The sequence below is a fragment of the Chaetodon auriga genome, chromosome 10 (genome assembly GCF_051107435.1).
Source record: "Chaetodon auriga isolate fChaAug3 chromosome 10, fChaAug3.hap1, whole genome shotgun sequence".
Classification (NCBI taxonomy): Eukaryota; Metazoa; Chordata; class Actinopteri; order Chaetodontiformes; family Chaetodontidae; genus Chaetodon; species Chaetodon auriga.
In genome coordinates this window covers 24588295-24710192 of record NC_135083.1, presented here as the reverse complement: position 1 = coordinate 24710192, position 121898 = coordinate 24588295, and the positions used below count along the sequence as shown (strand labels likewise).

General features: G+C 41.3%; 11 protein-coding genes across 23 annotated transcripts; 2 read left to right on the top strand and 9 right to left on the bottom strand.

The window, feature by feature from the left end:
* Positions 1–10347: 10347 nt before the first annotated feature.
* Positions 10348–21844, bottom strand: ccnq (cyclin Q). Its single transcript, XM_076742171.1, has 5 exons — positions 21469–21844; positions 18255–18438; positions 16623–16755; positions 16095–16313; positions 10348–14026 (listed from the first exon to the last, which is right to left on the bottom strand). Exons 1-5 carry the CDS (start codon positions 21614–21616, stop codon positions 13937–13939), a joined length of 774 nt encoding a protein of 257 aa, XP_076598286.1. The 5' UTR covers positions 21617–21844; the 3' UTR covers positions 10348–13936.
* Positions 21845–22589: 745 nt separating this feature from the next.
* cfap126 (cilia and flagella associated protein 126) lies at positions 22590–26201 on the top strand. The gene is made up of 5 exons (XM_076739927.1): positions 22590–22659; positions 22771–22833; positions 22996–23070; positions 23189–23389; positions 25851–26201. The coding sequence occupies exons 1-5, from the start codon at positions 22633–22635 to the stop codon at positions 26199–26201; spliced, it is 717 nt and encodes a 238-aa protein (XP_076596042.1). The 5' UTR covers positions 22590–22632.
* A 212-nt stretch (positions 26202–26413) lies between these two features.
* Positions 26414–35486, bottom strand: LOC143326423 (alpha-1,3-mannosyl-glycoprotein 4-beta-N-acetylglucosaminyltransferase C-like). 2 transcript variants are annotated; one of them, XM_076739925.1, is made up of 5 exons: positions 35301–35486; positions 31656–31754; positions 31406–31556; positions 27838–28092; positions 26414–27318 (listed from the first exon to the last, which is right to left on the bottom strand). In XM_076739925.1, the coding sequence occupies exons 2-5, from the start codon at positions 31749–31751 to the stop codon at positions 26414–26416; spliced, it is 1407 nt and encodes a 468-aa protein (XP_076596040.1). In that variant the 5' UTR covers positions 31752–31754; positions 35301–35486. The 2 variants fall into 2 exon arrangements, with proteins under 2 accessions (XP_076596040.1, XP_076596041.1); XM_076739926.1 differs by lacking the exon at positions 35301–35486 and having other exon boundaries at positions 31656–31776.
* Positions 35487–35606: 120 nt separating this feature from the next.
* ap4b1 (adaptor related protein complex 4 subunit beta 1) lies at positions 35607–50607 on the bottom strand. 3 transcript variants are annotated; one of them, XM_076741940.1, is made up of 14 exons: positions 50403–50593; positions 50117–50243; positions 49757–49981; positions 49537–49667; positions 48038–48185; positions 47206–47491; positions 45798–45896; positions 44613–44724; positions 44166–44249; positions 43874–43977; positions 43011–43218; positions 42586–42900; positions 37342–37488; positions 35607–36777 (listed from the first exon to the last, which is right to left on the bottom strand). In XM_076741940.1, the coding sequence occupies exons 2-14, from the start codon at positions 50227–50229 to the stop codon at positions 36278–36280; spliced, it is 2472 nt and encodes an 823-aa protein (XP_076598055.1). In that variant the 5' UTR covers positions 50230–50243; positions 50403–50593; the 3' UTR covers positions 35607–36277. The 3 variants fall into 3 exon arrangements, with proteins under 3 accessions (XP_076598055.1, XP_076598054.1, XP_076598058.1); XM_076741939.1 differs by having other exon boundaries at positions 35615–36777; positions 50516–50607; XM_076741943.1 differs by lacking the exon at positions 37342–37488 and having other exon boundaries at positions 35621–36777; positions 50516–50607.
* Positions 50608–52804: 2197 nt separating this feature from the next.
* On the bottom strand, positions 52805–59091 carry sephs3 (selenophosphate synthetase 3). The gene is made up of 8 exons (XM_076741787.1): positions 58475–59091; positions 57644–57747; positions 56076–56183; positions 55764–55918; positions 54822–54912; positions 54619–54718; positions 54070–54282; positions 52805–53967 (listed from the first exon to the last, which is right to left on the bottom strand). The coding sequence occupies exons 1-8, from the start codon at positions 58749–58751 to the stop codon at positions 53723–53725; spliced, it is 1293 nt and encodes a 430-aa protein (XP_076597902.1). The 5' UTR covers positions 58752–59091; the 3' UTR covers positions 52805–53722.
* Positions 59092–59201: 110 nt separating this feature from the next.
* Positions 59202–74225, bottom strand: ikbkg (inhibitor of nuclear factor kappa B kinase regulatory subunit gamma). 4 transcript variants are annotated; one of them, XM_076741172.1, is made up of 16 exons: positions 73890–74221; positions 72937–73077; positions 71690–71955; positions 69150–69224; positions 68958–69053; positions 68228–68413; positions 67647–67708; positions 67325–67372; positions 66057–66159; positions 65808–65923; positions 65550–65702; positions 63303–63375; positions 63069–63203; positions 62182–62318; positions 61765–61841; positions 59379–60594 (listed from the first exon to the last, which is right to left on the bottom strand). In XM_076741172.1, exons 2-16 carry the CDS (start codon positions 73073–73075, stop codon positions 60404–60406), a joined length of 1857 nt encoding a protein of 618 aa, XP_076597287.1. In that variant the 5' UTR covers positions 73076–73077; positions 73890–74221; the 3' UTR covers positions 59379–60403. The 4 variants fall into 4 exon arrangements, with proteins under 4 accessions (XP_076597290.1, XP_076597287.1, XP_076597288.1 ...); XM_076741175.1 differs by lacking the exon at positions 68958–69053 and having other exon boundaries at positions 59202–60594; positions 73890–74225; XM_076741173.1 differs by lacking the exon at positions 67325–67372.
* A 468-nt stretch (positions 74226–74693) lies between these two features.
* On the top strand, positions 74694–80605 carry tmed4 (transmembrane p24 trafficking protein 4). The gene is made up of 5 exons (XM_076740759.1): positions 74694–74889; positions 76318–76418; positions 76503–76628; positions 78581–78727; positions 78829–80605. Exons 1-5 carry the CDS (start codon positions 74751–74753, stop codon positions 78976–78978), a joined length of 663 nt encoding a protein of 220 aa, XP_076596874.1. The 5' UTR covers positions 74694–74750; the 3' UTR covers positions 78979–80605.
* A 496-nt stretch (positions 80606–81101) lies between these two features.
* plpbp (pyridoxal phosphate binding protein) lies at positions 81102–85384 on the bottom strand. The gene is made up of 8 exons (XM_076740758.1): positions 85181–85384; positions 84380–84487; positions 84234–84269; positions 84066–84141; positions 83842–83982; positions 83594–83736; positions 82429–82527; positions 81102–81856 (listed from the first exon to the last, which is right to left on the bottom strand). The coding sequence occupies exons 1-8, from the start codon at positions 85268–85270 to the stop codon at positions 81677–81679; spliced, it is 873 nt and encodes a 290-aa protein (XP_076596873.1). The 5' UTR covers positions 85271–85384; the 3' UTR covers positions 81102–81676.
* Positions 85385–86052: 668 nt separating this feature from the next.
* Positions 86053–88761, bottom strand: snrpg (small nuclear ribonucleoprotein polypeptide G). The gene is made up of 4 exons (XM_076741299.1): positions 88616–88761; positions 88408–88430; positions 87272–87396; positions 86053–86309 (listed from the first exon to the last, which is right to left on the bottom strand). Exons 1-4 carry the CDS (start codon positions 88645–88647, stop codon positions 86259–86261), a joined length of 231 nt encoding a protein of 76 aa, XP_076597414.1. The 5' UTR covers positions 88648–88761; the 3' UTR covers positions 86053–86258.
* A 332-nt stretch (positions 88762–89093) lies between these two features.
* Positions 89094–92932, bottom strand: LOC143326478 (uncharacterized). 4 transcript variants are annotated; one of them, XM_076740035.1, is made up of 2 exons: positions 92678–92932; positions 89094–92364 (listed from the first exon to the last, which is right to left on the bottom strand). In XM_076740035.1, the coding sequence occupies exon 2, from the start codon at positions 92339–92341 to the stop codon at positions 90734–90736; it is 1608 nt and encodes a 535-aa protein (XP_076596150.1). In that variant the 5' UTR covers positions 92342–92364; positions 92678–92932; the 3' UTR covers positions 89094–90733. The 4 variants fall into 4 exon arrangements, with proteins under 4 accessions (XP_076596150.1, XP_076596152.1, XP_076596148.1 ...); XM_076740037.1 differs by having other exon boundaries at positions 89094–92361; XM_076740033.1 differs by having other exon boundaries at positions 92778–92932.
* Positions 92933–95446: 2514 nt separating this feature from the next.
* tbc1d22b (TBC1 domain family, member 22B) lies at positions 95447–110621 on the bottom strand. 4 transcript variants are annotated; one of them, XM_076740062.1, is made up of 14 exons: positions 110345–110621; positions 106304–106360; positions 105735–105921; positions 105471–105642; positions 104002–104169; positions 103505–103575; positions 103165–103293; positions 102933–102998; positions 100443–100557; positions 99387–99493; positions 99236–99311; positions 98899–99026; positions 98549–98644; positions 95447–98091 (listed from the first exon to the last, which is right to left on the bottom strand). In XM_076740062.1, the coding sequence occupies exons 1-14, from the start codon at positions 110398–110400 to the stop codon at positions 97963–97965; spliced, it is 1557 nt and encodes a 518-aa protein (XP_076596177.1). In that variant the 5' UTR covers positions 110401–110621; the 3' UTR covers positions 95447–97962. The 4 variants fall into 4 exon arrangements, with proteins under 4 accessions (XP_076596177.1, XP_076596179.1, XP_076596178.1 ...); XM_076740064.1 differs by having other exon boundaries at positions 99387–99490; positions 110345–110531; XM_076740063.1 differs by having other exon boundaries at positions 105471–105639; positions 110345–110531.
* Positions 110622–121898: the final 11277 nt, after the last annotated feature.

Here is a 121898-nt window from a genome sequence, read left to right as displayed (position 1 = left end):
AATAGTGAGCTGGTGCATAGCCTCCAATGTTAATTCAAAAGGCCTAAACCACAATAGTGCCCATTTCTTTCAATCTCCAAACACTTTCCAGCAGCAATAAAATGCATCTTTATGCAGTATGCAACATATAACCTAACGAACTTGTTAGACATTTGTGGCACTGACGGTTTGTGCAAGATGTAAACTTTAATTTGCATGAAAAAGTTATTTACATGGTTATATTTTCAAATGAATTACACTTTTACTTCAGAGGAGACAAATGTAAAATTCAAGTGAAGCACTGCCACATCTACCACAAGAGAGCAGTTCTGTTTTATTTAGCTTGGAAGAAGATGGAACAGTTAAGAGGAGATGAAAAGAAAATAGGATTAATATTCAGATAGAAACAGTTTTATACAGTAGACAAAAAATGGAAAGCAAATAAATAAATAGGATCAAAAGATTTGTGACTGCAGCAAGGGAAAATTATGAAGGGAAGAAAACTTGTAATCTCACTTTTTGACTATGCTTTGTTACATAAAAACAGGACACATGCTACCCAAATATAGATATAGAATGAAAGATAAAATCCATGGGAAAAGTCTTAAAGCAAGTGCATACTGTAGAGCAGGTGGGTAATTAAACACTGTATAAGGAGGACCTCTAATTAAAATAATTAATCTTTCTATGGTATGGGCAAAAGTAGAGTAAAAACATTATCAGCAAAATGTGCTTTAAGTATCAAAAGAAAATAATACTCATTATTATTGTCTCATTATTATTTGTATACAGTTTATTTCATATTTTTTGCACTACATTATTGTGCAGTCTTTTGTTTGTTTTGCTTTCTTATCTTTTGTCCTTGTTGAGCTGTATGTCCTTTCTTTCCCATGCAAATACATTGAGTGCAATGTTTAAACCAGAGTCAATCAGAGTCATTTGTGTGTGCGTGGTGTGAGGGAAACAACAAAAATAGTAACAATAATGATAAACCTTATTTCATACAAGAAATGCAGCTCAAAGTGCTTTACAACAAATCACATGCACCAAATGATTCACATGAAAGAGACAGAATGAAAATAAAAACAGGGGTAGACAATGAATGGAAAATAAGATGGAGAATAAAACCCAATCGATAATAAAACCAAAACATCCAAAATAAGAAAAATAATTTGATTTAAAAAAAAAAAAAAATGTAAATGAAACAACCAACCAAACCAACAACCAGAGGAGTTGAGAAGGGAAAGTCTCTTTGGTTCACTGACAGCCAAAATGTGAGCAATAATCTGTTTTGTTTTTTTTTTTTTTTTCTTTTAATAAGGGGACCAATCGAAAATGTTGGGAGGCACTGGTTTAAGGTTATTATTGTGTTATTTATGCAAAAAGTAACTAATCACTATATCTGTCAAGTAAATGTGTGGATTGAAAAGTACAATATTTCCTTCTAGAATGTAGCATAGAAGTGTAAAGTAGCATAAAATAGAAATAGTACCTCAAAATTGTACTATGTACAACATACTGACAACCCTGATTCCAAAAAAAAAAAAAACACCAAAACCCCCCCCAAAAAACTGGAATTCTGTGTGAAATAGAAATAAAACAGAATGTAATCACTTGCAGGCAAACTGTCTCCTGACAACAGTTTTACAAAGTGTTCCTGAGCTCATGTATTAATATCCGTTATCCAATCATGTGTTCACAAAGTGGTGAACCTCTCTCCATTCTTGCTTGTGAACGACTGAGTCTTTCCAGGATGATCCTTTCACACCCAATCATGATACTATCACCTGTTACAATCAACCTGTTTACCTGTGGAATGTTCAAACAGGTGTTTTTGGAGCATTCCACATCTTTCCCAGTCTTTAGTTGCTCCTGTCCCAACTTGTTTGAAACATCAAATTCAGAATAAGCAGATATTTACAAAAATCACTGAAGTTGATGACGTCAAACATTAAATATACTGTCTTTGTACAGTTTTCAATGGAGTATATGTCAGAACAGATTAGCAAATTATCACATTTTCATGTCTTCATGTTAACAGTATTCAGACCTGCAACATTTCTAGCAATGTTTGTTTTGGTCCTTTCCTTGATGGGTGAATACATGTGACATTCAACATGTATCCGGTTAGTTCCAGTTTTTCTTGTTGCTGTTGTAAACATTCAGTGTCTGTTTCTGGGAGAGGTCCTCTGCAGCACAGGAGGAGATGAGTTTTACATTTCTAGAAGCAGCAACAGCAGTTCTTCTGTCATGAAGAGAAATAGATACTGTGTGTGTGTGTGTGTGTGTGTGTGTGTGTGTGCAGTGATAGCTGCTGAAGAGACAGAGAGTGACTCCAGCTGAATCTCAAACTTTCTAGACTCCATGGTTGACAAGTGAACTGAGAAGTGCAGCGCAAAGACTACATTTCCTACACCTGGAGAGGACACTGTGGAGCCCAGTCAAAGAGCAGTGTTGACCGACGTGTTTAGAAGCAGCAGACCCTTCCCTTTCTGCCCCGTAAGACCAAACTAAGAGGCCTGAGACCCTTTCCGCTGTGCTAGCACACCCTAGTGATGAACAACTTAGAATCATACCAGTCAACACACACACAAATGAAGACACACCAGCTCCTCACACCCACATCCCCCATCCACATGCATGGCCATACCCAACTGGCTACTGTCAAAGCTTGTTATGCAGCGAGCCACTGTGAGGAGAAAGAGGAGAAATGTATTTATAGATGAATCAGATGAACTTATTAATAGATATCCTCTACACTGCAGGGAGATGGACCGCAGACTTGCCTGTCCATGTAGGCGTGCGCACACACACACACACACACACACACACACATCTTGATGAAAATCTTTGTTACTGATTTTATCTTTCACTCTTCTTATCTTTAACTGTTCCACACCATCTCCCAGAGGCACATACAAGAAAAAATCAGACAAACTTTCTTTTGTGGATGAGCTCTAATCTGTTTTAAGATTACTACAAATATAAAGAAAAAATGTCCCCTTCTCCTTTCATCTGGAAAAAGAGTGAAATTTTCTAAGAATAGGATTTCTGCTTGATTAGTGGCCAAGTCATATAAATATAGTGCTAACTGTCATTAACTGTCAGATTAACATGTTTTGGTTTGTGGGCTTCATCTGGGACTTTTTGCTCTCTCCACGTACCTTGGAAGTTGGTGAAGGTGTGCCCTGTGAAATCCTTACTCTGCTTCTACAGTTAACAGGAATTAGCAAAATAATTAAATAAATATATATATATACACACACACACACATATACATTACATTACCAGCAAAACACAATAAGAACCTGTTCACTAATGTCATAATATATAAATATAATATAAACAATATAAACAGACTTTTTGACACGACAAACTCTGACTATAAAACAAGCAACACACAGTGAACCTAAAGTGATGGTGAGTAAAACGGTCAGACACTAGCTCCCCTTACAAGAGCAAGAGGGGAGAGGCTAAATTTAATGTCAACATGCCAATGTGCTCACAGTCGTGCAGTGGTAGAGCAGGTGTACAGTAATGTTCACTACCTCAATTTAGAATGTCAGCTTGCTAACATTTTCTAATTAGAACTAATCACTAAGTGCAGCTGATGCTGATGTCATGAGTGTTGCAGGTGTTTGGTTATTTGGGTAAATAAAAATTTTGACCTGATGATGGCGCTGGATGAAAAGTCAGTAGATGATAAAAGTTATTGCAATTCATCCTGAGAGGGACAAGAACGTATCTACAAAATGTAGCACCAATCTGTCTAATAATTGTTGAGACATTTCCCTAAAAGCCAAAAAGCCTTTTAGTGTCTCTGCACCAAATTCTCTGTTTCACAGGGTAAGTAAAAACTTTTACCTTCTGGTAGTGTCAGGTGATCATCAAAGTCATTGAGATTCATCCTCTGGGCTGCCTCTGGTCCCTAGACTTAACAAGCAGACTTTGAATACAACAAGAGCACCTTGTACCCAGTTAATAGTCCATATTGATCACCAGAAACTAGAGATTAGTCCTTCTGGGTTACTGGTTGAATCCGAGATAGTATTTAAATGCAGGTGGTGATCAATGTGACTAGATTAAGTCCAAAAGCAGTAGACAGGCTTTAGATCAGATACATAGTAAATAGAGAATGATGACCATCCCACTGTAATTGCCATAAACAGATAATATATCCATAAATCTCAGATCTGACATTGTGAGATACACGCCTCACCCCATTAAACATATTTGATCTTGCAGACAGTCTATATGTGACCTGTTCATAATGTATGAAGCCTTTTTACATGTCAGTGCCATCCCTTCTTTAAAACTAGACAAGGTGGAGGAATTCAAATGATGTGATTTTTTTTTAATCAAAAAGAATAAAAAGTAAGAATAAGTGAAAGAAACCCCAAAGATCTGAGCTAGGAGGTTATGTTTATTACAGTTTTTTTGATAATCAAAGGATCAAAAGACCTGACGTCTTCATGCCCCCATAGGTCATCAAGAGTCTGCATGCCAAGAAAATTCTATGGTACAACAATTTCTTGTTTCTTGATGTTCCATCCTCCCTCTGTAGTTTAATATATAATCACTATGACCAAAACATTGAAAAACAAAAAACTTATACATTAGTCCCGCAGGATGTTTGTCAGATCCATGTCCTTTATTATGAGGTGTCACATGCTGTAGGTAGGAGATATCTTTTGGAATATAAACTCTAAAAACACGTAATCTTTTCCTTCTGATTTAAGACAGCATGATAATATTGCAAATTGTAAACATTTTGAGGTAGCCAACACAATTGTTTCCCAGTAAACTATTTTCCCCATAATTAGCATGCTGCAAACTGCAACACTCAGAACTGTTCCCTCCAAATGTCACATTACAACAAGTTTACAGGAAAAGCTTTTAACAGCCAAGCTTTCCTGTAGAGTTTCATTATGGACCAATCTTCGTTGAAAGGTGGAGAAAAATCACTGGAGACAACTCACTGTAAAAATAACTTTACTGATCTTAGAATAGCTACATCCATGGCCTGTATGCATCTTGTTATGTGCAGCATTATGTTCTCCCCCTTCCTCTGACACTCCATGTTAAGTTCCGCTCAGTTACATTAAAATAGCTGAAGTATTCGGAGCTATGTTCAAAACATTTTGGGCTGAAGCAGCGGCGGCCTGTAGGACCTACTTACACATCCAGTGTATTTGGGAGATGGTTTAACTCTTAACATTGAATACTGGATATCAGCTTTCTTTCAGTTTTTGGGAGGAATCTTGGAGTTTGGACTCATTTGAAATAAGGCAATGTCCAGCAAAGTTTAGCGACATTTGAGGTAAAATGTGTTGACAGTTGTAGGGTTGTTAACTCATGTTGGCAACTGTCAATCAAATCAGATTAGGCCACACCCACACAGTCCTGATAAAGCAGATTAGCTGAGTTTTTAACCACGTTCGCTGCATGGGATGGCAATGTCACTCCACCGCTTTGATACAGACTGAGACATCTCATCAGCTATTGGAGGGACTGCCATGAAATTCATTCAAGATCTCCAGATGGTGCATCCTACTAGCTTTAGTGAATCCCTGACTTTCCACCTTGAGGTTGAATTGTTACAGTTTTGAGTGAAATATCTCAACAGTTATTGGATTGTCATGATTAATGTTCTCAAGGATGAATTGTAATCACTTTGGTTATGTCTTAACTTTTTAAGGCCCAGCCACATCATCAGGCCATTTTTTTAATTTGTAGAATACTTCGGTTTATGACTAAATACTTGCAAAACTGATGAAATGCCCATCATCCGCCACTGTACTTTAAATTTACTGGTGATTAGCAACAGTTAGTTGCCTCCTAGGGGTCAGCCCTATGTTCCCACATTTCTAGGACATTTTCAAAATTAGGTCTTGTGTTCCTATATTTCCCTTCAATTTAAGCCCTATCCTCCCAAAAGATCTTTTGGAAGCACTTTATAGTAAATGAATGAATGAATGAGTAATTTTATTTCGATCATCAGCAGCAGAAATCGTCACAATCACAATCATTACTAGAAAAAATAAAATAGGCTAATTGAAAAGGGTTTCGTCTCAAGTAGAGCTTATAGATGCTGAACCCTTATTTTCATTTCCTTAAGTCAGACAAACAAAACCAGATAAGTACAAATACGCATTCGGTATATACATGTAATGCAATCACATGCTACATACTGTATATGCACATACATATATACATACATACATATACACACATGCACCCACGAACATAAATATGTACATACATAATGTACCTACATAATTTGTGTGTCTATGCACAAACAAATATCAAACAAAACAGAAAAAAAAGAAATCTTATAATATTCTATATTTTTCAAATATGTTATTTTTAAATTTCATTTTTAAATGGACAACACTTTTACTCCCTTTAACATCCACAGGTAAACTATTCCACAGTTTCACTCCACAGACTGATATGCAAATACTTTTCAATGTGGTACAAAAACTTGGTTGTTTTAAGTTCCATCTCCCTCATAGCTTACTCACATTAAATGTTTGCATTAAACAAAGAGATGGGCACACCAGATTTAGCTAAACGCTACATTCCATGTGTAGTCCATTGCTACTAGATAATAGGTTGGGTGTAATTGGCTACCAAATTAGAAATGTAGGAACTGTGGGAACATAGGGCCTAATTTTGAAAAAGATCTTAGAAATGTGGGAACATAGGGCTGTGGGAACCTACGCACGCTCCCGCCTCATAAACATCAGTATATTAGCATGCTGACGGTAGCATTTAGCTCAACACACTGCTGTTCTATGTACAGCCTCACAGGCCAACTACCAGCAGCTAGTCCTAGTGTTTTTAAGTCTTAATAAATGATGACTAAAGATGTTTTTTTACTGAATTTTTCCGAGCTTTACTTTTATAATATCTGTTGTTATACAGACATACTTTAGGTGTGAAAACAAATTTTCAGGAGCGTTAACAGATAAAGTTTGACAAATGTTGCAAGTAACAAACAGTGCAACTTGAAAGGTCTTGATAGACTGTTGACTGACAGTGTGAAAGTTTTGTCTGTGTGCTGATCCATCCATCTTTTCATCTCACTGTTTACATGGGAAATGAGACTGCCCTCTCTCTCAGACACACACACACACACACACACACACACACACAAGGGGGTTTTCAACACTTGTGGGGACATTACAGAGACTTACATTCATTTCCTGGAGACTTACCCTAACCCTAACCACAATTTGCCTGTTCCTAACCCTATACCTAACCTAACCTTACCTAACCCGTAACCCTATCCTCAGTCTTCACCCTAAAATGTAATGATTTAAATTGTGGGGACCTGCATTCTGTCCCCACTAGTAAGGTGAGTCCCCACATGTGACTGTGTAAACAGATTTTTGTCTCCACAATGTGAGTAATACAAGGGCGCACACACACACACACACACACACACACACACACACACACACACACACACACTTGCACACACACACACACACCCGCACACACACAATCTTGCTCTCTTAAATGCATTGTCTATGCATTAGACATTTAGAGAGTTTAGGAGTACTTGGTTGGTCTCTAATAGGTCTGAGACTGAAGCTTGCAGACCTTTTATCAGTTCAAGGACACTCAGCCCGTAGACTGCAGCCCTGATATAACATTAACATCCCAAACTGTCATTTTGATATAAACACACGTGCACCCAGAGATGTGCACACACAGCTGGTCGTGTGTGTGTGACCTTCTGACTTCCCCTCAAGGCGAAAGTAAAGGCTGAAGTGATGTGTAAGCAGATCAGAAGCATACAGTGGAGAGGAGAGGTGATCAGAGCAGGCTGCAAAGTATTGAAGTGTGATACAAAGATAAGCTCCTCTCTCTTACTTGCCATTTTCCTCTTTTCCTCTTCACCTGTCCCTCTATATTCTACATTCCCCTCTCCTCACCCCCTCTACCTCTCATCCATCCATGTCACACTCATTTTCCCTACTCCTCAGACTCCTTCCCACAGTACTCCTTCCCATCTGATGGTTAATTCATGAAGTCTGGCTGAACATGCACCCTCTCCATTATTAATAAAACATTAGGGAGACAGAGGGAAGAGGAGAGAAAGGTAGAAGAGGGGAGAGAAGGGATGAGACACAGAAGAGGAGAGAGGAAAGGTGTGGGGGCTACAAGGAAGAGCACAGAGGTGTGAGAGGGTGAGAAAGGGAGACAAGGAGATGGAGGGCAAAAGAGATGAAGATAAAGAAAAAGGTGGAGAGGGAATGACAGGAATGGAGCAAATGAAGAGCAGCAAAGAGAATGACAGGCAGATTTTTCCCAGCAGCTATATGAAGGAGGGAAAAAAAAAACTAGAGTTGGAGGAGAGTGACAGATGAGAAGGGAGAGAATGTGTCAGGAAGAGGAATATTGCTTGACACGTGATGTTATTGGGATGCATGCAATGTCTCTTATCCCTTGAACAGAGACAGAACGCAAGAAGAGGAGAGCAAGAAGGGAGTATGGAAGCCCATAGGAGACTATATTAAAATGACAATGCAAACTTGAAAGTGAAAATATAATTCCACAATGGCACTATAGTTTTACATTTTTGTATGTGTTACTTGGGTAAAAATTCAAATGAAAATGCAATAATCCAATACGCATTTTCATTTTCACACACTCATTGGTGTTTGATGACCATATTAAAATGAAAATAGAAAAGGTGTTTGACATGTCATTTTCAAAGCCTTAACCCCATTTAAAGTGGGCAATATTCAAATGCAATAAAAGAAACAGCACTGCCAGTTTTTTGCATTTATATTTACATTATCAACATACTCTAAGGTGGAAAAAAGAAAATGGAATCTGTCAGTCCTCTCATCAAGGAAGGTCTTCAGTGAGAACCTCATTTCCTCTGTGGTGTGCTCTCCTTGGTAAAGTCCACTCCCAGCTCTAAATCCCAGTGGATCCCCCAGTACTCAGCAGTGGCACAGACCAAGAACTTTGGCAAATCTGAGAATTATTTATTTATAATTCAGATTCTACAGCTGCACACACATCATGTCAATTAAATAGGGCCTCGAAATGGAACTAAATGTTATTCAGGCGTGTCGGATCAATAGGGCGGCACTCAAGCCCTACAGAGTCCCGTGGGGTCAGCCACTGAAACAACACCCCTTTTACAAACTTATCACGAGTAAAGGTATTTCCAGGGGCTTCATTTCTACTTTTTATACTTTTCTACTGAAGTCCTCTTACAAGGACCTGCTCCTAAACGAACAGTGGAGAAGTGACGTTCTAGAACTTAGACCTGATTTTGATTGGGACATGGTCTGGTCTGAAATTTTGTTGACTTCACATAATCCAAACCACCAACAAATCCACCTGAACTATGTTCATAGAACTTACCTGACTCCATGAAGACTGCACCTGATGGGTCTAGTGGCTGACTCCCAATGTAAACTGTGTTCTCACAGCTAGAAGGTCCTGGGTTCGATTCCCACCGGGGCCATGCCTTCGGTGCCTGCTGCTCGAGGAAAAGGGGCCTCTCTGTGTGGAGTTTGCATGTTCTCCCCGTGTTCACATGGGGTATCCTCCTTAAAAAAAAAAAAAAACAACTAAAAACATGCAAGAAGATCACCACCTGACCAATGGTGACAAAGAAAACTGGGTCCCAGGGCGCCGGTCGGATGGCAGCCCACTGCTCCTGGTCTGCCACAGAGGAAGGACTGACCAAGGATGGGTTAAACACGAAGGACAAATTTCACCAATTGCATGGCGTGTTTGCGTGTACGTGTTGTGTGACAAATAAAGGGGATTGTCCCTCTGATTCTTCTTCTTCTTCTTCTTCTTCTTCTTCTTCTTCTCTTGGTACTCTTGATATTATATTACCTGGAGTTGTCCACTGCTCATGTGATTGGAGTCAAGGAATCCAAGATTGATTCATGGGTCTCACTGGCAGGGAAACTAAAGGAGCGGATCTTTTTCTTTTCAGTTTTTCACTATTGTGGTGTCCCTTAGTTCCCATCTTCTCATTTTTATGTCTTCCATCATGGTTTATTATTTATTAATATGTACTACCTTTTTCAAAGTTTGGAAATAAAATAAAAATCTGATAAAAAAAAAAAAAAAGTGTGGAGTGTCAGATCAAGAGGGAGGGAGAGAGAACTACTTTCCTTGTAGGTTTGTAATCCACCCTGAAATTTCATGGATTGGCTCATCTCCTGGGGGTTGTCTTCGACCCATCAGAGAATCCTCAATTTGGCCTTGTTGAAATTAAATGTGCTAACAGGAGCTATGTTGACTATCCACACCTTAAAATGCACAATGGCTAACTGGACGAAAAGTGACAGCATGTGTACAACTGATTAGGGCAAATGGGGTTTTCATGTTCAGTAATGTTTAATAGTTAAACAAAATTCAGTACAATTAAATTTGCCAAAGCTGACGCTTGCAGGTTATGTTGGCTTTATTTTACCTTGCAGTACACTTGGAGGATGGAGGATTTAGCAGGAGCATTCATATTAGCAAACAGATGACGCAGGTACAGGTGAGTTGGTGAACAGGGCTTGGAATTGCCGACATCACTGCCATTTTCTCTCCCGCACCTGGTTTTACACCCTGTGAAACTAATGAATGTATAGACATGATGAGATGAAGAGTTTATGCAACATGACGTCTGTGTAGCTGTAGCATCTGAATTACAATTATACTATTCTTGGACCAAAGTTCTTGGTCTGTGCCACTGCTGAGTACTGGGGGATCCACTGGGATTTAGAGCTGGGAGTGGACTTTACCAAGGAGAGCACACCACAGAGGAAGTGAGGTTCTCACTGAAGACCTTCCTTGATGAGATGACTGACAGATTCCATTTTCTTTTTTTCCACCCTAGAGCATGTTGATATGTAAATGTAAACACAAAAGACTGGCAGTGCTGTTTCTTTTATTGCATTTGAATATTGTCCACTTTAAATGGGGTTAAGGCTTTGAAAATGACGTCAAACACCTTTTCCATTTTCATTTTAATATGGTCATCAAACACCAATGAGTGTGTGAAAATGAAAATGCGTATTGGATTATTGCATTTTCATTTGAATTTTTTCCCAAGTAACACATACAAAAATGGAAAACTATAGTGCCATTGTGGAATTACATTTTCACTTTCAAGATTGCATTGTCATTTTAATATAGTCTCCTATGGGCTTCCATACTCCCTTCTTGCTCTCCTCTTCATGCATTCTGTCTCTGTTCAAGGGATAAGAGACATTGCGTGCATCCCAATAACATCAGCAATATTCCTCTTCCTGACACATTCTCTCCCTTCTCATCGGTCACTCTGCTCCAACAAGTTTTTTCTAAGGTTTTGAAAATGAAACATCAAATGCTGTTTTCATTTTCAAGTTGTTTGAAACTTGAATTTTCATGTGATTTTGTACACTTTAGAGCCTTATGACACGTACATATAAATGCAATAGACTGGCTGTGCTGTTTTGCATATTGCGCTGTCCTTTTTACAGCAGGCTGGTTTTGAAAATGAAATGTCAATGAATAAATGGAAAATTTCAATGCTATTGTGGAATTTCATTTTCAAGTTTGTATTTTCATTTTAACATAGTCCCCTATGAGCTTCCATAAGGGAGAGAGGAAAAGGCAGAAGGAGAGACTCAGATGTGTCAGAGTTGATCATGTGACTATGACTCCTTCACCGTGGACACACACACAGAAAACAGGCAGATCTGATTTCACAAGATAAATATGAAAAGGAAAGTAAGCCAAATATTCCTCTTTTTTTTAAAAAAAAAAAAAGTTAAGTATACTAAAGATGGAAATTAAAGCATCATAAGCACCATTAACAGTACTCCTATATCTTAGCACATCCACATAACAACAATTTTTCCGATGATAAACAGCAGTGATGGCTGAGTTTGCACCACTCATATGGCTGGCAGCGTTACATATCCTTGTTAACATTGCCTCAAAACAGTCTCACTATTAAAAAATCAGGACAAGGTGTCCTCAAGTCACCTCAACACTCACTTTGTTTTCACACTCCACATAGGCTAATCATAGTTGGGGCTACCTCTCGGCTATCCGGCCTTTTGGCCCTGGGCTGTCACACTGTTTCACACTGGTGTGTTCACAGATGGGCAATTTTGAGTTTATCTACAAGTGAACCTCAGAAAAATGTAAAATTTTCAAGATTAATTTTCAGAAGTTCATGAAAAATGCCCAAATCTTTTCAAAGCCCTTAGACTTTCCTTTAACTGTGAATATTCATTTTCTTATATACTGTATAGCAAACTTGAAAGGCCTTTTAACTACTGCCTAATGCTTTTAGTGGGATGCTCTAATACACAGCAATTGTCCTGAATACTTGATATGCAGATAATTAAAATAAATCAACTTTTTCATCTTACTCCTGAAGTTATGTACAATAGGAAATACACAAAGTGAATTAAAACTCATAGTCAACAATGCAAGAAACACAAAACACACGATTTTTCATGTGTATTTGTTAAGAGGACATTTCCATGAACAATCAAATTGTCTCTGGGATGTTTAGAGTGAATTTATATAACTTAGATGGAGTAATATACTGTAAACATCTTTTTCTTTTTCACTCTGTCTCTGTTATTTCATTTCTATTACCATTACTCCAAGCAAGAATTATACTTTACTTTGCAGTGAATCATTGGAGCGAGAAAGTAACATCAATTGAAGTATAGATGGTGAATTTGGTGATTACCAGAAAAATGGCCTCTTCAGGTGGTTCATGCTCAGCACTTATGCTGTTGTATCTATTAAATTTCTTACTTCTTATAATACTTCCAGACTTTTCCAGCCTGTCTGTGACACTTAGCGAAGCTTCTTGGTTCTTAATGACAATGTAAGTCTTTAAAAGAGCTCATAAATATAGTTAATTATTTAATTTTTTTTACTTGTTTATGAAAAGGAACATAGTGCAGCGTGTTTTGATTTGTTTTAATAGCTTTTGGACAACAACGGAGCTCTATGGCACAGAGGAAGAAGACATATCAGGTTTTGATACACAGAGTAAACTTGTAAGTATTGTAAGTACATGGAAAAAAACTGCAATACGTCTTTTAACTAATTCATGAGAAGATCTCTGGGAATGGCAGCACTGCAAAACAAACAAGAGTTGATACACTGAGGGCCACTTAAGCCGCCACTATAACCACAATCAATCAAAATAATCATAAAGCCAATTAATGCATTCACATAGGAATCCATTATACAGCAATAAACAATAATTACAATGCCAAGATGAGCTCTCCATCTTAAAACCTTAGGATGCATATTGATATCTGGTACAGAAAATAAATGTTTTCTTGTTGCATGCAGATTTATGCAGCAAGGTGGTCTGGATTCTAATGAGACAATCAAGAATTAACCTCAATTACATGTTTATTACCAGTAGTACCCTAATGCACAAACATGTTAGGGTAATGCCATTCAATAGTAGGTATCTCACTGCAGTCATCGCTCATGCATTTTTTCCTATTTGTTGGAATTATTGATTGAATTATTTATAACCAGGTGATGAACTTTCCCATCCCATCAAATACATACACTGGTATTTGTTGTTAAAACACGATACGCATGGAGTGTGAAAAGATTTCGGGTGCTAAGGTGTAGGATGTGTTTCAGAGACCTGGTGCTGATGATGGATTCCAGAGCTCATTGGTACTCTGCAGGACTGACGGATCAACGACTAGAAAGACAAATGTCTCCCCACGGTGGCAGGAAACGGTAGTGCAGGTGTGTTTATGTCACAGCTCACAGACTAACTGGGGCAATACAAGCTGTTCCTCTCTGTCACACACACACCTGAACCCTGACACTTACAAGCAGAAAGCAACATATGCACAGGCACATACGTTCATGTCATGTGCACACGCACATACACACACAACTCTTGTGTGTCTTCCACGTGTGGGTCTTGTAGGTGTGTCCTTCAGATACACTTGGCCTCCATGTCATAGAGTTGAAGAAGGTCCGAGATCACAGCGTCAATGTCTGCTTTGGTCACGTCCTCACACAGCACCTACACACACAAACACGAGCACACAGCACAGACTTCAGCTCCACACCTGGCCTCAATAAACAGTGGACATCAAAGGTCCACACACTATTCCAAACGACCTAGATTTTATTGCCTTGAGGACTGAAGCAGAAAACTGTAACAAATCCTGACTTTTCCCATTTGCATTTGGATATAGTGACTTAAAAAAAACAAAGTGCTAACAAAAAACTGATTTTTGTAAACCATCCCTTGAGGCTTCAACATTGGCCTGCAAGTTCTATATTTGGCCACTCGGTGGCAATAGAAACAAGCTAACATTGACATATTACCATCTTTTAAGTCAATATGATTAACTTGATGGCATTTAGTGTCCTATTTACACATCAAGCAGACATGGAACAACATTAGCATTTTAGCAACATAGTATGAACAATTGCACCTGACGAATGTAAGTCCAATGTTCGCTTCCTTTTAGCTTCATTTTGCTCTCTGCTGACTCCTGAGAGATATATCTGGCTCTTTACCTCCTAAATGCGCTACTATGTAAAGCAGCAAGTTGCCAACTTTGTCCTGACAGTTAATGTAATGTAATCAGAGTTTTTTCATTGAAAACAGCAGCAGTCTGCAGCTACCAAAAACATCTCTAATGAGCGCAGACACAGGTAATGATTCTCTGTGGGTTCGTCTCCATGAGCAACACCCTTCACATTCTGCAGTCTACTGATCCATTGCTATGCAGTACAATGATTGCTTACTGGACTATGTCCCACCCAAAGTTTTGTTTCAATATGGATTCTGCATTTCATGGAGTACATTTAAAAAACACAATGGTGTTTCAAAATTAGACAAAACTTCTACTTGGCAACAATAATATTTTTCAAGCAACTTTCATACAAAACAAGCCCACAGTCACACAGCAGAAGTAGCCATGATTTCTGTGCTGGCAATGTTCACTTGTTAATTAACCCTTTAAATTATGTATATCCATCCAACCACTCAATTTGTGTCACTTATCCAGGGCCACTTCAGAGTGGCACCACGCTAAGGGAGGTAGTCCACATCTCTTCCCAACAACATTTCACAGCTCCTGTTGGAGGATCCCGTGGCGCTCCCAGGCCAATTGCAATATATAATGTCTCCCATGTGTTTTGGGTTTACTGGTCACTGTTTGCTGGTTCAACTTTTTCAACTTGCCACCTCGGCTTCTGTGGCTATTGCAACTACGGAAACTACAACGAGGGAGACAATACATGAGCTGATTTTACTGTATCTGAGTTTCCTGAATGATACAGCTCTTCACCAGCAGAGACAACACATGAAGAGCAAAATCAGCATCACAGTCTGATCATCTGGTGAAGGACAATAAACAACATAAATTACACTCATAGCAAAACCTGCTATGTGTTATCAAACTAACCATTTCCTCTATTTTAAGATAATCAGAATGGTTCGGACGAAGCCAGTAGCTCCATGGTGGAGCTGTGCCCTGCTGCTGCAGATTCTAAATGCCAGAATATCTCTGTCTGAAAGCACCATTACTCTTCAACTGACAGTTTAACTGCTTTCAGCCTCTACACATCAGCTGACATTCCAACTAATGAACAGGGCACACCTCAACTATCTTTGGCACTTCAGTCATTCACAGTTCTGCTGTCATTTCTGTACTGCTTAAATGACTGATCAACTGCCTCCATCTCTTCCTCAACTGATAGTTCGAATGCCATTAGTGCTTACTCATCAAATTACATTTTAACCAAGTCAATTTTGGAATTACAATCATGAGGCCAGAGACATGAATCAAACTGAATAGTAATGTTGCTCCAGGCCTGCTGGATGAGTCATCTGTTTGCGATCGTTTGCCATAACTTTATATTGGCAGTAGTATTTTTCATGCCAACAGTATTCTTATTCTCTTGTATATAATTGTTATATATAATTGTACATATATATAGTTGGTTTGTATTTTTTACTCTGTATCCTATACTCAGATTAATAAATGCACACACATACATAGCCTCCTCTGCTGGCTTGCTTTTTGTTCAGTCACCTCTCTTCAGTGTCTAATTAACACATTGCAGCAAACACACACCTGCCACCACTCTCTCTCCCCAACAGGTAGCTCCACTCCGTAGCTGTTCAGAGCCAGGTAGAGTATTGCTATGGCGATGTGTTGGGGTATGTGGTGGATGCACATGGCCCCATGGTAACAGTCTCTAAGCAACGCCCAAGAAGTCTCAGCAACGGGGGTTCGAGACCAGGCGTGGCGGTTCACGAGCGACCTCACAGACAACAGGTAGTGAAGTAAATACTGGAGGGGAAGAGACAGAAAGAAAAACACAATCTAATCATGCACATCATGTATTCTATACATGAGACAAACATCACTTCAATCTGTTTCGATTTAGGCAACAAATAAATGTGTGCAAAGATGACCAGCCAATCACAGAGCCAGTTCAGAATCACTTCAACCCAGATGGTACAACAGCTGTACACAGAAACACACTGGGACAACCATGACAACATCAGACAGTAACAGCGACAGACAAGGAGACTCAACTCTAATTAGAGGGGACAGGAATACACGCACATGCACAAACACACATATGCACACACCTACCTTGTGAGGGTGTTCAAAGGAGACGTGGAAGTTGAGCTGTCGGAGGATGAGGAGCTCACACTGCACCACACTGTCCCTCAGGTCCCAGAACTCCTTGTCACATTCTAGAGGAGCGCTGCCACTGTTGAAAAACCTACGAGGGAGGAACGAAAGGAGAGGGAAGGTGAAGAAGGCCAAAAAAAAAAAGTTTGACTCTTTTCAAAACATCCTGCTGTAAAACTCTCAATTAACCATTCCCAGGTTTCTGAGCCACTTGATGATGATCTGCACTTAACTGTACTGTCGGGTCTGAAAACTCATGCCGTCGACCATTTATCGGCCACTTTGACCAGTTAAGTTCAACCCTTGCGGACACATTCGATGACAGATACACGCCATGTGTCAAGTACCGAATACATGCAGAATTGTCTCATTTTACCAAAAGGCTTAAAGTAGAGTGGCACACTTTAAGGTATTTTCATTACTCACCTAACAGTCGAAAACCCAAAGACATTCAAGTTACAATTCTATGAAACAGAGACAAGCAGCCAATCCATGAAATGAAAAATCATTTCAATGACTAATCGATTATCAAAATTGTTGCTGATTTACGTTCGGCTCATGGATTAATCATCTAATCATTTCAGCTGTAGTGTAAAGCAAGGTCCTGTTCCAAGTGACTATCTGCAGATGAAGACTGAGATACATTCAAAAGCTGCAGAAGACGCTGGTAAGAGACTGATTAATGGCTGTTTCAAGCATCAAATACAGTCGAGCTCAACTTTTAAGCTAACATGGAGGGGAAAAAATTTGAACAGCTTGAACACAGCCCCATGAAACCTGAGCTATCTCAAACAGTTACAAAAAAAAAAAAAAAAGATTCAATAACTAATAACATTCTGATCATCAATTTTTGGTCAAGTGATTTTGAAGATTCACTGGTCCGAGCTTCCCAAATGTGATCATTTGCTGCTTTTGTCTGAGTGAATACACTGTATGTGGGTTTAAGTATGTCACCTTGGCCACTGGCCAACTGTGGTGGATATTTTTCACTATTGATTGATATTCTTTACACCTAATGATTCATCTAATGACTGAGGAAATAGGCTGATCAATAAAGAAATATTCATTCAGTATCATGTGAAAATCAAAAATTGAATTAATGCTGAAGCACCTTGTCTTAAGTTTATGATTCAGCTAAAGTGCCAAAAAAAAAAAATAAAAATCACTTGCTCCAGCTTCTCAAATGTGAATATTTCCCACTTTCTTTTGTCCTCCATGATAGCAAACAGATTTTATCTGTGTTTTGGACTGATGGTTGGACAAAACAGGTAATGTGAATACATCAATTACAGCTTTGGAAATTAATTTGCAATGAATTTGTTAGCTCTGTGATGAAAATCAATGATTGCTACACTAGAAAACCCTTCAGTTATCCAGTAACATTCAGCATTCTAAGAGCTGTGTGTGCTCACATGTGAGAGCTTTATATCTGCCATCTTTCTCATATGACTTCAATGATGTCAAATTGTTTACTTTAAAACAGTTTGTTGAGACTACGTGAAGTATTTTTGCTTCCAACAGTATGACTTAAACATGGCCATAGAGCAGTGTATACTGTAGGTAACATCCACTCCTGACCTAGCACATTACCTGTGGCTTACGTTGATGATGTCACGGGTCCTGATGTGCTGCTCCTCCACTTTTCCAGCGAGGTACACACAGCTCATGGCCACCAAGTAGGGTTCATAGGCTCTCGTGCTGACACGTTCAAAGAAACGGTGGTACAACACACACGCTGTGGCCACAGGCACTGAACGCATACCGAGCTTCACTCCTGTGCAAGGAAGAGCAAACACACTTCAAATCAAATCCAGTGTTTCATCATCTTTCAGATTCATTCACACATAATGCCATCGACTGTGATCTATTGCAGATCTATACATTTATTGAATAAGTCTGAGTCTGACAATCACACAGAGTTGCCGTATCATTTCACTTTTTATTCATTTTAATCACCATTTGATTCAGTGAAAAAAATCTGGGCAGCACAACACAAAAGTAAACCATCAATCGTGTATAAGGGAGCCTTTGAAAGAGAGTTGTGGCACTCTCTGATCTTGCAGTCACGTGGTTCATGCAGCTCTCAATTGTTTCAAACAATTCCACTCTGTCAACCTACTCAAATGGTTTCAAACAGGACAGACAGAATGAGCAGCAATTTCAGGCCAATATTAATGAACAACATGCACTGATTACTATGTGTCCTTGAATATACTACACTACTCTTCAATACAGCCTTGTTTTCTGGGGAGCAGCAGAGAGACAGCATCGGATTTTCTGTTTCATTTTGGAGCGAAGGGTCTTGCTCCCATAACGCAGGCATGTACAACAAGTGAATATCAATGAATGTCAGCAGCTGCTCAGTTTAAGTCAAGACAGAAGTTTGGTCAATCAGTGCAAAATAACCAAGGCAACCAGCTGCATCCAACAAAACATTTGATTCTATACTATATCCAGCAAGAGGGTATGTAAGTTTTTCTTTTTTGCTTCTCCAGGGAGAGAAAGATGGCAGACAGCAGGCCAGGAAAGACACACAGGTGTTCACAACAGCCATTGCATTGTTCCACCACAACAGCAGGAAGAAGAGGAGATGTGGACAGCTGACTGTGAGAGCTAAATGAACTTCACTGGATGATCACTGCGCCAAACATCTCCAGACACACACAAGAATCACAGAGTCAACTGCTGATCCACACAATGACAGCAAAAACATTCAAGTCCACACCACCAGTAATGCTACAGGTCCTTGAATGATCTGATGAGAGCATTCCAGAAGCAGACCACGTCATAGACCGAGAGGAGACCTGGTCCTGACTAGAGTCCAGCCTGTTGCTGCTGGAGAGAACTGAGACAGGTAAAGAAAGATGACACAGTGTTCAGGTCAGTACACTGAAGGACATAAATACACACTGAAGCCGGTGTTTCCCAAACATTTTCATGAGGTTGGCATTACAGATGTGAGATTACACACCTACACTCAGTGTTTAGACATTGGCTGATCTGTTATTTAGTCTCTGTATTCCAGTACAGAAGCTGAAATGAAATACTGACTGTGGACTTCAAGTGTAAACTCTCCTCTTAAATTTGTGGGTATTTTCAGATGCATCAAGGGAACCATGTAGTAATTACAGCCATTTGACAGACTGAATTTCAAAGGGACACAAGTTATTGGACAAGTTCCTATAAACCTAAATAAAATGGTCACATTTAGTTTACTTGGTTGCAGATTCTTTGAATTTGATGGTCAAACAATAAATACCCTCATGCTAAAGCTGAAAGTCTCCACTTCAAACTCTGAATCAACCTCACACCTGTAGGCTGACCAAACACCTAAAGAGAGAAAAGTGCTATCTTGAGATAATGTAAAATGAAATGATAATTCAAAAAAGTTGTTCCAACAAGCACAATGAAATGTTCTCTTTAAGCTGCACTCAACAACATCTTCACGTACACGTAAAAGTGTTTCATTATTGTTTCCGTCTAGTCAAAGCTGGGTACATTTTCAGCTCATTAAATTGCCCTGTTTACTGAGAGGTATTCCAGTTTCAGGTGTTTACACTTCTTTACACGCGAGGCTGATGGATGAGACAAAGATCTCATACCAGTGATTCCAACTTCATTCTTTGAAGACTCAAAGCATCCCCTAAGGAGCAGTGTACGTGTGCTTCTTTCAGAGAAGCCTGGAATCACCAGTATATCTTTCTTTCATTTCTGTATTATCCACATTTTATGTGTTCAATAACTGAATGAACCAAGAAACAGCCTGACTATATACAAGCTAACCATGTTATCTGGTTCAGTGAGCTACAGCTCATTGTCATCAGGTGTACTGATACAGTCAAAACTAAGTGATGCTCACTTTACAACGAATCTAATAACCCAATATAAACTTTGCATGTGCCAATAACTGCAGTGAATTTAAGGTAAGTGTACGCCAACTGACATCTGGTTTTGGTAGCTTGTGGTGAGTTGCTCACATTATTTAACTGCAAATGGACTCTAACAAGCTGTTATTTTTACAATAAACATGAACTAAAACTGGTTTCATGAGAAGTCAGCTAATTTGTTAAAATGTCAAAATTTCATTTAATCAACTCACCAGTAAGTGTGCTCCGGACAAACTGAAGCTGCATGGGGTTCAGTGCTGAGCGGACTGTTGCTCCATGATATGTTACTTCAGCAACCAACACAAGTCTGAGGGAATACTGCAACTCTCTTTCTAACTGCACTGGCATAGAGGCAAAAGCAAGAAGTGCTGCTTGGTGGATCAGATGGGTGGTGACTTTAACTGTACACCTAAAGGGTGAAGAAAACCGCGCATACAAACGATGTGCACTCTATAAGACAGAGAGGAACATTTGAGGGCACTAGCTGATGAGGATTTCCAAATTTCTAGCAGCACACCGTGTATCTCACTATTATAGAGGCCAATTTTCAGCTAGGCAAGAATTTAAAAAAAAAACCCCAGCACAATCAGACATGACAAAAATAAAAATACAATTTATTAGTCAAATTTATGAGATGGTGTGTCAAAATTATAAGTCCAAATGCTGACCTACTCCTGCTTAAGTCAAAACTGACATAGACCATAATCTTATATAAGTCAAAATTGTAAGATAGTAAGTCATGATTTTAGTTACTATCTCATAATTCTGACAAAGCAACTCCCAATTTCACCATAAATAGGTTTATTATCATGCATAGCTTTACATCTTTGTTTTTCCTGGCAGAAATGGGCTCCCGCAGTACATTCTTTATCCTGAGTAGACGAACCGTTAACACCGCTCCGCGAATTAGCTTTTACCTGTCTCCACAATGAAGCGACAGACGCGAAAATGTGTCTTTATGTCCCGAGCGGGGTCAGACTCTCCATCCCGGCTGGAGTCTCTTCTGTCCGCCACCCATAGCGGTCCGTCTTTAGCCGCAGGTACATGAGAGGACGGAGGCTCCATGGCTCATGGACCATCAGAGGAGTCGTCACGTTGTGTAGTACAAAAAGACTGACAAGAAGGTAACTAGTCACTGATATGGCCTGAGTTTAATTGTGACTTAACCTCAAACACCCGAGGCTGCAAGGTTATGCTACGAAACATGGTCGGTATATGTTCCTAAAAACTAAAAGAATGCACAAAGTTCGTTGAACGTCGTACATTCTTTCCACTTTGTTGTTAGCATAGAGCGAGTTGTTCCGGGACGGCGAAGTCATAGCCTTCCCTACTCTGACTCTGATTGGCTAGTTCTCATTACCTTCGTTCGTTGGATTGGTTATATTTAGGTATGAGGAGTGAGATTGGTTAAGATTGAAGAAAGAATATTATAGAAAGCCAATCAGAGACAGAGAAGGGCAGGCCATGCCTTTCCCATTCTGTGAAAAATGTTGCACGCTTGCAAGGTACGTTAGACTTCCGGTCATTAATAACAAAATAAATGTCATTTGTAAATCTTGTCTTTCGAGAAGAGAGAATGATTGATAGATTTTGTGCAGTTTGCAGAAATAAATAGAAGTCGTGCGAGAAAATGAAAGAATACATAAATACCATATCTAAACACGATATGCTTTCCTGAGCAAAGTCAGTCTCTCACAAGAAAAAAAAAAACGTCCGGTTTAGTCTTTCAAAGGAAAATACGTATAAGAGAACCCAGACAAGGACCAAATACAAGATAAATAAAAGCAATCGATATTAATAATGAATGAAAACACACAAATTCCATTCGGTATTTGAACAGTGGCTATGTATCCAGAAACAGTCCACAAACTCATCCATCGTTGTTTCCGGTCTATCTAACTGATTTTATCGTATAGATGCACCCAGCGTCCAGAGTGTAGTTCTTTTCCCATTAATCGTCACCCCAGAAACGGGGCTTTGTGTTGCGGTTCATATCGAGTAAAAGTCTAGAAAGATTGTGATTCTGTTGCTGTGCAACGGATCAACAAACACAGACGCGGTGGCTGTAGACAGATGCAGAGATGTCGTCCAATTACTCAGCAAACCAGGTAACATTAATATCCGCGCTCTGAAAATTGGGAATGTTAACGTTTGACATTTTGCTGTTGTGTTGTTCTCGTACATTCTGTCATAACGTAGTTTACAATTTTCATCCTCAGTATGACAGTGCTTTCAGGTCGCAGCAGCTGCAGAACTGGTGTGGGACTAAGCACTACAAAGAGGTTTGACAGTTCTGTCCTGTTCTGTCATACTAGTTGTATTTCACATTGCCTTGTAGTTTCAGGAGTAGCTGAAAACGTCATCTGAAAATCTGACAAATGAATTTAGCTGACTGTGTGTGTGTGTGTGTGTGTGTGTGTGTGTGTGTGTGTATGTATGTGTAGAGACCCACCGCACACAGGGGTCACACTACCTTCATAGCCGATGACAGAGGACATCTGCTCTCAGGGGTGTTAAAGGTGAGAACATATCAAAACTCTTGGTCTCTCTTCATTGAAAGTTCTCTTTCTGCTATGGTTAATTCCTGTATGACTCCACTCCCTTGAGTGTGTGTTTGAATGTGTGTTGATGCTACAGAGGGGCAGCGCATGGCCGGACTTTAAGGGGACCTGGGATTTACCTGCTCGTATCCCATGCCACCGCATCAACCCCACAAGTCGCTCTGTGGAGGGTCTCAACAGGCTGAAGTCCTGGGGTTTTGACCCACAGCACACTAGCAAGTCTCAGCCACATAGAGGCAGCAGAAACACTGACAGACTGCAGGATGGTGGCCAGCAGGTACGTCACAAGCTTGTTAAGAGTAAGCAACACACACAAACATACATGCATGATTGGTGTCCAGTGTTCTCCTTGAGAATATAGATAAAGCTTCTCAGTGAGTTCCTCCAATCTGTTTTGGTCCTGCCTTATCTTTTTACAAGATCTATTTCAAAAGCCCACTCTGTTTTCACAGGGTGTGACAAGCAGCAGAGACAATGTAATGTGTGTGTGTGTGTGTGTGTGTCACTCCAGAGAACGCGTCTCCACTGCTCTAGAGTCCAGTGGCGGCGTGCTTTACACCACTGCATCCAAGAATACTTTTGGCAATTTCGTGTATATAGCAGCCAAGCATCCAAACCATCTTTACTGCACATTTTATTAAAATGTAATTTGAATTTTTCATCATATTGAAAGGAAATCAAACAAATGTTAAATTTAAAGCAGGTTAAAAAAACAGAGTGGCTATGGCCAGGAGAGGAGCCAAGACAAGACAAGACAATGCTCTCTTGAACAAAAAGGTTTACAGACTGGTTTTTGAAAAAAAAAATCAGCATGTGTTACATCTCTTGGAGACAAGGTCAGCTTAGATGAAACCTATTTTACCATAATATGGAGCATAGTGCTGTGATGAGATGGACCATTCAGACATTTGATCTGAGGTTGGGGGAGTTTATTGTGCTTCTGCACCAGTGACAGCCTTGGCTCGAGGCACTCTTTTTATGGAGTGTCCCTCCGTCCCATTCTCATGAACTCCGATATCTCAGGAACACCTTGAGGGTGTTCATTCATTTTGACACACAATGATTAACTGATTTTGGTGGTCAAAGGTCACTGTGATGTCACAAAACATGTTTTTGGCCATAACTCAAAAATTATGCTAACATGCTAATTATGATAAAATTTCACACAAATGTCTCAAAGGATAAATTATTAAATTAACTTCCATTTTGCAAAAATAAAAAAATAAAATCAATAAATAAAAATAAAAATACACTTAATACCTTTGACTAATTCCATCAAAGTCCTCACTACATGTATTATATGAGTCTGGCAAGATATGAATATAAACTGAAACCCGACTGGCTGGCTGAGGCATACAACCAGGTGGGAATTCTAGCTTCTTATTTTCCTTTATTGAAATACATTGTCCTACATCTGTCATTACTTTCTTGTTCTTTCATTACACCGTTTTAAGAATTAGATGCTAAAGTCATAACAATATTCCATTTATTTCTACATCGACATGCATTTTAAAAATTCTATACAAAAAAATGTTATCACATTGTCATCAACAAACTCATTCACACATTCTTGTACAGCAGGTCCCCAAGTACCTCTGTGATCATTTTCAAGTTGGGGTCTATGTTAGCTTTGTACCTACTAAAGCAGAAAGACACAGGAAATGCAAAAATAATATGGCCACTTTAATATTTGTTTATGGGACAAATAGTAGACTGTATAATCATGGATATTTTAATATACGAAATTGTATAGCAAATATACTCTCTAGAAATTTGTATTTCCATGTAACTCCAGCTACTGAAGACCGGGCTTATGTTTGTGTGGAGAGTCAGTGGAAATTAACTAAGCTCTCTGTGTTGCAACAGCAAATTACTAACAATAAAAGCTCTTTCTCTCTTCTTATCTCTCTGCATGCAATAGTAGGCTGCAGAATGTCTGTGGTGCATATTTGTACTTCCAAAAGTGCTCCTGCTTTCTATTCAAGTTACTGTATTTTGCTGATTATATAGTCTACTAATTCTACAATAATGAAAACAAAATTGGAGACTATTGAATTTGTCTGAGTCAGTCACACAAATAGATGTCATTTTTAGAAGGTAATTTGATTGGTTGGTTTGGTGTCTTGTCCTGATAATCTGCAGTCATGACCAGCCAATAAGACTTTGTCTTTCACAAATCAAGGTTTGACCACTAAAATATCAATTCCTCTATTTTTATTGCTACTTGAATTAATATGAAAGAACTCTTTAAAGTGAGCCTATGCAACCTTTTAGAGGAAACGTCATCCATTTTCCTCTGTGAAAAGCTTGATTTCTAAGTAAGCACTACATAGTAAATAGGGAGTGATTTCAGGCACATCCTCAGAGGTTTTGGGCTACAACTTGGTCTGGTATGAACAGTAGCTAACGACTACACTATGTTTCAGCATTTCAATGGTTTTATTACAGAAGTTAACAGACTGTGTTTAATGAAATGTTCTTCTGTGATGTGGTAAAAAATAGTGTAGCAGTGGTAAAAGCAAATAAGAGGAAGACACCCAACTACTTTAGTAATATCAGTTACACAGAAACAGCTTGGCCTCCACAAAGTTTAATATATCAGCCACCATTCACTACTGGTTATACCAGACCAAATAAAGCTGAATGTGTTAATTCTTCTTTTAAGAGTTCGACTTCAGTTTGCCCTCATGTCTGTTCAGATCATCTTAGTGGCCATTGTCTGTGCTTATTCCTTTCAGACCACTGGGGATGTACAGCATGATGGTGTTGCCCCATCCTCTGCAGCTGAAGCCCAACCAGCATCTCAGAACCTCCTCATCACTGGAGGTGAGAGAAGTGCCAGCCAAAACCAGGACTCACAGGTAGCTGTGGTTGGATCCATTGGACAGCCTGCTAAAGACAGGCTGCTGAGCCAGTGCTCTGCGGCTGAAGAGAAGCCAGCTATGAAGCCTGCTGCTGGAGAGGGAACCAATAGTACGCCCAAAATTAGTAAGGGGAGACCAATGAGCAATGTGGTGGAGAACATAGCCAGCCAAGGAGCCAAATCATCCTCTAAGCAAAGACACCAAGATGCAGAACAAGACCAATGAACTACCTACAAAAATAAATGCCTTATAACTGTACCAGCTTTGATGTATCTTAGCATGGTTGATTGTACTCAGGTAGTGTCCAGCTCATGATGTTGTTTCATCAATTGAACTTTTTTATCAAGGCACAAGATTCATATGTTCAACCTTCACACATGGTGCAGCAGATCAAACCAAGATAAATTATTTATCTGGCAGGAAGAAAAGTTTCACTCCTATGCTTGATGCGGAGGTATAATCGGTTTTGTTGAGATCCTGATTTTCTTAATGATTACCCAATCACTCTGCCCAGCTGTGACTAGGATCCTCAAACAGGAAGAAGCAGAGCTATACTTTTGGTCTATCTCTTGCATCTCAAACCTCCCATTCTCTAACATCCCCACTGACTGGAACTCTTTGCAACTCTTCTCCTCTTCCTTGATAGAAAACACATTATGGCCTATCTCCACCTGAGCTGAGTCTAGGAGGTCTTTGCCCCCTAACCCTGTTTCTACACATATCCCTGTCACTACTGTAGGGTCTGCGAACACCACGGTCAGATAATTTCCTTTTTCAGGGGAGCGTCCCCAGAAGAATTCCTCCCCAGCATCCCAGGCCAGTTTGGGGAAGTGATTCTTGTAGGTGGGGATATCAGAGTAAACCTCAGATGAAGGATTGGTGTAGGGCCCGTCATTAAAATACTTGTCCTTTAGCTTGTTGTATGTCCCTTGGAATGAAGAGAAACTCCCCTCATGTTGGAACAGTGAGGGTTTGAAGATGATTGACCCTTTCTGAGTCAGCAGCGTTCGGAAATGAGACATCAACCAGTCGCAGGGCATTTCCTGATAGAAGATGAAGAGGAAGCGAGCCAGGAGAGGTAGATCCGCTGTTTTGTAGAGTTTCCCGATGTAGCCAAGAGTTGAGAATTCCAGCATTGCCCAGGTTGTCTTCTTTGCCTCTTGCTCCTCAACGCGCCTCTTGATGGTGGTAAGGAAGTTTTTTGCAGAGGAGACATCATCCTCCAGCTGGAGGTAGTATTGGCTAAGACCAGTACTGTAGTGGATCAGGAAGGAGTAATCCAGGTTCTGCTTGGAGCGAAATGATACCCTTTGTGGAGCATCGTTGTAGTTCCTCTTTAGGCCTTAATGAGAACCAGGGAGACTTCTATCAGTATCAGAATCAGAATCAGTATCAGAATCAGAATTCCTTTATTGATCCCTGAGGGGAAATTGTTTTTGTTGCAGGTGCTCCTTGCAAGAATAGTTAGAATAAAATTATGAAAGAGAAGAGAAAAAAAATATATATATATATAGAAACAAAATATAAAAACAACATATTTATACTAAGAATATATATATATAAAACAAAATATACAACAAATATAAAACAAAATAAATATACTGAACAATAAACAGTATATATACAGTGCTATGTGCTATGTAAATTGAATTTGGTCAAATATTTATCAGATAATACCAGTATAATATGTGTGATCTAACAGGCAGTGAAAAGTCCAAGGAGGAGGGAGGAGTTGTAAAGTTTGATGGCCACAGGCAGGAATGATTTCCTGTGGTGTTCAGTTGATCACAGTATCAACTGAACATTCAAGACATGTATGTGAATGAATCTGGGCACTAGTAGGATCACACATGCACTGCACCTGTAAGGGGAGGGTACCAATCCTGAGCAACGTGGACCACCAGCAGCTGGCCTTGTTCCAGCTCAGAGGCAAATGCATTGTTGATCTCCCTCACTGTTGAGACTCTCCAACTGATATCAAAATCTGCTAGGAGCACTACCACCACCATGGAGGAGCGCTCTTCAGGAGAAGATTGGGTGAAGAGGGACTGCAAAGTGGAGATTAGGTAGGTGCCCTTCGCCCTCTTCACCGATGATAATCCAATTGATAAATATCCTGTAACATGTCAAGGAGGAAAAGTGAAATGCCTGGGGTTTTTATAACATTCAAAACCATCAATCTTAGCATTCTACAACTTACCAAAAAATTCTATCAGGGTTTGGTGTCGTGTTCTCACTTTTTTGTAGACATACCATTTACCTGGAACCTTTCCAGTGATGATCTACTTGGTATGAAAGACAGGGATCATGCCATATACTAACACGTTCCTCTTAGTGGATGGTTTAATGTCACGATTAATGCTCTATTTTAATATTGTTATTGTATTTTTTTAATTATCTCATAATTGCTGCCTGAACACCAGTAACACAAATAGTAGCCTATAATTTCGCCCTACTTTACATGCTTAAATGTACAATTCAAAGTTACAGTTGAGCTTGCTAGGATTATTAACTGCCACTGACTCTTATCAGTTTATCACACCATACTTTAGGCCCCTTACTAGTAATATTAAGTGGAGTCTTTTACAAGGTTAATCACACCCACTGTGAGTTACTGCTACAAAAGTTAAACATTTCATGCCATCTTATGGTCCATTTAACCTTGGATTTTACCTGGAACATTGTGTTAGAAGAGACAGTGCTAACAAAGTAAAAATGTATTGTTAGCTAGTGTTAAGATGGTGTTTGACTCACTTTCAGTTGGGCTCTCATTCGTTGTTTCAACCCTGGCTCCCTGTTCATTATCATCCAACTCTCTCAACAATGCCCAACACACATTTGAAACCACTGCTCCTGACCACAGTTGAATCACAACCCTTAAACCGTTGCAGGCAAAACAAGATGGCAAGAATGTCAACTTTAGCAACTGAACCAAACATGCTAAGCAGTTTATTTATTAGCAATTATTCAGCCATTTAAGACAAGATGTGAAGAAAGCAACTTTAATCTAAAAACCTAATAAAAACTACCACAGTTACCAGCCAGCAGTGTCTAATATTTCCATCTGAAGGATAATGTAACTCACACTGTTCAGAATTTAGGCCACTGAAGTTATTATCCGTCATCCAGTCTGCGTGAGCTATCATGTGACATGACTTGGGGGTGTGTTCACAGTACCACAACATGACTGAGAGCAGCCTATTCAAAATACTCTGGTCCATAAACTACCATTTGAACATTAATATGCTATCCTGAATATAACTTTGCTTTTCAGATAACAATGTTATCCCTCTTGAAGAGCTCTGATAAATATGCTAGTAGTTCACTCTGAGCTACAGGAAAATAGAAAGCTGGAATAATTTTCCAGGACAACACAAGATTTTCAAGGACATTTTACTTCTTCTCTCATTTCAATGTGTATTCAATGACTGGAAAATTGATGAACTGTTTTCCAGGTGTTCAAGGACACATGGGAACAAGTCTAAGCACTACTGTTACACGAGTCTCACTCTTAGTTTTATGTTTGGGAGGGATGCATTTAAAATCTTTGACACCTGTTCCTATAAAGACTGAATGACTTATTTTAAGTCCCTTAGAATAAAAGCATCTGCCAAATGAACATCATGAATTTTGCACGACTTCTGTGCTACCTGTGAGCACTAATGGATTGTGATGCACCATTGTGCTGTGAGGCATTGACAGAGTATGGACTGGTTTATGTTTCAGGTGAAGTGGGTGTGTGTTTGTGCCTGTGGGAACCACAATTGTGGAAAAAAGCAGCACCTCCATGATGGCTGTTCTTGCATGTGCCTGGGCTGCTGCACTGAATGCACTGCATGATGGACAAGAGCCACACAACCAGAGTTTCTGTTGTCTGGTAATTACATTTTTTTTTTTTTTTTACCAGGAATATCTGTTGAAGTCCAACATATTTAAATCTCTCTGGTCATAATGTCTGGAGAAAATAATTCCAGAGTTAGATGCAAAAATATTCTGCTTTACCTCGCTGCCTCTCTGCCCTCTCTCTCGCTTCTCTTACGATTCAGTTAAGTTAATTAGATCATACCAGAGTTGGTGGTGATTGTTGAAACATTGTTGTTGTTTCTGTTGAGTTTGAATGAAATGTCTTTTATAGTATAAAATTACTGTCATGGCGATATAACGGGTCTTTTTTGTGCCTCAAGAAAAAATAAGTTACTAAAAATACAAAAAATTGGACATAAATGTCTAAAGAAAATGCCATAAAAATATTCTATATTTAATATTGTTTTCCACTTTCACTGAGTTAAATATTTGAACCAGCATCAGACCTGATCATAACTACCAAATATTAATTCATTTTCACAATTCTAACCCTTTAAATGTCAGTTTGTTTCCATAATACTTATTTCAATGAGAAAAAAACACAAAAAATGAGTATTTTCCATATACTTAATGTTAGGGGAGGATTTTGTTATTTTGATTATTGCACCCTGGGGTGTGTCAAAGATCCCCTTAGTGCTGAGGATATGGACAATATGACCATATGAGACTGAGAGACAGTCCCACTAACCCTTGGGCTGGCATCACCAAGCCATGTCTCAATACCAGAATGGACCCCAAGCCAATCCACAGGGACCTGTCAACCCTGGCAGGGACCCTCAAGTGGATATTGGGGGTGCACAAAGGATCCAAAAGAAGGTCATCAGCTGATTATCAGCACCTGAGGGGCTGATGAGAAACCAATGCTGCAGGTTCTGCTGGCTGGCAGAATAGCATCACTTACGCAGACTCAGGAGTCACCTATATCTGCGAAAGTCCACAAGATGCCAGCCACCTCCCATGATTTGGATAATATGTGAAAACCATCAGATTCTCAAGAACAAAGCAGCTGATATCAAACTTGGATCATGTACCACTGCAGTACAGTGCACACTAGCAAGTGTCTTTGAGATTTGGCCTTCATGATGGACATGACCAAGAACCTCTCAGAGCTGAACCTCAAGTTCCAGTCAGCTTCTCAGCTATCTGCTTTGAAATGTGAAATAACCTGAAGTGAAATTAAAGCTCCGGCAATACAACTAAAAAAAGGAAACACTGGACGTGTTCCTGCTCTGCAAGAACAAAAGCCTGCTATGACATCTGAATAAGCTGCTGAATGTGAAAACTCCCTCTGGCATTTGGTGAGAGGTTTCAGGACATGAAAAGTAAACAAAAGGAACTGAACATATTTACTGTTTAATGTGAGTTTATTAATTACTTTTGGTTTCCCTGGCCTGACTGACATGGTTTAAGGCTTTGCACCACTAGAAAGTGTAACAGTCACTCAGAAACAAATTATTTCTTCTTTTCAGCTCTTTCAGTCATCTGTTTCTGCAACAAGTAAATAACTTTTGCATAAAATCAGCCTTCACCTTAGTATGACAAAAATGACTAAATGTGTCACTCACTCTGTTGAGTAGATGGTGTTCCAGTAAGCAGCTGATAGGACACACGGAGGGGCAGGTAATTTCCCTGTTCGACCCAGGACTCCTTATTAACCAGCCTCTTTGCTTGCAAAGTTGACTCATTTAGAAATGGTTCATATGCCATTCCTTGGCCCTGCAAAACAAATACATACATTTACTTTGCAACCCTTTGAGTTGCATCTCAAGGGCTGAAATGCAACCTTGATGAGTATTCTTTGTTGTGTGTACTTACAATAGCTGGGAAGTCCAGCTGGTTCTTGATGTACAATGCCCCAGTGAAAAGCAGCACTGCCAATACAATATTCTTCGTCTTTGAATGACGTCGCATTTTCTATCATATACACGCATGGAGAGATAGAGACACACACGCACGCACGCACGCACGCACGCACGCACGCACGCACACACACACACACACACACACACACACACACACACACAATCCATTATGTTGCTGTGTACACTCAGTCAGCACAGCAGTAAATGATTAATCAACTGGTGATGAATGAATGTTTTAAAGGTGCCAGCAACAGGTTAGACAATATAAAAATTGTTGGCAAATGGCAATCACGAGGAAGCAATACAGAGAACCTTCAGAGGGAAGGTTTTTGGATGTGGCCGTTCTCTGAGGCAGGTCCTGAAGAGTCAGCCGAGTGGCAAGAACAGGATCCAGGCAATAAACACCTACGCCCTGCCAGTAATCAGCACAAGAGCAAGCCTTGAACACAAGGTCAATAGAGGCCGGGATCTACCACAGCAGACAAGACCCCAGGTGCAGGCTGTGCAAAGATGCCCCTGAGACAATCCAGCACATAACAGTGGGGTGTAAGATGCTGGCAGGGAAGGCATACATGGAGCACCATAACCAGGTGGCTAGCATAGTACACAGGAACATCCGTGCCAAGTACGGGCTGGAAATCCCAGGATCAAGGTGGAAGACCCCTCCAAAGGTGATCCAGAACGACCAAGTCAAGATCCTGTGGGACTTCTAGTTCCAGACAGAAAAACTGGTGATGGCGAACCAACTAGACATAGTGGTGGTAGACAAAGAACAGAAGACAGTCACAGTGGTGGATGTAGCAATCCCAAGTGACAGTAACATCAGGAAGAAAGAGCACAAAAAGCTGGAGAAATACCAGGGCCTCAAGGAGGAGTTGGAGAAGATGTGGGGCATAAAGGCAAAAGTGGTCCCAGTAGTGATCGGGGCACTTGGAGCAGTAACCCCCAAGCTGGGAGAATGGCTCCAGCAGATACCAGGAAGAACATCTGAGGTCTCTGTCCAGAAGAGCGCACTCCTGGGAACAGCCAAGATCCTGCGCAGAACCCCCAAGCTCCCAGGCCTCTGGTAGAGGACCCGAGCTTGAAGGAGGCACAATACCGCCCCAGGCGGGGCGAGAAGGGGATTTTAAAGTATATATACTGCTTTGAGAAGGATGTCTCAGTTTCACAAAGTAAGATTTTGAATTGCACATGAGATCATGTATCATACACATGATGTATGCAGTGTTTTTGTACTCTTGCATGGTAGAAAAATATATAATTATATATTTTTTAATTATATATTACACAGTAAAAAATATGTAATATTGCAAAGGATATGTTGCACAGATGTAATGATATTAGCATGTGTTGACATAAATAACAGAGTAGTGCAAACAGTAGGTTTGTGATGTTGTGACATGAACAGCATCAACACAGTGCTATGTTATGGCCCCTACTGTCTCATGCAGGGGATGGGATGGGTTGTCCATGATTGATGTCAGCTTGGCCAGCGTCCTCCTCTCACCCATCTCCAAGATGGTGTCCAGAGGGCAGTCTCTTTCTATCCCTCTCAGTGCTTCCACAGCCCCAGCAGACCACTGCATAGAAAACTGCAGATACCACCACATACTCCAAAGGACCTCAGTCTTCCCAGCAGATGGAGAAGACTTTGGCCCTCCTTGTACAGGGCATCTGTGTTGTTTGTCCAGTCCAGTTTGTGGTTAAGGTGAACACCCAGGTATTTGTACTCACCCACAAGCTCGATATCCAAACCCTGGATGTTCACTGGTGTGATCTGTGGCACCTTCCTGCGGAAGTCTATCATCATCTCTTTTGTCTTGCTGGTGTTTATGTACAGGTGGTTCAGCTCACACCATTTGGCAAAGTTGCTTGTGATCTCCCTGTACTCCAGTTCGGTCCACTGTGATACATGTCCAATGCTCCGTGAGGGAAGGAGGGGGTAAGCAGAAGTAAGTCTGGGCTCTGTTGGGTGGGGGAGGGAACGGGGGTAGAATCAAATCTGTTGAAAAACAGATTGAGTTTGTTTGCCCATTCCCATTCTCCAGATTCTGGACCCCTCCTGCAGATGATTTTCAGGCCTTTCCAGATTTTTCTTATGTTGTTCCCCTGTAGGCACTCATTCAGCTTCCTCCTTTAGCAATCCTTGCCTCTCAATTACAGCAACTGCATGCAGCGCCATTGTGCACTGCTCTACTCTTCTTCTTGTCTAAATTTCACTCTGTCAATAACAGTAAACCAAATACAGATGCATTCAGCATGCTCAATTCACAATATACGACCTGACAAATCAATTGTAACATGACAGTTCATTTTCAGTGTGATATTGTCAGTATAAGATGAACCTGATGTAATTAGCTGAGGACAAGTTTAAAAATATTTTTATCTGACCAAGACTTGTAGTCAATCAATTGTGCCATTATTATTTAGTTAAGTGACTGTCACAGCTGACTCAGTGGTAACGCTCATTCCAGACATCAGCTCGTTCAGAAAGTTGCAGAAGGAATTGTATGTTGCGTTTCAAAATAAATAAATAAATAAATAAAAATAAAAAATGGAAGTTTACACAATCACACAAGTTTTTAGGTCATTATCATATACAGTTTTCCTAATTGCTGATTTTTGCATATAATCCAGTTTTATTTCTTGTTAGCTTGTTATATTACCTTTTTTTTAATTTTTGTTCACTGGTTTACACAATTGCTAAACTCTTGTGTGTGACTGAATAACGTTACTCATTTTAACACATAATCGGATAACTGAGAAATGACTGTAGTCAAATAAAGTTTAGAACGTCAAAGTGTGCTGTGTGCTGCCCTCATACAGTGCAGACTGCTCTGCTCATCCTCTGGTTCAGTTACCAAAATATCTTTTAAAAGACGACAGGTGGGGGTTTACGGTGAGTGAGAAACTGGAATACTGTCCCTCAGCTCTGTTCAGAACTCATTCGTCTGGTTAGACCAGTCCTCCTCTGCCGTTCAGTCACATTTCAACATTTTTCAAGAATACTGTCGATCTTTGTCACCTCCCTGGCCTCCAGCGCAAGCACAAATTATAGCTGGGGACCTTTCACACATTTTCAGCGGCATGTCTTCTACTTGAAGTTCCCAAACCAAGAAAAATGTCATATCTAAATTCGCAGGAGAGGGATGTTAGTGCGTGTTCCAGGTAAGTTACGGGTCTATAACGCAACTAGGAAATAACCCCATAATAAAGGCAGCACACGAAAACGGTGCGTCGCCATTTAGAACGTTACAGAAGAACAATCTGGAGATAATGTCAAGCACCGTCTATAAAATGTGACGACGGCTACTGTGGATAAAATAAGAGTTATCAACTTATAGCTGGTCATTACTGAGTGTTTGCGCGAGTCATAAGGAAAATTACAAAAGAACATAAGGGATTTTCATCACTTTAGTAATAATACCAAAGTTAACTTGCGGTGATTTCGTTGAGCTGAAGCTCGGTTTAATAACCTCCTAACTAGTTACCGCTAGTTAACGTTTAGCTTAATAACGCCGATATCGAAGTATGCAGCAGCAGCAGCAGCAGCGCGCAAGGAGCTGCTCCAACACAAAGTTTGCTGCTTTCCGCTCACCTCCAGCCCGCTTCAGCACCGCAGCTGCTCCTTCCAGTCTACGGGTTCCACTCCTTGATGTTGTTAAAAATCAAATAAGGCATCAATGGAAAGGAAAAAACGAGTCCCCTGCTCACAGCACTGTATGGAACAGCCGATGTCTCCTCTTCCTCGTTAAGGTCCTTCTAGACTCTACACATCACTCGACACTCAGCTCTTCACTGGCATGAGTCAGTGACGCCTGGTTGTTGATCAACCAGGTGTGTCGTCACTGCCGAATTACATCCCAGTGCCCGCACAGCAAGTTAACACCAACACACAGACATAAACCCAAGCAGGAGGAATTCAGACGTTTTATTTTTAAATCAGTGCATGTGTTTGTGTCTGCATCTACCTTCATCCGGCTATTATTATGATAACCTCCGATGTACACCAAAATCTGGGGAATATAATCTTACTTTAAGGGTAAGGTTGGGCATCTGGGAGTCCCTGACAATGGCTCCTTGGTGCACAGACAAAAAGCAAAACATTATCTGCAATACCTTTCAGTTTCAGGGCCCCGCTCTAGCTCTGCATCTGGTGAATGAGTACGGTGCTTATTTCCATCAGGCCATGTGTTTTTCTGTAAACATTATTTTCTTTCAGTCCTAAAGGGTGAAAAAAGACTTGATTTTGGTGTATAGTCCAGTATAGTGCCCCCATCAGGCCAAATCCTACCTAATTGGAACAATTCTTAAATCTACTTATTATAGTTGACTGTGGAAAAAAACATCAAATTGTGGTGATTTGTAGCCCTCAGCGGAAGTTTCTTTCTTTACTGATTGCGGTCTTGTAAAATCATATTTTACTCTTGTAAAGACTCCACTCTCAAATCAGTTATTTCATCTGATGCAACTTTGTGTGGTGACCTGTTCTAGGCCTATTTGAGCCAAACAAGTCACAGTGAGAACCTCTGTAAGGATATGCAGTAAGTTCAATGATGTGTGTTTGTAATGCATTTAATTTCTCTCTGCAGACAGTGTGTGCAGTAATGTGGTAAGAATGCAGAGAACTCCCTTCAGAGCTTTGTCATCTTTTGGTTGCTGCTTTAGAGTCACCTTTACACCCTCATCCTCTTCCCCTTCTTTTCTCACAGACTCTCTTTTGCACATGCTGTCAGGCCTGATTTCCTGTCCCTCTTTGACCTGCCCCTTCTCACTGCCCTCCACCATCTGTCTGTCACACATGCCTTTCTTAATTACGGTTCTCTGATTTCCAGTGTACAGCAGTTCACCCAGTATGAGTGTGCTCTGGGAAATATTGCCATGGTGCACATGCTGGGTATGTGTGTACAGGTACACCCTCCAGGGGAGTGTGTGTGGTGGCGTGAAGGCCAGCGTCTGGATATGGACCAGCTGCATCGCAGCCTGAAGACTTTGTGGTGAACAGTGGGGTACTGCAGTGTTCTGGACCCATTCTTCCAAGCACACACAATCCTCCTCTTCCATTTTCTCAGCACCTAGCCACAACAAAACAAGGAGCAAAGTCGGAGAAACTGTTGTCAGACAGATGACATGAAATAGAAGTATTGTTAGAGCCATTTGTGTACTGCAGACAACTTGAGAAATAATCAAGATTTGTGTTATTTGACCTGATTAGAATTCAGAGACATTAAAACAGTCCTATCTGCAGCTCTCCTATTGGATGAGACATGTAACTTGATGCACATATGCTTTTTGGTTAGTCAGTGCAGCTATGGAACCTGGAGAGCACAGTAGTTTTTGACCGTGTTTACACGAGATTTTGTTCGTTATTTTATTGCACAGTATTTTTGTTTTGTAATGTTAAGAAAACTCCCAGTAAACTCTTCAGAAGGAAGATCAAGAACTGTGGCGTTTTATTCTGGAAGCACGCATCAACTACATGCTTGGGTAGGACAACTCAGAGGGTTTTCAGTAGTTAGACGGAGCGGCACTAACAAGTTTTAAGTGGCAATGTACTGTTCAATTCAGTTCAGACTATTTTGTGAACTCATTTGCCCCTGCAATCCACAGTGCTTGACGTTGTATTGTCATTTAATTACCGTGCTCAGCTTGCAAAACCTGATGCTGCACCCACAGCTGCTCAAACTCCTCTGGGCTGAGAGCTGGGGAGAGGGACAAACTGAGGGGGACCATGACGCTGGAAGCTGGGACATCAGCAGAGGAATCTGTACACGGACTGGCAATTTCTGGAGAGGATGTGGAAGGATAAGGAGAAAAAGAGGAGAGAATGAGGATGCAGCAACAGGAAGCCGAATGGTGGACAGAGCAAAGGAGGTGAACAGAGAGGGAGGATAAGGTTGAGGTGGGAGGGAGATAGAATGGGTACGAGACAAAGAGATTTGAGAATAAAAATGGCACTGCATTCCCAGAAATGGTCCTTAACCCTGCATAAAAAAATGTTTTTTTAGTACGTAAGTTTGATCCATGGAGACTCATGGCATGCAGATATTTTTGATCCTCTCAGTATTATCACAGTAGAGATGAGTAAGCTACAGTAGCATCAGAGCGTACTCAGACACTTGCACTTATTGCACACATTACTGTGTGATAGATTATTTTTGAAAGTAATGCATTTATTGACAAATAGTTCAACACAAATGACTAAGATGCCCATTCCCACTGAGGCACAATCTATCAACCTTGACAAGGCATAAAGTCTTTTAAACAGTTGAAAAATGAGACATAGAAGCAAACAAAAGAATATGCATACATACGACATCCACAAATTGATTAAAAGGGAAAGCTTCTGCAGATTTGTCCCCCTCTAAAAATAAAATGTCTCTGTATTTTCTCTTAGGAGTGTTTTCTCTTAATACGGTTTTCAAGCCAGAGGCGTAGCCTTGATCTATTAACTTATTTCCAAACCTGGGCTGTACGGTAATATATTTTGCTGGTAATAAAGAGACGGTCGTCATTGTTTTACCTGTGTTGCTTAAGTTACAACCCCTATTTGAAAAAAGTTGAGACACGGTGTAAAACACTTTTAAAATATTAGACAAAATCATATCAAAATTCATATGGCAAAATAGGAAAGCTAGAATTAAATATAAGACACTTCTTTGCCTGAAAGAGAGGGGGGAGGTTGAATCTACCTAATTTAAAAAATTACTATTGGGCAGCGCAAATTAAGGCCATAATAATGTGGAACACTAGACAGATACCGTGTGGGTGGGAATGGAGCAAAGATCATGTCAACGTACACATTTGGAATCACTTCCATTCTTGACTTAAAAGACATGGAAGAAGCTCAAGACTGGTAATGACTGGATCAGGGTAACAATGTTAAAATAGAGGCATTAGTTTGAAAAGAACTGAAACTGTCAAGCTACATTTGTAGGGCCACTAAAATATCAAGAAATGTAGGCTTTTTACCTTCCATGATGGATGCAGGTTATAAGATTTGGATAAACAGGGGATTAATATTCATTGCACAAGTGTTTGATGGACAAAACATGAAGTCCTTTGAACAAGTCAGTTGGGAATTCAATCTGCCAGCCCAAGACTTTTACAAATTCCTACAACCAACACATTACCTTCAGAAACATACAGAATGGGAAAATATTTGTAACACGCCATCCAAATTAGAGGACGGTCATTTACAGGGGAAGAGACTAAAAAGGGAGTTATATCAAAAAATTCTAAAGCAATACAACATGAATCTAATGGAAACAGTATGGATGTCAAAGAAAGATGGGAATTGGAAACAAAAATTATAATAACGGATGAACAATGGGAGGAAACATTTAAAGCAGGGCATAAATTAACTAATAGTCCATCATGGCAGGAATTTCACTGGAAGGTGAAAATGCGTTTTTTTAACATTCCATCTATCGCCTCAAAATACAGTAATACATCTGATCTATGTTGGAGGAGCTGTGGATCAGTGGGGGACGTCACACATATATTCTGGGACTGCCCAAAACTCCTGGAGTTCTGGAAGAATGTTCAAAGAGAGATTAAACAGATTTTGGGTATTAACTTTGCTTTAGACCTTGAACTTTATTTACTGGGGATACTCCCTGATAATATGACAGACAGGGATTTGATTTCTTTGTTGAGAGCTCTGCTCTTACTAGCAAAGAAAAAGGTAACAGTTTCCTGGTTGAAGCTGCAGCCTCCTACCATATCGCAATGGAGAGACAGGCTAAAACAGGTCTTTATCATGGAGAAAATCACAGCAAGATTACAGCTGAAAGCAGACCGGTTTATTGAAAGATGGTTACCTTTCATACATGCATAGGCATCTCCATGTTTTATGTTCTTGTGTTATATGTGTTCAATAAAAAAGGAGTTCTAAAAAAAATAAATACATGAGATATAATGTTTAAATTAGTGAGCTTTAAAGGTGGCAGCACGGTGGCGCAGCAGGTAGTGCCTCACAGCAAGGAGGTCGCTGGTTCGATCCCCGGGTCGGGCAGGGCCTTTCTGTGTGAAGTTTGCATGTTCTTCACGTGCATGCATGGGTTCCTCCCACAGACCAAAAACATGCTCATTAGGTTAATTGGTGACTCTAAATTGTCCATAGGTGTGAGTGTGAGCGTGAATGGTTGTCTGTCTGTCTATGTTGCCCTGCAATCGGCTGGTGACCGGTTCAGGGTGTACCCCGCCTCTCGCCCATTGCTAGCTGGGATAGGCTCCAGCCCCCCCGCAACCCCGAAAGGGATATGCAGGTATAGAAGATGAATGAATGAGCTTTAAAGGTGCAGGTAGGCAGATTTGCTACCTTCAGACAGAGTTAGCTCAGTTTAAAGGACAGATTGATGAAGGCACAGCTGTGGGTTCAGAGGGGAGAGAAATGCCTGGATCAGACTATACAAATCTAGCCCAAGTTTGAGATAATTTTGTCGAGGTGAGATGAATTACTTGTGTTGTGGCCGATTGTGAACAACAATCGGGCATCTCGGTCGGTAGTGTGACATGCCGGTAGTGTGACATGCTAAATGACCTGTGATGCTTCATCTGGGACGCTCCTTGACACCCTGACGAAAAGACCAGCATGTCAGAATTTTTTTTGTCTTGACAGGCCGAGTGTGACATATGCCACGACATTTTCCTGAGCGGTAGAAATAGCGGAAGCACTTCACCAGCCAGCCAGCTGACTATGCAGTCATGATATTATCCCCAGTCCTAATTGCGGGAAAATGCTTATCATTAATCCAGATCAAACGTTAAAGCAGCCGGTTTGATGTGGCCAACACAGCCAAGCCTGCTCCTTGTCGAATAAATAACTATGGAAACAAAATTACTACATGTGAAACTCGTTGTACCTGTCCTAATTGTTATCGGGATGCTACCCAGCAGATGTATAAATAATGGCCAAAGGGACTAAAGTTTACACCGCCTCTTGCCTTTGCTTTGAATGTTATCGTGCATCCACAGCCATTTTTTGTTTCTTTTCTTTTGTTTCGGCATACAAGACTGCCAGCATCACACATAACACTTCTGTCAGTTTGACTGACAGTTGCTTCACCCACCTCCCTGATGAAATCTGAACTTGTGCGCAATCGTGAAATAAGACGTGATGTAATTAGTCGGGGTCATATGTGCAGTCTTACCAGTCATCCGACCAAGACACAGCAAGAGTTTATGGCACTGTGATCGTTAGATCTGAAACAGTGACCATCATTTAAGACAAAAAAAATCATGTAGTCTGATTCAGGCATTATGCTAATCCTACTTGTCAGCTTTAAAACAAAACGGGAAATGGTGTTTAATAATCTGGGCAAACTCACTCCCTGGATTGAATCTGAGGTTACAAGTCTCGGTGTTTCCCTAGATTCAGATCTAAGCTTCCATATCACATCAACGAGGTGACTAAAACTTCATTTTTCACCTTAGAAACAAAGCTAAAGTACGACCATTTCTAAACCATAACGATGCTGAAAAACTGATTCATGCCTTTATTTCAAGCTGACTTGATTACTGTAACGCACTATTTACTGGCCTCCAGAAAAAAAACACTGAGAGAATTCAGCTTATTCTCTGCAGCTTGACTATTAACCAGAACCAAGAGGAGAGAGCACATTAGCAGCTACAACTGTAGCTGCTCTGCACTGGCTTCCTGTAACATTCAGAATTAATTTTAACGTTCTCCTCCTCGTATACAAGCCCTTAATGGATGAGGACCAAGCTACATCACTAACTCCCTGATCATCTGCTGCTGCTTTATTGGAGGTTTCCAGCAACAGCTGAAAGGACATCAGGGATGCAGCCTTTGTCCATTACGCCCCAAAGCTCTGGAACACACAACCAGATATCAGGGAGGTACCTCACTGAGTATTTTTTAAAAGAAAGATAAAACCTTCTCTCTTCACTTTAGCTTTTAACTAGCTGTGACTTCCTGATACAGGTCTGAAACTTTGGTGCTTTGCCTTGCACTTACAGACTGCTGCACTTCTTTTCAAAGGTATTTTACTTGATGTTATGTATTCTAGTTAGTCTAGTTTAACCTATATTTTATTATTTTATTCTGTTGTTTTATTTTACATCTCATGTTATGCATCATCTTTATTTTCATCCTTATCCAATCTTACTTTTACCATTCTTATGAGGTGGGTCTTATTCTCCATCTTATTTTGCATTCATTTTTTATCACTGTTCTTAAGCACTTCGAGCTGCAATTCCTGTATGAAAGGTGCTATACAAATGAAGTTTGTTATTATCATTAAATATTGAAAGTAAAAATAACACTCAAAGTTGGCTAGATGAGCAACATAATCCGCATCACATTTGTCAAAATATAGCAGAACATGTGAGACAGTTGTGCTGAATTACTGATATCAGTAAATTCATCTTCCATAACAGCAACCAGCTCTTTAACTGGTCACTGTGCTGATTTTGATCATCTCCAATGTTGCATTACCTCATGTCTTAATTGGCCAGATCCTGAGACCTCTACACTCACGCTGTGTGAATCAACAGACCTTGTGGGTGCTGACACTGAACATGAGTATGCAGGCCCCAGTAGCTTTTGTCCATTTGCAATGGAAATCTATGCAAACAATCTGACCATGTCTTCAGCATGTGAGAAAGGCAGCATTGTGCATTCTAATGTGAACAGAGAATTCCAGATGGCTGGAAAATATTCTGGTGAGTGTCTGTTGATAGAGTCCTTGACTGGGTGAGGATTTGTATGGCTGAGAATGTCTCATGGAAAGATGATCAACAATGTTTGATGAGAATGCTACAAAAAATATTCAACAAATGTTACTGTACAATACCTCCACTGAAGGACTCGCCACTGTATAAGTTACATGACTGAAATGTTCAATGTCTTCACTCACCTGAATGAAACTTCTCAACCGGGCTACAGTTCAGTGTGTCTGAGAGGTCAGAGTTTGGCTTGGGGTCAAAGGTCACATGTTCAGGGCTTCCTCTGCTGGCTGACTCTGTCTCTATGGTTCTCTGCCTCAGAGGCTCCAGAGTGTTAAAGCTGTTTGCCCATTGGCTGATGGGCTCAGCGGGGCGGCCAATCAGAACACCCAATGAAGGGTCTGACCTCCGACCATGGAGGACCTTTCGGGTCTCTTCTATCCCACAATGTAACAAGCGGTAGTAGAAAAGTGCCTGGTCACGTATGCACATGTCTGTATCCTCCTCTGGAAAACAAAAGAGTGTTGACATTGTCATCTCTGTGTCTCTTCCTCTCTGTTTAACACACACACACACACACCCACCCACACCCACCCCCACACCCACCCCCACACACCTATGCAGTAGTGCAAAAGTCTTCCAAGCATGTCTTGTGTCTCAGCAGGCCGGCACAAAAACAGCCTCATTGTGGTTGTCAGAAGCTCCATCTTGACTCCCAGAGAGGCCTCGCTCCTCACTCCGTCAATGAACACCTCCAATGTGTAGGGGGCACTGGAGATCCGCTCCCCATACACACCCAGCAACCACAGCAAGGCCTGCCTGCCCTAATGGAAGTTGAGGGGGATGAGCAAAAGATTCAGACTCAATTTAAAGGCCCTCAACACCCTCTGAGGCGTCACTCTGACTGATCAGGACACTTTCGCTGAAGAAACATTTTAATGCAGGACTTGACTAATTATATCCGACTATTCTGATATTCAGATATTGCTACTTTTACTTAAGGATCTGAATGCTTCTTCCACTACCGCAGACTGATAGTGAAAGATTTGAAAATAAGTGACTTTTTTTTTCTTTTTTCTATTCTTTTTATGGGAAAATATTTAAATAGAAGGACAGCAGGAAAGAAGGATACAAAACATGACAATCCTGTCAAATATGGGAGGGTTGACAGGTTGTGGACATATTAAACAAACAGTCAGATACTGTTTACTGAGAACCGTATACACTACTTAAATACTACAATACATCCATTGTATACATTGTATACATCCATCCAATCCATTGAAATGAAGCACAGGCCCAGGGACCAAAGGAGTGGTGGTGAGAAGTAACACCTTTGAACTTTCTGAAATCCTTCTATTGTACTACATTACATTGTGGAATTAGTCACTTAAGTTAAAGTACATGAAGGTTTTGGTAGTGACATATTTACATCCTGGCAGTGTGTGGGTGTTGCAGCAGTGTCAGATAGTGTCTGACCTGGCTATCCTGCAGCGTCTCCTCGCAGCCCTCAAGAGCTAAACACACAGTGTCACTACACTGAGGACATACCCACACCAGGTCACGCATTGTCTGCACCACCGCTGTGGAGTGGGGGTGGGGGAGAGAGAGAAAAACAGCCAAGAGTTAGAACTGTTGTGGAGGTAGACTACAGCGGGTGCAGGTGGCTGTGAGAGAATGAACTGGCTCTTTGTTCTCATAGGGAAAAAGCTTCAAAATGAGAGACGACAGTTAAAAACTCTATGTGGATGCGTGGAGTAACAGGTTTTACCAGAGGTGATGTGCTCCTGTTTGAGTGCAAGCAGTCCGGTCAGGATCTCTAGACAGCGGTCGCTATAGCTCCGTCCAATCCGACCTGCACCCAGACGGCACAGGATAACACGGGATATGAACGAGAGTATGAGCGTAACCATGGAGAACACCAACACCACACCCTGCCTTTAAAGCCCTATTTTAAAGTCCTAAAAAACAATGACTTGTTCTTCATTTAAAATAGCAAGCTTTGTGTCAAAACTGAGGGTGCTGAATGTTTTCATTATCATCCTCTATCAACTGTTCAGTGAGGGTGATGAGTATAATGTTTGCATTGCAATACAGGAAAGAGGAAATGATAAAGTGCCTCGTGTGGTTTGGTTTTTCCTGTAATAAAGACCGTGTGTGTGCATGGTCATGCATTATACTGCCACATAATAGTAGGAGTTTGTGTGTGTCTCTTTACCTATAGCTGAGATTGCTGCCTGGGAAGTGTCAGTGTTGACATCAGTGCAGTATCCTTTCAGCTCATCCAGTAACATTGACACATTCTCATCGTTCACCAGCTCCACCAACACCTGCAAACACAACAGTACAAGCTTGACTTTTATCGATGTTATCTGACTGCTACTGCTGATACTGGGTAGTTAGTAAACCACAGTGGTTGACGCGATATCCTGATTTTTAACCTCTAAAATAGGTCAAGCTCCAAACGCTCTACTGTTATACACTTTCTGAACCCTTTAAGTTCTTGAACCTGCGTCACAGTATGCAATGAATCTGTTATGAAGCTGTTATCGCTATTTTGTTAGCACATTAACTGAGAGCCAAACAAGCCTGCCTTTCTTTCAGATTAAAAGGCAAGGTAAAGGCAAGTTTTGCTTCCAAATGTGTTGAAAATAATGGCTCTAATAAGTTATAGTTCACCATTTTTGAGAATTCACTTTTTTACAGTGGACAGAGTTAGATGAGAAGACTGATACCACTCTCATGTCTATATGGAACTGGGCTGGAGCCACACAGTGATTAGCCTAGCTTAGCATAAAGACTGGAGACAGAGGAAACAGGCGGCAAAAAAGGCGGCATCAGTACAGTCTTCAACCTCATGTTAAACCCAGCAATGTTGCCTTGTTTTTCATTTGTTAAAAATGAAAAGAAATCAGCCGAAATGGATGCAAAAGTATGACGTCATCATTTGAACTGATTGGACTGAAGAAGCAAAGCCCTGAAAAGGTGGCAGGTTTTAAAAGAAGTTTAACATAACAGGCAACCACAAAGTCAAAGACTCAGTGTCCTCTGCTGGCTGGAACCTCCACTGGATTCTGCACAGCAACAATAAGAACAACCAGCTGCCTCGCTGATCAGCATCGTCTAAACTAAGTATGAAGGTGTCAAAAAAAGAATGATTGATACGTTTTTTGTTGCATTTTAAATGGGAGTACACAGTTATGTACAGTCTGGTAAAGAAGGAAGTCTATGGCATCACTGGTTTCAGTTGGACAACACAACTCTATTTACAAAAAACAGCAAACTGCACCATAGCTGCAGTGAGAGAGGAAGCAGCTTGACAAAACAAAGAAGAAGAAAATGAAGTAATAGAAAGCTAAGTCAGACAGGTCTGAAATGCAACACTGAGTCGAACAGGCATCACCTGCATCTTCCTTTGCTTGATGTAAGCTGGCTCAGCATAGCCACAGAAGAACCGTTTGTAGTGGGCTCCCATTAGTCCAGGGACAGAACGCAACAGCAACTGCAAGACAAAGACGCAATGTCATATCTCAAACTGTATCCAAGCAAACATCTGACAAGAGATATCCACTAACAGAGAAACTAATCAACGAACGTGAGCAGTGATGCGGAAAATGAGGCTTTCTCATGCAAACAATGTCATCTGTCAGACAAACAAGATATCTTTCAATCATGTTTTGGGTCTTTGAATATCTCTTCAGTTTCTATATCTCATACACACTTAATCCAAATTCTACATCCACAAGAAATGAAAATAAAAATTTTTATACCCTGATTCTGAAAAACTTGGGACACTTGTACTCATGTAATAATGCCCTTTATCCAATCATGTGTTCACAAAGTGGTGAACCTCTCTCCATCCTTGCTTATGAACGACTGAGTCTTTCCAGGATGCCCCTTTCATACTCAATCATGATACTATCACCTGTTACAATCAACCTGTTTACCAGTGGAATGTTCCAAACAGGCGTTTTTGGAGCATTCCACATCTTTCCCAGTCTTTAGCTGCTCCTGTCCCAACTTGTTTGAAACATCAAATTCAGAATAATTGTATATTTACAAAAATCGGTGAAGCTGATGAGGTCAAACATTAAATATATTGTCTTTGTGCTGTTTTCAGTTGAGTATATGTCAGAACAGATTAGTTAGTTATCACATTCTGTTGTGGTTACAGTTTATATCGCATCCCAGCTTTTTTAGAAGCTGGGTTGTATGTCAGATTTTACTATTGTTCATCAAAAGAGAAATCATAAGACACAGCAACAATGAAACAATGTAATGACAATCAATACGATACTGCAATATACTGTAATTCTTTCCGGCAACAAGGAAACCGCAGATGAATCAATAATAGATATAGATTGCCGACTTAAAAGGGCTCAGAAGTTCTGAGCCCTCCTGACTGATTTCTGAGGAACTGAGGCTAATGTGTTAGTTAGTTAGAGTTAGTTTCTGGAAAAGTCTTCCTATATATATGGCTATACACATTATTTATTCTTTTTTAAATTCTTTAATTCTTTTTGAATGCATTTGGTTTTCCCTTTCTTCTGCTTCTTCTTCTTCAGCACCATAACCTTGCATTATTGTTGTGTAAAGTACAAGTATAAAATACAATAAAACCTGTATTAGTATAGTAGTAATAGTAGTAATTATATATGTTGTGTGAGTTATCGCTTGTAGATGAAATCTGCTACACAAATAGAATCTTGCTTTATACAGGCTAGTCAAGGCTGACAGGATAAAATATCACTTAAACAAAGAATAAAACAACTAAAAGAGTCAAATATTACGATACAATCATTCACACCGACCTGTATGTGGCAGAGGGCAGTGAACCTCATCTCTCTGGACACACTCCCACAGGCAGCCAGCAGGGGACCACGCACTCGCTCCAGGGCCGCCAGACTGACAGCAGGCAGGCCAGAGCAGAGGCTGAGGAAGAGGCTAAGAGTGGCAGCCATGACAAGCGGGTGAGGGCTGACCAAGGAGGCATCCAGCAGGGACAGGATGTCAAAGAGCTCGTCCTCCGACTGAGGCTGGTAGCGCTGGAGGATCTTCAACACCTCACACTGACCCCAAACATCACACTCCTTCAACCTGGGATGACAGACACAGAGACTTGTAGACTTGAACCTCACAACATGGATGGAGTGTATGCTACTGAAGTGAAGGAAACGTCCCAGAAATGTAAAGCCTGCAGTTTGAAATGGAGTGATTTGATGTGCAGCATCTACAAAGCTCTCCCTTCCTGTTATTCTTTCCTGGTAAAATTTGCTTAGAGAGAAATCTATCAAGAAGCTACTGGGAAGCAATTTCGCTTTGCTGATTTGATTAACTGTCTGTACATACTGGAAATGGCTGATGGTCACAAACAGAGACAAGGTCAGTCCTGCAGATTAAGGCTCTTGCTAGATGTGGAATGAATACAAAAACACAAGGAAGAAAAAGGCATTCTGTTCCAATGAAAATATAAAGGGTGACCACTCAGATCCAGTATTTAGAAGTCATTTCATCCTCTAGTCCCTCGTCAATATTATCTTTAAATATTTATCAAAACCCTAACTCTCAGCCAAACGCACATCTTTTTTTTGGACAGTTGTCTTTTAGTGACACGGCTCCCTGATGTTCCAACTCTGAGCTAACCTATTGAGCAGGTGATGGGTGATAGGTTTGTTAATCGCGACTCCTCCCTCCTCCTTCAGGATATCCTCCAGAGCTCGGAGGCAGTTCACCATCACCACGGGGTCTGGGTCCCTCAGCAGGCCATACAGCTCGTTCACCACTGCAGCATCTGGAGGAATCACACACAACAGGTTAGCGGCCGTGATGTGGATGCATGTACAGAGCATGAACACGTGTTTAGACATGTACACATCAACTGCTTGTAGAGGTGGGGTGAAGATAACGTTGTTCTTCTCAGAATCTGGACACAGCGGCTGGCACACCCGTTCTTTACGTGCTCTTTTAAAGCACAACACTCTTTTGCACCTTTCTTTAATAACAGTATTTGATGTCTGGAAAAAAAAAGACATTTCATGCTTCTGTTTGAGATAATATGTTTCCATCTTTTGAGTGGTTACTATGAAACTCTAAAACTTCATGTGTGTTTTGTTAAACAAAACAATGCACAATATCCTTAAGCTCCAGAACAACTGAGTTCATGTTCCCCCTATTAAAGGAGGCACATCTGTTCTATGTGAAAGAGTCTCTCAGCTAACGGCTACAACTACTATGTAACTTCTGAAACATCTTCATGTCATTAGAGGTCATCGTATCTGAGGCGACAGGTCACAGAGTTCAGCATAAGCTCAGATTTCTAGATTTCACCAGTTTATACAACAATATATCATAATAATATCAAACTAAACTAGAAACTAAACTATAAATGAGCCTATTAAAGGGCTATGACCTAATCACTAGATGCTAATACCTATCTCTGTACTCTGACCTAACAGGGATGTTTCCTACTTATATATTCCATTTTATTATTATTATTATAATTATTATTAGATCCTTATACTGAACATTTTCCACCAATTACTTTTGGAATTTGAGCAGTTTAAAGTACAAAACCAATCCCTTGTGTCCATCTCCTCAGAAGGTTTCAGTCATTCTGATAGATAGATAGATAGATAGATAGATAGATAGATAGATAGGTACTTCACTCATCCCCAAGGGATATTCACAAGTTCTAGCATATTCCACAAATTTTAAGTAAAAGGCACGCAATAAATAATCTAAAAGCACAGCAAGCAAAGAATTAAAAGTCAAAATGTCCAAATGTCCAGTGCAAACAGAATTAAAATCAGAAATGTCCAGTGCACCAGAATGCAAGTTTAAATGTCCAGTGTTTACCTGAGTTTAAATAAGATGTCCACAGTTTAAATGTCCAAATGTCTGGTTTGTTTTTAAACCCAGGCATGCATCTCACAAAACAATTCGTTATACAAATGTTGGCATCGGATAAAGGCCACAAGTTTACATGAATCACAACAAAGTAACTCTCAGTGTGACAAATCTGAATGCAAATAACAAGCAGGTGAGTTTCAGACCCTGAAACTGCCACAGAAGCACAGGGAGAGACAGAAAGAATGACAGTGGGAAAGAAAAAGAGGAACAAGAACGACATCCATCCGCCCTACCAATCTCCGAACTGGGTTGAAGATTGTGGAGTTTGGCCCAGCCGAGTACAGCCACCCGCCGCACACAAGCTGCTCTGTCCCTCAGTCCTGCAGTCAGAGGCTGCTCCACATACTCCACCAGACTGGTTAACCTGGGACACACAGTCAAAAACCTAGTTATTCCAGCAGTTGCAGGCTGATGTGACGGCACACACTGACCTCAATGTGTGGAGCACCTCACCTGAGGTTGGTCATGTTCCTCAGGGCCAGGCTGCGGACCATGGGGTTTGGATCCTGACAGTCTTTCCTCAGCGTATTGATGACGAGCAGGGACAGCTCAGGGTTTAAAGTGGCATAGGAACACAGGAAGACATAGACCAGTTTCTTCTGCACTATGTCTACTGTGGCACAGGCTTTTACCATCTCACTGAACAGGCCTGATACATCCACGCCCTGTGACATCGCCCTGAGACACAGAAAGAGGGAGAAGCTCCTGTACTGTGCAGCATGAAGTCAGATTGCAGTGAAGCAACGTCACTAGATGTTGTGGTACAGCAGCTGACAGTCAGGAGGACAGTAGGACAGCCTATGTGTGGCCCACCTGATGACTTTGAGGATGGTGTTCCTGTAGCGCAGCTGGTCGGACTGGACGTTGGGGTTGGACAGCGCTCTCCTCAGCTCCCTCACAGCGTCCTCACTGCCCAGATAAGGCATGATGGCGGCGAACACTGACACAGCAGAAAACAAACGTCATGCTGCTTCTCACGTTAAAGTACACACACACAATGCTAAACGTGAGCTTGCTCAAAAAAGGGGACCATAAGGGACGCTTGACAGAAATAAGGACAACAAATGTTCAACCGGTTTCAAAGAAAATCAATACAGACCAGAAGAGAACAGACTTTTCTTCACTGACACATACTCGATTCAACCCTGTAGATCTAAAATATCACTCATTACACCATTCTTAACATGCTATCTGTTACTTTAACAACATTACCGTTTACACTTCAAATGGGAGACTTTTTATTCGTGACACAGCTCAGGTTACTGGATTGTTTACGCTGTGCACGCTTCCGCACTTCTTCTTCTGCTTTTAGCTTCTCTACTTCTCTACTATATGCTGCTCTCTGCTGGCCGGGGAAGAGATAACGCTCTGCCATTAAACAGCAGGCACTTCGTCAACAACTCCACTCAAGTTGTTTCCTTTGGGACCTGTAAACTTAGCGTTTATTTTACAGATCTATGACAAATATTTCAAGCTTTTCTTCTTCATCTTTTTCTTCCATTGAGTTTTACGGCAGTTGGCGTCTATATAAATTACCGTCACCTACTGGATTGTAACAGCTTCACAGTAAAAACTCACGTTGTCCACCCAAAGTGATCCCATTCCTGACATTGTTCATTCTATAACAAAGACCCAGTTGTCTGAGTTGATGCAAATCCCTCCCTCAGTGTACCATCTAGATCTTCTCCAGCTATGTCCACAACATTCAAGAATCTTCTGACAGCATCTGACACTATCTTAATCCTTTCTGACCTCCCTTGTATTTCAACAGCATAATTAACAATCATGGCAATTAAATGCCAATGCCCTTCTTATCCATGCAGATATTCTGATCAGCTCCATTTCTTTCCTCCTTTGGTTGCTTTTGCACTGCCACCATTTTGTCATTTCTCTCTTTTCTCTTTTTTTTTTTTTTTTTTTTTTTTTTAAAAAATCAACTGCTTCAGTATGTGACAAATCCTTTTCTGCTCTGACTTTAATCACGTTTCTTCATGACATCACTTTGCTGACCCCCATGATGGTTTCCCTCACATTTCAAGCTGTTTCAGAGATGTGAGCACATATGTAAAAAATATATGGATGACCTTAGGATTTTACTGTCCAGCAAGGGCTCAGCAACAACAGAAATATACTCCTTCAGATTTTAGCATACATGTACTTGTGTTGAGTATTTTCATTTTGTGCTGCCTAGTCTATACTTTTTTACTTACTCTACTACTCCGTCAAATTCATCTGACAGCAATAATTTGTTATTTTGAAGATTAAAATAGAACATGATCACAAAACATACGATCAGTTAATAAAATATGATGCAATTATATAAAATACCCAGCAGCAGTGTGGGATTAACCCACTACTGGGCTCTTGAGCAAAAATAAACTGGTGGCCCCCACTGACCCCTGTTCCTTTCATGCTCTGCACACTGTGCCACCTGCCACCTTCAAGTGTGCATCATGTTGCCTAAAGACCCAGAAACCATCCAGCAGTCATTTGCTGGGTACTACCTAACCCCCAGGTTTGCACAATGTCAAATTGGCCTGTGGTCATTTCAATCATTTTGTTTAACAGTGCATTGTGTATGTCAGCCTACGCAATAAAGATCTTAAAAGTCAAGGACCATCAATGTGTTAGTGTACAGTAGTTAGTATCGGCCTGCCTCCTTTTCAGCTCAGGTCATTTGCAGTGGATGAGTTGGGAGACTGGTGTGACAGATTTAAATGACAAATCTGTGAAATCTGTGCCAGAGAAGCTGAGATGTCCTGGAGTTTAATCCCTATGATAGGTCACACTTCAAAAACCCTGGATCCTACAATTCCCATAATGCAATTTAATAATATCTTTAACTAGACCGTCCCTGCCACCTAAACACCCACGTTTTAAACTCCATCCCCACACTCTGTAATGCAGACTTTCTGTTGCAGCCATCAGTGTTACTTATCCCTCAATTCAAAGGTCCTGAAAAGCTCTTTTCTCAGCTTCACAGTTAATGATAAGCTCCTACAAGAACCCACAACCTTGTACTGAAGTTAGGGAGCTGTCCAAGGTGCTCAATCTTATCAAAACACTGACAGGTAGAATCACTGCTGCTAACAATGTTGGGGTGTAGTGTTAACTGAACTGATGGGATTTGCTATTTCCAAACGCTTATTGTATTTTACCCCATTATTTCAACTTCATTTTGGAAGACAGAAGCCATTTTACTATAGAGCCTTTCCATGGCGAACATAAGAACATGTCATAGCAGCAAAAGGCACAGATGTAATCAGTGAAATGAGGGCAAACATTGAACATTTACTGAAATGTTCATTGATGTGTGTTGTGTGAAATAAATAACAAACCATTCAGTTAAGGCGTTCTATGATATCACGCCTGCTTCCTCACTGGCATGTCTGACTAAGCATTAATGTTATTACCCACATGCTTTTCCTGCTAACTACTCACAATGTCTGCTGTGAAATCAGTTTGCCTGGGTCACAATGGAAGTCTTCACATAAAATTTTAGGCACTTTTTTAATCAAACTCTTTAGTGACACTCCAGCATACAATTTAAGTTTGTTCTCACTGCACTAACATAACACCCAAACAGTATTTCAGTGTGAGTTGATGATGGTTTTATTGATTGTGAAAAGCAGGGAATCTACAAATGCAGACAGTTTTAGACCATCAGCAGTCAAAGTCCAACCCCAATCCAAAGGCAAACATCCACTCCACCTGGCCTCATTGGGTTTAAGAGGCAGAGCTTCATAAAAAAGGACGGGGGGACTTGGTGCTGGATAGCCAATCATCTGACACAGAGGGACACCTGAGCTCCACCCAGCCTGTCCAAAGGAAGCTGCTCAAGCCTTCCTCTGGGCTGTGTGGGCAGAGCCAGGTGCCAGGACTGATGAAACATTTCTTTTTCACATAATACATTCACCAATATGAGACATAAACATCACCCACTTCCAAAACAAAAGGTCAACAAAAGCCTCTGCTCCACCTGCCCACAGCAAAGCACCCAATCAAATCACAAAATACTCCAACAAACACATTTACACTCTCTTTTTTTCGCCGGCAAGAATGATTTGGAATGTTTTCTCTTGGAATCGAAACAAATTTAGATAGCTAAACTGCAGATAAATTACATAAAGTCACTGGTCTGTATGGATTAAGAAAGGGCATACTGCCCCGAATTTAAATTAAATTCCAAAATAGTGAAAAGTAGGCCTTGTTTCAGCAGCTTTCCATCTTCTTTCCAAAGATGGTCATCGCGGATGCTTTCCATTCCCTCACCCACAGGAAAAGAAGATGGTGATTTTCATCTGTGTGCTCTCATTTCAGCATTTTGACTGAAAAGGAGGGTGAGACAGACAGCAACATCAAACCACACAAACACACACACACACACACACCGGACTGGTGTCAGAGGGGCGGCAGTGTCTATGACAAACTGGGAACGGGGCTGGTGGAGCTGTTGTCCTGATTTGCTGCCTGGCTTCCTCGTGGTGGAACCTCGATAATGCGGGGTTTGTCAATGATGCGAGCGCGGCGGTCACCTTTCTCTACAATTCCAATTATCCATGCTCCGCCCACCGCTGCCTGACCTCCGACTCCAGAGCTCTGGCTCTTCATCTCTGAGCAAAACTTGGCTGCCTGTTCTCTGGGCAGACACACCAGCAGTCCACCTGAGAGGAAGAAGAGGAAGAGGGATTTTAGGTCATCACTGGGATTATTACAATAATGCATAAATTCAAGCATTTATTGTGCGCTAATCTCAATTTTCATACCAGAAGTCTCTGCTGAAGTGCCCTGAACCAGGTTGAACAGATTTCCACAGGCTTTACTGATGGCAGCCATCTTGGCTATGATTGGTAGGTTGTGGATGACGAAAGCCACCTCGTTTCGTTGCTGTGCTGCCAGGTTGTTGGCGTGACCTAACAACCCGAAACCTGTCACGTCTGTCGCAGCGTGGGCCTGGAACTTGTGCATTAGGCCTGCCGCTGGAGACAAACACACGAATATGAATGAGTCTGAACAGCTAACTATAAACTTTAATCACAAATACAGAAAGTCACACAAAGACTTCAGCTTCAACTGGACCAAAAGCATCTAAAAAAGTAGACACAATGGGGCCAATGCATGTTCAGGCTCAATTTGTCATTGATTTTTCCTCACATCTAAATTTTCGTAAGAATGAGAGTAAGTTCAGATCAATGCTGTCAAAGCACATAGACCCAGTTATTATACAATCTCTCAGCTGCAAATCAAACAGTCAATATGTTTGCTTGATCAGTGACGACTGCAGAACTTCAGGACATAATGACCAAAGTGTGTACCTGTGCGGTTTAGCGTTGCCATGGAGAACATGGCTTCCTGATAGGCCTCTTTAACTTCCTCTTTGGTGACGACTAATTTGATCTTGTTCCACCTTTCAGGCTGATGGGGATCAAAGCAAAGTAGGAAGTAAACAGAATGAGGGAGGGTGACGAGTGTGAGCACAGAAACATGTCATGATTCCAAATAATTTCAAGTAGCTGACCTGGTCGAGCCATTGGTGAGCATTGACAGCCACCTGTGTCCCCAAAGGTTTAGTCAGAACCAAGACGTCGCCTGGTACAGCACCGTCCGGCCTGGAAAAAAACCCAAAATACATTTTTGCTATCCAGTGACGATGACCTATCACCAAATTTTCACATGACCTAAGTATAAGCATAAATGTTACTTTATCTACCAAACAGAGCAAATAACGAATGTACTGAAAAATCACTATTTACTCATTTTTTATGATTTTCGAGGGTTCTTTTTACTTGTGTATTTGGTTTCTTCCCTGTATTAATGGCTGGGAAACTGTGATTTCAGGATTGAAATTGTATTGTTCGAGGTTTCTGCCTGTTAAAGTTTTTCTTGCCACCAACGCCAAGTGCTTGCTCACGGGGGAATGACTGAGTCTCTGTACATTTAAGAGTGTAGTCTAGAACTGTCCTGAGACAACGTCTGCTGTGATTTGGCATGACATAAATAAAACTGAAATTGAAATTGCACTCAACAAGATGCTGAAATGAAAATAAAGCACAGGTTTAAAAAATGAAAATCCTAAAAATGCATCATTAAAAAGAAAACAGTACTGATAGATACATGGTTTTCACAGGACAGTAATGATCTGTAAATTTTAATTTCCTTCAAACAATTCAAACAACTTATGCAACACTGTATTAAAAGGAAATGGCTCAGATGTGCCAACAGAAAAAGGCCCCCGTAGAACAGCTGGTGATGACGTGTCCTGGCCTCCTGGGTTTATGTTGGTGTTTGGTTTATTTTATGGCTGCAACTAAACATTATTTCATATTTCATACTGTATGCCTATAAAATATCACAATATAGTGAAGGCCAATTTCTAACTGAAATAGAACTACAGGAGACAAAAAAGATGATTTTAAATACCTCTTCACAAAACAACATACTGGCTCTAGCACTGACTCACATGATGAACTCATTCGGCTGGCAAACGACTGATGCTACTCCTCCTACAATGATCCAGGGGTTGATGACAGTCTGGCCTCCTGTCACAGAAGTCCCTCCCTCCTCTGCTGCATCGCGAAACCCACGAATCAACAGCGGCATCACCCGCTCACGGTCCTGTGTCATACATATGAAACAATACGACACTGAATCATGGAAGGAGACCTCAGCTCATCCTAAAGAATCAAAGTCAAAGCTCTGTTTAAAAAAAAAAAAAAAAAAACTGGACTCATTGTAACGTTCACAGGTTATGAGAGGACACACGAAACGGTACCTTCTCATTCATCTTCTGGCTGACACTCAGTAACATCAGCATGTTGTCACACTCTGTGATGCCCATGGCGTAGAGATCACTGAGGACGTTAGCACACGCTATCCTGCCCTGAGAGACAGACAAAGTGAGAATCAAGAAAGCAAAAACCAGTCAAAATTAGGGCTGCAAATCACAAGTTTCATCACTATAGGATATTAAATTAGTTCTTTGGATGAAAGGTCTTTTGCTGGTATGTACCACGTAGGATTTCAATTCAATTCAAGGTCCTGTTATCAATATGAGATAGTATCAAATGCCCATTTAACATCATCAGTTATGTGATGACCGGGGTCACTGAGTGTAACAGCTTTTGAACGCCAATAGTCAGGGAGAGGACAGACAGTCATACATTCAGTTCACAGTTGTGCAACAGGGCTGTCAGTGTCAAACACAGAATCTCCCCTCACTCTCTTGCTGCCTGGTTGACTGCTACCTCCCTACACACAAGGCAAACAATAAGGTTATTATGCTTTTTTTTCTGTTACTCATACTTAATCCCTGCTGTGAGATTTCAACAGTGCCAGATTAACTTCTGTTTGCTTCCAGCAGCAGCAGCAGCACAGCCCCACCAGACGCAGTAATTTATACCTCTTACTTGTGTTACAAAAATAATACAACACAGCTATAAGTGTGTATAAAACTCTATTTATTCCCTGGAATACTCACTTTCGTCACAGGCACTCTCTGCCAGCTGCAACATACTATCCACATGATTTTATGTTAGAAACACAGCTGAGGACCAGGAGCAAGAAAGACAACAGACTACCTGCAGCAACACAGTTGTTTCTGTGAAGAAATTCAACTTGAAATCATGAACATTATTCCATATATACTATTTAATTGTTAAAGACAGAGGAGCACTGGGACGGAAACAGTGACACAGACGTGTCATGGGAAGAAGTAAAATAAATATGTATCCTAAAGATGATATGTTTTCCCTTCGTGTCATTGATACTGGATCATAGATGATTGAAATCATACATTGATCCAGATCCATGGATTGTTACACCCCTAGTCAAAAGAGACAAATACCTTCAAGATTTATTGTCATGTCTTAAAATTTGGATTTTTAAAGATTCAGGTTGGAACCAATTTTTTCTGTCACCTCCTGAATAACACTGAGCTTCAAAATGGCTGCACTCCCCTTGAACTACTAGTCTTTTAACTTTATAAGTCTGATAAACAAAGAACTAAAAACAAACCTCAAAAGGAAGTCTATGTCCAAGGTTCATGAAATAGGAGCGTATAAGCTGTCTTTCCCACAGAAAGTAGATAATGTGTGTAATAGCACATACACATTTTGAAAACTGTGTGCATGCCAATTTTCACACATTATAAACCAGGGATGGGGAACCTCTGGCCTCCAGGCCACATAGGGCAAGACTGTTTGATCAGGCCCGAGAAGCAATTCATGAATACCACATTAAGTGTTTGGACAGTCTTACTTCCAAGATAGTCTGCAAATCACCAATGGCAGGGTGCCCACGTATGTAAGTGCTTCACAGAGGAAAACACCTGCCAAAACTCACCATCATGTATGGGTCCTCCACCAGAGGGTAGAAAAAATCTGTGGTCTGGACCAATGAGAGGCCTCCGTGCCTAAGGGGAATCACACAGCAGTCCATCCCTACACCTGGAAACACACAAGTGGTTTTCAATGGAATACAACGGCCCTTCAACAAACATGACTTATCCAAGATGTTCACTTCTCGTTAAGGGTGAGAATACAACTTTAGTGGTGTGTGTGTGTGTGTGTGTGTTCTTATGACGATGTTGTGTATTACAGGTAGTATTTATGACAGGACTGTTCTATGGGATGACTTCACAATGCATGAAGAGTCCAGGAGTTTGTGTTTGTGGTCACGCAGTGTAACTACAGGCTGTACTTTCCACATGCTGGCGGTTGTTATGCCTCTAAAGGCAGGAAACTAAGTAACGTTATGACAGTTCCAGTCAAGATTGCGAAACTATTTTACTAGAGGAAATGTTTGACCAAGAGCATGAACTTTGCACGGAAAGCATCAAAGACGTTTCTGCTGAATCACACGTACAGTCTGGTAATTTGAAAACTCACGGAACTCGCACTCTTAGCTAGCTAATAATATAATGCATTCATAATGTAGCTTGGTAATAAATGTAAGTAGGTTATATATTAGCAAATTCGATATCTGAGGATTATGAAAAAAGTATTTTCATTCGGCCATTGCTGTCCATCTGTCAAATGAGCTGCCATATGAGTTAACACAAGCTAGCATGGTTAGCAACAGTTACGCTAGCAAACTGACATTAACCACCAGGATGTCTGACAAGATGTATGGGATATGAAGGCTAGCTATGCTAATTCCGTATGTGTTTCCTACCGAGTCGGGGGCCAGGCAACTGTTGGCCGAACTCTGACGCTTGGTCTGCGGCCTTTGCTGTCCCGTCGGCCCGGTCCGCCTCCAGTCCCGCCAGGAGTTTGAGCAGAGCCTCCTGCGGGACCTTGCAGCCTCATCCCTTAAGGTCCGAAAAGGCTGTGAGACGGAACCCGCGCTCCAGGCCGTGCTCCTCGGGTTTGAAAGGCTGGTATCCGGGTGGAAAACACCCCTCGGTTCCCACAGCCTCTGCAGAGGGAGGCGGGGAAGTTGAGCCAGACATGTCTGCCTGAAAACCACTTCAAATCCAAAATACCAGTCCTGTACACCGGTATATGAAGACCCAGGGATGAGTAGAACGTGCGTCCACCGAAGGCTTCTTTAAACAAGGGACCAGCGTAAAGTTAGCCAAAATAAAACCAATGTGACTTCCTGTCGCCGTATACATTCATAGTGTGTATGTCTATGCAAGGTTCAAAGATCTAAAGAGCTAAAGTACATACTCCTACCAAATGACTTTTAAATTGGACTTGGGTTGCTGCAATATTAGAAAAATGTACTGTCAAACCATATCGAAAGCACAGCGGTCAGAGATATGGCAGCCAACATCTTATTTTGAAGGCGGACTTTATGATTCCTAGTTCCTCTCCGTCTCGCTGTTCATCTTTACGATGCACGTGACGTAAGCAAAGGGTTTCCACCTGTTCTGTCAGGTGTATCATTGCTATTTTTCAGTCGACTCATTTATCTGTTTATTACTTTGAAACAAAGCACATTGTAACAATCACACTGCAAATACATTACACATTTCCACTGTTAAAGAAAATAAATAAGAAAATAATTATTATGTTACCCAATTCATACTCATTTGTAGTACATCCGGGAAAACACACTCCAAAATACACACAAGGAATACTGAATAACTGATTTATTTTGTAAATTTCCAACAGTTTGAAACAATATTCTTTGCACCAAACGATCTATAATTACAGACAAGTCACACAAACTGTGAAAGATCATCAATGTGCTGACCTTCAGATAGATAAATAGCTGGTGCCCCAGGTAAAGATAAGACAGAGTAAGGGGCATAAAAGGGTTATGAAGGGTTAAGGGTCAGGCTATCATCTGAGACAAAGCAGTGGTGCAGTCAAACGTGTACACAGGCACAGACCACAGAGAATGGCTACTTTTTCAATAAGAGTAAATCCATCTCTAATACATAATAATACATGTTTTGAGGTAATGCAGACAGCAACATTTATAACCAAAACATATCTGACTATTCTATATTATTTAAAGCTCACTAGGTTATTCACATTGTCATATGTTTTCTTTCTTTTTTTTTTCACCTTAGGCCCAGTGCATACTGATGTGTATAACATGGATGAGGCAGTGAAAAGTATACACTATTACTCCACAGTATGCAGGTACCTCCTAAGTTGCCACTACACCACTTCAGTGAAGAGGAACGAGAAATGGGACTGAGTCAAGAGATTGGGGATGCTGATCAGAGGCGAGGCAAGGCATGGGGAGGGGAAGAGGGGCCATAACAGAGCAGGGGCCAGGAGAAAAACTGATGACAAGAAAAGGGTGAGTTGTGGAATGGAAAAGCTACAGCAGAATGTGAATCCATGGAGCAGCTGGAGGAAAATACCATGCTGATTATCTTGCTGTCTTCATACTGTCATCTGATTGCCACTTGTCTTGATTCCAACACATTTGATTTTTAAAACGGTAACATCCATGGTATGTACTCAGGTTTGTGTGTTTGTGTGTTTGCATTGCAGAGAGAGTAAGGTGCAACTACCAAAGATGTTTTCCCAGGATGTGCCTGGAGCTGGGAGCAGACATGCTCAATGTCAAAAATGTAAATATGCTGTGTATATATATCTGTATGTGTGTATGGGTGTCATGGTGCGCTGAGCTAAGCTCACATTACTGTATACAGTCCATGACATGTATCTGCAGCGTGTCCATATCTGGAGCCTGGTATTGGCACTTCGGACAACATAAATCTGGCAGCTCCTCAGCTCCGGCTGCCCCTTGATCACCAACTGGTACCAGACCTTGATTGCGGAACGAGGGGGCAGGGGGCGCTGTGTTAAACGTTGCACCAGGGAACACACCTAAGGCAAAGGAGAAAGACAGCATGTTAAAACAACTTCTTACCAGCAAAAAGTGAGAAAAAGCATTTGTAAATACATTTCCCCCCTTTTTTTGTTTTGAGGGGACCAGAAACAGTCAGTGCAAAGTGGTTACTCCAGTAATGCCCCATTTTTCCATTTGTACATGCAAGTATATATATAGTGTGTATATATGTATATGTATGCGTATATGTGTATATGTGTGTGTGTGTGTGTGTGTGTGTGTGTGTATATATGCATATATAGCTGTTGCGTTTCTGAGTGTGTACTTCCACTTTTCATACTTTTTGCTTTGCATACTTCTTTACTTTACTTACATGTATTGCTACTTTAACTTGAGCACATTTTCTGAATCCTTCCACTGACATGACTGACACAACACCATAACTGGCAACCTGGTGGCAAGCAACTGCAAGTGCAATCAAAAACCTGGACAACCAAGATGGCTGACAGTTGATAAGAAATGTAAAGAACCTCAGGAATATCTGTCCAGTCCTTTTAAAGAGGGCCCTTCTAAGTAAATTTAATTCTAACTAAATTTGATTATATCACGTAACATAGAAGGAATTACATAATTCTTATAGTTATATTTATTTTATGTGAGCAGGAATTACAATCAGTCATGTGTGCTCAGAATTGCACATCATGTGTCAGTAGTCATATTTCAACTTTAAAGCACACTAAGATACATTCGACAGTAACTTTTCACTGTAAAGCTGTTGATTTTTGCTCCTTTTATTGCAGTGTGTTGCCTACAAAAACAATCATTTCTGCAGCTTCAGTCTACTGTGTGACATCATCATTCAGTAAATCCTCAGAGAAGGTTTTGGAGTACAGACAGGCCTACAGGACAGTGCAGTAAACATCATGTAACTCAAGTGAGAAAGAGGGGTGAAGTGACAGAAGAGCTTTTTGTTCAAATGTTGTTCAATTGTGTTAGAAATATTTGTTTTATAAGATTAACCAATGTTTTCGCATAATTGACTGTTTTATACATTAAGTCTATGAATGCATATTACTGCTGCATGCTGTCCCCTACAGTCGACACATCAATAACTTCTTAAAAAAAACTGACTTCATTTCATGCATGAGATGCTTAAAAGTGGATCTGGAACGTGCGGATTTGTGTGCATGAATGCTGTATTAATGTACCTTGCGGAGGGGGAATGTTTGGGGCCCGTGTTGGAAAGTCGTCCAGGTGTCTCAGCTTCATTTGCTCCATGCGTGCACTGAAACAGAGGCGAACATACATAACTGTCATGTTAAATGTCTAGAAATATTAATATTTATGAATATGCAGAGGACAAATGTAGATGTAGCTCTGACTTCAGATAGAAGTGCTGGTCTGCTGATGCAGCATCTGATTAGTGAGACTGAGGACAGGGAGGGAAAGTCAGGACACAAGGACTATGTAAGCCTGATAAGAAATGATGTGAACAGAGATTTGACTGTCCACTAAAACGCTCAATTGGAGCACACAGCAAGACAGACTGAGCTACTGACTGAGTGACCGGTGCATAAACATGTCCACATTCAGGACACAAACAGCTAGAATGAATCTTTTTTTACCGTGATGTGGCTTCCTGTTTGAGCCTGTCAATCTCAGCCAGAGCCTGAGTCAGCTGATCCTGCAGCTCCTCCTTCTTCTGGTTCAGCTTCTCTCTGGCTTCTCGCTCCGCTAGGAAATCTGCCTTGTAGATCTCAGCCTGAACAAACGCAAAGATAGAGAAAAAGAGAGGGACATATGACTTCATTCAACAACAGCCATTTCATTTCAACGTACCTGTATTCCATAAACATGTTAAACTGTGGCTGCGGTTGACGTAGGCTGGTTTGTGTATAAATGGCAACGGACTCAGAAGACAGGCTAAATTAACTGACAGGACTAGTAGACACCCTACTAGAGTAAAGCATTACTAAATGGCTGCTTTTTACACAGCACTTTTACTGCTTTAGCTTTTTGTGGCTGACTGTCGAACCATAAAACAATTAGGCTGCAGTACACTGAACATGGGAGAAAACTGATGCCACCACACCAAAAGATCCAAGATCTTTGAGACTATGTTTAGGCCATTTTATTTTCCATATTATAACGGTGCACAGCCAGTTCCATTAGATATTTCCATGCATCAATGCAAAGAAACGGCAAGGCACACAACACAAACTTCCCAATCCAAACGCATCAATCAAACGTTAAGTCCTTGTAGTGAAAAAGGCCTGCAGGGGCCACATGGCCACATGGCCCCTTAATGACCCAAACTTAAAGTGTAAAATGACTATTGAATGGAAGAAGTCGCAAGCACTAACTTATTCATAACTCTGTGCTCCCAACATGACAGAACAGAACAGTGATGCAATACTTCCCTTGAAAAGAACGACAAAGTGCTAATCATCATAATTATTATGACATGTTTTGTGTGCAGATCTGCTCAACAGCTGTGTAACTGTCACTGTACCTGTGCAGTGAGGACAGGAACAGTCTCCAACGATCCTTTCTGCTGCTCCACCTCCTCCTTCAGTTTATCGATCAGATCCTGCTTCAGGGCCAGTGCCCTCTCTGCCTCCTCTAGCCGACTGCATAGATCTCCTCCCTGGGACACAAACACACAACACACACAATTAAAAGTTAAGACATGAACCCATAATAGCCAAACTAATGAGGGTGAATAGATGTTTAAATGGGTTTTTACCTCAGTCTTCAGTTTAGAATCGTAGTCTCTAAACAGGCATGTGTAGGCATGCTGCAGCTGTGTCAGTTTCTTCCTGAGAGGAAAAACAGTGCAGAATCTTAATAACCAGTTGGGCCACTGCTATATACACTCACTGGCCACTTTATTAGGTAAACCTGTTCAATCGCTTGTTAACACAAATACCTAATCAGCCAATCGCATGGCAGCAACTCAATGCATTTAGGCATGTAGATGTGGTCAAGACAACTTGCTGAAGTTCAAACCAAGCATCAGAATGGGGAAGAAAGGGGATTTAAGTGACTTTGAATGTGGCATGGTTGTTGGTGCAAGACGGGCTGGTCTGAATATTTCAGAAACTGCTGATCTACTGTGATTTTCAACACAACCATCTCTAGGGTTTACAGAGAACGGTATGAAAAAGAGAAAAGATCCAGTGAGTGACAGGATGAAAATGCCTTGTGGATGTCAGAGGTCAGAGGTGAACGGGCAGACAGGTTCGAGATGCTAGAAAGGCAACAGTAACTCAAATAACCACCAAGGTATGCAGAATACCATCTCTGAACGCACAACACGTTGAACCTTGAAGCAGATGGGCTGCAGCAGTGTTAATTTTGTCAATGAAAATTCAGACGATAAGTATTCGGTGACGTCATTTTATTGCATGACTAAATTGTAATGACAATGTAAATGAAAAAAAAAAATAAAAATAAAAATAAAATTACAGCGAAATCTCTGTTCATTATGCCCTGACAAGTAAAGACGAGACAAAAAGTTGAAAAGGGCGGACAACCTGGTTGTGTTTTCATTTTTAACCAATCACTGCTGCAAGTGCAAGTCAAATTCTCTCACTGCCCCATCTCACTGGATGTTTTTCCCCCTGCTTGGTACGTGCCAGGTGGATGTCAGGTGCCCGCTGATAGATAACAACAAGGCAAGCTAACGTTCACATGTCGTCTAAGCTAGATAGTTAAAAGCCGAAAGAAACTATTTTAGCTGCTGCTGGCCACTCAAAGATGACTGCCTCGTCTTCACCAGCATGTCAGGTGGGAAGGAAGAGCAGAGACGCCCCCCCCCCGTCAATGAGTAGGAATATAAGTTGGACCAAATCATTTCTCAGTATTTGTATTTCTCCAGGTTGTCTGCAGATGAAGAGGGCAGTGTGCCATGTCTGCAGGGTCTGCTTCACTTTTACTGTACACCCAGTCACAGCGCAGTGTGTGCAGAAAATAAAGAGGCTGACCTGTGAGGAAACATACTTGTTTTATTGAACTTTATCTCGCACACTTTAGGCATTCATTTTTATATGATTTAGAAAAGTACTGTAAGTCAGTGACACATTCTCAGCCTACTGACCAAATGCATAGTTTAAAATCCATTACAGCATCATGAAACTGTCTGTCTTTTGACTGAAATTACACAAAAACTGGACTCCATGGACTAATTCTTGACAAAAACAAAAGACTAAAATGTGACTTAAACCAACTACAATTTTCAGTTACGCGACCAAGACTAAAACTAAATTTAAAAAATTCCTATCAAAATTAACACTGTCAGGTAAGAACAGGCTCACCAAAACTGGAAAATAGTAGACTGGAAAAATCTTGCCTGGTCTTATGAGTCTCGATTTCAGCTGTGACATTCAGATGGCAGGGTCAGAATATGGCGTAAACAACATGAAAGCATGGATCCATCTGCCTTGTATCAATGATTCAGACTGGTGGTGGTGGTGTAATGGTATGGGGGATATTTTCTTGGCACACTTTGGGACCCTTAATACCAATTGAGCATGGTTTAAACCCCACAGCCTACCTGGGTATTGTTGCTGACCATGTCCATCCCTTTATGACCACAGTGTATCCATCTTCTGACGGCTACTTCCAGCAGGATGATGCATCATGTCACAAAGCTCAAATCATCTCAAACTGCTTTCTTAAACATGAAAATGAGTTCACTGTACTCAAATGGCCTCCACAGTCACCAGATCTCAATCCAATAGAGCACCTTTGGTGGAACGGGAGATTCACATCATGGATGTGCAGCTGACAAATCTGCAGCATCTGCGTGATGCTATCATGTTAATATGGACCAAAATCTCTGAGGAATGTTTCCAACACCTTGTTGAAAGTATGCTATGAAGAATTAAGGCAGTTCCAAAGGCAAAAGGGGGTCCAACCCGGTACTAGCAAGGTGTACCTAAGAAAGTGGCCAGTGAGTGTATGTGCACGTGCGCGTGTGTGTTGAACCCACTTCTCCTCTGTGACGACATGTCTCTCCGTCTTCAGGGCCTGCTCCAGGCTCTGGGTCTGCAGCAGCAGCTTGTCCATGGCCACATGATGCTGCTTCCTCTGCTGCTCCAGCTCCCGCTCTGCCACCTGCAGGGCCTTCATCTTACTGCACAGCCTAGACACAAGCAGAGCACAGAGACACATCAGTGCACACACACACTTAGAGGTGAACATTGAGAAATCTCACACATATTCATGCTGACATGACATGACATCTTACTTTTCTTCCAATATTTTGCGTTCATGCTCGCTTTTGTCCAGGCAGCTTTGTCTCTCATTCAGTTCTCCTAGTAGGGATGTTGCTTGAGCTTTCAGAGCCTCACAGTCCTTCGCCAGCTGTAAAAATACAAAAAGCTTTCAGGCATTGGAATCACAGTTGATATTTTAAGGTTGCTTTCTACAGCACCTCCATCTGTAACTCTGTAAGATTTGAACATGCATGGTCATCGCAGCTGTTCACAGGTCACACCTGGGCACAGTCCTTGTCCTTCTGTTTGAGCAGGGCTTCAGTTCTGTCCCACTGGGCTGAACTCTTCTGCAGGTAATCAAGCTTCTCCTGCAGCTCACGATGCCTGCAGACACAACAAATCCTAACTAAACTGGGGGTTTTAAAAGTACAGACACGTATTTAATCTAAATTCCAATTTTATATACATATATATATTCTAATAATAATTACTGATTCCTCCTCTGTTGAATAACCCAATGGGGCATTGTGACCTTTAAGAGCTTGGTGTCCCAATTTCTTAAGATACGCTTGTTGGAAAACTAGTTCTGACTGGATTTTGGTGTTCAGAGCTGATCAGATAGCTAAGGAGAGTCTTTTAATGTGGCCTTGCTCTGCAGGTAAATCAAGGCTGCTGGAGGGCTTGCGGTCAAGCTGACACTACTGTATTGTGATATGTGTGTTTGCTCCCTGGCACCAGTACTGTAATAAAGTACCCTCTAATAAGACAGCGCAGACTGACCAGAGAGCATCTTCAATTCATCATACACATATTTGTGTTATAATATACAGTATATGTATCATTACAATATAAAGAAGGGCTCAATGATTCATCATTTTTCTACCAAAATTGTAATTTGAACAAGTTTCTGTAAGAGCTGTGAATTCATGAAATCATAACTTAGATAGCAACAACTTTAGTGAGTTGAAGCTGGTGAAAGTTTAAGTCACCATCTGCTGATTTCAATTACAACTGTCACTGGCAAATCATCAATCAATAATCATCATTCAATAATACTGAAGCAGCACTAAGTCCCATATTGAAATTTTGATGTATGAAAAGTAAAAGTATGTAAAGTATTATTATGAATAAAGTTCAAATAGGACTTAAAGATAATAATGTTTAAACTGGAATTGCAAAAAATAATTCCTCAAATCATCCAACTCTACAATTAAGTTGAAATAATATCCTGTTCATTTGGGTTTGCCGGTATAAATTTCAATGGGAAACAAACATAAGGCAACTTATGGAAATGCAAGTCAGAAGAATTGATGAAAGAATAAGAAATAGTTGTAATGGCATATATCATTCAACACAGAAAAAAATGGATGAAAAACAACCTAAATATGCCTTATTTACAAGTAAACAACCGACAGGACGCATACTGAGTTCAAACATAAGAGACGGGCAGGCAGCACAAGCAGCAGGTAGACAGTGGTGAAAGACATATTTGTAGAGAGACGGCATGCAGACAGTGAGGAAGAGAAGCCACACAGAGCTGTGGGCTCACCTGCCCTGTGTGGCCTGAAGCTGCTCTGTGAGTTTAGCCAGGCTAGAGCTGGAAAAGGGAGCAGACAGAGGGAGGAAGGCGTCTCAAAGGTGAAGCTTTTGTTAAGCAGAAGAAATGCTAGTGTCCTAATACCACAGAGAACTGTCTTCACACAATGATCTAAACTATACACACTATAGTTAGGATTACTTTAACAGCAATCAGTCCAAAAGCGGCTAATGACACCTGGTTAAACACAGAAAGTCTACTCAGAAAGTTCAGTGCTGTGAGTTTGAAACAGTGCAGTGAAGTATTCTGCATTAGCAGGGAAGGTGCGTCATACCTGTCAGAGGAGTGCTGCGCTTCAGAGCGATGCTGAACAACCTCCTCAGTCACACTGTTTGCCTGTGAAAACATTCATACCACTCTTTTACATCATAGATAAGACAGCCAATTGTCATGTTTCAATTCTTATGCATTTCTATTGTGCATGGAAACGGCATTCACAAGCACCTGAATGTCTTGTCTGGAAGTGACAAGATGTAACAGAGGGAAACAATGACAAGCAGTCAGAGCGACACGATCAGTTCTCTCAGCAATCTTTTTATCCAACTTAATATTCCTCAATCACAATTCAAAAGAGGATTTAATGTGAGTCACACTGGGGAAATTGTTGTTGCGCTGGATTCAAATTCATTATGCAGATAACTTCATTACTAACATCTCACAACCAACACTGATTTGATCTCATTTGATTGTGTTGTGCACTAGCACTGCTCTCATACATTACTGCATTAGCTACAATTCAGAAAAGTCATTTATTTATTTATTCAGTGTATTTCAAGCACAGGTCTGTCTGTTGTTATTGCTGTTACTTTCCATGTCTGCACTGAGCCCCTGGCAGCGTTTGGTCCACAGTGTTACCTGTGCCTGGGCCAGTTTGGCCCGGAGCTGGTCAATGCAGCGCCGCATTCGCTCTCTCTCTTTCTCTCCCTCGTCCCTCTCTCTCTCCAGCTCGTCATTCTTTCTCCTCAGCTCTCTCATCCCTTCCTCCAGTTTTTCTTTGTGGCTTTTCAGCAACTGCAGGAAATCATTTGCACCTTCCACTGGCTGCAGAGAAAGACATGAAAGGGAGAGAGGCAGCGATGAACGGATGCAGGTAGTGATGACTGGAGGGATATGGGCAGAGACGTACCATGTTCACCCTGGGCTGGAGGACCGACACCAAGCAAAAAGTAGAAATACACCAAGATGAGCGAGAACACAAGGTTTACAAAAGGAGACAGAGAGGGGTTTTAAAAAGAGCTGAATTGGCGGATGTGAGCTGTGTGTTAATGCTGTGCTTCAAAATCAGACGAAGAGAAATTTCTGTTGTCCAACTGCTATTCAGTCCAGTGTTCCTGCCTGCAGGTATGCACAGAAAACTGGTTTATCAGTAAAACATTTTTTTTAAATACAGCATGGTAATTAGTGCCAGGTTTTCCATTGTTTGAAGTTCCCATGTCATATCTAAGTAGAAAGTCAAGATTTCCAACCTATGCCCGAATGCAATGAAAGATAAGGTGGGTGAGGAATTAAATTAGAGGTGCGACGGCCACAGAGTCAGTGTCAGCGATCTGATTGTTTAAAAGCAGGATGGAGCGAGCAGGCTCACCTGGCCGTTCTCCCTGCCCATTATCCCCCCCCCTGCCTCTGAAAGTGAGGTGGGGGGAGAGGGGAGGGCGCTACACAAGGAGCTATTTGCATAAACCTGGACACACAGACAAACCAGTTAGATGAAAAATAAACAAAGAAATCAAAACTGAAATCCAAAAGCACCCAGGATGAACAGCTGGATAACTCCTACCAGGCTGCGAGGCGGTGTGGTCTGTGTGTGCTGATCTGTCTCTGCAACTCTCTTCATATCCTGCTGATCTAGAGTCTGAGAAACACAACAGAAAGAAGTGGTCCTGATGTCCATTGGAAACATTTTCACAGCAGAGCATTTTCAGCAGTGCTTCTTATGTAGCTTCACGTTGTTTTCCTACATTTTGCACATTTTAAAAGAATAGTAAATGCACATTTGCTTGTTCAGATGTGGTAAGATGACAACCTTTTTTCACCAACTTTCTCTGTGATCACTCATTTTAATTGTCAATACAGCCGACTAAGCTGTAGTTATGATTACTTTGTCAAATGTCGTGATCACAGAACAATGATTTGTTCAGCGGAGCAGCAGCTTGGGAATGACTGCTCAATAGCATGCAGTATTTATGAGCTGCAAGGAAATAGCTATTTCACAATTCAAAAAATACGAAGATGACTATACATCTACAGTGTATTGTATGTTTGGCTGTATCAAGACACGGTATAGGTGATCAGAGAGAGCAGGAGGGGACAGAACAAATATTTAATGGGCTTAGACTCAGCAGAGTGACAGGGCTGAGTCTGTTTGACCACGTGTTGGCAGAGATGCATATTTGTGTTGTTTGACAAATGAAAAGGATGAAGAAGAAGACATGTAGTAGCAGGAAAATCATTTTTCAATCTTGTTTCCTTCTCTTTCCCCTTAACTTTCTCTCGCTCTCTCTCTGCATTGATAAAAATCCCATTCATTGCAAACAAAAAAACTATCTTCAGGGCAGAGCAGGGTCAGACAACCGGTGCTGTGGCAGCCCTGGAGTGTGCCAGTAATGCTCCCTCTACCACAGGCCAACTTTGCATGTCCTGCCTTCAACTGGCAGTTGTGCCCTTAAAAGAAAGTTGCTTTCCTCATGTGAAGCAGCAACATAAACACACTCACATTTCCCAGTGTCTCCGCCATCATGCTTGACATTGACAGCAGCTGTCCCACTTGCTAAAAATTAAAGCTATGTGATAAGCATAAGTGGCTAAACACTGTAAATAGTAATCCATGTGTGTTTTAAAGCTTACCAGGATATTGCTGTGTAGTGTTGGATAACTATGAGTGAAGTTTATAACTCGCTGTGAGATCTGGCTCTGTTGCTTTAGCGTTCTTTAGTGTTTTGTCACCACCACAGAAACACCATGTAACTGCTAAAGTATGATAGGGCTGTCTGAAATTCATTGACTGCAGTTAGTTATTGGTTTGACTAATGGTTTACAGTCAAATAGTGTGTCTTGGTACTGATTACTGACAGAGGCCAATATGACTGGCAGTATGCAGTAAACTGTTCCCTCTGTGTGCATGTTTTTAAACTACTTTCCTTTACATGATGTCTTGATGGTGCTACTCACGACTCCTGATGAAACCTGAAAGCTCAGTATTCTTGTTGCTCCTTTTTTTAGCTTCCCTTTTATAAGCAACATTAATATTTATTCATCCCAAAAAAAATCAATATTTCTCAGTATACTATGACCTTTTCTGTTAGCTGCTGCGTGTCTGCAGTGCTTTTTAGATTTAGGATTTGGTTTGTTTTATTTTCAGATACATTTTCAACATTCATGAATATAACCAGAATTCTAACCATATAACATCAAACATGAGTTTAACACAGCACAACAAATTTACTATACACAACAAATATAATATTCGGGACCAACTAAGTGTTTTACGATGATAAAATTACTGTTTTGTGAATGGAGTCTGGTGGCTTTGGGGATGGCGATATTTCCATAATGCTGTCATACATGTATTATAACAATCTGAGCCTGTTTATTTTAGAAGGAATAATCAAATGTCATTTTTTGGCCAATTTGACAGCCCCTCTCCCCAAGACTCACTACAACAAAGACCCACATGCCCTACATTTTGGCCATGATGTCCCAATAAATTTTTAATATATTTTACAAAGGCCAAAGTGGCCTTGCCTTAAAAATGACTCAATTCCAGGCATGTACTTTTGCTGTATATGTGAATACAGTCAGTAACATAAGAAACACATCACTAAATATCAATTTTCAAATCAAATGCCAATAAACGCAGTCAATTACATGTATTCATGAATGTTTCTGATTTCAAAGATGAATTCTGGTCCGGAAAAAAAACTGGCACATAAAGATAGTGGATGTGGGAAAAAGAGCTGCTGTGCTCGCAGGCCTGGTAGTCACTGGCACACTGGTTGGAATCCTGCAGCCGCAATGTTAGACATCAACTCTTATGCTGTCCACAGGTTATCTCTAAATTCTAAAACATGTCTAGCTTGTGAGCTACATTTACACATCACCACATGTTATGTACGTGCTTCTACATGTGGCCAAATCAAAAATCTAACCAGTGAAAAACTGGTGAAATATAATGTCTGCATAAAGAGACATATATGAACACAAGATTAGAAAAAATAATCGCAGAAGCTATTTAACAGTAGAAGTAACATGGTGAAATGCAAAAACACCTGCCAGAGTGTGAACATGATGGAGCAGATGTGTGAACGTCAAGTGGCTAACCTGTGGTCCATCCAGCGGTCCGTTCCTTGCTGGGCGTGCCTGCAGGTCTTCAGTCTGGCTGGAGCTGCAGCAGTGGTTAGAGGAGGAGGCCGGTCCGTTCACCAAGCCCTGTAAAGAGTGGTTCTCCTGGGCCAGCCTCTCCACCAGGGCCCTGGCTTCCTGAAAACGACAGCTGAGAAACTCTCGTTCTTCTCTTGTCCTGCGCTGCCATCCCTCCATCTCCTCACAGCGCTGACGCAAGGCCAGGTTGCTCCGCCGCAAGGCCTCTGGAGAACAGAGGAATGATGGGAAAAGGAGAGATAGATATTCAGAGATCAGACCAATATTGTGAAAGGAAAGCAGATGTACCACGAAGATTATTCTAATTTTGTTGTGCAGCTTTTTTTTCTTGATTTTCAGGACTTAAAGAGAGACTGTGGAACTTTGGAGAGATGAATTAAGACACTGTTCCCTACTCAGTGACTGTAAACACAATGTGTTTCACCAGTAGCTCATTGTAAGGATTTATTATTATGCCATAACAGCCACAAAAGGAAAAGTGAAATTAATTAGCAACCAAACACATTATTACTCAGCTCGATATACGTAGGGCTTTGCTTATAGCCTTTCTTAGTCTGGTGTGAACAGTTGCTTGTGTAAGATAACACTTGCATACTTCAGATAGATATTGTTGTAACTAATACCACTGAGTGAGCTCACTGACTTCATGACTCTTCTATGGTGCTGGTCTTCCACTATGTTTTAGCTCCGTTTACAATGAAACTGTCAAGGCCATTAGACACATTTCTCAATTTAATACATGCAGGGTTTTTGCTGCTACAGTCTTACTTGGCTCATGTTAGCAAACTTTAGAGAGATATTGCTGTGTCACTGACATTACTCAGTGTCACAGTTTGCTGACTTCATGATTCTCCTTTACAAATGCAGTTCAACTATCATCATCTATCTAAAAGGATGCTTTCCTGTCAATTTCCTGAACTTCTGCAACTGTTGTAGATCAATGAAATGAATTCATAAATGCTTCTACTTCTCTATTGCCCACATATACATTACTAAAAACCATTTCTTAAAATTATTGTAATAATGCTTTCAACATTTATTATATGCTGTGCCAGCATTCTGCTCAGAACGTGCTGCTTGGTTCCATCAGTAAATCCCTGTCCTAACATCAAACACAGAGATACAGCCTGCTGTACGTGAAGAGTAGATCTTGCTTTATTTCTTGAAACAATGAGAACAAATCCTACCTCTAAGCTGCTGGTTGTCACCCAGCAGCCGGGTCACTACTTCATTGGCAGCCAGCTCTGGTGGGACCCTGAGGGCCCCTCCACTCTCCTCTCCTGACATATCCCACTGCATCGGGCCATCAGGTTGAGGCTGCACCATCCCTGCAGAAAGACATGCAGATTAGTACCTCTTTCTCTCCCCGCACACACACACGCACACATGTATATCGATACATACATATATACATCATTAAACTGTTATTAATGTGAAACATGACTGCACAAATAATAATGTCTGTTCATATTCATTACTCCTCTTACCCTTTGACCTCAGCCTTATCCTCAGCCCCACCAACCTTACCCTTAACCTGATCAGTAATCTCTGCCAGCCCTGATCATAACCTCACCTGAACCCTGACCAACCACAGAGGGAGGGGCTCTGCGGGAAACATCATTTAAGAGGGAAACGCTATTTGAGGGGGAACACACTGGATCCGCATTGCTCAGCCCATCCGGACACATGGCATACCACGCCTCGTCCCTGGTAGTAACTTTCACTTTCAATTCGATCCCTCGACAGAATCCTGCTCCGTTTATGTCCTTTGAGGCTCTGTGTCCTGCTGATTGGCTTTATTCTAATGAGTCAGTTGTGAAGTGTCAACGGTGTTCTTTTAGCTGTGTAACCTACATCCAGGTATCGGTGAACGGGAGGAAAACATTACGTCATCCTCAATACCATGAGGCGAAGCACTGAACTGACACAGAGCGAGCTTGTCTTAGATATCCGTTTCCAGCAAACGCAGAAATAAAAGCACCAGTAGTCAATTTCAGTTGCCGATAAGATCAAAAGCACACGGTTAACTAATATTTAATATAGCTAACGTTAACGTTACAACGATGTTGTTTTCTTCCCCACACGAAGACAAGACCAAATCTGCCTTCAGTACACTTCTAACAGACGAAACTTCTCTTACCCTTTCTTCTTTTTCAGTGTTTTTTGTCCGGAATTACAGGCAGACGAGCTGTCACCCACATACAGCCTGTTACTGAGCGTAGCTATTTAGCCAATGCTAGACAGCTAGCGAGTTAGCTTATGAGCTAACTAGGATCAGACCTGTGGATGGGTAATCCGAAGCACCTTTTCACTGGCAGAAACAACGACCTACGTCAACGAACTATATATATTCCGAAAGGCATTGTGCCCAGTTTTGAAGCCTTATCCTGATATACTGCGCGTGTTTCAGATGAGTTGAGGTTGTCTGTCAAAGCATTCGCCAGTGTTGTTAGCTCAGGAAATGCAAATACTAGTTGTACCCTCAGTTTAGCCTCTCAGTCAGGACTTCCTCTCAGGCTGGAAGTACTACAACATCAACTACTACTATCACTAGGCTACTGTTGACACCAGGAAGCTAACCTGAGACGACACAAATCATTCAACAGATTGTTGCTCTACGTTAGATATATTTTGACCAAATAACCTAACCCAAACTCCTAAAATAGCATTTGAGTCTAAACCTCCATGACAAAACACATATAAAACAGTGCAGTTCACAAAATACTCTCGGTTATGTTTTCTGCACCTATCATTTCTTTACACAGTCACAAAGGTAACCTGAAATTGTGTTTTAAAGCTATGAATGTTACTATGCAGATAAAAAATATTCGCTTGTCTCGCAGGTTGGTGTGTTGTAGCCAGCGGCCTGACAGGCCGAACTCGGGGCATATTTCTCCCGCCTTTAGGAAATCCCCTTCCTTCTTCCGCAGTGGCAGATGACGTCAGCTGGCTGCAGCATCAGAGTTTCTTTTGCTGATGTGCCGTAAGTGCAAGAGGCTCCATGATGCTCTCTATCCCTGCTGCTGGACTTGTTTTAATGTTAGCTTGGATTTATCCAAGTTACGCACTATATTTCCACATAGGAGAGACGGAGAAGAAATGCTTCATTGAAGAAATCCCAGACGAGACCATGGTTATCGGTAAGCTAAGATGCTGTGGGGTCGTTAGCTTGACGGAACATTAGCTACCAGGCATTAGCGATGCACGCTAACAGCTGGCTCTAGCCAAGGTGCTGCATTCAGCAAAGATGCTGCATTGGACATGACAGTAGAAACGACAAAAAGACTCGGCAGTTATGAAGAAACGTCTAGCTCGTAGTATTTAGACTGATTACAAGCCTTAAAATCCCAAACACTGGAGTTGTCTGAAGGCTTTTGAAGCGTCCTTACATTTCGGCTAGATTCTCTGACTGAGCGATAGCTTTAACCTAAACACCTGAGTTTATGCTTTACATTCAGAATGATGGCTGTATTATATGGCACGAGGCACTAATCTGTAAGTTGTTGACATGTGTCATCGTATGTTTAAGAGTAACATTTCTAATACAAAGCTTAAAATTACCATCACTATGAATCTCTGCACCGCCCAAAGTGGCATCTATTGTATTTCTATATTTTTACTGCTGTGGTATGCATGTAAATACATACCAGAGTTAAACAGCTAATGGTGTGATGGTGTTACCAGTTTCAAGTTGGATGACCATTTGTTGCGTGTTGTATGGAATTGGACATCTAAGTGGAATGATGGTGTATCACAAACTGTTCAAGGATGTCCTTGTTCCCAGTGAAAAAAGGTTTATCTCACTCCACAGTGTTTTGCTGCTGATCACAAATTTTATGTACAGCCCATCCAGATACTGCGGAGGCTGATACTGATATTGATATTTAACAGTTGATGGGAAAAATGAATACATCAAGTCTGATGACTTTATGTAGCTCTGCCTACCTTCATCATGAGCAGGGATCTAATCAGCCAGAATAATGTGCAGGACCATTAACGAGAGAACAATCAGTAAAATGTTGAGTTGGAGGAGGAGGAGTTGATAGAAACCGAAACAGAGGTGATGGCAGAGTGAATATCACACTTCTATTCATCGGGTGACCAGAAACAAGACTCCAAATGAATGCTACTCTCATTCTGAGACTGAGGGATGTGTAGATAATCAACTGTTTGATAAGAAGTTCTCCACCCATATACATTTGGTAGAATGTCAGAGGAGTTGGCTTCTGCATTACTAAAAGTGAAATCTGTGTTTATCTAAACCTTGCATGAAAATGAGATGAGAATTTAGATATTTTTATAACTTAAACTGTTTTTAATATTCTCACATTGTATATATTTTTTTTCAGTCATTGTTCTTTTTCTCGTTCTTCCATTGTATGTGTTTTTATATTCCTGCCGCTGTATTATGTTGATTACGCCCACTTGCTATATTAATACTTCTACTAATTCAATTCTCGGTATAATCTTAACTCTATTGCTTTGTTGCTGGTGTAGCAGTCTTGCAAAGGTATTCTTCTTTGATCAACCTGATGGCAAGTGTCTATGTTGCTTTTCCTGTCTGACAGGAAAGTACAGGACCCAGCTGTGGGACAAGCAGACCAGTTCCTTCCTCCCATCCACCCCCGGCCTCGGAATGCACGTTGAGATCAAGGATCCAGATACAAAGGTAGGACAGACAAGGTGGTGCTCTAAAACATAGCCACATACATATGAATAGAATCTAAAGATGTTTCCCTTCCAACTCTCCCAGATTATCCTTTCTCGTCAATATGGGTCCGACGGACGGTTCACCTTCACCTCCCACACTCCTGGAGAACATCAGATTTGTTTGCACTCCAACTCCACCAAGATGGCTCTCTTTGCAGGAGGGAAGCTGGTATGAACATAGTCTGCTTTGACTTTTAGCCAACTGGACAGTTATTGTCCTTCATGATGTTTCACATAAATGTTACGTACTCATAACATTACTTTCATGTTCAGCGTACAGTATTCACACTGGGACCTTGACAAACACGTCCTCCATGTTTATTTGCACAAAGCAGGCTTACTTCAGGCTCATTGTCAGGAAAGTCTGTTTCATAAAGGAGGTTTAGAGAAGTCTGATATATGAAGTTAACATGGAAACATAACCCTCCAGACTAACCTGTACCACCAAGCATTCAATTTATTTAAGCATTTTTACAAATTGTTCTCTCATTAATGGTCCTGCACATTATTTCTATCTTATACATTTTTTAAACTAATAAAAATTGAAAAGGGCCTGAAGCAAAAGTTTGGGCCCCCTGCCCTGTCAGTACTAAGTAGCACCCCCTTTGTAAAGTACCACAACTTGTAAAGGCTTTTTGTAGCCAGCAAGGAGTCTTTTGGGTCTTCTTTGGGGGATCTGGCCCATTCCTTCTGCCAAATGCTTCTAGTTCTGTGACTTTCTTGGGCTGTCTTGCGTGCACTGCTCTTTTGAGGTCTATCCAGAGATTTTTGATGATGTTTAGGTCAGGGACTGTGAAGGCTTTGCCATGGCCAATGGTCCTCTTGAGGTAGTCCATTGTGGATTTTGAGGTGTATTTAGGGTCATTCTCCGCTTGTGGAAGCCATTTTCATCTTCAGCTTTTTGTGCAGTGTAATGTTTGCTCCCAAAATTTGCTGCTATTGAATTGAATCCATTCTTCCCTCTATCAGTGAAATCTTCCCTGTGCCACTGGCTGCAACACAAGCTCAAAGCATGATCGATCCACCCATGTACTTGACAGTTGGACCGTGCACCCATTTCTTCAAAACATACCTTTGCTCATTGCTTCTGATGCTGAATTTTTTGGTGAGGATGTGCAACACCACTGCAGAGTCAGCTAGCCCTTCATGAAGGTCTTCTGCAGTCAGGTTGATTTGCCTCTCTAACAAACCTAAGAGCAGTTCTCACCCTCAGACCTCAGCTTCACCTCCACTGTTCTGTTAACGGATATTTGTTAATTCCATTATGACCTGAGGAAACGGTGATCTGATACTCTCTTCCTCGTTTTCCCTCTAAAATTGTACAGAAATATTGCTCTAATCTTGCTTAAGATGTTGAAGAGAATGTTTCATCTTTAACTTTATGACTTTTGGAGATCAGTCCATCTTCTACTCGACTATTCACAGTAACAGTACTTGCCTGCTTACTTCATGCCTGTTATATATGGAGGTTGTTGTGTCACTTCTGCCACAAACATGTAGCAAAAGCCACCTGATAGAGAAGCTTAGTTTCTCGAAAAGCTAACTAATAATCTAATCTAAGCTAATCTGATTTTCTTGCTATAAAATACATTTACCTTGCTTGGGTCTTGGTACTTTGAGAATTATTTAAAAGTTTATCGTAGTGTTGCATCTTATATTCATTGAATATTAAGTTTCAGCACTTTTAGAGAAACTTAAACGTGAAACAAAACCATGAGGACTAGAATGAGGTCATCAATTGATAGAGATTCTGAAGCCAGCTTTGGGTAGCAGTTTTTTTTTACCTATAGGCATATCTCCAAAATACAGAAAGTGAAACATCAATACTAAAACCCAGTATCCTTGACATTAAAGGTCCTATTTTCTTCAGAAAAGGCTGAATACTTCAACAATTGCAACATTTGTGAGAATGATCCACCAGTGCAGGTCTACTCTCTCTCCAGCAAGAGTCAAGTTGCATTTCTGAAACTGCTTAATCATGGTTCTGTTTTTTAGGCTAATTTCATGATAAGCCCTGCTTTCTAAGCCTTTTTATGAAGCAACCTTTTCAGACGATCAGCATTTTTTACCGCCCACAGGACACAAGCACTCAGATTTCAAACTGTTTTCCCAATTTTGCAGAGAGTCCATCTGGATATTCAGGTCGGAGAACATACCAACAACTATCCTGAAATTGCAGCTAAGGACAAACTGACCGAGCTGCAGCTGCGAGTCCGTCAGCTACTGGACCAAGTCGAGCAGATCCAGAAGGAGCAAAACTACCAGAGGGTCAGTAAAAAACACAAGAGCACCAAGTCCAGTGTGAGATGACAGCTGCTGTCTATGCCATGACCCCGCTTTGATTTCATTGTGCATCATGTCCTCTACAGTATCGGGAGGAGCGGTTTCGCATGACGAGCGAGAGCACCAACCAGCGTGTCCTCTGGTGGTCCATCGCTCAGACGCTCATCCTCATCGTCACCGGCATTTGGCAGATGAAGCACCTCAAAAGCTTCTTCGAAGCCAAGAAACTGGTGTAATGTCTTTGTGAACAACATCACGTTTAGGAAGGGACATCAGCACGAGCAGACAGACTTTACTGACCGGACCGGAGAGACGGCCACCCACAGCGCAGGAACATCCAGCAGGAGATGTGGTCTTAATATTAGCCAGAAATGGTTCGAGTCAATTCCCACAGGCCGTTTTCAACCCTGGGCAACATGTTTTCGTTGTAAATGTTTTAGGCTATTGTTATTTTTCCGTTAGCACCAAGACAGTAGCACAACATTCCAATGGCCTTTCTTGTCGTGTTTCTCGATAGCACTGGACGAGTGATTTTTTGATCTTCCTGTGCGAGAACAAACAGACACATTAGTGAACTGAGATTGGCTTTTTGTGGTCATGCAGGAGTGAATGACCACTGCAATAGATGAAGAAGAATGAGAATGTCAAGCTGTTCCAAGTAATAAGAAAGTAGTTTACTGATGCCTGATTTTATGTCGGCCATTTTTTGTCATTGTTAGTGTTGCACAGTTTTTATTTCCAGGTTTTAGAACTTCTAACGATATGCTTTCAGCTGTGTTCGTCCATTGGTCACTCTTATGCAAACGTTATACTGGCCTTGATTCCGTACATGTCCATTTGATAACGCTTTACAGTAACCCTGAAACAACATTTATGAGCAGTATATAAGACCTTAATAAATATATTAATGTGTAATATTAAGTACCAGCAACACTGAGGACACATCTTAGGTGCTCATTGATGTCTTTGTGAGCAATTCTAACGTCCCATGAAGCATTGTAATAAACAGTTCATCATTAATAACACAGTGTAACAACCCTGTGATGATACATGAATACACGCATGAACAAACTTATCATTCATTCCCAGGCAGGTTTAAAACAGCAGGTAAATGTGTTCAGATCTCACTAAGACATGTTTAACTTCAAAATTCATTTGTGAGTTCAGAGATAGTAGTTCTCAACTCTCAACTTAAGGCCCACTTACTAGTTTTCCTCAGATGGCATTGAATCCTCTGAGTTTCAGTGTTTATATATTGCTCATAAAGGTGAACTTGAGGGTAAAAGTCAAGTGTTACCATCCCTCTACTGACTGTATATAGTTTCTAGCTCGAGTAGAGTTTCCTGTGAGTTTTACCGCAGCTCGATCTGTAGATACAGTTTGTGATACTCGTCTATTAGCAACAGGATTCTACTGTATGTTGCAGATAACAGGTATATCTGATAGACTGCCCTGTTCTTTTTCTAATGCCTTTTACACATTGAATGATACACAGGTCTTGAAGCTTTTCACCCAGTGTTTTTGTTTCATCGCTGTCATGGAATGTATTTATTGAGCAGTTGTGGCTTGTTTTGTTGCTGAGCTTCAGACAAATTTATTCTAATGTACTGTCATGTTTTTGGTTGCATTTATCAGTGGAATAGAAGTTTTGATACCGTTACAGATTCTGTTCATTCAGATTCATAGTGAAGAACTTACAGTGCGTCAGTGGGTTTTCATTTTTTCTTGCAAAGTTTAGAGTTGTACAATTCTTAAGATGCAATATATTTGGTGTTTAATTCTTTTTGAAGTTGCTAAGTATTCACATTTTTACTGTGGTCCAGATGTCACCTCCATGTGCTTGATAAAGAAATTTTGGCCAGACGGCTGTCTGTCTCTGCTGTTGTGTGTGTGTGCCACTTTGCCCTGACTTGAAGAAATACACAGCAAATGGCAGAGATTTTCAACAAGAAGATTTATTGCTTGGCTTCAGCTCGCCTCAGAGCCACATTCCAAAGCAAACAATGCTGAAATGCCTCGTCTAATCAGAAGTAGATCAATCTCTTTTCCTTTTTTTTTTTTTTTTAAATCACTGACAATGAGAGCACTTTTCATGGAGACAGGAAAACACACTAACCTTGTGACATCTTGAAGAAACCACTGCTACACCATGATATAGCTGCAGTGTAAAAATCTACTCAGACACAACCACCACTTTGCATAGATTCACTCCCTTTATCTCCAACAGTGCACCACACCAGAGCGTGGACACGAGACTGACAGAATCAGAACCCTTCCCTCAGGTTTCCTCTTGGATTTGTTCATATCAAGAATAAAGATTTGACACACCATACGAAACAATATCAAACACAATACTATGTGTCATTAAAAAGGGATAAATGATTTATTAAATCGGGTCTTTTTCATCTGTACAACAACAACGGTACATCGTACTGTGTGGACTTCCAATCTGAGGGACACTGTACACAGTCAAGCACGTTTCAGCACTGTCACATGTTGGGTTGGAAAGGTAGAAAATATCACATCAGCACAACAAATTTAAACAAATCTTCACTATTTTGTAACTCATGTGAACTCATTTTCCATATGCCACCATGTTTTCAGTAGTTGTACATTTGTTTGTATCCAGTAATCGTGTAGGAGGATTTCCATGAGAAGGAAGTCAGAGCACTATAGGTTAGTAACACACTAGTTTTAAAAAAGGTAGAACTAGTTCTGTACCGAATGCCACTTTTTAATGCTTAAAAGAGCAAGAAGGGCACAAAAAACGTGAAGAGGATTAAGCAAAAACACTTTAAAATTATGCAAGAATTTTGCGATCCTTGCTCCACATGGCTCTGTGGAAATGATCTGTCTCACTGGTCTGGTCAGTTTGCATGTGAGGAGTGTTTTCTTTTTTTTCTTAAAGGTATTTCAGAGGAGGAGAAGCTCTTCTTAGTGTTCAGACACGGTGAGGTGCTGCATCTTCTTGGCGGCCTCTTCTGACACCGTCTTGGAGGACTTCTCCGGGCTGGGAACGGGGCTGGGATTCGGAGTATTCGCTGCACTGTTGGGATACTCCCTGTTGCCGAATATAATGCTACCCACTCGCACATTGGTGGCGCCCACCTCGATCTTCAACACATGGGAGCACACATGTAAGAATGGAAAACACCCTCATAAACACATTAGACAGCAAGGGTCTTCATGAGTATGATGTGCTGACTTCCGTGCTTTAATGACATGGTTATGGAATCAAAAAGGAGGCAGAATAATGAGCATCCTACAGGCGACTGAAGACCTGTGTGTGAAATGTAAACACTATTGAAGACTTAATTGACTTAACACTGAATTTACAGTGTTGAAATATTTTACCATCTCAATCAATGACAATAATTTCAGACAAAACAAGAAAAACGATTTCAAAAATGAAGTGTCCAATATTCAAAAGGCTACATAGAAATGACTCAAACTCAACTCATGAACAACGAATTAAACTGAAAGGAGACGATCTGAATATAGGTTTCCATACTGGACACTCAAACAGCTTATCTGAATTTGTGAACCCTCACAACAAACAAATAAAAAACTAAAAATCTAGTTTTTGCTTAACATGAATTTCAAAGGGGGGAATTCATATCCGGCTATATTTGCTTCCATGTGTGCTTAGAAGGAGTTTAGAAATGCTGATAAGGAATAATACTCACCGCATGTTCAAAATCTGTGGACATACCCATGCTGAGCTCCACCTCCTCCAGAGGCATCTTCAGATTGTCACACAGCTCCTGTCTGCGGCTCAGCAGCATCTACACGAGGGACACGGTGTTGAGATGACAGTCCGACTCACGCTTTTCAGCCCAATGTGACATCAATATCTGGGACTTTTAAAAATCTGATAACAACATACAGCCAGTTTTTTTCCCCCAAACATATAACATAAACAAGCTTAACAAATGAAACCCTCAGATTTATTTTTTGAACAATTGTGAACGGGAGGTATCTGGAGTGGGAACTTCTGTAGTGCAAGAATCAACATGTCAGAGCTCTGTGATGGACGGACTTGGAGACACTGTTTCTAAATGACCTCAAACCTAGCTTAGCATTTCTGTACTGCAATGAGCTACCATCAGCCTGGCTGATTTGTCAGTCTACCTCTAGCTGAGATAAGAATGTGTTTAGTTTCTGTTTTCAAATTGGATTAGCCTGATTAGCAATGTGCATTAATAGTTTCATTTAGTTTTAGTTTTTACTGTCATGCATTACAACAATCTACAGTCAGTCAGTCAGCTACAACAGTCAGGTCTGAAAGAACGCATATTTGAGTTAGTGTAGGGTTGGTACATGTGGGTCATCGTTAACTGTACATTTACAGTTTGCATGTATGCTGCTCGGAACATTGTAATGCTGCCATCTTGAAAATGAGATTGTGTGATCTCAGTGGGACCTACCTGGTTAAATAAAGACTGAAGTCAAAAACACAGAAATACAGCAGACATTGTCTTTACACCAGCGTTAGTTTGAGAGGTTTGAACTGGACACATTCAGACTCTACTTAGTTTCTGTTTCTGAAACATACTGTTTGAATCATTGTTTTAGATCACTTCCCCCCACCACCAAAACATGCATCTTAGGTCAGGTCTCCTGGCTTAGAGCTGGAGCTGGTCCTCAGGCAGGTTGATCGAGTGTGTAGGTTACCACAGAATTATTGCTACACACAGAAAAGTGGCAAATGGCCTGTCTTTACTAAGTGTTTCAGAATTTTTCCTCTCATGTCACTGGTCTGCCCATCAGGAGCTTCAGCCACCCTAAAAAACCTGACAGGTTAAAGCAATGCAGGCCACAACACATTGTTTTCATAAGAGTATTTTATACCTGAAAGTCTGGGTTGGGGCCCAGGGTGAGGTCGTAGCCATAGCGCCCGATGGTCATGAGTCCGGAGAAGTGCAGGGCAGAGCACTGGGACACAATGTGTCTGACTGTGGTCACCGTCTCCTCTGGTGGCAGGCCGTGTTTACCTTCAACAAACATTTACATCCTGAACAACTGACTTTGTTCACACAACATGTTTGAGATGAGCTCAAGAAACAAGAGCAGAAAAACCAGATGAAATCAACACTAACTCTGCTCTCCACTGGTGTTAATCTGCAACATGACCTTTAACCTCTGCGTGCTGGCTCCTCTGATTCGCTGCCATGAGCTGTTGACTTTGTCAGCCAGTTTCATCGAGTCAATGGTTTCCACAAGGAACAGGTTTGGGACGCCTGCGAACACAAAGACGAGACTCAGTGCAAGACAGTTTGATTTCAGAGGCAGCTCGAGCATTCTGAGGTCGACAATCGCTCACCCAAAAGCTTGTTGACATTATTCTTCTGTAGATGGCCGATAAAGTGCCACTTGATTTCTGGACAGGAGTCTAAAATCTGGAATGAAGGAGGAAAGAAAGAGTGTAAAAGTGTCACAGAACGGGGCGTGACATAAAATCAAGTCTGAAGTCTAGAATATGTAAACCTACCAGAGGATCTGAGGCTTTGTCTACAAGTTCATTAACCTGGCGTGGAGACAAAGGTGCATTATTTCCCACCTCTATTCCTCTCAGAGTTTTCTATTTATGCAGTGAAAAGTTTGGAGTGATGCACAGCAGCAGCGTTCTCTACTCACATAATTTTCTCCAAAGTTACGCTGCCCTTGTCGGTAGGCCTCCACAACCATGTCTGGGGGTTTTGTCTTGCTGACAGCTACGAGGCGAGGCGACACAGCAGGTAGTGTCTGAGGAAGGACAGAACAGGCACACGTTTCATCTGTATCATCTGTAACTGCAGCATTAGATGAGCTCAGTGTGCGATGCTGCACGTTGGCGGAGGTCTTTAGGTTCTGGTAGAGCAGTGACTCAGCCCTGTCACGATCCTGCAAGGCAGTGATGAAGCTGATTGTTTCTGGCTGCTGCTACGTTCAGATGCTGCTACACACCACGCACTCAGCTCTCCTCGTGATTTCGGTTTTAAGCTGAAAGACACATGCGCGACATTGGAAATATGCTGTATATGCCTACATGCTCTGACCTAGATGACCTAATGGGCGACATCATGAAAATGACATCTGTCACAGAGCTGCGGTGTGAGGAGAGGCTGGTGAAACGCGTGGTCGTCTAAATGAACAGTCTACAAACATGCCAAATGCCAATCATGCAAACCTGATTGCAGGCAGTGTGTCTACGCAGCGACGTGCATGCACATACACTGTGTAAGCATGCTCGTGCTGTTCGCACGCACATCATGCTGCCACTAACGGACCATGGTGTTATGAAAGTGCTGCCACGAGCCCGACTGTCTCCCATCCAAAGGTTGAGGTGTTTGGCAGCCTTATATAACGAGTCGTGCTGCGGCACACGACATGTTCGGAGCCCGAGAGTAGAGCAACGGCTGCGGGCTCCCGCTCAGGAGCCTCCCGGGCTGCGGTTACCTTGGGCCGACGTGCTGCCGCCTGGTTCACCCGCTCCACCACCGACTGCAGCGCCTTCCCAACCTCCTCCGACATTGCTACTTTCCACATACCGTCAAACGGCTACGTAAAGAAACGTCTCCACGATGACGACAATGGACTTTCAAAATAAATGTCCGCCTACAAAGGAAGTGCGTCTCTCAGACAGCGCCCCCTGATGTTCCTGTCTCACAAAGCGAGGACGTCCTCTCCTCCGGACTACATCCCTCTGACTCCCCATGCTTCTGCTCAAAATATAAACAGCCCAAAGTATTCAGGCTGGTTCGAGTCACACGATTTTACCCACTCGATGTTTTGCCTGCTGGACAAAGAAATTGTGCAATTAATGTTTAAAGGGCAAAAGATTCAAGTTGCAAAACAGCCCCTCTGTTTTCAGCCTGAGTCTTTGCTCATTTTAGTGCACCCTCAAATCATCCATGAACACTTCAAAACAAAATATCTATGTATATGATATCAGTTCACACATGAATGCCTCAGCGAGAACTTAAGTTTATGCACTTCTACAAACAGAAGCAGCTGCAGGGCTGCTGTTCTGGAGCTGACCTTCAGTCACCTTTAAAGTAGAGACTTCAGTGCAAGGGGCTCTGTGGAATTATAAATTGATGACGATACATCAGTGATGATACACAACACATTCGACAACCAATCAAACATTTGACCAAATTCTCAAATAGATTGCATGGTTCATACTGTCATTGATCTGCCTGTTACAAAAAGAAATCCAGGGGCTACAGTGTCATGTTTAACAAAACACCTGTCGGTAAATTCAGGGAATAACGTGTGGGAGGGTGGAAACACACTGTACATCGTAAACTGAAAGCACAAACACAAAATACAAAGAGAAACTCGTTTATTCACAAGATCACACAATTCAAAACACGTCCAAACAAACATCCCTGTCAATGGGGATCAAATGAAGACCTGTTACAATTCAAAGACACACAACTGATTTGCCGCTTTCAAACAAACTAAAAAGAATGACAGAATGTAAAAAGGTGTGGATCATTCTCTTCTCCACGTGCAGCCACCTCCTCCTCGCTCATACTCTCTCCAAGGCCTCCAACATGATGATGCTGTTTCCTCTAATGACCTATGAGAAATGAGTTAACACACACCACATTTAAAACACACTTCGTAAAAGGTTTCAGTATAAGACTGAAATTCAAGCTGGACCCTGCAAGCACTTAAAACACTCAGGCTGGCATAACAGAGAGCAGATGCCTTTTTCACAGCAACTGCTTTGACTTGTCACAGGTGGAGCTAACACATGAAGAATGTCTCCCTTCTATTTAGACGTGAGCAGCGGGGCCCTGATGCTGTGCACCTGGCTGATGGGGAATGAATGAAACGCAGCTATGTCGTCAGTGTCTAAACAGGTTGTTTCAGCCATGTTTTTCAGTCTGTCTCACACACAGGCTACAGAAAAGCTTACATTTCACTCATGTGATACATGCAGAAATGCAACCTGCATAACTACAGTGACTGTGCTGAGTGCTGCCAAAACACGGGTGACCCACACTTAACGTGCTGCAGACACTGGAGAAGTAAAGCTGGAGGTTTCCTGCTGACAAGTCAAACTGTCTGCTGTGACAAAGGGCATCTGACACACTCATTCCCAGATATCAAACAATGAAGCTGTGATTGACCAATGAGTCTGAAGATATTAAATGTTTCCTGTTGTCAATACAAATGTTCACTAAATCCTACATACACTGTTGTGCTTGCAGCAGCACTCAGCAGAGCACCAACTGTGGGTTCATCTGCAGCTGAAAACAGTCCTCGACAAACGCACTATTTCTTCCTGTTTGAGTAACATTCGTGAAAAACTGTAAACTTCCATCTCTGCTGAGAGCTGACTCTCGCAAAATAGCTTTGGCAAAATATACCAAACTGTTTTCAAACTCAGAGTTTTGACCATTAATTAAAATGGCAGAGGGTAAATATAATGCAGTATATGGCAAATAGGGAGTGATTTCAGACTCAGTCCTGTTCTTGTCCTGGGATTTTCAGACAATAAGAAAAATACAGAATAACTCCAGCCACGGTACTGACCACCATGCCGATGCTGTTCTGCTGTCCTCCAGGGCCAATCTCCAGAGAGTCATCCACCACCAGGTTCATAAAGGGGTCAAACCCCCGCAGGATGCCCTGCACATGTCTGCCTCCATTCAGCTTCACTAATGGACAAAAGAAACCATTGATGCATCTTGCATGCTCTGTTTATTCGCTGCTCCTTTCAGTTCAAAGTCCACCCTGCCTTCAAATGATTTGCTCGTGTTGATTTGTGTGTGTTAGTATGAGGTCATTGTGACTGCCGACCAGCCAAGCAGAATCAGTTGTTGGTTCCTGTCTTGATCAGATTGGGTTTGCAGGTTACATTAAACAGCTGCTTCCATCTTAATGTTGGAAAGAGCATCACACTGTGCTGTAAGGCCACATTTGGCAGGTTCAGGTTTCCTTCATTAAGTGCCACCATACATGTACAGTGAGATACGGTACAGTGTGTTAATGACTAGTGTACATTCAATTTGCTTTGCTTTGATAGATCTATTTCTCAAAAATAGAAACCAGTATATAATACACAGCAAGTAGCGCTTAAACCAGTGAATTCAAGCACAGTCAACACTGGTATCTTGAGTGTATATATAAATAAAGCACTTAATACTGTGTTTGAAATCAACAGGGGTAGCATATCTAAGATTGGGGACAACCAGAAAATTTTTGTCTGGGTTCTATCGTAATTCCAACTTCCACACAACCAGTATGTAAAATCCTAATGTGAGGTTTAGACAGGCTGTGGAGGTGGTTTGGAGTACAGAATCTTAACACTATGCCCCACAGAGAGCACGGAGCGAATACTTTATTTCTGATTTTCCATCTTTGCAGAGCCTTGAATTCAAATTTTACAGAGGTTTCTACTTGAAAAAACGCCCACTTCAATTTATATTACATCAATTTATATTACATCTTCATGTATGCTTCGTTGTTGGCCTCTGTTCTTTGTTGCAAACGTGAGTTCAGTCTGTACATTACAGAGGGCATTAAACATTTTACATGTGCTACTTTAAATGTTGAATCAATTCAACTGAACATTCAAATGAGATGCAGCCAGATAACCAACAACACAGTAATGTGACGGTCAATTTCAATACGAGTGGCTTTGAATATGTACTTTTAGCCATACTCACATGAAAGCTTCTTGTCCATGAACCTAAAAAAAAGAAAAAAATAACATTAGCTTACAGATATATAACCCTGTACGACTGAATGAATGGCTAGCTAAGGTTAGCCTGTTTCCACTGCAAACAATGTAGCACTGTTGCTAAACGGGTACGACTTCAACCATTTAGAATACAAAGTACTGACACGTGTGTTTAAACACGATCGACAACTTACTTCTTCAACTCGGGTGGGTGTGCTTTACTCATCTTAAATTATCGTCTAAACGCCAACAGAGTAGTTCGTTCGATTTTCGTTTCACAAAACCGCGGAAGGAAAACGTGCGCCAATAGACCGGAAGTTAACCAGCGAACTTCCGTAACGACCTTTTGCTGTGTGCACGGCGCCGCCATGAGGCCAGGAGGAGGCACAGTCGGCCAGGTTTGTTTTCGTGTTTTGTACAAAAATGTAATTTTCAGCTGACATGTTTCAAGTATTTACACATAAAAATGTAAAAATGTTGAACGAAAAGAGGGAAAAAGCTTTTTTTTTTTTTTTTACATTTGCTTGACAGAAAAACATGTTGCAACATGGATTCTGATTACAATTAGTTTAACGCACCTGGCAGGAACATAGTGACTACCCAGTTTACCAGTGTGATGCTCATGAATGTATTCACAAGATCACTAAAAAGAAAACAAACAAACAGCTCATGGGAATTGTTAAGTTTTAATTATGTTATCTATAAAGAGCCATAAACTAATTTACAAAACACCTTGAAAAAGTGGAGGAGTAAAAACATATCAAATAACTTTCCACATTTTCACAGTAGCTGAAAATCATTTAGAAAAAAAGAACTTGTTTGATCCTCGTTCATTCACCAAAGCGCACTTCTCAAGCATCACAGACATACTGAAGGGCTGCCATCAGTCTATCTGTTTGCATAGCTAGGTAACATCACCCGAGAGCACGCCAGCTAAACAGACAGTGAAAAGTAGCTGTGCATACAGCTCCAAATCTCTACTATATCAGGTGCATGGCCATGGCTTGTTCGTTCTGATCAGCTAAGAAGACAGGTCTTAATGAAAGGCATTGTATTAGGTGTAACTATCCAAAACAGCCATTGAAAGTTTGTTCATTTATGGCAAAAACAGCTACCACATGTTGGAACCTTGATGGAGCACGATGCACAAACATACTAACATTTCACACTAAGTGATTTCCTTCATACTCGGGGGCAGCACTTGAGATACTCTGCAGTCTTGATCAAAGCACTAAATTTCCATCCAGTGCTGTGAACAGAGCTACAAATTCAATACAAATACCCAGGTCCAACACATGACAGTGACAATCCACACAGTGACACACCAATGTTCCCACCAATCCGTGACTAATTATTGCCAAAACTGTAAAAAAAAAAAAAAAAAAAAACTACAATACAGCAGAAGACAAATCTGACCTCAATTAGATAAAGCACTCCAGGTGTCTGGTGCAAAAATAGTCTCTAGCAAACGTGATATCTCTGGCAGTGCTTTGGCTAAAACATATGATGGCTGTGCCGAGGGACTCATCTCCCAAAAAGCACCTTATGAAGATGATCTTAGTCCCACTGTAGATGTATGGGGCTAAGTTTCTCTTTATTTTAAGATGCTTTGGGGGAACAAAGTCTTCTGTATGAAACAGTGGTGTGTCAGTGATAGCAAAATCTAACAGAGGAGCATACTGCTGTTTTTTGCACGTTTTTCCCCCAACTTTTCAGGCGGCCACAAGATTCAGTGTATTTCATTAAAGTATGAAATCGACCTGCAGACTTATGTTGAGTCAAAGTTTTGTCATCTTTACATTGTAATACAGCTGAATTTATTAACTGTGCTCATTAATGGGGGGTACAAGTGCTTGTGGGATACGCTAGCTTATTTTCGAGTGACCTGCATGTGAACACACTAAAATGTTCACTTTATGTATTAACATGCAGTGCTTCAAAGTGAATTCAATGGTCACTGTGATGGATCTCACACAAACTGATTTTACATACAGTACTGAAGAAGGAAATAAGTGGCTGCCATGAATGTAGAAAACATCTGAAAATCTGAGAAGAACCACAGTCCGTCTGTGACTTACAGTAAAGGGCCAAATAAAACATGAAAAAATCTCAGCATGGTCCTCTGACAATCCCTTCTCTTTAAGCCTCAATATGTCAGTATGGACAACATTTAACCAACAGCACAGCTGTAAAAAGGTGCTATGAATGCTCTATCAATGAACTGGTTAATCAACAAGAACTCCATAAAGATTTCACTACTATCTAATCCTTCACGGCAAAAAGGCATTTGCTGATGACATTCAGAGTGAATCTCAGGCTTTGCTGGCCTGATGTGTGTAGCCCTCTGTGACGCTGTCCTCCTCCACCCTGACTCGCAGGTGCTCCTGACAGTGCTCTAGGAAACAGTCCAGTGTTGAGAAACCCTGCTGGCAGGGCACACAGTGGTACAGCCTCTGTCTCTTTGAGCCCAGCCATTTACAGGTGTCCATCTCGTTTGTGCACACACTGCACTGTCTCCTCCTCACGGACGACTGATGGAGCTCCACGTGCTCCCTTAGCTGCGACTGCAGAGAGAAAACCTCTGCACAGGAGGGGCATGGGAACTCTCTCTCAACCTCCTCCTCCTCCAGCACCTCCTCCACTTCAGGCACTTCTCTGCATCTCTCTGGATCGGTAACCTTGGTCTCTAATCTGGCCACCTTCCTGGGCTTCCCTGGACCCGCCCTAACTGTCTTGTTATCTGCGAGGCTGGTTTTGACTTTATTTGGTGTACTTTCTGAAAACTTTGGGTCTTTGGTGGTACATCCTACAGACAGGCTTTTATTTTTGATTGTGGGGAAGCTTGAGGCTGTGTGCTGTCTGTAATGAGCCCTAAGTGACAAATGATGGAAGAAGACTTTTCCGCAGACCTGACACGGATACGCGTCTGCTTTCCTGCGCTTGCTCATGACTGGCCTTGGCTCTCTCCTCATGCTTTTCTCTCTGCTGTGCTTCTCTTTTCTGTGCAGGTACAGCTTGGAGGTGGTTCTGAAAACCATGTCACAAGAGCGACAGTTCATGCACTTCTTTTGGGATTTGGGCCTTTTAACTGGATCTCCATTCACCTTGACATTCCCTCCTTTTCTTGCTTCTTCACCAGTAGTGTCTCCTTTGGTCTTCTGGCCCTGTGGAGCCATCAGTCGCTCCTCTGAATGGTTGGTCTGCTCATGGCGTGTCAGTCCAGCCTCTGTGCGGAAGGCTCTCATGCAAAACTGGCACCTATTGACAATTGTGCTGCTGGAACCTGGGGCGTCCGAGGAGTCAGAGCGGGTCGAGTCTCCCTCAGAAACTGGTGGAGAATCATCTGGAAGGCTACTGGCATCAACTATATCTGATGGGGATCGTGGTTCACTACAACCAGCCTGCTGATGGTGCAGCAGAGCCTGCTTCTGGCTGAAGCCTCTCCCGCATGGGGCACATGCATAAGGGCTAGTGTCCAGGAGGTGAGGCTGGCAGTGAGGGGACTTGCTCTGCGGCCTGCCAGGATCTGTGGTGTGAGTCATACATGCAGGACACGGAGAACTGAGCGGTGATTCTCCATGACAAAGCTCACAAGGGGAGAAATCATGATCACACTTATGTAGCAGTAAGGACGACCTCAGGGAGAACTCCTGTCCACAAGAGGGACACCGGTGAGGCTTGGGTAACGTGTGTTTCAGTTCTTGGTGGTGCAGCAGCTCTGTCGCATAAGGGAAGCACTTTCCACATTCCGGACACACATATGCGGGCAGGTGGGATGGTTGGCGCCTCTCGCTGCGTGTGTGTTGTTTGGTGTCAGCCCGTGCAATGAAGCTGGCGAGCTTCGACAGAGTGTCTGCTGCTGTCCTGGAGCGGCTGAACGACTCGTGGGCCCTTGTGGTGCTCCAGCTGACTCCATCCATCCTCTTTCACCAAGCTTCTCCTGCTGTAGTGGAGACAGTAGAGGTTTGAGTCACTCACATGGAAATCTCACAAATGTTAAAATCAAAATAAACAGCTCCAACATTCAGCAGTGTTTGGTTAGGAGGTACTGAAGCTGGATGAGTCAACAGCTCGTCAAGTTTTGACAGGGGAAGGGGAAGCGTGCCTTCTTCACAACTTCTTCCTCTATTTTGCTGACGTTATCGTTAAGTTGTAGGTTTGACTTTACGGCAACACAGACACTGTGCTAAATAATAACTGGGCAAGAAGATGTCCACTTAGTGTGAAGTCAATGGCATGGCAGCAAGATTACTAACCTTACTGCGCGACCACTGGCTAGCTTCGTGTTTGCTAACGTTAGCTCGTTGCTAGCTGCGCTAACACGTAAATGCTCATTTTCCGTGTAAAACAGCTGACCTCGGCACTCAGCGGTGCAGTGGCTGAATTGCCAAATGGTTAAATTCAGGCGGTGTGTCCCGTTTGCATGTCGTTTCGCTGACACAAACCACTCTAGCATGGCTGCAAAAGTGAAACCTGAGTTTGAGGGGTGGAGAGGGGGGTGGACTACTACTTCTTCTTCTTCTTCTTCTTCTTCTTTTTCTTCTGTTCGTTCTCCCACAGAGTGCAGTTTATGGCTTTGAAGGTACATGGCTCCATCTACTGCACCGGAGTGTGCAGAAATGGTGTATATACACTGCTACCTACCTGAATGAACCCCATAAATCAATGTTGACTTAGCTATAATGTTGTTATATTAGCTTGTATCCTTCCTTGTCCGTAGTATTCCCTCTGGATTAAATTCTGCCCTGTCGCTGTGTAACCACGCCTGAAGTTAACTCAGTTATGCTAATGTCTGTATACCGTCTGACTCTGTGTGACCTTTCTTTTTAAGCCCATCGGTGTTATACTAAATCCATCTTCAGATCATCCAGATGATTTCCACTATGTAAAGTTTTGTTTCAACATGCCCACGTTGGATTCAGGGAACAAACCCAAAACTAACAGGAACTGTTTCCTTATGTGAAGAAAAAAAAAGTTGCTGATATTTTTAGGAAGCACGGATCATCATTTTTGTTGAGACAAACCTATTTTTCAGTGATACAGTTTCATTAGTGTAGGCTCTTGTTTACTTCTCTTGTTTAATATTCTAAACTTCTGTTTTTTCTTAACCTCAAACATACTTTTTGTCTAAAGGCTACTTGATATTATTATGAAGTGTACGATAGATTCATTATGTCCTCACTCTTAGTACTGTAGCTTAGATATGTTTGGACTCTTTGAGTAGATAATGACACAAAAATAGTTAATACAGGTTGTACATAATTATGAAAAATGATCACAGCTTGTTATAAAAGGATAAAAGGAAAGGGAAGAATTAGATAGATGGAAAAACTCTCAAAGATGTGTGTGTGTGTGTGTGTGTGTGTGTGTGTGTGGCCGTCTGTTAGTCCTCTTTCACAAATTTGGTATATTGTTGCGTTTGTGTCATTCAGTCATTTATTCATGAACTGCCCATCATTGTACTCTTTGTATTTATTCATGGTAGCATTTAGCACATTAATGGTCACATTCATTTTTTGTGCATGCAGTTGTTATTAGTTGTGCGTGTGTGCTAGTAGTTGTTGTGTGGTCAGTTTTCATTGTGTGTTAATAGTTGTTGTGTGTGTAAAGTGTAGTTAGTGGTTATTGTGTGTAGTTCGTAGAAATAAACCTTTCATTCATAAAGAACTTTGTTATGTGAGTTTGTGTGTGAAGCATTATGATGAACTCCGTCACAACCTTCAGACTGAGACTAAATGAATTTCTCATCATCTTTCTCCTGTCAAAGGGTGCTGAATTTTATCAGTTCAAATCTGTTATTTAATACAAATACCAGGCTTTTTCTGATAGATGGCGCTAATTATAAATCCAACACCTTCTTTAAACAAAGGCCTTTGCTGCAATCTTTTAATATCCCTCAAGCTAAAATATGCTACACTAAATCTACATTAACAGAACATGGTACTGGAAAGTGGTCACTTCCAACAGTAGTCTGATCTTTGATGCTCCATTCACATGAGTTTGACATGTTGCAAGATACTAATGTCAAAACATGATATTTAATTGGTTTGTACATTTATTCTTGTTCCATCACCATTATTTAGACAAACTAATCTTCTTTCATCCATCAGTGTCCATTATTATCTGTGTGGTTACTTCACCAAAGACCATTATGAGCATTAATGTCCCCTCACATACATCTCTTACGTTACCACGGCTCAGCCCTCTCATTATGTTTGAATGATTCTGTTTTTAAAGGCTTGCACAGAGGGATAAAGTTAATTATTACAAAGTTACCATCTCTCTTGGATACTTCAACTGTGACATTTTCCAGTCTGTTGTCATCTAGCAGCCATCCCATTTCTTACACTGTAACTGCTGCACATCCTCCCCTTCATCATCGCTCCTGTCACACTTTTCCTCTGCAACTTTGATAGATCAAGAGCTCATTTTAAGAATGTTTCCTACTGTTTCTTGTTTATGGCAGAGATCAAAATTGTTGTTATCCAACAGCTTGGCAAACTTAATCTTGCCAATTTCTCCCTCTATTGATTTGCTTATTGAAATCAGTTGAAAGTGGCCTGTCTCATTCTCAAGTGTCACACTAACTTTCCATTCCTCCCCCTTTATCTGTCCTTTGTCAACCTTATCTTTTGTCTTTTTTAAATTAGGCCTTTCTCCCCCCCTTCCTTATCACACCTTACATCTCTCAGACCCCCCTCCACCTGAAGTGTCACCCATGCCTGCACTCATGGCACATTTGAATGCAATCCTCTGAAGCCCTCCAACCAACCAAAGGTTTACTAATTAGCCATCCAACCACCGGGTCAAAGTCCAACCGTACTAAAAAAAACAAAACAAAAAAAACACCCAAAAGCAAACCTGATTCCCAACAGCTTTTGAGCTTCAACAGTCTATACTGGGTTACCAATTTGTTGCTATGAAAATAAAAGCTTGTTTGTTTGGGCAGGAATAAAATTCCTTTTAATGTATGAAAACAGTGAAAACATAATATCCCCCCATACACATACGCACAAATGCCAACATGAAGAACAATCGTTTAATATAAACAAAAAGTTAATGTACAGCAGGTACTGTAATAATTTAAGTATTGTATTGGCTCAATAAAGATTTGGCAAATTATTGTTGAAACAACACAGTTTTGAAACAAATCAATAGCTTTTCATTTTGTCAGCCTGTAGTTATCAACATCATATTTTGAAAAAATATGACCTTTCAATAAAAACAGTGTGGAGTGAACAATACCATTTCAGTAGTGACACAATCAGTTGGTGCACCTGAATGTAGAAAACCTACTTTAAGGCTAAAGGCATACTGTCGACACTCAGAAACACATTCAAAACGTTTCAGATGGATTTAAACAAGGTTGATTAACAAAAAATTTGAAGCATCTTAACTGACAACAGATGAACCATAAATAGGCGTATGACATAATGTTAGACTTTTCCAAAAACAATAATGGTCTATGTCTCTGACTCAATTTAAGTACCATACTATCTTCAGAAGCACTCTGCTAATATAATGCCATAAAGAAACTTGACATATATATAAACATATACATATATACTGTATATACATACATACACACACATATATACATATACACACACATATATGTACATATATACATACATATACACATATATGTATGTATATACATAAGTATATATACTTAATAATTCTTGAATAAGAATTAAGAGTCATTCTAACACTGAAAGATGTTTCTCCATTCAATTGGTTGTACTGTACAATGACCAGTGTAACAGCCAGGAATCCAGTTTGTGTTCAATCCTGATTTAAACGCTGCTACAGCCTCAAATCACTTTCGCTTCAGAATGGTTCAGTTTTCACACGTCAAGCAAATGACCAATGCAAGAACTTTTAAAACACATCTAACGGTTTGGAAATCAAACTACCAAAGGCAAATGATTGTCATAGCTTTCAAACATACTTTGTGTTATAATTACCACTGTAATGAAGGTAGATGCAAAGTGACAAACATTTTAACCCGCTCCTGGAAAAAAAAGGTTATTTTGGATCATGTCACAGACTGGAAAAAGTCACAGATAAAATATAAACCAAACCTGAACCACAGACAAACATAAAACACAAGCATTAATAATAACAAAGCGTCCATGTTACAGGTATAAAGACAGGAGTACATTATATATGCTCAAGACAAAGGCATCGTCATATTCTGAGCTGCACGGTTTCTCAAGTAGGATGGTGTGAATGAATGTCCTTCAGTACCAACGAGCACGGAGAGGCATTTCCCCCATTTCAAAAAGATCTTCAACCCCACAAACAATTATCAAAACAATTGAACATTGAACTATGTGCTATGCATATGCAGTTTTACAGTGACCACAGGTATGTAAATTTGATCCTTTATAGATTATCATAAAATCATTTAGAAGACTACCACTCACATCGTTATGCATAAAGGAGATTTGGAAAATCAGCACTCTCAGGTCAAAACAGACCAGTTGTTGCTGATCTCATTTTGTGCCAGTGTGAAGAGTGTTCACGTGCAACAATCTAAAACAGAATTTTAACTGTCTAAAATCTAATAAAATTTAGATTCATCTTAGTCAGCAAAATTTGATTCGACCCATTTCAGCTGACACATGAACAGGGAATTCCAACGCTACGTGAACCAGAAGGTCCCCGTGTTTCTTAGTGTATTCAGAGGCAGTACAATTCTAATTTTGCCACTGCTGATATATTTGAACTACACCCGAGAGTCTCATAGTGATAGAAAAAATTCTCTCAATCAGCTGATTGATTTCTAATGACCAGGAAGGCAAACTGATACCCAATCAGTTCCTTCACTTTCCAACCAAAACAAAAGCTGAAATACAGCATCCACTATTCGCTACTCTTGGGTCTTACACCTGAATACCAGCCAAAATATGAGTGCCAGTGAAACTGACTGATTGAAATCCAAACAAAGGACTTTCATAGATTGATTGTATAGTGCAGATTTGGTCACCCTTAAACCAAAATGCTCTAACAGCTTGACAGTGTCAGACTAATACATTCCCTCTGTAAAGTAACTACAAAAAAAAAGAAAAAGAAAATAATAATCTGTAGATACCATCTTTCACTAAAAGGATGATCTCATAAACATTCATCATCCCATCATATTACAGCAAGTGTACATTTCATCTGAGAGACAATCAATGTAGCATGACCAAAAACAATAGAAGTAAACCAAGATGGCCTAGCTATGTTATTTTCATACTGTAACAGTCCTTTGATACAGTGCTTCATGTTAACTGCAAATAGTCTCATAGTCACTGGGGCTCGATGGGTGCACCATAAACCCGAATCCAGTGATATTCACTGGACTTCATTTTCACAGGATGAGTTTTGTGGCTCTGAGATAACATCCTGCAGGTGTCCTGGAGCTGCACTTGAATACTTGAATCCTCAGGCGATCTCAAATACAAAAGTTAGTGTGTGGAGCATTTCGGATGCTGTGGATCCATTCCGTCATTTCGTCCTGTAGCTACTGTGTTTCCTGTGAGCAGCCCTGGGCCTATCTCTTGTAGTGGCTGGGCGCATCTGCAAACATGTACTTCAGTCTGTAAGCTTCAGCCAGGAGGAGACCCACCTCCTCGTTACCCCAGTGGATTGTAGGAAGGTTCTGCAGTAGCATAAGAAGGCCCTGAAGAGCAACAGGAGTTTACTTTGAGACACTGACACCATTTTGGTAGGCAGAGGTTAATAACAGTGCGGACTGAATTTCAAATATACAATATATACTGTCTGCAGGTTGGTCAACTCTCCCTTTCTGAGACAATGGAATCAGGCTCTAAAAGCTGTAATCATCATTAAATACTTTATGTTGTAATTTCAGTTTATGCCAGAGATGAAAAATGTGAAAACTTCCCATCAGACTTATCTAAAGGGACATTTTCAAATCATCTTGTTTTGTCCAAACAAAAGTCCAAAACCCAAGAGGAGTCAATTTACTATCACATAAGACAAATGACCTGATGATGGCGCAGGACGAAAGGTTAAGGGATTATAAAGTTAAATTATAAAGTTATCGAAACTGAACCTGAGCAGGACATGAATGTGTTTGCTACAAAGAACGGGTATCACGACAAAGACATGGGTACCTGAAAGTCAACCATGGAGAGGATTTCTTTGCGCCACTCAATGAGGAAAGCAGCACATACGTATAGGTGGAAGTGTGAGAAACCCTCTGCTTCAGCCTGAGGGAAACAGAACAGTATCGCAGCCAATTACAACATGACTTTGACATTATCCAAAGGTTACAAGCCAAGACATCCACAGGGAGAAGAGAGTCTGCCCTAAACCAAGTTTACTTAAAGTAAAGTGCACAAAGAACCAGCAGCAGTTTGAATTCTATACTACAGTATGTAGTTTTTCAGGCTTTGGTGGTGCTGCTGTTGTACTGCATTACTTTCTATTGTGAAGCTTTGACGAGGTGTACACTCTGCTCTACCTGGTAGGTGTCCCAGAGACGGATAGTGCAACGAAGCGGCAGCTCCCTCATCAGCAGATTGTTCATCCACCGGAAAGCAAACTGGAGATACTCTACCTCATACCTCTTAAAATGATTGTGAATGTCCTCTAGAGACAGACAGACAGACGGACAGACAGACAGACAGGTAGACACATACACACAAACACAGATGTTACCAAGTGTCGACCATTTTCTACATGTATGAGCTCATGGGCTAAACAAAGAGGAATGAGCAGGACATGTCAGTACAAAGTACAGGCAACCTCAAACACAGACACATGAAACTCCTTACTGCGACTGACAGGAGTCCACTTACCATCTATCCTGCTGACCAGCTCTTCTAAAGCTTTCACTTTGTTCTGGATTCCAGGCTGAGCAAAGGTATAGTTGTCCTGAAAGGATACCACTATCAGTAAAACAGCACAGTTTTCAAGAAGCATTGTAGAAATGCATGTTTGTGACCAGACCTGTATTCCATCCAGCAGCTTGCTCATGCACCAGAAGCTGTCCGCTTCGATGTTTCTCTGGGTGTCCAGAGGCAGCGCGGCCACTTCAAAGCTCTCCACATCCTCTGCTGGAACAGCAAATAACAGTGAACGAAACAGAAATGACTTGACTCATACTGATGACTCTTAGTGAGACTTCTAGATTTCTGAATGCTGCTCCCTACTGGGGTTGGTTGAAGAAATGTTTGTGACCTTGGAAGTGGTAACATCTAGGGCTGTCCCCAAAAATCTGCATCATTGTACATTGAACAATGCACACTACAGGACGACAGGCTGCACAAACTGTGTCTTGTCTCAAAGTGTAGAGAAGGGTAACGGAAACGGAGACATCGGACAGCACAAGGCGGGGCAGTGTGACTCCGGTTTGTTGGCTCCTCTGATGCTCTCAGCTCCACAGCTCACTGTGAGTCAAGTGGGCTAAACTACTCATGAATCAGATGCTGGTACAACACCCTCTACTGCTGTCCAGTGTGACTGTGTGTTCACTCATCAGCAGCCCGGCAGGAGAGACGCTCCATGCTGCACTGGGATTTTCAAACTGAACTATGAGGAGAAGACACTTTTACTTTCTCTTACTGTGTCAGAATCTGATGTCTTCACATCACAGATGATGAACAAAGGAATTAAAACACATGTCTTAGAGGTACATCATTAGACTAATGCAGGCTGATATAAGACTTCAGTGTGGGGCAGCTGCTCAGGTGAGCTGACACTGACACAGAGGGCGAGGCAGTCGTAAGATAGGTAAGGTATATTAAACAAAAGACATCAGTAATTATGCTTCTATTATTAAATAAAAAATATCAATAGATAAGAAAAAGCATTAACCAGTGCTGGTTTAATATGCAGACTCTGAACAAATTCAGAAAATCCTGTTTCGGGGACAGCCCTAGCAACAACATGTAAAATAGAGACCCAGACCAGATCACCGGGTGAAAAAAAGCCCGGTATGAGTGATTTTGGTCTAGTGTGAATGAAACAGGACTCTGCACGGGAATGTTGCCAAAAGTAACTTACTGACAAACTCAGACAGGAAGACGACAAAGAAGGGTGTGACCAGATCATTGATCCCCTGGACGTAACCGCTGGCTGGGTGACGGATGGCCCAGATAAAAAGAATACGCTCAAACACCTGAGGAATGAAAGACAACAGAACAGTTCCATCACTGTGTGTACCAGATTTATTACGGGATCAGAAGAATATTTACACTATTGTATAGTTGCTTTGGCTCAGTTTTTATAGCAGAGGAAAAGAGCCAAATAAATTCTTACCTTTAAAGTGCAAAACACTAAATCATACGCTCAGTCCCCACAGCACAGAGACCTCAGATTAGCACGAGATTCAGTATTTATTGCCAAGTGCACACATGGGTTTGCAGGCATTTCTCCTGGCCTGAACATTACCCTGGTGAACAGTATTGCAACATAAATGCTAATTACTTCACCATTAGTGGAATAAATTTGAAATGTGTGGCAGCAGAGGAAGGAAAAATGAGATGTTACTTCCCTTCTTTTGATTACAGTCAAAGTACTGCAATGCATTAAGTGTTTGTTACAGTAGTGTAGACTGACAGCATTACTGTAACTTAGCATTTAATGAGTAAAGGATTACTCTCGAGATTTGGAGATGTTAATGATTCCAGTGAATAATTTCCAGTGAGAAACATGTCTTCACTCAGATCAGAGCTTCTCAAAGTTTGGACCTCCATCCCATATAGTCAACCAGCGGCCTGCCAAAGCTTCGAACCCCACCCGCACAATATAAATGAAATCAGAAAATGTACGCATCTAACGTTACTTACCAGTGGACGAGGTCCAGTCCACCCTGACAGTGAATGTCAATTAGCCTGCCAACGTCTGGCAACGAGCCAAAAAGACTAACTCGTAGTCCACCCGCTCTACGACAGTCACAGAGGTTCTTGTCTACTTGATGTAAGAGCCGTTGCTTGGGTTTATTTTTGTTGCCAAACTGTTGCTTTGAATCCCAAACTGAGGGTTTTTTGTTTGCTTTTTCTTTTCTTTTTTTTTTTTGGCAGAGATCAGGATTCACTCATTGGTAGCTGAACTGTTTGTTTTGTATGGAGCACTGACGGCCTCCTTGATGGAGGTCTAAGAGCATTTTCTAGTTCAGCATCTTGTTATCATTATGAATTTTCCATGTTTTTTTAGGAGTCTGTTGACTCATACAGACTCACAAAAGTAGTAATTATTGTGTAAGAAAGAATTTAGGGCTAAATGAATCTAATTTCTTTATTTAAAAGTCTGGTTAGAAAAATTCTGGCCCTTGCACACATGCAGCTGAAGACCTCTGCCATATCTCCTGTTCTGAATGGGCTACAAGCTGTTATTCAGTGTACCATTTTGAAATAAGCTTCGTATTGTTCAATAAATTGTTAATGATGTTGACCATACAGCTGAGCTGGAGATCCTTTACAGCCATCCTGTGTTGATGAATGTGCTTTTAATGTGGCTTTTTTCTCTATCACTGACATCACTGTCATGGCGATGTTAACTGTGGAGAGAGTGCTGTGTGTTGATGCTGTTGAGTTCACATATTAACGATACACTGGAGAACTCCTAAATCACAGATTCAGAATGTGTCTCGAATTTCCACAACTAGCATAAATGTAGTTGTAAGAAAATGAATTAGAGCCCATTTTTCCAGAGGAGTCCAGAGGACTGATAGAGAGTTTCATCACATGGTGCAGTATCAGAAAAGCTCAATGTAGTTCTCCACAGGCTCACTGCTCGTCTGGACACAAATCTTCGGTGTTTTGAAAACCCACATAAAATCACCACATTTGAGGAAGAGTCAGACTCAGTGAAGTTCCTTTCTACAGAACAGTTCCTCTGCAGTAATCTGATGGCTCTTTCTCTGCAACAACGTCACTGACAGGGTCATGGGTTATCCGAGGCAGACAACACCTAAGTGTATTTACTGTCTCCAGTCTCACTTGTCTATGTTTGACATGAGCTGAAGCCACGTTAGGATTTGTAGAAATGAGCCCTGAGGCCTGTGTCACAGTGCAAGTTCAACTCTGTGGCTCTCCTCTCTCTTCATGTACAAAAACATCTCTTCATTTAACTTAAATCATGTTATTATTGTATTTAATTATCATAATAAACAAAATGATTCTACTGATCTCTCTCTATTGCTCTTCTGTTTTTCCAGATCCAGCTGTCCAGTAAACCGATCGGTTACCATGGTGAAGTAGGCCAGTTAAAGGCTTTGTGATAAAAAGAAACTTGGGCTAAGTTTATGTTCCTGCTTCATGCTGACTTTGACAGATGAACCAAACAAACGCAACACTAAGTGTAAGGGTTCCCACCTTGGTTTAAAGATGACACCATGAGCTAATGCCTCAACAGTGCTGAATCACAAACGACACAGAACCAGTGCAGGACTATGGAGTGCACGCTCAGAAGAAATGAATCACCCACATGCACTTCAGGTCAGATATCTGAACTGTCTGTAACTCCACTGCTCCTCACTCGTTCAGATCTTACCTCTTGTACTGCAGGCTGCTGGAACAAGGGAATCAGAGGGTTGGTTCTAGGAATGTCGATGTGGATCTAACAGGAAAAACAAAGATTGAGATCTTAACCCAGGATAATCAAAGCCGACAGCATGTTTGTGCATGTTTCCTATAATATTTCCCTTTAATATCAGAAATATTGTGGTGTTCACTGATGAGTAGTAGCAGTTTTTCTCCATTTGTTAACTCTAACTGTATATTACCTGTCTGTATGTGTCTTTATAGTGCTCGTCTGTTCTGGAGTGGTAATACTGCTCTATGAAACCAAAGTATTCTTCCCGCTTCCTTTTTAGCACCAGCTCTCTGCGCTCCTTGTTGGCCGGGAGGTAGCCCTGTCAGACACAGAGGAGAGGAGAGAAAATGCCAGTGAGGAGAGGCTTTCTCTTATTATGTGAACAGATTCACAGGAACAGAACAGGCCAGCCATTTGAGATAAGAGAAGAGAGAGGAGATAAGGCTGCCTGTACGGGTAAGGCTTCTGATGTTATGCGAGCATTTTCTAAAAACATGAGATGTTGCAAAATTTCAGGTCATGAGACTCACAGAGAGAAGTCTCCACGTGATTGGCCGGACTTCTCTTGGGATGCCCGACCAGCTGTGCTTCCGGAGCTCCTCTGTAACAACACAGAGCAAGACATAAAAACACATTATCAACACTTTCACTCTGTAGAAAATCACAGTGACAGACAGCTCATTCAGCTCAGTGTTCGACTGATATGGATTTTTCAATGGCTGATACAAACATTTACAGAGCAGGACGGCTGAAGGCAGATACTGTATATAATGCAAATACAACAATCCAATAATAACAAATGAGACACAACTGCCGAACTTAAATTAACATTTATTTAACACTAACTTTATTGTCTGCATTGTCTGTGACACGTCTGCCTCTTGAGCACAGGCATTGGCTGATGCAGATTATCTCACAACACCGACCGATTAATCAGTCAACCACTAACACAGAGAGTAGGGTTAGCCTGGAACCAATAACTACTCTACAGCTACATGACAACAGTGTGGCTGTTTTACCCTCCTACCTAGGTCAGTGTTGGGACTAGCCAGCAGCTGCTTGAATTTATCCAGCCGGCTCTTCTCTCGCACCGTCATGGGCGGTGCCCCTGACGCATTCTGGTCTGAGATACGAGCCACCAGTGGGATGATGGGACGAGCTGGGAGAGTGTGTTGCTTCTGGAGTGGGGAACGAACTGTAGAGGACCACACAAGGTTATTTTATGTAGCTTCGATATGTAAACTACATTTTAATGGAGACAGACTGCCTTCTACCTTTTTATATTCTTTAAAATTTGGATCTTTTTATCAGCGTGTATAAATTCTTTTTGTGCAACTTTTAACTTGTTATGTTGTTCGTCATAGCAGCAACTCATGCTCATGTTTGATATTCCTTTTATCATATAATTGGAGATAATTGTGATGTTTTTCACCAACGTCCTGCCTCACAATCACATAGGGTAGAGTCATACAGTTGTGGATGGGAGCTGCACAGTATAAACAGTCTTGTCCTGCTGACCAGGAGCAGAGATGCTGGGGGCTCAAGGCACACGGTGCTATGCATTTGTGATTCATGTGTGAGGGTCAGATAGAATTCCTCCTTTTTTCACAAAGACAACATCTTATTTTTTTTATGTGAAGCACTTGGTGCATGTGATTGCTTTGTTCTGAAGCACTTTGAGCTGCAATTTTTATATGATAGGTGCTATACAAATGGAGTTTAATATTATATAACTAACTGTGGTAAGATACGCTGTCAGTGCCCAGTAATACTGCGTTCATGCTGATAAACTCAGTGGTACTTTGACCAGAGTCATTCGTCTGTATCACTGAAAACACTCCAGTGCCCATGGGGGTAACAGCATTTGGAGAAACATTTTCAGGACTGCACAATGTGCTGCCAGGCTCATACTTCAGGCCTGTATCCAGCTGCATAAATCTCCTTAAGTTTCAAATTTAAGTTTGTCCCTTATGCAAAATATTTGATTAAGCTAAGGGAAATATTTTGCCTCAGCTGAGGTTGCTGATGATTTGGGAGCGTTGCATAAAGCCTCGTAGATTGTGTCCTTGCCTAAGTGTTTAGACTAAGGCTTTCACAGTAGTTCTTGTCATAATACAGCATATGTGCACTTCAGTTACCATGGTTACACTTCACTCACATCATCATCCCTTAATGTGACTTGACAGCATTATTGTCAGTGCCAGCTAGCTTCTCCAAAATGGAGAACAAAAAGAATACAAAAAGAAAGGCAGAACGTTCTCCTCAAAGAACATCGAAAGATAAAATCCAAAGACATTTCTTGTCTAAGGGATCCTTAGATGAGAATTTAAGGGCAACTTTAGCCTAAGTGCCGTTATGTAACCATGCACAGATATAATCCTACTAGGCCTAGCTGCACTGTTAGGTCCCCCTAATTAGCTTCACTATGAATCCCCTGATAAGCTGCTCAGTAGCTCTTAATGCTGAATGAAGTGCTACAGAATATCACCCACATACCTGAGGACATGTTGAGGTGGGCATCACTACTAGACCTGAAAACCTTGCCGTTGACATGCTCGCACTCTGTGTCCTCCTCCTGTACATCTTGGAGCTTTTCAGCTTCTGCCCTGGGAGGACCCGGTCTGTGTGAGTCCCACGTTTCTGTGTCACCGGCCTGATTCTGCTGCTGCTGATTGGAAGCACATCAGAATATCTCCTCTCATTTCAGACCAATTCTATGCCCATAACTGCTCAGTGAGAAAAATGATATGTTATGGATACCTGGCTCTGTGTGGACACAGACTGCTGGCCTGATGGCAGGGATGCAGGGGCGGGGGTCGCGAGGAAATCCTCGTCCTCTTCATCGTCAATGTCCCACGCATCGTTGGTACTACGAGCAAACTCATGGAAGCTAGAGGCCTTTTTAGACTTGAGATTGTTGAACTTGGGCTTTGTGTCTTTGGGATACCTGCAGAGAGACCAATCGAGAGATCAAGCAGACAGAAAGAGGAGGAAAGAGGGAAAAATTAAAGGATGTATTGGTCTCACTCATGGCAGCACTGGTAGCTAACATACACATTGAGATGATATCGCCAAAAGGAACAAAAAACAAAAAACAACCAAAACAAACCCTGGAAATCCAACAAAAAAGGGTGATAAAACTCAAAGTCTGTACACTAAGTTAAGCAACGTCAAAGGTCAGCACTGGTACAGCGCAGGTGCATGCAATCCACACATACTGGAAGCATGGAACGATATGCTGAAAAACAAAGTTGAAATAAACAAGTTGAATAGAATGCACCCATGTAGGTAACACGACGTCATGCAGTCCAGTTGGCCTTAGCACTTACGTGCGACGCAATCGTGGGTCGAGAGGTGGATGCTGTGCTCCATAAACTGGCTGTACACTGTAGAAGACGACATGTGAAATGCTGTCACCTCAGCAAATCTACTCATCAATTATCATTCAGAGGAAAGCTTGAAGATTAATGTCCTGTCTTTGTCACACATATTTTCCATTGTTTCCTTGTTGCAGTAAGTAGCTGAATCCCTTCAAAATAAGTTCACTTATAGCACAACGAACAACGAAGGACCACAGAAGAGAACGCAACACGTCTGGAAATGGCACTTTGGATGTATGGCTGCCATGTACCATGTGCAAAGAACGTGGGCAGTGTGCACATCCAACTCTAGTTGGGCACACATGCACAACAAAACAGCACACAAAGGAAAAGGAGATGTTGTCTGCACTCAAATTAGCAAACTTTGATTGATGCAATGTTTCAACCTACAACGTCTTTGTCAGGCAACTATCCATGAGAACAAAAAGAGGCTTTACAGACAAGAAACAATGACGCCATACACTGTATGTGACACACATTTTTGGACATTTTTTCATTTTTTGAAATACATGTTTTTAACATGAGATGAAAGGTGTGCAATACAGAGATGACACATGATAAGAAACAAATCGGTAAGTAGCCTAGCTTTTACAAGAGAGGGAGACAAGAGGGGGTAAAAGAAAGGCATCTGCATTTATTGTTTCTATAAGAAATCTCTCATTAAAATATATTGCATCCAAGATTTTTCATCAGATCACTACTCCTAAGAGCCTCTTTACTTTCTCCATACCAGCGTACCTTAGGCAGCTGATGGCGTGGCCCACGTGCTTGAAACGGGTGGTGCTCATCACCCATTCTGATATTGACGTGTTGCTCACTAATGTAAGAGCACAACAACGTTGAAGTTTTGCCAACAAAAGCCAGACCAGACCATGAGCAGAGAGGAAGGTAAAACGACACGAGTGGTTGTACAAGTGATCACAGCATGCACAGTTAAGGATAACTAAAAGACCTTCATTTATGGGTGAATGCACACTGGGTGCTGCTACCACATACATCTGTAGTTTCCTGCTGGGAGAGTGATGATATCTGAGAATGGATGAGGAATGGACAGATCATCTTTTAAAAGAAGATGCCTGACACTGGTTTCTGGTGTAATTTGCGATCTGTCTCAATGATGTGCTGATATTTTTGAATGACTTTGCAAAGCTTTGAAAGCCAGTGGGAGGTATTTTTGAAGCGCAGAGCCAGCAAATACAGCCTCACATTCTGCTTTCCACTGACAGATGACATCTCAGTTCCTCCCTGCTATTAAATAACCCTTTACCCTGTCTTATTTAGAACTGGAGGTTTTACTGTGTATTGAACAGAACTAGAGGACAGCTTGCACGGCCGCTGTGTTCCTCACCACCCTGTGGTGGACATTATGTTCAGCGGATGTGAGAATCTTAATGCTCAGCTTCTTTCCAACTCTCTGGCGACCCAAAACAGACACAGTCAAGTGCTCCTTACCTTCACACAAAGCCACCAGAGAGCAGCCTCCGAAACCCTTCTCAAACTGTTGGACTTTTCTTAAGAAAAACTAGAGCTGCAACGTCTAATCAATTGTTAGTCAGCTTTCACATTAATCACAAACTATTCTGATAATCGATTAATCAGTTTGAGTAATTTTTTTTTTTTAAAGACAAAAAAAAAAGAGTTCAAATTCTCTGATACCAGCTTCTTAAATGTGAACATTTTCTGGTGTCTTTACTCCTCTATGACAGTTAACTGATCAACATTCTTCATCATTTTATTTATAGACCAAACAGCTACTAGAGAAAATAATCAACAGATTAATTGACAATGAAAATAACTGTTAGTTGCAGCCCTAAAAATAACCTCTGATTAAGTAAAGCATGCTTAAAACTCAAACCTCATAACCTTAAGCCTATGTCTGGGTCTGTGTTCATGTTACGAGTCAGATATCAGATACAGTCTAGTAAACAAATAATTTGCCTATACACCATGAGTTTCCTTATCAGGCTGTCAACAGAGAGCAGCTTTCGGTCAAAGCTACTGAGAGACTGCCTGAAGTCTTTTTTCAAGAGTGCTCTCTGAAAAGGATTGCTTACTTACTATTCTTTTTGTCACCATAATGGTGGTCTAACACTAAGTCTAACATCACTGTTTATCCAAACTATTGTCAGTGTGGCCGAAATTTCAATCACGATAAGTGCTTCATTCAAAGTAGCTGAGAGGCTTTGTGTGAATATCACAAAGCAACAAACATCACAACTAGCATGTGGATTTTGTCAAACTGTGGCTTCTAGTGCCTGAGGCTAAAAGAAGTTAGCCTAATTCAAGTCATTTGCATGAATAAACTGACAGTAAGCCTGGTGCCTGAGAACTGGGCCTGCTGATTATCAGCCTCAGACTTGTTTAATCAGGAGCAGCTCAAGGACAGGCAGCAAGACTGAATGCTGCTATTCTGTCCAAACATATGTTTGGCTTTGGGTTTCCAGCCCTCCACCCACCACAGTTTGAGAAAGATCTGTGTGTGTGACAAAGACAGCGACGCCCTCTCCTTAGAGGACCTCTCTTCAGTGCAGGACGCCCACTCAGTCTTCACAGCCATAAAGACACGAAGGCCAATAAAGATATGAACACAAACGCATTAGCATGAATAGGTCATGTCTTATCAGTGAAGTCTGATGAGCTGTGCAGAGTGAGGAGATTCAAAGAAAAGAGAATGTAAGAATACCCGCAGGTCCTCAGTGCCCATTCTAACCCATTGTCATGATGCCTATTGAGTAAGCTGTACAGGCTGGGACAGGCCTCGTCCCAGTCTGTGCCTGTCATATATTAAGATTACATTCAAGGCACAGCAGTAAGACTCCTGTTTTCCTGAAAAATAACCTACTGGCAATGTTTGAAAAATCCAGAGGACAGTTTATAAACACTTGCTCAATCTTCAAATCTGCTACTACACATCTGCATGATGTTCAAAGTTGTGACTCTGTGGCTTGACCCAAACAAAGATGGCAGGCAGAAATGACTCAGGTCAAAATCCACTGCTGTTATACAACAGGAACCAAAACTTTGTATTTTCATAAAAAATGAGCTGCCACCTGAGAAGCAGGTACACACTCTTTTTTTGTTCAGCAGATGATGGAATATTTTTGAATCCAGATGTTTAGAAGAGGGAGGAAAATACCTTTTGGAAATAGCTTCACAACAGCTGAAAGTCTTGTTGAAAAACCTTCTGGGTTTTGCAGTGAATTTATTTTTCAGAGACACAAATGCTTAAGGACAGTCAGTCAAACGTACTGAACGTTATAATGAAAGCCACAAACATGCCAGGACTAGCCAAGTGCTCTGGCCTAAGTTAAAGGTGATGGTCCACATGCTTCCCCCCACTTCAGGAACATAATGCTGTTTTTCCCATAACACCTCAAATAGTCCTTAGTCTGTCATAAGCGTCCCCCTCTAAACCAAACCCACCGGCTGCTATTGTTGGTCATCTTAATAAATAAAGCTGCCACCATGAGAGGATGTATTTCATTAAACGTGTACCTTTGTGCCTCACGTAAAGAAATGACTGCAGTGGTCCTCATGAAGAGTGCAGTCATCCCTCTGAGGAGCTGGCCTAAGAGGAGCGTCACCACCTCAGCACACACTGAGAAAGCATATGGCGGCGATGCACTGACTGTGACAGCTGACACCTCAACTCTGAGCGTCAGAAACCACTGAAAGGAGAGAGCTGGAGGTCTGTTTGTCTCAGCTGGAGGCTGAGAAGACACTCAAAAAGACGGTGGGAAGGCTGAAAAGTCCTCCTGCGAACAACTACAGCGTGGTCAACGAATGAACTTCCAGAGCGTCATACGTCAGTCAGCTGGAGCTCAGTCTAAGCTAATATGAAGTTACTTCATTATGAGTTGATTCAAGCGACATTACGCTGCTTCTGCTCTGACTGTTCATATTTTCAACAACAATGAACGGAATCAGTCTGAGACGTACTAAAGGAATGCAGTCCTGCTTCGTATAGAAAAAGAGAGTTTAAAACCCCACCTTCCGGGAACCTTTGCGTTTCTCCTCCAAAAATTGATCCTGTTCTCGGTGGCCATACTCGGATAACACGAGCCGCTTTAGCGCGACACCGACAGCGGCTCCTCGCACGAGCAGAGCATGAGGAACCGTTTCCGCGTTTCTCTGACGACAGCTCAGCCCGCTTGGCCTCCTCTGCTCGGCCTCCTCTCAGCTTTAAACCGCCAGCAGATAAGAATATTTAGCGTCCGAATGCGATGAGGTTTGATGCAGCGCACTGGAAGCCGCCATTTTGGGGCACACCGACCGAAGCGTGTGATTGGCGGGTGGGTCGAACAGGTGCAGTGGAAGTGGCCAATAGGATGAGAAGGAGGGGTTATGGTCAGGGACGCTCAGTGAAGAGAAACGCAAACAAAGACGAGGGATACTTTTAAAACTTTAGGGTGGTAAGGGAGAGGCTGTGGCTCCTCGGAAGTAGCCGACAGTTAATGGGACTGCAGCCATGGTGGCACCTGCATGTAGTTAGTATGTTTGGTTTGACTAATGAGGTGGTGATATGGCCAGAGAGGTCATGGAACTGTCTCCCCTCCTAGAGACAGGTGTTTCACCTGACCTCATTAACCATTTTAACTGCACTACCAGCCACTGAAAAGATGTTATCATGATCACATTCTGTATTTTAGAGCTTAAACAATTATGGTTTGAGTGATGGTTACATCCTCTCAGCTGGGAGAATTTGCTTTGTTTGTCTTATATAATGGTGAGCTGAATTTGAAGATTTTTTAACATTTTGTTTCAAATTCACTCATAAATTTTTCATGAAAATGCTTGTTAGCTGCAGCTCTGCTAATTTTGATAACTTGAAATTGTGGCCCCATAGTAATCATATTGGGTCACAAATTTTGCAAAAGAAAAACCAATTTGACCTGACAGATACAGAGAATGGCAGATGTTGACAGCTGTAATTGTAGACCTGTAGTGTTTACAGTATGATCCCCATAGAACCTGACAGGTCACGGATGTCATCAAAACACCACAGCTGTGCTCTTATCTAGCTCTGACCTTTGACCTTACCGGAGGGTACATGTAAAAGAAACCACATAGACCTACAGAGGTAAAACTGCAGAAACTGTACATCAGACTAATCAGTAAAGTTTCAAGAAAAAGAGAGAAATGAAGTCTGAAATAGTACCCCAGTGCAGTGACTGTGTTCTTTGAGCTTTTTAAGTAGCTGTTCTGTAACTATTACAAGCTCTACAAACCACAAACCAGCAAACAAATCTAAATACTTCCTCTACATTTTGACCCTTGCGTCTTACTCAATAATACTAATACTTCCCTTTTTTCTCAGATGCTGTATCTACATCTTCTGTCCACACGAGGGCAGGAATTCCCCTCTACGGTCAGAGAGCCTTAGTCAAAGTGAAACTATATGCACTGCTGCGTATTTACTGTAAATGTTTGACAAGTGAGTTCTCTATTTATGCTGCTTATCGCACATCAACAACAGCGATGTTTTGGCAGATGATTTGCCGATTGTGAAATGAAATCATGGCTCACCAACTGATCAACTAAGTCATTTATTGTGGTTCTTTTGGCTCCAGTACCCCAGGGACTTACACTGCAGTTTGACATTCCTTTGCTCTATTCAAATGCAGGCAAAATGAGGTTTGGGAGACATGACTGAGTTTCGTTATACATGCTGGCCTGCATTTGAATTGCAGGTGCTCTCATGTGTCTGTTTGTTTAGGGAAATCACAGCAGCTCCCCACCTGTCTTCACCTCTACCAGCATCCAACGAATTTCAACGGACAAAATCCAGGTGAGAGTTTATATTTGGGTACTTGCCATACAGGCTGGGAACAAATGTGTGCTGTGGATCTTGTGTCATTATGAGTGGAGCACCATTCATACATTTCCAAGGATTATCTATTTGTAATTACTTTTTTTTGGGAGATTTTCAACAGTGCCTGAAGTGGATCTTGTGACTTTTTGCCATTACGTTGCCTTTGGTGTGGCCAGCTCAGAAAGGAAAACAGTGGTGTGAAAGCAGTTGGCTGAGAGGAGATACACTAATAGAGTCACAAGGCAGGACAATGGGGAACTGTGTGTAGGGCTGCTGAACATGCCTGGGGCACAACAGTTTGCTAAACAACACTCTGCATTTACTTCAGACTGGGTGACATTTCTTCTCTGAGTATAAACTAAGCCTCTGCTGTAAATGCAAGTATGAATTCAATTTAAAACCCTAAAAAGATCATTTCAATACTATTAATAATAATTGTGCTTTTCATGGCACTTACTCAGTGGAATTTGAGCCCCCAGCTATATTTTGGTTTGTGTGGCCCCCCTTGTTTCGCTCTCCCTCTCACCCCTGAAAGGATAGCATTGTGACTCGTTCTCTTCCTGAAAGTTTAAGTGGCAACCAAACCACTCTGACAGCATTCTTTAAGAAAAGAGGAACTTTTCTCTTTTGTTGTCCTGTCACTGTGGCGGGTGTTCAGCTCTACAGTTGTTTTCCAAGTTTGGAGAACTTTTGGGGAATTCTAGCTTTTAAGTACTTGAAAAAAGTTGCAATGAACTTTTTGTGAAGTTTTATGGTCAGATTCTAACTTTTAAGTGGGAAGCCATTAAAAGCTTTTGTCAGGTAAGTTTTTTCCTTCATGTCACTTATGTAAATTCAGTAACAGTTTTGTGCCATATAAATACTTAACAGATTATTCATAATACACTTACTGTAGTTCTAAGCAGATATAAGGGCATTTTACATGTTTATGAATGTATAGTACTTAGCAATAATTCTAACTCCACCTATGAAGACATAACTGTTGATAGGTTTTACTATATTGTCATTCATTATCTATTTATACATCAGCCTCCATTCATGAGTGCCCTCAGAAGGAGTTCTAGTTAACAAATGCATTGATAAACACTTATACCTGCTTCTAACATCATTGCATATTATACGCCTTTTATTAAATGTTTATATGCTGCTTATAAATGCTAAAGATGGGAACCTGAAGTAAAGTGCTGCAGATAATTCTTCATTTTTACACTTTTTGCATTATTAATTTGCTCGAGTACATTAATCATGTGAAAACATTGTTTCAATGGTGTGAGTAAAAGAAAACTAAAGCACTTTTACCATGCTGAGGACTTTGTTGCAAAAATGTAAATTCATTTGGAAATGGAAAAAAAAAATGAAATGGACACACTATGGCTGACAATAAAAGGAACCCTGACTTTTTTGAGTTTCATCTTCAGGCACATGGTGATGCATAGCAGAATTCTTCATCTCAAGGTCAGCGGGTCATTAATAGCTGTGCTCACATGCTCTGACTGTGACCAGGCCATGAAGGATTGTGAATTCTCAGAGAAAGGTAAGACAGATGCCTTTGTGTGAAGAAGTGTGTGTGTGTGTGTGTGTGTGTGTGTGTGTGTGTGTGTGTGTGTGTGTGTGTGTGTGTGTAATCCCGTTTTACTTTTTGACCTTTACACAACACTGTATTATTCTAGAACTACAATGTACAGATTAGTCTATGTAAGTGATTCCCACATGTGTCATCTGGCACTTGTAGATTTCCCTACTAAAGAGTAATGAGCTTTATGGTGACAGAACGCATCCTGTATATCTGCTTAGAAAAAGACCAATTCACTGTTGTATGCATTCAAGCTTTATATCTGTGAAGCTTCTCAGTCCTCCAGGTCATGGTTATCCAAGGGGGGTTGAGTCAGTGGTAAGTGGACTTGGTTATACAAACTTTAGAGTGTTTCACCTCTCATCCAGGGGCCTCTTCAGCGCTGACGGCCTGGTCCCAGGTATTTAACCTTGGTGGGGTCATTATCGAGGTCATTGTTACCACTTGGCTCATAAGTGCTCCTGGCTGTGTAACGGCAGTCGGCAGGGTTGTTGGTGTTACCAGAGGCGAAGTGTAAACTACATTCACTGGAGTTGTCATGAGAGGGCAACTGTGAATAGCTGATAAATCTCCTGGCAAAGTATGAAAGGATCACTTTGTAGATGTATTGTAGAATAAGTGTTGTCATAGACCTCCTCCTCTGTTGAGGGATGGTTTCTTTTTTTTTCTTTTTTACATATATAGCCTCAGTCCTCTTTCAAACCATCTGTCCTCCATGTCCACAATATGTTGTCCTCAAGTGAGTGTCGCTTATATTCAGGTGGAGGTAAAACGGTTGAGCGTTGACCTGAGGATTCGCTCCTCCTGTGTTGAGCCATGTGTTTGTTTAATGGTTGTTAAGTTTCCCTGATATGCAAGTCTGTGCATTCCTCACTGCATTGGACTGCATGCACTAGTTTGCTTTTTTTTTTTTTTCTGCAGTTTTTTGAGTGGAACAGTTTCTGTCAGTCACATAAGCTCCCTGAGCTTTCCTCTCCTTTCTCTGCACTGGGCTGTTTACTCCTCTCTGACAGGATTGTTCTCAGGATTGTACATCATTTTGTTGAAAAAAGAGCTCCAGAAGGGAGAGAAAGTGCCTACAGTTTATTTGACATGCATCAGCTCTCGCTTCTTCAAACCATGTGTCTGTTGTGGAGCAGTTTATACTCCGACAGAGGAGGGTTGAATGAAAGTGGATGGTGCTAATTTGAACTAATAAGTTCAAATCTCCAGCTGTCCGTTCCCCCATAAATCACCCCTGCCATAAGACAGCTTGGTAACGGTCAACTGGACTGGGCCTTAACAGGTGGACGGCTTTGTGTGAATAAATTATGGTTAAATATGTGATTTTTATTTATTTATTTATTTTATTTTATTGTTTTTTTTTTTGAGGAAAATATACTTTCCCACATGAAAATTCCTCATGAACGACCACACACTGACAATGGGTTGTATTTCTATGTAAAATTGTTTTACATTTCTTCAGGTCGCTTATTTTTTGTGGACATGAAGACGTATTTGTGAATACTAAAATTCATTCCCAAGTAGTCGTACCCATGTTGAAACTTTATTTTTACATGTGCATCATTTATCACAACTGGTGACACAACTTTCTCTCCATACGGTACTGCTGCACTGACTCAGCCCAGGTGCTACTACAAGCTCACACATGGCTGATGACCTTCTGAGTGTCTAACAGCTGACCCCAGATCAGATTGAGGTTAGTGGCATTTTACACTCCAATGCCTGCCTATGGCACATTAATCCTCAGATAGGACTTTCTAATGCAGTGTATAAATCTATGAAGGGGGGCTAACCCATGCTCTCCTTCAACACCGGGTGCTACTCAGTGTTGGAGAAGAAAAAATAAAATAAAACATTTTCGTCCTTGGCATTCAAGAAGGTCCTGTTGCCACCGTTGAAGCGATCATATACTAAGCAGTTCATGAATTCTGTATCTAGCAATATAGATATAAATATATTTTGCACTGCATTGCTCTGTGTGGAAATGAGTCAGGTCTGTGCATGAGCTTTATATATGGAAGAGAGGCTGGTTGGAGGTAGCAGGAGAAATCAGAGTGTGGATGTGAAGAAATGTACCAGAGGGGTGTGTATGAAAGGAAAAACCAAGAGTTAATGTATATGTATTTTATCTATGCAGTAGGTTTGCATGAATCTACATCTGTTTTGTATATTTTGTGTATTTGTGTATACTGAGGCATAGAGGAAGACGAGAGGATATACTATGTGTTTTGTGCTGTGCACTTATCGTAAAATAACCCTGAGAGAAAGTGTGACAGTGTTTACTGCTGCTGTGCTTTTAGCAAATATCCATCTTTACCTCTGTGTCGTTATCTCTCCACTTATTATGGATTCAAAACCAACACACACACACACTCATACACGCAGAGTAAACCACCCTCTGTACTCATTCCAATTGACACACTCGGTTTAGCTTTGCGAGAGATTGTGTGTTTGTATGTGCATCTGGGAGTTTGTGTGTGTGTGCATCTGCCTCTGTGTGTTATAGCGTGTGTGATTGTGCATGTGTGCCCAGTCGACTGAGTTATGAGCGTGAATGGAGTGAATGGTATTTGACCATGTGCATTGTGTTTTATGAGATGAGCAGGCTTTAATGACTCTGTCACCAGTAAATGGGCTCTGATTTGTTGCACAGCTGTCGCTCTACACTCTGATCAACTCGGGCCTTTTGGAGAGACACAGACACACACACACACATACAATACACACACAGAATTAGCAAATATTCAGCACATACCTCACACCTAAACATCCATATTCAACCATACATGCTCACAGCGCAGTTCATGTAAATTGGGATTCTGGCACAAACAGTCTCATTAACATGTGTTGTCGATACAGAAAGTAATTGCAATCTGAAGTCTAATCAGGGAGAAATTACAGCTGCTCAGATGCCGGCAGCAGTCAGACATTAGATCTCATATCCAATCAATGCATCTATTCCTCAGAGATACCACTGATCTATACTTTGGTATTGGTAGTGTGGCTTCGATCCCATTTTTGTGGATACAGTGCAGATGGAGTTATGTTATTCATTAACACATTGTGCAGATGTAGCAAGGACACTGGTTGGGGCCGCAGGGTGGTGTTGTGAGTTCCCCTTCGACCGAAGAACCAATGTTTTCATGTTTCCAAGTACAAATGGAAATACAGTTGCAACAGTTTCGCTGTCGGGATCAATAACATATCGCTACAGTGAAGCCTTGCACTCTTGGTAATTTTAGCTGCGGTGTAGGTTTAGTTTCCCATCTAAGACAGGCCCTGTTTGACTGATGAAGAACTAGTATTTCCAAAGTTAACCGAAATGTAGATTTGAGCTGACAGTGCTGAGCTGATGATAACATGGTTTAAGGCCACATTCTTCAACCTTTACTGGAAAGGATTTCTCCTTTCAAGCTGAAGCTAGCCAAGTGTGCATTGACTTTAAATCATTTTAAAACACACTATTGAAATGTGTCAGCTTTCCACTTTGTACATAAGCGGTTTTACCTTTATGTCTCTTCAAGCCGATGGAGTTTGGATCCATGGGTTTTCTCTGTCTTAAAGGTCCAGATTGTAGAATTTAGGGTTTTGGATTATTGGCTGAAATGGAGCATAATATCCATAATTATCTTTTCATTCGTGTATAATCAGCTGAAAATAAGAATGTTGTTCTCATTACCTTAGAATGAGCCTTTTAGATCTACAGAGGGAGTGGGTGCAGCTGTTTTCACAGGCTGTGATACTCTTATCTCTTGTGTATGATAAACTACATTTCATGTCTAAATATTTTTTTTCTGAGAGGTTTATGAATTTGTTTTGTAAGGGAATGTTGAAAGTTATTTTACATAAGTTAAATTGTGATTATTTTTATGTGTTTGGTGGAATTGTTAGTTTGCTTCTGCAGTGGGGTCCCAGCTAAATCTGTGATGGACTATTGACATTATAACTTCTCACCAGTAGATGTCACTGTTGCAAAGTATTTTAGTAGTTTCACAGGCTTGGAGTCCACAGTTTTTCATTTTTGCTTTACAGCAGCCGGCCCTCTCTTCACTTCACCGCATCAACTTACAGACATTCAAACGCTTGCATTGATCTGTCCATCTGTCTCGTTTACTCTGCAGACTCAGAGCTTACTGACAGTGTAACAGGTGTACCCTTTTAATTTCAGGGAAATGTCAGCAATCTTGACGGTGTGTGTGTGTGTGTGTGTGTGTGTGTGTGTGCGTGTGTGTGTGTGCGTGTGCGTGTGTGTGTGTGTGTGTGTGTGTGTGTGTGAACTGAAAGCCGGCCTGTACATGATCAAGTTTGAAATGATTTCCCATGTTATGCTTTCTCTCAATATCACGTCTGTTGTGTCTTTTAGTCTCTTGTCTGCTTCTCTCTGTTCATTTAGTTGTGAGCCACAACAGCAATTCCCCTCATGCATGCTGCACCTTGTTGACTTTAGCCTCATTATAAGGCCAAATGAATATGACGAGTTGTGACATTAGGCTACAGCTGGAACAAATGTGCCAGCCGCTCACTCTCCAACCTGGCCAATTTCTCTCTCTCCGTTTCTCACACACATACATAAACGCGCTCACTTATTTTTCAGGGATGGGCTTGGTGGGGTTGATGGGTTTGCAACAATATTGGAAATGTAGATAGGCCTGTGTTTTGAATTGGATTGCACGCTTTGATGCAGAGACAGATTGTAAACTGTGATTTTATTAAATCCTTCATTAGGATTCATCAGTGAGATTGGATCAGAAAAAGGTCACTGTGCAGATGCGCCCCCCACCTCTCTCCTCTTTGCTCCATCCCCCCTTACATACACCCTCCTCCCCTTTCTCTCTTGTTTACCCCCCTTTCTCTCTCTCTCTCTCTCTCTCTCTCTCTCTCTCTCTCTCTCTCTCTCTGCTTCCACTCAGTAAAGGATAGGGGACTTGCTCTCACCCACCATCTCTTCCTTATACTCTCTTGGTCTCTGCCTTCCCTTGCTAGCCCTTGCCCGAAACAAATTTGCGATGAAAATGGGGAAAAATGATCATCATGGGCCTGCTAGAGAAACACAAGGTGAAAGTGACATTATCCCCCCACCCCGGACGCCCCCTCCTCCTTCTCACAGCCATCTAGGCTGGCGCCAGTGGGACGCCTGTGCCACAAATCATTTGTATACTCTCATTTCTGCGAGCGGCCCGCGATGTTGCTTACTGCTTAGTGAGCAGATGACTTTCAGAAAGAGGAGTGAATTGGGAGGGAGGGATGAAGAGATGTGGAGATGAGGAAAGAGGAGCAGGAGGAGGAGGGAGGGATGAGGGGGGAGGTGTGGCAATTTGCCGGTGTGCGAGGACGTCTGAGGGAGTTGGATCTGAAATTGGGAGGGAAATTGTTCGCGCCATATGTCAAGTTCTGCAAAGGAGGTTTTCATTGTGCACCTATATTGTGTGTAGGTGTGTGTGTGTGTGTGTGTGTGTGTGTGTACATGTATCTTGTGTGTTTTCTGTTTCAGAATGAAGCATCTGGGTTGTTTATTGAATCACCTTCACCATTGTCTGCATTCCCCGCTATTATCACTGAAAGAACTGCAGCCCCCCCTAACAACATGGAAATGGGAAATGTGGCGCACATATTGTCTGTAGCTAGTGTTTGGCCATCTTTGTCTCTCTCACATGTATGCACATGCACACACACACACACACACACACACACACACACACACCCTTCCCCCACCCCTGCCCAGTGTGAGACATCATGATTCTTCTGGTACACTGAATACATTCTCCATGCAGTCTGAGCATTGGTCCATGCAGGCAAACATGTGACATTAGCAGGAAAAGAGTATTATATCTCCACTACACACACGCATACACTTGAATCCCCAGGTTCATAAAACAATCATAAACACACCTAGAAGTACATGCATGCATAGGTACACATGCGCCTTCATGTGCACACACACTCTGTATGCATGTGTGCCTCCACCACCATACATGCATAAACACACACTCAGATTCTCACATAAATGCACATGCGCACACAAACATCACCTTCCTGCATACCCCCCCCCCACACACACACATACACAGACACACACACGCACAGACACACAGACACACACACACACACACACACACACACACACACACACACACACACATAACAACACACAGTCAGGTTCATGTAGAGTAAATATAGAGCGGAGACACTGTGGCACAGTGACCTGCAGAGGAACCCACACACTTTGTCTGCCAGTTCCACAGGGCCCTGTGCTTTCAGGAAAGCCATGCAGTATTCATGGCTCAGTCACTGGGATACCAGAGGCAGGATGGTAGTAACAGCAAACATGGTGGAAGTGCACTGCAAGCTGCTCAGCAGGGCACTGTTACTGTTACACAACATGCACTGTGTTTTTGCGTTTGCTGCTTGATGCGTGATGTGGAACAGCTTCCTTTCCCAAAATGTAATTCATTTTATTTGAAAATTCCAATTCTATTTTCTTTCTTTTTTGTATGAATGTGTCTTTATATACTATTACACTTGTGCCCGTGTGTATGTGGCTGTGTGACTGGCTGCTTCATGCACGTGTGTGGTCGGATGTTCATGTTTCATGTGTTTATATGTGTCCTCTTTATGCTCCACTGCCTGCTTTGAGAAATAGGACCATTTCTCATTATTACCCCAAAGGCTGTCTGAGTGTGGACTGTCTCAAACATGCACACACACACATGCATGCACATAAGCACGCAGGCACACGCACGCGCATGCACACACACACACACACACACACACACACACACACACACGCGGCTCCATGTGACCCACATTCATCAGATCCAACCCCCTGGGACCTCCAGGGAGCTTCAAGGGAGTCTTGCCACCAGCATGGTGCACCGTGGCAGGGTCTTGACACTGAAATATGCAGCCTCTTAGCCCCAGTGCTTCCATCCAGAGGAACAACTGACTCTTAAAGGCTAGGTTCATATTTTTTTCAAGTCTATCATAGTACAATATTCACACATCCAAATGTACATGGAAATTGTTTTTGGTCATTCCTTCTACCCGTGCTGGCAGGATCTCTTTCTAATGTGAATCAAATATAACAGATGGGGGACAACCATTGTCCTTGTTAGATGCAAAAACAAAATCCAAGTTGAGCCAAACCTCATATGAGACTTTTGCAGTCTGAGTTTCAAAAATCGAGTGGATATCCTCTAAAGTAAGTCTTTACTGTAGGCTACAACATTCCTTCTCTTGAAATATCATGCAGGGTTGTGACTTTACTTGTTAAGCAGGTATGTATAATGCATCTCATGTTTAATTTGTTTGCATGTTAACATTTGCTCATTAGCAGTAAATGCAAAGAACAGCTGAGGCAGACGGGAGTATGATTCGTTTTGCAGAAACCCAAGTATTACATAAACAGAAATTTTGACCTGATGATCAAAGGTCAGGGGATCACCTGGGTTATGGGTGGGCCAGCTGTGGCTCAGGAGGTCGTCCACTTCTCAGAAGGTCGGTAGTTCAATGTCGAAGTATCCTTGGGCAAGATACCGAACCCCAAAATTGCCCCCGATGCTGTGCCATCAGTGTGTGAGTGTGTGTGAATGGATAAAGCTCATAATGAGCAGGTGGCTTAGCTGCTGTGCAAATGGGTGAATGCAGACTTGTGTAGTAAAAGTATCTGTCAGAGTTCTAGTTCTTTTTTTCATTTCACTCAAAACTACAAATGTCAATTTCATGGTGATACCAGAGGAAAAGTCAGAAGATCACCAAAGTTAGTGGGATTCATCCTCTGGGAACCAGGAATGTCTGTACAAAATTTTGTGCATATCCATGCTGATGTTGAGGCACTTCCATGGATGTCTGTATCAACATTCACAGCATCTATCCAGTGATTTTAGAGATATGTCAGTCATCTGACAGACACTGTCGTCCCTAGAGGCATGCCGCTAACAGAGATAAAGACTCAGAGATACAGTTTTAAAATGCAGTGTCAATCCAAACTTGATTAGATGGAATTATGGGAGGACCTGTGAGTAATCGGGGTTGTAGTTGTTAGTGGGGATCACAGACATACACTATAGGCTCTGGACAGGATTAAATCACTGACCAGCCCAGGTAATATTGAAACCACTCCAGTTCCCCCAGAGGAATAAATCCTGTTTGAATGCGGC

What these genes read in the sequence shown, in the direction of transcription:
- tbc1d22b (XM_076740062.1), bottom strand. Translation starts at nt 110,400, where the DNA reads ATGGCCACCGAGAACAGGATCAATTTTTGGAGGAGAAACGCAAAGGTT. An exon ending in CTTCCTGTCTGAGTTTGTCA is followed by an intron (nt 99,494 to 100,442) that starts GTAAGTTACTTT and finishes TTGCTGTTCCAG; the next exon opens with CAGAGGATGTGGAGAGCTTT. An exon ending in GCTGGTCAGCAGGATAGATG is followed by an intron (nt 99,027 to 99,235) that starts GTAAGTGGACTC and finishes GTCTGTCTCTAG; the next exon opens with AGGACATTCACAATCATTTT.
- snrpg (XM_076741299.1), bottom strand. Translation starts at nt 88,647, where the DNA reads ATGAGTAAAGCACACCCACCCGAGTTGAAGAA. An exon ending in CACCCACCCGAGTTGAAGAA is followed by an intron (nt 88,431 to 88,615) that starts GTAAGTTGTCGA and finishes TCTTTTTTTTAG; the next exon opens with GTTCATGGACAAGAAGCTTT. An exon ending in AGAACAGCATCGGCATGGTG is followed by an intron (nt 86,310 to 87,271) that starts GTCAGTACCGTG and finishes CATTTCTCATAG; the next exon opens with GTCATTAGAGGAAACAGCAT.
- LOC143326423 (XM_076739925.1), bottom strand. Translation starts at nt 31,751, where the DNA reads ATGCGACGTCATTCAAAGACGAAGAATATTGTATTGGCAGTGCTGCTT. An exon ending in AGCTGGACTTCCCAGCTATT is followed by an intron (nt 31,557 to 31,655) that starts GTAAGTACACAC and finishes TTTGTTTTGCAG; the next exon opens with GGCCAAGGAATGGCATATGA. An exon ending in TTGGTACCCTCCCCTTACAG is followed by an intron (nt 27,319 to 27,837) that starts GTGCAGTGCATG and finishes GTTCTCATTAAG; the next exon opens with GCCTAAAGAGGAACTACAAC.
- cfap126 (XM_076739927.1), top strand. Translation starts at nt 22,633, where the DNA reads ATGTCGTCCAATTACTCAGCAAACCAG. An exon ending in CCAATTACTCAGCAAACCAG is followed by an intron (nt 22,660 to 22,770) that starts GTAACATTAATA and finishes TTTCATCCTCAG; the next exon opens with TATGACAGTGCTTTCAGGTC. An exon ending in GGACTAAGCACTACAAAGAG is followed by an intron (nt 22,834 to 22,995) that starts GTTTGACAGTTC and finishes ATGTATGTGTAG; the next exon opens with AGACCCACCGCACACAGGGG.
- LOC143326478 (XM_076740035.1), bottom strand. Translation starts at nt 92,341, where the DNA reads ATGGATGGAGTCAGCTGGAGCACCACAAGGGCCCACGAGTCGTTCAGC.
- ikbkg (XM_076741172.1), bottom strand. Translation starts at nt 73,075, where the DNA reads ATGGTGCAGCCTCAACCTGATGGCCCGATGCAGTGGGATATGTCAGGA. An exon ending in TGACAACCAGCAGCTTAGAG is followed by an intron (nt 71,956 to 72,936) that starts GTAGGATTTGTT and finishes TCTGTTCTCCAG; the next exon opens with AGGCCTTGCGGCGGAGCAAC. An exon ending in AAACAGGAAGCCACATCACG is followed by an intron (nt 61,842 to 62,181) that starts GTAAAAAAAGAT and finishes CCTCTGTTTCAG; the next exon opens with TGCACGCATGGAGCAAATGA.
- ccnq (XM_076742171.1), bottom strand. Translation starts at nt 21,616, where the DNA reads ATGGAGCCTCCGTCCTCTCATGTACCTGCGGCTAAAGACGGACCGCTA. An exon ending in ATCATCAACGTAAGCCACAG is followed by an intron (nt 16,756 to 18,254) that starts GTAATGTGCTAG and finishes CCTCCCTCGTAG; the next exon opens with GTTTTTCAACAGTGGCAGCG. An exon ending in CCTTTGAACACCCTCACAAG is followed by an intron (nt 16,314 to 16,622) that starts GTAGGTGTGTGC and finishes CTTCCCCTCCAG; the next exon opens with TATTTACTTCACTACCTGTT.
- ap4b1 (XM_076741939.1), bottom strand. Translation starts at nt 50,229, where the DNA reads ATGCCTTATCTGGGCAGTGAGGACGCTGTGAGGGAGCTGAGGAGAGCG. An exon ending in TCAACCCAGTTCGGAGATTG is followed by an intron (nt 48,186 to 49,536) that starts GTAGGGCGGATG and finishes TGATTCCTCCAG; the next exon opens with ATGCTGCAGTGGTGAACGAG. An exon ending in TCAAGCAAAGGAAGATGCAG is followed by an intron (nt 44,725 to 45,797) that starts GTGATGCCTGTT and finishes TTGTGTTTGCAG; the next exon opens with GTGTTGGTGGAGCTGGTGAA.
- tmed4 (XM_076740759.1), top strand. Translation starts at nt 74,751, where the DNA reads ATGATGCTCTCTATCCCTGCTGCTGGACTTGTTTTAATGTTAGCTTGG. An exon ending in TCAAGGATCCAGATACAAAG is followed by an intron (nt 76,419 to 76,502) that starts GTAGGACAGACA and finishes CAACTCTCCCAG; the next exon opens with ATTATCCTTTCTCGTCAATA. An exon ending in TCTTTGCAGGAGGGAAGCTG is followed by an intron (nt 76,629 to 78,580) that starts GTATGAACATAG and finishes CCAATTTTGCAG; the next exon opens with AGAGTCCATCTGGATATTCA.
- plpbp (XM_076740758.1), bottom strand. Translation starts at nt 85,270, where the DNA reads ATGTGGAAAGTAGCAATGTCGGAGGAGGTTGGGAAGGCGCTGCAGTCG. An exon ending in GTAACTTTGGAGAAAATTAT is followed by an intron (nt 84,270 to 84,379) that starts GTGAGTAGAGAA and finishes TCTCCACGCCAG; the next exon opens with GTTAATGAACTTGTAGACAA. An exon ending in ACAAAGCCTCAGATCCTCTG is followed by an intron (nt 84,142 to 84,233) that starts GTAGGTTTACAT and finishes CCTTCATTCCAG; the next exon opens with ATTTTAGACTCCTGTCCAGA.